The sequence below is a fragment of the Hylobates moloch genome, unplaced genomic scaffold (assembly GCF_009828535.3).
Source record: "Hylobates moloch isolate HMO894 unplaced genomic scaffold, HMol_V3 SCAFFOLD_16, whole genome shotgun sequence".
Classification (NCBI taxonomy): Eukaryota; Metazoa; Chordata; class Mammalia; order Primates; family Hylobatidae; genus Hylobates; species Hylobates moloch.
In genome coordinates, this window is record NW_026652291.1 from 68,911,843 (window position 1) to 69,056,021 (window position 144,179).

Here is a 144,179-nt window from a genome sequence, read left to right on the forward strand (position 1 = left end):
TAAGCGAGACCCTGTCTCTACAAAAAAAAATTTTTTTTTAAATTAGCCAGTTGTGGCAGCACATGCCTGTAGTCCTAGCTAATCAGGAGGCCAAGGTGGGAAGATCACTTGAGCCCAGGAGTTTGAGGCTGCAGTGAGCTATGATCATGCCACTGCACTCCAGCCTGGGCAACAGAGGGAGACCCTGTCTCTAGATAGATAGATAGATAGATAGATAGATAGATAGATAGATAGATAGATAGATAGATACATAGATAGATAAAACTACAATGAGATACCACTTCATATCCACTAGAATGGCTATCATGAAAAAGACAATAACAAGTGTTGGTCATACTATATTATAGATTATAGAGAAACTAGACCCCTTATACATTCTTGGCGGTAATATAAAATGATACAGCCATTTTGAAAGAATGTTTGGTATTTTCTTATAGGGTTAAACATAAATTGACTATAGGATCCATCAATTCTACCTGCAAATATCTACTCAAGAGAAATTAAAACATACGTACACAAATATTTGGTTGCTCAGAGCAACATTATCCATAATTGCCAAAAAGTGGAAACAAGCTAAACATCAGTTAAGTGGTGAATGGATAAACAAATTCTACATATCCATGCAATGGAATACTATTCAGCAATGAAAAGGAAGGAACCACTGAAGCATCCTAAAACATTTATGAACCTCAAACATATTATGCTAAGTAAAATAAGCCAGATTCGTAAGATCACATATTGCATGATTCAGTTTATACAAAATGTCCAGAATAGGCAAATTTCTCGAGACAGAAAGTAGAGCAGTGGTTGCCTGGGGCTAAGGATGAAAATGGGACTAGCTATAAATGTGTTTAAGGGACAGAAGATACGGCCTGAATAGATTACTAAACAGGGTTATATAGGGGGCCCAGGATGGGCTGTTGGATGCTCTGGATTGTACTGCTGGGGTGGGATGAAGGGGCAAAGTGATGAATAAATTTAGAAAATTTAAAGAACCATGAGCTTAGAAAGTACAAGGCAACCTTTTGGCAAGGAGGGTCCAGAATCACTGGCTTTATAACATGAATGGGACAGGTTTGTTGTGGGAAATCCGGAGATCCAAATCGAATGAAATAGACTTTAGGAGTGGGATTTGGATGAATATCAATTTACTTGGTTTCATGCATTTGGTGATAAAAAATTATCTTTGTAGAGGGGGATGGGGTAAGGGCCATAGACAAAACCAAAGACGGAGCAAAAGGTAACAGCTTTGTTCTAGGAGTGGTGGTGGGTATAGGTGGGTGTTAAATTTAGGGTAAACCAGGAAGAAGGGAAGCCTGGTCTTTGGGCAAAATCGCTTCAAACTAAATAATGTTAGAGCAGCAAAGGGACCACTATGTGGATGAGGAAACCAGCTCAGGGAGATTCAGTGACTTCTGAAGATCACACAGTATCTGCATTTGAAGAAAATGCAGAAATGTGAATTGGCAAAACAAGTATTTACCATCTATTGTAGCTTAAAATAATAGGGAAAACAAACAGAAACTTAACTGTGAAGTGACTAGCCACCTAGCCACCACTATCTCAGGTTTCGGAACCTGTGATAAAATTCAGATTTCTTGACTCCCCAGTTCAGTGGGCTTCCCACTACAGACTACTGTGTACATAATAATTCCTTTGCACTGCAGTCAGACAGTTTTACCTTTTCTTTAAGCTGGTAGTTGATTGTGCTCTGCTAAGGAGAATGTAGTAGATAGAGGAGGAGCTCTACTAAAGAAATGCCCCAACTTGGAAAAGCAACCATTAGTTACTGATGTGGTGGAATTCGAAGGTAATTCGTGTCAACAAATCCAGATGGGACACGTTTTATTATAAACCTTGTGGTCCAAAAAGGAAAGACTAAAGCAGGTGGCAAGATCAGCTCAGCTTTATCTGTACTGGAGAAAACTCCCTATTGTCTATATCTGAAAGCTTTTCAACACAGTTACAGTGACACCACCTACAATATAGGCAATGCTACTGATTGGCACATTTACATAATTAAAAATAAAAGGATAATAAAATGTATGTTCTTTGCTTGGTATGTTTGGCTCTAAAAGAACTTTATAAAAGGTCATTAAAGTAAATACAATCCAGTGGCAGCAAGAAGATGTTTGCATAGACCATTTCATTGCAGGCAATATCACAGATTGCCCCAAATGGAACCAGGCAGTACCTAATGTGGCCTGTAAGAGGCCCAAGAGATAATTAAGAGAGAAGGAAAAGAAGACAGAGAATTAAAAAGTAAAAGGAAAGGAAAAAGGAAAAAACACCTAAAGTAAGAGTAGGGGGGGTAAAAAAAGAGAGAAGAAAAGAGAAGATTAAAAGAGAAAATAGAGACATACATGGTAGGCAGCCAGTTGCTTCAAGACAATTTACCTTATCCTGCCTTATACAGTGTCTCTTTGTCTTTCACAATTTTCAACCCCACTATAATTCAAATTTTTATTGTGCAAGAAAATTAGACAACACAGACAGAAAAAAATAAACATTAGCTATAATCTCACCATCTAGTTAAAATCTCTAATAACATGATGATCAATAATACTGTCATCTTATTTTCAGACATTTTCTTTCTATAAGAATCATACAGCTTTTAAGGCCGGGCGTGGTGGCTCACGCCTGTAATCCCAGCACTTTGGGAGGCCAAGGCAGGGGGATCACGAGGCCAGGACATCAAGACCATCCTGGCTAAAACGGTGAAACCCCGTCTCTACTAAAAATACAAAATTTGCCGGGCGTGGTGGCAGGCGCCTGTAGTCCCAGCTACTTGGGAGGCTGAGGCAAGAGAATGGCGTGAACCCGGGAGGCGGAGCTTGCAGTGAGCTGAGATCAAGATTGAGTCACTGCACTCCAGCCTGGGCAACAGAGCGAGACTCCATCTCAAACAACAACAACAACAACAACAACATACAGCTTTTATTGCTTTGTCCCATTTTTTTCCACATAAAGTATTATGACTATTTTCTACCTCAATAAATATATGCCTCTAAAATATCATTTTAAATAATTGCTTACTTTTAAATTTAATTCTATAAGAATTTAATTTATAGGATACATATAGCTCTTTATATGCTTTTGCTACATCACTTTTACGTTATTATGTTTGTAAAATCTCAGAATAACTAATATAAATATTTTGTGGCATAGCATAAAAAACCGTTATTTAATGTCTATTCCTATAAGAATTAGAACCAGAAATAAATGATGTATGTGATACAGGCCTGTCCTGGACTGTGCTGAAGAGGAGTAAGAAGCCTAGTTGGAGAAAGAAGGTGAGTATTCTTATTCCTCACTGTATAACAGATGTATATGAAAGAAGCTATGTGTTCATCAAAAGAATCACATTGTAATTTAAGACATACAGAAGTACAGATGCACCTCAACTTATGATGGGGTTACTTCCCAATAAACACATCATAAATTGTAAATACTGTAAAGTCAAAAATGCATTTAATACACCTAACCTACCAAACATCATAGCTTAGCCTAGCCTAACTTAAACATGCTCAGAACACTTACATTAGCCTATAGTCGGGCAAAATTATCTAACACGAAGCCTATTTTATAATAAAATGTTGAATATTTCATGTAATGTATGGAATACTGTTCTGAAAGTGAAAAAAAAATGGTTGTATGGGTGCTTAAAGTATAGTTTGTACCGAATGCTGTCACTATTGCTTTTGTATCATCATAAAGACAAAAACCCTTAAGTTGGACCATCGTAAGTCAGGGGTCTTCTGTATTTAGAAGTATGTATATATTTGTTGAACTAGAAAAATAGTTCTATTTTTGCCTTTTTGAAGAAAATGCAATGTGCGAATTGGCAAAATAAGTATTTACCATCTATTTTAGTTTAAAATAATAGGGAAAACTGACAGAGACTTAATTGAGAAGTGATTAACCACCTTATTGTTGGTTTCAGAAACTATACTGCACCAGTTCTTTAGAATGTTTCCAGATGTTTCAGACCTATAGTTATTTGTTGTTAGTAACTCACATTTACCTACTAGAGAGATGTTATGTGGAGATATGTCAATTGTACTTGAGGAAGGACATCTAACTCAACTTTCACAGGTGAATTCAGCAATTTCTTTAAATGATTTGTATTTTCCAAAGTGATTATCTCGGCTGGCGCTTCAAAATATAATCTAAAGCCTTCTGTTAGCCACAAATCCACAGAAATCCATAAAACCTAGAGTGTTTCAGGTTATTATTATTATCAAACATTTGTTGAACTTTCTACTAATGATCTTCTAGTTATTATATGGAGCCAAACATTCATTTTGTTATTCCTACGTAGAGAGACTCACAATCTAAATTTGGTCTAGAGAGAGTGGGAAATTCACAAAAATTATGTTCATGAGGTTAAATAGTCAAGCAATACAAGTTCCTGTTTCCCATTGTAATGATTTACAAATGACAGTGGTAACAATCTCAAACAGAGAATTCAAATCGTTCGGTTAGCAACCCTTGCAATTATTTTTTAGCTTTATGGGGTTAACTTTATTGGGGTTGATTAAATTCAAGCTGTGATCTTTCATAAAAACTCAATAGAGAGTCCAGATGGCCCAACAATACCTCCTTTTGTGAGAGGAAATAACTTGAAGATTTTTGTCTAATTAAAGTATTTGTGCTGGTGGGATCTGAATGAATTGTTTTTCCTTTAAAAGGGGTCTGCATTACAAATAATCTTTACAAAATACTAATTATTTAAAAATAGTGTGCTGCTTTCACTATTTCAGTTACGTCCTAGGACTAGAGTTGCATGAGCATGACAGTTTGAAGCTAGACTCTGATACCATCTTTGGGATTTCAGTCTGAAAATGCAGTTCTGGAATATCAACAGAACAAGGCTCTGTGGAACAAAATGCCAAGAAGGTCAATGCACTACTTTCCTCCTGTTCCAGTCCCATGCTCACAATTACCTTAACTCTTGTCAAAATATTTTCTACAGTAACAGCCAAGACATAATTAGCACCTTTTCTTCATGTTGAAAATATCATTGGTACCCATAAAACAAATTTGAGGAAAGCCCTCAAGCACCTTAATGCAGCAAATGGCTACTGTGGATTGATACACCATTATTTGCCTAGCTGAAGAATTAACATCCCATCTTATCCTGCCTTCTTCCTCCCCTCAAGTAGGCCTAATTGTATGAGATAGAGAGAAAAAGAGAAGTCTAGGCAGGAGATGGGGATAAGGTAAAGAGTGGAAATACAGTTGGAAATTAAGCAAATATCTTACAAGGGTTTTGGCTATTTAGTTATTTACATCATTATTCTCCATCTTCTTTGTGTATTTTGTCTGTAATCAGGTGATATTCTGAGATAGGCTGTTCTCCAAAAGCCTGTGTTGTATTAGACAGGCTAAAGTACTGGTCAATTGTCATGAGCGGTAGGGCCCTTTATTTGGCTTTTCATATGTTCTCGATTGAGACTACAGAAGCCAAAGTTGTTATGATCAAAGATTTCCAGCAGGGGGTGTAGCTGCCTCTATAGGGTAAGTTCTTTTGAAGCCACAACATACGAAACATTTGAATATTGCAGTATTACCACTAATGATAGAAGCTGGAATTATGATAACTTTTTTTATGACTGTCATGTCTTTTGATCTCAAAAAGACCATGCATATTAATGCTTTATTAGAATGTGATGAAGAACTAGAGATTCACGAAGAAAATTTAAATTAAAAAACTAAAATGCCTGACAAATCTTATTCTAATTTTTTCAAAGTAAACGAGGAACAAAGAGTCCAGTTATTTTAATTATCCAGTACAGCAGAAGAGAGGCTTAACTTTTTTATTCTAGATAAGAAGAGTAGTTGATTTGAGAGGGCTTGTTAATATTTATTCCATTTCCATTTCTCTCCCATATTTGTGCGTGCACGTGTGTGTGTGTAAATAAGTTACCTATTTTCTTAAAAATTCTCCTTTTGAGTAGGGAGGGTGGGTGTTTTAAAGCTTTTTCTCTGAAGTCTTGGCTCCTGATCAATTTTTAAAGATGCCATCTTACATATTTTTCCTCCTGCTCTTTAATGCCTCTTATTTATGGATATATAATATTAGCCACAGAATTGTGGCCCCCATTTCAGATTTTTATTGATACAGAAAACTCTATTTTTTGAGAAGAGCAAATTACATACAATAACTTATTTGTACTGGTAAACACTTTTAGACTATCAATATTAATAAGAAACAAGGTCCTAAATTTCCAGGCTCCCTAAATCAAGATAAAGAACTAAAAATAATGTCGACTATGAAAATCATTGTTTGGAAATCGTCTTTTTTTTTTTTTAACGTCTTCTGGTGTCTTCATTATAAGAAAATAAATAAGATTTCAAGTCTTCCCCGCCTCCAGTATCATGTCCTATAACTGAACATTACACCTTTTTAATGTTTTCTTTAGAAGCCCTGATTTGGCTTTGGTTTATGTTGATACATGTCCATGGTTATTAAAATTTCTGATTATTTAGGACATAATTTTTAAGGGATCTTTGGGGTGTACACTCTATAGTACTTAACATCTTACTCAGGTTATAACACTAAAAAGCAACCTTGGCGAACTTCAGTACCTTACGTAACATAAGAAATAAAGAATAACTTGAATTTAAAACACTTTTTATTTGTTTACTTCAGGTATTCTTAAGGGCTTTTAGTACAAAGATAAAAACATGCGTTAGAATGCATTAACATTCCAACTTACATAAGTGGTGTAGATACCTATGGCATTAGTACCACATTTTGATGGTTGGACCACCCACCAAATTCCCTTCTCTCCTTTTTTGCTTCTTTTTATTTCTGTTTACTTTCATTGCAAGTTTCCTTCCGCATCCTTCTTTCCCACCTACAATTTGTAACTGAAAGAAAGAAGTAGCTACAGACCTTACCTAACATACTCTTAACCTACTTGGTAGGTAGGATTCAGATGCAAGGGAGTGGCTCGAATAAAGGATTTTAGTCATGCCTTTTAGAAATTAGGGAGCAAGAGATACATAGAAAAATTAGAAATGTCTCTTCTACCTTTATCTATTAAGTTTACCTTTGAGAAATATGAAGAAGGGCAGGAAGACGGAAAAACGAACAGAACTTCTGCTGGAATATTGTGACAGATTTACTGACAAATATTTTCTAACAGATTTTTACCAACAGGCAGTTTTTGTTTTCTTTACTGACAGACCGTAAATGTACTTCTGGTTGGCAGCAGCTGCATCATTATAACACTAAAAAGCAACCTTGGCTAACTTCAGTACCTTATGTAACATAAAAAATAAAGAATAACTTGAATTTAACATACTTTTTATGTTTACTAACAATAAACTATTTTCAATGCAGGAAATAAATATCTCCCCAAAGAGGAATGCCCCCTCAATTACTTTCTTTTAGACTTAACACACTGGAGTAGATGTGGTTTTGCTCATTCTTTTATCTGCTGGCAACTATTTTAAGTCTCCTGTGTAAGGCAGATTCCGATGACCTCGGGAAAGTCACAGGACCTCAGTTTCTTCAATGGTAAAAGCAAAGGCAGTGGTTTCTACGGTCCTTTCTCACTGCACCATTCACCGTCGGTGCCCTCATGAGAAACACACCCAAAGCCCAGTGTGCTCTACCCCAAAACTTGTGAAATTTCTAGAGTCTCAAAAAAGTGAATATGTTTAAGGCAGTATAATAAAAGCCAGGTGGCCGACAGTTCCTAAAGTTAGGCTGGTAGTGGCGTGAACAGGGGTCTTTTGGGCCACCCTGAGACCCGCCCCATGGGGCTTCTCGTTCCACGTCTTGGCTTCTCGCTCCACTTCCACCGAACGTACTGAATCAGGGGCCTGCATCCCCGTGCCGTGCCGAGCCGACGGAGAAATGGACTCCTCTTCTCGCTCCTGTGGAGTTTCGTCTTCTGGGTGAGTGTGGCACCGGGTCCTGGGCGGGTGATGTATGTAGTTGGCGAGCGATCCTCAGCCAGAAAACTGGCTGCGCACACAGGCGCAGACACGCGAACATGTTCCTGCGAACGAGCTTGGGCGCATGTTTTCCTCCCTTGCTTTCTTTAATGCTGAGAGACCATAAGGGGATTTATCGAGAAGCATTCGGTGCCCATGCCCGGTTTGGAACCGCGAGCACAATATCTGGTTCCTTTGCAGTACGGTGGTTTGCTCTTGAGTTACGACCAGAAACCGGAACAGAAGGAAAGGGAGAAAGCAGGGGAGGTTCGGGGACGACGGCGCTCCGGGCAGCAAGGCAGCAGCTTCCAAAGCGTGGAGGATGGGACTGAGGAGGAGCAGAATACGGAGAAAGAGGGAAGCTGAGGAAAAATACTCACGCCAATGGGTAAAAGGGAAAAGGTGAGAAGGAATGGAGTAGGGGAGGGAACCAATGGTGGGAGAGGCGGAGGAAGAAGGGGGAGGGGTAGAAGCCAATGGGGGAGCGGAGGGGAGGGGGAAGCAGAGGGGAGGAGGGAGCGGGGACGCGAGCGAGGACGCGGCTCCGCGCGCTCGTCCCCCTCCCTCCGACTGGATCGCTCGCGCCTTCCCAGGCTCCCGGGAGACGAGGGCAGGGGCGGGGCCGTGCCGGGCGCGCGGCGCGGGAGGCGTCGCGAGGTGAGGGGGCGGGGGCGGGGGATTGTGGGGAGGGCAGCGCGGGTGCGCGCGCGCGTCCCGTCCAGGCTGCGCCGCCGCTCCGCCCCCGGTCGGGTGTGTGGCTGCGCGCGCCGGGAGAGATGCTGAGGTAAAGTTCGGGAGAGAGGGAGAGAAATCCGTCAGCGCGAGGGAGCCCGAGTGGCCGCCATTACTGAGCCCGGCGCGGCGGCGGGCACTGGGGAAGGGGGGAGGGACGGGCCGCCGCTGGTGGCGGGGAGGGAGGGAGGGTGGGTGAGCTGGCTGCGGGAGCCGTGGGGGCTCAGGGTTTCGGGGCGTGTGTGTCGGGGAGGGCGGGGGGAGGTGGCTGAAGGGACGCGCCGCTCGGTGAGCGCGCCGGGGAAGAGAGGCGAGCAGAGAGTGGAGGAGGAGGCGGCGGCGGCGGGAGCGCTCCCCAGGAATGTCGCTGCCGCCGCCACCGCCGGGGCCGCTGCCGTTGAGGAGGAGACGGAGGAGACCGACGTTGTTAGGTAGGACCTTGCGGCCCCCGCTCCTCCAAGCTTGCCTGCCCCCTCGCGGACGGGGACCCTCCTGAGGCTAGCTGCCCCGCTCGGTCGCCGCTGCCGGTTGTAACCAGTTGAAGGGGCTGGGGCCCCGCGGCCGCCGAGGGGAGCCTGGCGCTGCGCTCGGTTTTCGCAGGCCGGGCGGGCAGGAGCTGCAGCGTTAGGGATACGGTCGGCGTGAAGGGCAGAGAGGCCGGGGGAGGGGGTGCTTTCTCCACAGGTGACGGGGCCAGGGTCAGCGGAGGCCTGGTGCTGGCCGGGGATCGCCGGCCCCGCCAGGCGTTCGCTCTCGCCCGCCGCCTCACTTGCTCGAGTCTCGGGTGGTCCGTCGGGAGGGGAGGTGGCGGTGTCCGTTGGCCGGGTTGCTGCTGTTAACGAGTTTCACCTGGAAGGGGTACACGGGGCGGGTGCAGATTCGCGGAAACAGTCTCGGTTGCAAACTTAAACGCCTTGTAGGGGGATCGGCCCTTTCACTTTCCCTCATCTCCCCGACTCCTCCCTGGGTTCTCTTCACCAATTTTCCATCTGCTTTGAAGCTTGGAGTAAGATATGAGAAGTTGCACTGCGCAACCAGAGCCCAGAGTGCTATGGGCTGACTGCGACTGGGTTGAGGCTTTGATACTGAGTTTTCGCTAGAATAACCTCCAGATTCTTCCTCTCTTTCCACTAAAGAAAAGTATCGGGGTGGGGGTGGGGAGCCGCGCGGGAGCGCGCGCGCACTTATCCACACAGAAATACTCACTCCCTCTCACCCTCCCTCTACAGCGTTATTAGAAATGCAAGAGAGCTGGAGGCTCGGGGTGTAGCTGAGGTTGAAAGGTGCATGGAAATAAGGGCAAACTGTTATTAGGACGTTTAGTAAAATCCCGAAAAAGTTGTAGGGGAGACGCTTATGCTTCTACCATGTGATAGAAATTCGGATTTGGCCATCGCTTAATAAATGGGAATTCAAATATTTTGAGACAGAGCAAATCTGGCGTATAGATGGGTTTGTGCTCACGTTTTAAGTTTAAAATTCTCATCGATCATTTACTTTTTCCTTTGTGATAGGAAGCTGAATATTTTTTTTTTAAATGTTCAGGTGTAAAACAGCAAAATGCTTCGCTGTATTTACTAGTACTTGCTTATGTTGCCTTCTACAGGTGGAGGCGAGGGGCGAGTTTGTCAATTCCACTTAAATCCAGAACCAGTATTCAGTTAGAATGTTAGGTGGTGTTTATCCGCATGAAGGATCTCGTTCACTTCATGGGAGCTTGCTCTACATTCCCATTTAAAATGGTTCTCCTCACAAAAATTTCATCTAGATGCAGCGATTAGACATTTGGAATAATGTTTGGTTTAAAAATACGTTAATGAAACCTTTTGCTGTCAATTCTAGTTTATTTGTACTGTAATGTGATAACACGATATTCTTATTCAGTGTTTGTAGGTAAGTATACTAACCGTCTAGGTAACCTACTAGATAGTTTCTTGAGTAAGATTTTGCTTTCATTTTAAATTCCTTTCTCATTTTTTGCTTTCAACTATCCTTTGTATACTAATTGACTTCCATTACCTTTATCTATAGTACAAAGAGCGGTAAGTATGTGTCACCAAAAACTTGAAAAGACACTGGAGCGATTTATGACTAAACGCACTGGAGTGAAAGGCTGCGCATACCTATGCTTGTAACTTTCAAGAAATAGCACTATTGATCTAATTGACTTAAAACAGAATCAGACGGTACAGATGATTAAATAACGATTTGGTTGTCTTGTGTAGGCTATGTTTTTAAACCCAGATCAACAGGTCTTATTTTGCCATTCTTTATACATTAATTATTAAGAGTACTGGGGAGTGAGGTGGGTTACACTTTGATGTAAGAATTGCGGCAGAATTCTGTTATCTTTATGAGTTTTGTAGTGTCCCTCCCCATTTAAACGACCTTAGCAGTTTTTAAAATGTGTTGCAAAATTATTACCTTAATTCTGTCACAAGATACTTACCTTAAATGTTTTGAAAATCGTCTCCCCTTCTTATTTGTGTTTGAAAAGCATATTAGCACAGTCATTTTTTTGGAGAGTTATTTTGACCTTGAAAGTTAAGATTATTTAAGGAATGAATATTGTATTTGCATTCCTTTTTTGAATTTGAAGTAGCGATAATAAGTTTTCTAACTCACTTTTTTTAATTGAAGAAAAAGTTAGGTCTCATAAAGACTTTGCTAAACTTTTCCAACATTGGCAGGATGTAAGATGAGTGTTGGCCTTTAGTGGTCACTTCTTAAATATGAAATGGCATAATAGAGATTTTCTTGGTAGCTGCAGAATAAGTTTTGTCACAACTGTAGTTTCCATAGATACTATTTTAAGAACTATTTATTTGGGTTGTATGGTCCACAGTTTTTTCTTTGCGTACCAAGAAGGTGTGCAGTAGTATAATTGGCTGAAGAAGCATTGTACAGTGTTCTGTTTTAGTGATGTCTATGTTCCTAAAAGATACTTGTATTATATATTTAAAGTACACCAAGGGAATTTAATTTCTAAAAGAACTGTGAAGAAACATCAATAGATTCATCATTCAGTAATTTGAGTAATCAGGCTCTTGTTTAAGTGCAGGCTTTTGTCGATCATTTTATTGAAGTAGGAAAAACCGTATTAGAAATTAAGAAAAATGCTTCAATGCTAAGAATTTTAAGTATGAACTTTAATTGGTTTTCAAACTCTGTCCCTTGGATTCCTGTGGGTTTTTTTCCTAGATGCCTTGAGACTTCCTATGACAACCCACCCTCCCAAACCAGGACAGCTTCTATTTTTATGTATTAAATGTATTGTATTTAAATATAAGAATATTTAACTTAATTAAATGGAAGAAAAATATTTATTATTCAAATATAAGAAAAATAACTAATGGGTACTAGGCTTAATACCTGGGTAACAACAAACCCCCTTGACATGAGTTTACCTTTAAAACAAACCTGCACATGTACCCCTGAACTTAAAAGTTAAAAAAAGAATTCCCCTTAAAAAAAGGTCATCTGCATTAATTTTTTTTAAGTCTCTGATTTGTTATTCATTAGTTCACATTACTTTTATTTAGCACTTACTATGTGCCTAGCCCTGGAAATACCAAGATAAATTAGATATAGGTATAATAGCTTAAGCTGTATAAAGGAGTAAATAGTTAAAAGTATTAAGAGGTGCAGAAAAGAGAATGCCTGTTTTCCTCAGGACCTCTGGGAATCCTTCATAGAAGAATAAAACATTTTGAGTTTTAATTGCAAGTAGGAGTTTAGATGTAAGAGAGACCAAAAAGAATAATCTTTTTTTTTTTTTTCCACTGTGTTTTGGAAGCTGTCTACAATACTTTAGATTTGCAGGGAAATGAAACAGATTGTTGATGTTTGGTCATATCTGTATGTTTTACTTCATAGAATTATTACTTGGGAAAAAGAGCATAACCTTGTAATTTCCTGGTTAAAATATGACTAGTATGTCACTTGCTTAGAGTCTCAAGCTTTTCATCATGAAGAGTTAATGGTAAAAATGGATATTCATTTTTCTAGTGTTAGATTAGATTTAGCCTATTTTATTATCCCTGACCAATATTTTATTGAGCAGCTAGGCACTGAGTGATACAAAAAGTATAAAATATTGCTCCCTTAAAAGATCTTTTAACTTTTGTGGAGAGACAGCAAGCATGACACTTTAAGAATTTGAGGTATATTTAGGGAAGTACATGCTGATTTAAAAGTTAGTAGAAAGGAATGTAGCTAAAGGAAGTGTTACTTGGATTACATACTAATTTAAAAGTTAGTAGAAAGTTATTTAGCTAAAGGAAGTATTACTTGGAAGTAGCATACAATTGGGTTAATGAAGGGGGAAAAAGACATTTAGGTAAGTTAATGACAGTGTGGACTGAAAGCACAGGTAAGTAGAGGACAGATTAGCAGATATTATTTATATTTATATTTCTTCCCAGAAAATATAAAAATGTGTAGTCCCAGCTTACGGGTGGCTGAGGCAGGAGAATGGCGTGAACCTAGGAGGCGGAGCTTGCAGTGAGCCGAGATCGCGCCACTGCACTCCAGCCTGGGCGACAGAGCGAGACTCCTCAAAAAAAAAAAAAAAAAAAAAGATAAAAACGTAAGAGCGTCAGTTTTGTACCTTATGAGCCAGAGTGAAAGATTTGGAGAAGGTATTAATGCAAGAGTGATAGAAGGGATGATGTAGAAATAAGTAATGTTGGCATAACTATTTGTCTAGTTACTTATTTGGCTTATCAAACAGCCTTGGAAAAACTCTTTACCTTGGCTTCTGATATGGCATAATTTGTTCATTTTCTTTCTGTTGATCATGTTCTTTTACTGATCCAAAATTGTTTCTTTTTATACTTTTCAGAGCCAAAGTAATACCTCTTTTAGAGAACTAGTAAAAAATTAACATTCCTATAATCTAGAGCAACGATCCTCTTTGGTACCAGGGACTGGTTTTGTGGAAGACGGTTTTTTCACGGAATTGGGGGCATGGTTTTGGGATGAAACTGTTCCACCTCAGATCATCAGGCATTAATTAGTTAGATTCACAAAGGGAGCAAGCAACCTACAGTTCTTGCTCCTCTGAGAATCTATTGCTGCTGTGGAGGCGGAGCTCAGGTGGTAATGCCTGCTTTCCGGGCCACCCCTCACCTCCTGCTGTGCAGCCCAGTTCCTAATAAGCCGGAGATGGTTACCAGTCCGGGGTTGGAGACCTCTGATCTAGAAAATTTAAGATCTAGATTTCTACTCTTCTGTATTAACCAAATATCTAATTCTTCATATGTTTTCTTTAGAAAATAAGAGTGTTACACCAAATGGTCTCTTAGGTAATTTTCTGAAGTTTATGATGCTGAAATTTATGTTAATAATCCTGAACTTGCCTTGTTTCATTACCAAAGTTTCATTTGTCTTTGGAAATAACACCTGAAGGTCAAATGAACCACCATCTTTGCTGAAACTGATTAGTTTTTCATTAAGAAACACTGGCTTAATGTGTTGTCTTGTATTTCTTATGTCTAGTAGCCAGTTACCAAGCTCTCTTTGTCTTGCATTGCTCTTTTATTGATTAATTAATTAATTAATTTTTTTGAGATGGGGTCTTGCTCTGTCACCCAGGCTGGAGTGCAGTGGCGCTCAGCTCACTGTAACCTCCGCCTCCTGGATTCAAGCTATTCTCCTGCCTCATCCTCCTGAGTAGCTGGGATTACAGGCACACGCCATCACGCCTGGCTAATTTTTGTATTTTTAGTAGAGATGGGGTTTCACCATTCTGGCAGGGCTGGTCTCGACCTCCTGACCTCAAGTGATCTGCTGGCCTCAGCCTCCTGAAGTGTTGAGATTACAGGCATGAGCCACCATGCCCGGCTAGATTGCTCTTTTAAATTCTGTGATAGTTCAGGTGTATTTAGCCTGTAGTATTTGTCTATCTCTTGGGCTTTGTGCCCAATCTTGTATTCGTCTTCTAGACTAATCTGTAGTGGCTTCTCTATTGCTTATGACAAAGTCTAACTCTTGTTTTCCCTTGAGACCTAGGGTCATAACTTACATGTTCAAAACAGTATTTCTTTCCAACATGGGTACTATGCTCAGCCATTCTACCCTAATTGTACACCTGGACAGATGACTTTACAATCCAAATCTCGTCTATATTTTAAGGTTCACTCAAATCCTTCCTCTTCATTGAAACCATTCATCTGTTTCAGGGGTCTGCAAACTATGGCCTCTGGGCCAAATCTTGCCTACTCTCTATTTCTGTAAAATGGCTTTCTACATTTTGAAATGGTTGGGGGGCAAATTAAAAGAATATTTTGTGATATGTGAAAATTATATGAAATTCAAATTTTCCTAAGTAAAGTTTACTGTAACATAACCATGATCATTCATTTAAGTACAGTCTCTGACTGCTTTTGCAGTATGACAGCAGAGTTGAGTAGTGTGACAGACACTGTGCAGCATGCAAAGCCTAAAATATTTACTGCCTGGCCCTTTACAGAAAAAGTTTTCCAAACCCTGAGTTATTTCAACTTGCACTTTCATTTCTTTGAATTCCTGTTGCATTTATTAGTACCATGGTGTAGCACATTGCCTTTATCTCCTCAGCTATGGTGCTGTTTATTATTATGCTTTTTAATATAGTGTGGAAAGTGCTTTTCAGTCTTTTTTTTTTCCTTAATCCGTACTTCCTTTAAAGCTTACACCTCTTGTTGATATTCTTATTCAATCAGGTGCTTTCATTTTAAACATTGTTAAGCCTTACCTAAAGTTGTTTGTAGGATGAAAATGATGGTTCCTCTACTATATGGCATTGTAGTATTGCATATCAAATTATGCCCTTCTCCCCACTTCTTGGTTCTCCAAGGTAGAGAGAAAAGGACTCAGACACTGGAAGGGAGGTGAACTACCAAGCCATAGTTACTGGCTTGATAGACTTTCCTATATGTACCTTTATACATTCAAAATCTCTGACAAAGTTAAACTGATAGTAGCTAAGCACAGTAAATAAATACTTACAGTTGTTTACCTAGGTTGATGAACATGGGATGACCTTTGGTCCTTCTGTTTCCCATACAGAAATGAAAGAATTTAGAATGACTTGCACACCAAGGCCTCAGGGAAATAATATGTTATCAGAGTAGGGTGTAGATTAAATAATAGGGTGGAAGTTAATGTGTTTGGGAATAGTTTTGGTCATTGGTTTTTCACATATTTTCAGCAGTGAAGTTTTTTTCAAACAAATTGAAATATCAGAAGATAAAAATGGTTAAAAGCAGAATTACCTTTCCTGTGTGGGTTTGCGGAGCTCCCAGAGTACTGCCTACTTGGACCCTCCTTGAAGTACTACAAACCTTTAGACTTACTGTTTATATACCCATAAGGTGTGTTAATGATCACATTATGGTCCTGGGGAAAAAAACTGGACTTTTTATGTTAGTATATTTTGCTGTACTAGATGTAATATTTTGCTGTACTAGATGTAATGGGCCAAAAGCAGTATGTAATTTTTGTTAATTGTGTTTACAAGTGTGACTTCAGGATTAGCCAGTGGTTTGGAAGCTGAGTATTCGTAGTCTGGAGATTGAGTCATTTATTCATCAAATATTTACTGAGCCCTCACTGTGTATCAGGCACTGTTGCTGGAGATATAATTCCAAAACAAAATCCCAATGCTTCTAGGTTATTTAGTCACCGCATAAATTGTTGAAATTTTTAATAGGTTGGTTCTCTCTTCATTTGCTGATTATATTCTTGTTTCAAGACTAATTCATGGGAATAATGACTTTTTAGGGCTCATTTCAGCATACAAATTGTGTGCTTTGTGGTATAAACTGTGGTTCAAAGATGAAGTATTATTTCGAGTCCAGGACTTTGAGACCACAACATAGTGAGACTCTCTACAAAAAAATTTAAAAATTACCTGTGTGTGGTGGTGCACATCTGTAGTCGCAGCTGCTTAGAAGGCTGAGGAAGGAGGATCATTTGAGCCCAGGCGTTTGAGGCTGCAGTAAGCTATGATCCTGCCACTGTACTCCAGACTGGGCGACAGTGAGACCCTATTTAAAAAAAAAAAAAAAAAAGAGAGAGATTATGGGATATGAGTTACTCTCCTACAGGTATTACATTGTTGAATTACTTAGCTATTTTATGTGTGTTAGAATGACTTTTTGATTTCTTCTCACTTTTCACAGCATTGATAAATTTACCAGAAATAGCAACGTTAAGAAAAGGCAGGCTGGGAGGTGGCTGACGTCTGTAATCCCCATACCTTGGGAGACTGATGGAAGAGGATTGCTTGAGCCCAGGAGTTTGAGACCAGCCTGGGGAACATAAGGAGAACCCCTCTCTACAAAAATAATTTTTAAATATTAGCTGGGTGTGGTGGTGCATGCCCAGAGTCCCAACTAGACAGGAGGCTGAGATGAGAGGATCACCTGAGTGCAGGAGTTCAAGGCTGCAGTGAGCTATGATCATGCCACTGCATTCCAGCCTAGGTGACAGATTAAGAGACCTATCTCAAAAACAAACAAAAAACAGAAAAGTAATGCATCAGTACTACACTCTTCATCTTTTTGTTGTTGTTTTCTATTGCTGCTGAACAAATTATTCATCTTTTAGTGTGCAGTTGTTTTTTTGTTCTTCAGCTGCTTCCAAAAAGTTTGCCTAAGATTGTAGAATATATGATAATCTTTGGGCTTTGTTCTTGTTTCTTTTGAATACTTGTTTACATAAGGAATCGTTACTTGATTTTAAAAAGATAGAGCATGTAATTACAAAGTTCATTCTGTGTAATTAGGTCTTCGAAATGTAATTTATCATAAATTTTGTGATTTTACAAAAGTCTTTAAACAGCCAAAAATTTTGAATTAACTATATTTTGGGTTGTACTCAACTTCACTTTTGGAAAAAAAAGTTTTTTAAGATGTCATAAATTAAAATTAGATTGTTATGCTGGCTAAGTACATTATTATAGATTATAGTTAGCTTTCATTCTCATGGTTTCATTTTTGACTAAATATTTAAGTTTAAATTAGGATTTATGCATTTAGTTAGTAGCTGTTATGTGGGAGGCACTGTTGTAGGCTTTTGATATACTGGTGAAATAAAGATTTGTGCCTTGTGACTCTTTTATTAAGAGTGGGATGCGGAGAGGGATAGAGTTAATGACATAAATAAGATGTATAGTAAGTTAGGAAGGTAAAGAGTTAGCACTGGGGATCTTTGGGGATATTGTGAAAAGTTAAGTGCAAAGAACATGCCTTAGCATGTTGTCTTCCTCCAGTGTGGTTGAAGCAGAATGAGAAGGGTAGAATAGTATTAGGGGAGGCTAGAGAGGTGAGAGAGGGTTGGAGAAGATCTTGTAGTAAGCCATTGAGAGGACTTGCTTTTTATTTTTAGCAGTACTCGAGAGTTTTAAACAAAAGAATGGGAAGCTCTGATTTATGTTTTAAAAGGAGCACTCTGGCTGCTCTGATATGAATAGACTGGGAAAAGGGAGCAGGAGTGAAGCAGAGGAGTTAGTTTAGAAGACTTTGGAGTAATCTTGGGCCAGAGATATTGATGGGTGAGAGCAGTAGAAGTAGAAAAAAACTGAAAAGTTAAGGATATATTTTAAAGATAGGACCATTAGGAATTTCCTGAGATGGTATAATAATTTAAAAGCATAAAATATTTTTAAATATATACCTTTTATTAATGAATGCATCTGTTTTGTGAAAAGGTACATGTTTTAGTTTGTTCTGATTTATTGAGTTTTTTTTTAGATTTCTTGTAGAACTTTTTTTTTCTTGATTTGCAAAGGAGGATGCAGTGTTTGGATGGTCTAGTAAAATATCTTAGAAAACTTGTGAAGATAGTTTCATTTTGACACAATTTTAATTTCTATAAGGATATAGATAATTTCTATAAGATTATCCTAAAGATAATCTTAAAGGCAGAATGATGAGAGACTGCATTGCAAGCTATTAAAAGCAGCACTATTGCTTAAAAAAGTAAAAGATTGGGAATGAAGAGATTTTCCTTCTAACCTTATAATTTCTAGTAGATTATTGCTACTTTTGTCTTGGTTTCTTCGTCAGTAAAAATAAACATGATGCTAGATATCATAAGAAGTTGCATGAAAGTAAGCCTACGTCAGAAATAGATGTGCATGATTGACATAGATATTAAGACTGAAAGGAATTTTTAAATTAACTCAAACAGCCTTCATATCATTGAAGACACTGGGCATTAGTTTGTTAGTGGGAGCATGAAAAAAAACAATAAAATTTTTTTTTGTCCTTAGCACTGAAAAAAAAATTGCTTGGCTAATACAGGACAGTTTTGATGTGGTTGTAAGGGGCCAATGGATAATTTGTATATATATATGAACTATCAGTGTTTGAAAAGCGCCTCTGCCCGGCTGCCCATGGTCTGGGAAGTGAGAAATTTGTGTAATACCCAAAGGCAGATTCTATGTACAGTAAGTCCTATTTTCAGAGCAAAAGCTGAGTGTATGAGGAAATACAACTATATTGTATGGGGGTATATTTTGCTTCAGGAAGAAAGAATACATATTATTCTGCATTCAATATTAGAGCAGAACAGTGGGGTCTTTTCGATTCTTTTGGCTTATACTCTGATTCAGGGGGCACATGGCAGAGGTAAACAGACTGAAATGGCACCACGGATATCTGTGAGCTGTGCTGGGAAGGTTCACAGTGATTCCGTAATAAATCTCAGGTCTTTAGTCTATAATGAAAAATTACTCATTTGCATCATAAAGGTACAGCAGAGTATGTACAAGTAGAGTATGGAATAACTTTGTCGCTTGTGATGAACCTACTTGGTCCGATATTTTAATAACTTCTCCCATGTCTCTGTACTCAGGTTTGATTTCTGGAGTGGATCATCGTTAGAATGAATAAAATCAGGAATACTGTAAAGCAAAAAAAAAAAAAAAGAAATTCCCTTAAAACCTGTTACAGCCAACTTCATGAAATCTTTTGTCCGTTGAGGTGGTAATACCGTACTCATCCAAACAAACAGCCAAACCCTTTTGAGGGCAAGGTGACAACAATTTTTTTTTTCTATTTTGGGGTTTCTCAAAATATTCCCCCGCCCCCCCCCCCGCCTTTTTTTCCAAACCAAAGCCTCTTGAATTAAGTAAACCTATAAATCAGATAAGGAAGGCACTCCTCTAGTGAGAGTTGGAAGGGATTCTTCCAACACCCTTCCCACATCTAGGTGGAAGAATTTTTCTGTCACAGTTTGAAAATCACTATATGGTGACTCATGACATAAGCTCTGGAGTTGATTTCAAAATACCAGCAGGTGGTCTGCCTAACAGCCTTGTTAGAAGGATAAGGATGTTCCTCCCTGGTTTAATGGGCATTTTACTGTGAATTGTTGTGGAAACCATAGAAGTCATGTGAAATTACCTTATTTTTAATTTAAACTTGAACATTTAAGATTCATATTGCCACTGTCAAATTAATTAGGATGTGTTGAAGCCTTAGTATTAAATTTTAACCTCATTATAGTTTTATTTCTGTCAAATAAAAAGCTTTCCAGTTTTCAGTGACCAATGAAAGGGTCATGACTTAATGCCTCCACTCTTCATTTAAGACCCTTTTGTTTCTGAAACTTTAAAAATACATTTTATGATAGAGTTTTCATTTCTACTTTACCTTTCTATCTTAACATAGAGTATATCTCAGTATTTTGGGGTTTATGCTATTGGAGAGCAGAAGTGAGTCTTAATGAGTAATAGTATTCAGAATTATATTATTTGGGTAAGCATATATGACTGGAAGACAAGGGACGGTTTTACTTTTGTACGTCTTTGAATTACTCTTGGTTTTCAGAATAGATGTTTGTTTAATAAAGAGTTATATTTCATTATGTAACTGTAGTGTTTTTACTGTACTGTAAAAATTCCCCAAAGTAATCACCAGAGAAGTCTTCTTTTGATGTACATTTTAAAGTATATCATCTGCAGGTTTTGCTTTTCTAATAAGAATAGATCTTGTATTCTCTTGTGATTTCAATATTTTCCTTAATTGTTAGATATGGAATCATTGTGCTGTTTTCCATACTAAGTTCCATTTCTATCACTGTATATATAACTTTGTTGTCCAGAATATACTATGTTTTCTTCTCTGTAAATATCCATAAATAAAGTGTTCACTTGTTCTTTTACACAGTTCAGGTAAAGAATGTTAAAGCTGATGCTAGGTACAAATTTTCAATTTGGCCAGATTAAGATTTGTAAACATTTTACTTAATAAAAAAAGTTAATAGGTTTGGATGGGACTGCCCTAGTTTCCTTTATTACATGTATACACTGCTGCCACATAAATATTTGTAAGTCACAAGTCTCATCACATTATTTTTCATAAACCTTAAGCAGCTTCCCATGGTTCCAAGAATCAAATAAAGAACTGGAACTAATATTAAACCTCTTCGCTAGGCACTTCACATTTTAAAAAATGATTTTTAGATACAGCCCTGTTTTATAGATGAAGGAACTATGTCTTAAGAGGTGTAGGGCTTTACTGTTGTCAACAACTAGTAAATGATAGGAGTCGGATTTTGAAATTGGTTGTATTTACACGTGGTTTCTACTTCCTTGTATTGCTGCTTCAATATAGTAATATTTATTACAAAAGTGAACCTAATATATATTTGGTTTGACTGTCAGATGGCTGACTATTAAAGTTAATATTTAGTTGAGGTTGATGGAATAAACTTCTAAAATATGAGAATAAATCTGAAATTTTATTTTTTAAAATTATAATTTTATCAGAAATATTAGTCAAGATCTTAAATTATGAGCACAGTTTATCTTCACCATTAGTTAGTGTAACATATGTTTGGTGTAATTGAAATAGATGTTTACTTGCAACACAGGTCAGTGGACAAGCAGGTATTTGTGGGAGGGGGGAGGAAGTGGTCTTTTCTTACTTTTGTTAGATTTTTTTTGTTCTTTATTTTGTCTGGATTGGGGATGCTTTTCATATGTGCTGATGTACATTGCTAGTGATTTTTTCCTATCTTATGAAATTTGGAGGTGGTGGAAATGATGTAGTTCTTTTAATTTGGCCTCAAAAGAATGTGAAAAATCTCTAAAAACTTTTTTTAAAGACCAATTTATTACCTACATAAAAATAAGTAATCAAAATTAAATTTTATGCAATTCTTAAAAGTTATCTTGTGTTGCTAGTATATCAAATAATTCTAAAAGATTGTCTCAGATATATCATTTTAAAATTATTTAGCTTGGTGCTACTCAAAATGTGGTCTTTGTGCCCTTTGTAACTATTATGAGAGGAAATATATCCAGAAATTAAGAGCATTTAGGAACAGTTTGACAGTTTTAAGTTCCTTGAATCTAATAAAAAATCAAGGCTTCGATGTAAAAATAAATTTGGTTGTATTTTGCAGTTGGTCTTACAGGAGTAAGTCACCCCAGTGACTTAAAATTTGGTCCTTAGTTGAAGAAGCAGTGATCTACGTAAATGCTATCATTATTTGTGTTAAGTGTTCACTTATTTCTGTTTTTTCTGTTTAGGTATTTAAATTCTTAATTTTGGGGGGGCATAACATTTGGTAGATTTTTTGAAAAAGACTTGAAATTTATTGAAAAAAATTTTTATATTCTAAAATCTTATCAAATTCTTATGAAATTCTGTTTTAAGGAATAAGTTTTGAGGAACCCTATAATGTAAAAAGCAGGTTGTTTTGTATTTTTAAGTTGTGAGGGAGTTGCAAGGCAACTAGTACATTTTAGTTATCACCAGCATCGCCTCCAGTGACAGAAGGCAGGAAAATTAAGGGAGTGGAAAGGACTAGCTGTTTCTTCAAACTCATAGGAAGGGGCAATTAGAGGCAAAATGCACATTTGGTTTAATAGAGGTTTATTTTAAAGTTTGTGAGACATTACATTAGATTTTGCATTTTGTTAGGTTTACCTTAATTTTGAGGTCATCTTGTATTTATAACAGTAAATCATAAACTGTTTATGTAGTTACCTCTTAAAATACATGTATCATTATTATTAACTTGTATGGTGCTTTGTTGTAAACATCTTTATTATTTGTAATTCATTGTATGCAACTTGTGATTAAGATTTGTTCTTTTTCTCCCCTCTTTATAGGAAGATGATCCCTATGATCTTGAAGATGTTTCTGCACAGAAATGAGGGAAATACAAAGAACCAAATACAGTTCTGAAATTTGGGATCTGTATTTTGAGATGATTTTATTTTCAGAATGAGAAGCATATCTGGTTACCTTTATGAATGTAGAGACATGAGAAGAGAGTTATGATGGCAAAAAACAAAGAGCCTCGTCCCCCATCCTATACCATCAGTGTAGTTGGACTCTCTGGGACCGAAAAAGACAAAGGTAACTGTGGAGTTGGAAAGTCTTGTTTGTGCAATAGATTTGTACGCTCAAAAGCAGATGAATATTATCCAGAGCATACTTCTGTGCTTAGCACCATTGACTTTGGAGGACGAGTAGTAAACAATGATCACTTTTTGTACTGGGGTGACATAATACAAAATGGTGAAGATGGAGTAGAATGCAAAATTCATGTCATTGAACAAACAGAGTTCATTGATGACCAGACTTTCTTGCCTCATCGGAGTACGAATTTGCAACCATATATAAAACGTGCAGCTGCATCTAAATTGCAGTCAGCAGAAAAACTAATGTACATTTGCACTGATCAGCTAGGCTTAGAACAAGACTTTGAACAGAAGCAAATGCCTGAAGGGAAGCTCAACGTAGATGGATTTTTATTATGCATTGATGTAAGTCAGGGATGCAACAGGAAGTTTGATGATCAACTTAAATTTGTGAATAACCTTTTTGTCCAGTTATCAAAATCAAAAAAACCTGTAATAATAGCAGCAACTAAATGTGATGAATGCGTGGATCATTATCTTAGAGAAGTTCAGGCATTTGCTTCAAACAAAAAGAACCTTCTTGTAGTGGAAACATCAGCACGATTTAATGTCAACATTGAAACATGTTTCACTGCACTGGTACAAATGTTGGATAAAACTCGTAGCAAGCCTAAAATTATTCCCTATTTGGATGCTTATAAAACACAGAGACAACTTGTCGTCACAGCAACAGATAAGTTTGAAAAACTTGTGCAGACTGTGAGAGATTATCATGCAACTTGGAAAACCGTTAGTAATAAATTAAAAAATCATCCTGATTATGAAGAATACATCAACTTAGAGGGAACAAGAAAGGCCAGAAATACATTCTCAAAACATATAGAACAACTTAAACAGGAACATATAAGAAAAAGGAGAGAAGAGTATATAAATACTTTACCAAGAGCTTTTAACACTCTTTTGCCAAATCTAGAAGAGATTGAACATTTGAATTGGTCAGAAGCTTTGAAGTTAATGGAAAAGAGAGCAGATTTCCAGTTATGTTTTGTGGTGCTAGAAAAAACTCCTTGGGATGAAACTGACCATATAGACAAAATTAATGATAGGCGGATTCCATTTGACCTCCTGAGCACTTTAGAAGCTGAAAAAGTCTATCAGAACCATGTACAGCATCTAATATCCGAGAAGAGGAGGGTAGAAATGAAGGAAAAATTCAAAAAGACTTTGGAAAAAATTCAATTCATTTCACCAGGGCAGCCGTGGGAGGAAGTTATGTGCTTTGTTATGGAGGATGAAGCCTTCAAATATATCACTGAGGCTGATAGCAAAGAGGTATATGGTAGGCATCAGCGAGAAATAGTTGAAAAAGCCAAAGAAGAGTTTCAAGAAATGCTTTTTGAGCATTCTGAACTTTTTTATGATTTAGATCTTAATGCAACACCTAGTTCAGATAAAATGAGTGAAATTCATACAGTTCTGAGTGAAGAACCTAGATATAAAGCTTTACAGAAACTTGCACCTGATAGGGAATCTCTTCTACTTAAGCATATAGGATTTGTTTATCATCCCACTAAAGAAACATGTCTTAGTGGCCAAAATTGTACAGACATTAAAGTGGAGCAGTTACTTGCTAGTAGTCTTTTACAGTTGGATCATGGCCGCTTAAGATTATATCACGATAGTACCAATATAGATAAAGTTAACCTTTTTATTTTAGGGAAGGATGGCCTTGCCCAAGAACTAGCAAATGAAATAAGGACACAATCCACTGATGATGAGTATGCCTTAGATGGAAAAATTTATGAACTTGATCTTCGGCCGGTTGATGCCAAATCGCCTTACTTTTTGAGTCAGTTATGGACTGCCGCCTTTAAACCACATGGGTGCTTCTGTGTATTTAATTCCATTGAGTCATTGAGTTTTATTGGGGAATTTATTGGGAAAATAAGAACTGAAGCTTCTCAGATCAGAAAAGATAAATACATGGCTAATCTTCCATTTACATTAATTCTGGCTAATCAGAGAGATTCCATTAGTAAGAATCTACCAATTCTCAGGCACCAAGGGCAGCAGTTGGCAAACAAGTTACAATGTCCTTTTGTAGATGTACCTGCTGGTACATATCCTCGTAAATTTAATGAAACCCAAATAAAGCAAGCTCTCAGAGGAGTATTGGAATCAGTTAAACACAATTTAGATGTGGTGAGCCCAGTTCCTGCCAATAAGGACATATCAGAAGCTGACTTGAGAATTGTCATGTGCGCCATGTGTGGAGATCCATTTAGTGTGGATCTTATTCTTTCACCCTTCCTTGATTCTCATTCTTGCAGTGCTGCTCAAGCTGGACAGAATAATTCCCTAATGCTTGATAAAATCATTGGTGAAAAAAGGAGGCGAATACAGATCACAATATTATCATACCACTCTTCAATTGGAGTAAGAAAAGATGAACTAGTTCATGGGTATATATTAGTTTACTCTGCAAAACGGAAAGCATCAATGGGAATGCTTCGAGCATTTCTATCAGAAGTTCAAGACACCATTCCTGTACAGCTGGTGGCAGTTACTGACAGCCAAGCAGATTTTTTTGAAAATGAGGCTATCAAAGAGTTAATGACTGAAGGAGAACACATTGCAACTGAGATCACTGCTAAATTTACAGCATTGTATTCTTTTTCTCAGTATCATCGGCAAACTGAGGTGTTCACTCTGTTTTTTAGTGATGTTCTAGAGAAAAAAAATATGATAGAAAATTCTTATTTGTCTGATAATACAAGGGAATCAACCCATCAAAGTGAAGATGTTTTTCTACCATCTCCCAGAGACTGTTTTCCCTATAATAACTACCCTGATTCAGATGATGACACAGAAGCACCACCTCCTTACAGTCCAATTGGGGATGATGTACAGTTGCTTCCAACACCTAGTGACCGTTCCAGATATAGATTAGATTTGGAAGGAAATGAATATCCTATTCATAGTACCCCAAACTGTCATGACCATGAACGCAACCATAAAGTGCCTCCACCTATTAAACCTAAACCAGTTGTACCTAAGACAAATGTGAAAAAACTGGATCCAAACCTTTTAAAAACAATTGAAGCTGGTATTGGTAAAAATCCAAGAAAGCAGACTTCCCGGGTGCCTTTGGCACATCCTGAAGATATGGATCCTTCAGATAGCTATGCAGAACCCACTGATACAATTTTCAAACAGAAGGGCTATTCTGATGAGATTTATGTTGTCCCAGATGATAGTCAAAATCGCATTAAAATTCGAAACTCATTTGTAAATAATACCCAAGGAGATGAAGAAAATGGATTTTCTGATAGAACCTCAAAAAGTCATGGGGAACGGAGGCCTTCAAAATACAAATATAAATCTAAAACCTTGTTTAGTAAAGCCAAGTCATACTATAGAAGAACACATTCAGATGCCAGTGATGATGAGGCTTTCACCACTTCTAAAACAAAAAGAAAAGGAAGACATCGTGGAAGTGAAGAAGATCCACTTCTTTCTCCTGTTGAAACTTGGAAAGGTGGTATTGATAATCCTGCAATCACTTCTGACCAGGAGTTAGATGATAAGAAGATGAAGAAGAAAACCCACAAAGTGAAAGAAGATAAAAAGGTAAGGTTAACTTAAGGTCAGTGATGTTTATAAAAATGCTTGTTGCTTTTTTAAAATACTGACATCAGTGTTAGAATTTAGTCTCATTCATTCCATACATATAATTAGTAGCCCTTTTTAATTTTCTTTTTTTTTTTTTTTTTTGAGACGGAGTCTCGCTCTGTCGCCCAGGCTGGAGTGCAGTGGCGCAATCTCGGCTCACTGCAAGCTCCGCCTCCCGGGTTCACGCCATTCTCCTGCCTCAGCCTCTCCGAGTAGCTGGGACTACAGGCGCCCGCCACCACGCCCGGCTAATTTTTTTGTATTTTTAGTAGAGACGGGGTTCACCGTGGTCTTGATCTCCTGACCTCGTGATCCGCCCGCCTCGGCCTCCCAAAGTGCTGGGATTACAAGCGTGAGCCACTGCGCCCGGCCGGCCCTTTTTAGTTTTCTGAGTATTTTGTGGGGATAAGTGATTTTTTGTTATTTTTGTGCTTTATTGGGGTAGAGTTTGATTTCATATTCTTCAGCATAAAAATTCTGGGTGAATGTGTTTTTTCTTTTTACAGAAACCCAGATATGAAGTGATTTTGTTCTTAATTTTTCCATTTGTAATCATCCTATTTTTCTGTTTTTCCCTTCTGCCCTATCAGTTTTGCAGTATTTATTTGACATACCTGTCTCACTCAAGGATATTAATAATACAATAAAATTGTAACAGTTTATAGTCTTGGATATTTATTAACTTTTCCAGGAAGCTTCTTTGCAGATGGTGGTATACTACCTGAAGGTATACAGAAAGGTTTGTGAAATTTGAATTGCAGAATTCTAAACAAATAGCAAGCATTCTTTCATCTTTTACATTTTCAGTAGGTATTAATCCATCTAATGGTATTAGGCATTTGAAACCTAAATATGAATGCTGTTAAAGTTGTATTTAATAATTTTGACTTCTATTAGATATTTTTCACGGTAGTATTTTAGCAACTTCACTTCTAATACTGTTTGACACTTAATTGCACACCAACTTTTATTTAAGGATTTTATGGTGTTAAGATAGCATTCAGTAGGCTTTTATGCTAATGTATTGGTAATTTCTTCATAGGTTAAGTCCATAATCTTGTGAATTATCAATACTTATTTTCTACAGCTGACTGCTGTTTATCAGACCCAATTAAAGATATCGGTATTTTGAGTAAGCTTATTCTAGGTAATTTTCCTAAATATAGTAACTGCCCATTGTAGTTGAATAGACTCTGCTTTATTTTCTAAGTTTAAGTATTACCTTTTTTTGTCATTGGCACATTTTCTGGAGAAGGCATGTAAACTTTGTTTTTGTTTTTGTTTTTTTTTTTGAGATGGAGTTTTGCTCGTTTCCCAGGCTGGAGCGCAGTGGCGCAATCTTGGCTCACCGCGGCCTTCGCCTCCCGGGTTCAAGCGATTCTCCTGCCTCAGCCTTCCTGAGTAGCTGGGATTACAAGCATGTGCCACCACGCCTGGCTAATTTTGTATTTTTAGTAGAGACGGGGTTTCTCCATGTTGGTCAGACTGGTCTTGAACTCCTGACCTCAGATGATCCGAGGCCCGCCTTGGCCTCACAAAGTGCTGGGATTACAGGCGTGAGCCACCGCGCCCAGCTGTAAACTTTTAAAATAATACTGATCTAGACTTACAGCACATACTCAACTCATAACATGCTACTCTCTGGCATCTCTTCACACTTAACCTATTATCACTAGTACCATTTTATCACTGACAAAAACTTTAATATTTTTCTCTTTATTGGTTTATATTACTAAAACTACTTAATGTTTATTAACAAAAATAAAACACAGCCTTTCCATTTTTAAATTGCTTTTATTTTTGTATTTTTTTTCCATTTTTGTTCACAAGACTAATTGCTCTGGTAACCTTTTATTTTGATGTAATTTCAATGAAAGTTGGAGGAATAGTAAAAGGGAAATCCATATATCCTTTACTCATATTTGCCAGCTATCTACATTTTGCCCCACTTGATGGAGCTGTGTGTGTGCACGCGCACGTGTGTGTGTGTGTTTTTGTGTCTATTGGTTTGTTTTATTTTTTTAAGCCCTTTGAGATTAAGTTGGAGATAGTGGACTCTTTTTGCTATTAAATATTTCATTGTGTATTTCCTAAGAACAGAAACATTCTCTCTAATAGCAGTAGTACAGTCATATTTTTTCATACTGCTGCATAGTCTTTCTAATTACAGTATTAGTATAATTTTGTATACTTTTAGTCAGGAGGCAGATGTAGGCATTCAGTTGTAAAGTGGTAGAGTTACAGAGACCATATGAAAAATAAAGGCTAAAAGCTGAGTATTTGAAAAGACTAAAAAATAGAATAGACAAACCTCTGGTAATAGTGATGTGCGAAAAAAGGAGAAGGCATAAATAAGCACTGAATAAAAAGGGGAACATAATTACAGATAGATCAGATTAAAAGATAATAGAGAATACTATCAACAATTCCGTGCCACAAGTTTGAAAGTTTAAACAAAGTGAACAAAGTTCTGGAAAAAAGTAATTTACCTAAACAAAAATGCTTCAAATAATCCTGTAAGTATTAAATAAATTGTGAAGTAGTAGTTAAATTTCCTACCGCGGAAATACTAGTCCCAGACAATTTTGCAGATTTTTCAAAAACAGATCATTCCAATGTTACATAAATTGTTTCAGAGAATAGAAGACAAGCGAATACATTCTTAGGTTTATTCTCTAAGTCATCTATCTTTAATTCTAAAACCAGACAAGAATGGCTTAAAAAAGGAAAATTATAGTTTCATTTTACTTATGAGTATACGTGCCAAAGGCTTAAATACAGGTCTACAGACCCTTAACCTCAATTTTGAAATCGACTAACCTCTGAAAACCAAAGATTTCAGAACTTGGCAGCACAATCTGATTTGGCCTGTTCTCATTGATGGCAAAACCTGACTTGAATGGATGTAAGTTTGCTTACAATCATTGTTTAGAGTGAGTATCTGTACAGTTCACTGTGAAAACATGAATGTGTTTGAATACTGGATACTGACACTCAGTTTGCTAAGGTTGTTAAAAAATACACAGTTTTTGCACCATGCATTATTACTAGTGACTAGAAATGTTTGGTTTCTGAAACATAGCTTATTCCAAGGGTTTTAAATAAGGGATTTTGGGGGATTTAATAGCAGAAAAACCCTGAACAGTATGTAAAAGGAAAATCATATCCATGTTAGATTTATATCACATGTGCAAAGGGTGGCTTTTAATAGAAAAATCTGTACATGTAGTTTACCTCATCAGCAAACTAAATGAGAAAAAATACTGTAATGACAATAGATGCAGAAGAAGCACTTGATAAAATTTAACAATTCTTGGGAAAACTGCTAAATTAGGAACAGGTAAGAACTTTCTTGAAAACATGTACACAGACAAGCAAAATTTATAATAAACATCATCTGTCATCCTAAATGGGGAAATACATTCCCTTTTTAATCAAAAAGAAGAAAAATAAAACATCACCACTTCTATTCAGTGTTATATGGAGATCCTACTCAGAGCAAAAGATAAGAAAAAGAAAAGCATGAGTGTTGGAAAGGAAGAAACAAAATTGTCATTATTAGCTCATAATAATGATTATCAGTGTAAAAGCCAAAAAGGATTAGTATTACTAAAGTAGTATTTATCTACTGATAAATTATTAGAGTTAACAAAATAGCTTGATATAAGATCAGTAATCAAAAATAGGTTGCATTTCTATACATTACCAACAGAAAACTAGAGAAGGTAATTACAGAAGACACCATTTATAAAAACATGGCAGATTATCAAGTCCCCAGGAATAATTAATGTACCTCTGCGTTGGAAAAGTACAAAATGTTATTCAGAGACATTAAAAAGACCTAAATAAATGACAGAGCTATTGCCTTCCTGTCCATGAATATGGCATATCATAGAGAAGTCACTGTTCTTCAGACTGAGCTCTAGATTCAGTGTTGTTTCATTGGAAGTTTCAAAAATTTTTAAGAAATTTCACATGCTGATTTGATAAATGGAAGAGTAAAGGGCTTATTAATAGAATAGCATGGACACTTCTGAAGAAGAAAGGCAGGGTGGAATGGTGGTAATGTGTATGCTCATTCTGTCATATAATATAAAACTTCAAGACAGTGTGTTACTGGCACAGAGATAGGCATATCAACCAATATAATAGAGTCTGGAAACAAACAGACCTCTGGTTTACTGCTGTCTTTCAAACATGTTAGCCACATGGGGCTATAGGACACTTGAAATGTGGCTAGTTTGAATTAGGATGTGCTAATCTAAATGGTGAGGAAAGGCCTTCTTGAGAAGTCATTTTTAGTCAGATCTGATAGCTAAATTGTTAACTGGGGGTTGGTGACATAGAATGGAGAGTATTTAATGCTGAATACATAGGATGTACATGTGGTGGGAGAGGAACATAGTATGTTCTTAAAGGAGGTCAGTGTGTTTAGTCATTGATCTAGGGCAGACACTGATAAACTTTCTGTAAAGGGCCTGATAGTAAATGTTTTAGGCTTTGAGGGTCATATAGTCTGTTGTACCTGGTCATACCTGTTATATTTTGAAAGCAGCCATAGACCATATGTAAACCGATGAACATAGCCATGTTCTAATAAACCATTTTCAAAAAAGGCGGCAGGCTGGTTTTGGCCCCCAGGCCGTGTAATTTGCTGACTCTCTAGGGGAGAGAGTAGTATAAGGAGAGACGAGAATGCAGACCAGACTCTGAGACTTGTTACCGATGTTAGAGATTTTTGTTATTTAGCCTAAGAGTAATTTGAACATAGAGAGTGAGTAGATTTGTTTCTTGTGTTCATTCGGTTACAGTATGAAGAATGGGTTGAGTGAGGGCTAGAGAGGCTGTGGAAGACTGTTTAGTATATTACAGTAATCTAAGCGAACCATGATGAAAACTTGGAGCAGTTGGAGTTGGGAGGGAGAGTGTTGGCGATGGAGAATGGAATGGATATGAGAGATATCTAAAATGCATAGGATGTATTGCATATGGGGAGGTGAGGATAATGAATGAGATGGGAAAAATATCTCCTAGGTTTCTAGCTTGGTCAGCTTCATCAGTAATGATGCTGTTCATGAGACAGAACATCAGAAATTTGCCAAGTTTGGAGTTGAGGAGTGGAAATTATAACAATTATAACTTTGGTGTTATAGTTCAAGTGGAGATGTCAATCAGGTAGGAAGTTATGGGTCTTCAGCAGAAGTCTGAATTGTAGATACATAGGAGACAGTGAACTAGAAAAGGTAATAGATGAAATCTCCTAGGGAGTGAATACAGACAGTTGCTTAACACAGACCTTTGAGGATCTGTCAATGTGGAACAGCCAAATATCAGAGATGGTCCTTAAGAACAGTAGACAGAAAGAATAAACCACTTACCCTTTCTTAGCTGGTTCCCTCCCCTATAAATTAGGAATTATAATACTTCCCCTGGAGTTGTGGTAGAAATTAGAAATGTGTTTCAAGTGTCTGACAGAGCAGTGCTCAATAAATAGTATTATAACGTGCATCAGGCCTGAAATATCTCAATATACTCAGTCTGTATCTCGGAACAGTCCTTTGCCCTGTTTGCTGGATTTGTTTTCTTGACTCATTTTTAAGTTAAATACTCCTATAATTTTTTATTTTAAGTTTATGTGCTTTGCTTGAGCCATAGTTTAGGAATGTTTTCTCAGATTCCTTGATACCTGGAAAACCATAGCTTTTGGGCATTAATGGCATCTAAGGAAGATTCAGATACGTTTGTCTTAAACTGAGCTTCGTTGTCATTCTTACCAATCAGAAGCCTTTGGTTTCGTTATCTTTTGTTTTATACCCAAATGAAGTTAGTGTTAGTTATGGTAACAAAACCTCTAAGATGTTTTTGATTGTAACTGGCAATGAGAATTATTTTTTAAAATCATGACCCATTATATAGACAAATATTTCTACATAATTGAAATGCAATTTCACAAAACAATACTTAACTTTATTGTACATTGTGCCCTCTGTATCCATGAGTTTCACATCCACAGATTCCACAAACTGCAGATTGAAAATATTCAGGAAAAAAACTACCAAAAATAACAATACAATAACAAAAATGGATATTTATTTATGAGATGTAATCTTGCTCTATTGCCCAGGCTGAAGTGCAGTGGTACCATCAGAGCTCACTGCAGTCTCAGACCCCTGGGCTCAAGTGATCTTCCTGCCTCAGCCTCCTGAGTAGCCAGGACTACAGGTATTAGCCACCATGCCTAGCTAATTTTTTGTTGTCATAGAGATGGGGGGGTCTCACTGTGTTGCCCAGGCTGATCTCAAACTCCTGGCCTCAAGCCATCCTCTACCTTGGCCTCCTAAAATACTAGGACTATGTGTGTGTGCCACCATGCCTGGCTTGATAATACATATTTAAAAAACAGTGTAGCAACTGTTTACACAGCATTTACACTGTTTTAGGTTACTGTAAGTAATGTGGAGATGATTTAGGTATATGGAAGGATATGCATAGATTATATGCAAATACTGTATACCATTTTATATAAGGGACTTAAGTGTCCTCGGATTTTAGTGTCCACAGAGGTCTTGAAAGCAATCCCCTTCAGATGCTGTGGGACAACTGTATATGTTATTTTGATTTTCTAGTCTATTACAGTGAAAAAAGTACATTTTTACTTCTTAAAATCTGAATTAATTTAGTAACCTACTAGTGTTTGAAAAGGAGCCCTTTAAGAGACTGCTTGAAATTTCCTGAGAAAATTTGAGTTGTACTATTATTAATAAAATTGCCAGTTTTGAACACATTCAAGGAATGTGTTAAACACCTGTGTTTAAGTTGGTTTGATTTTTCTTCTGTATCTATTTTGTCTATTTTATTTTTAGCTTGATTCAGGTAAATAGTAAAATACTTGGTGAATTTTATGGTGTATTAGTATAAGCTGGTATTCAGATGATTTTTTATTTTTAACTTCTTTTTAAATTGTTTTCCTGTCTTATTCCAGGACCTGAATATTTTCTTCTCTTTATATTAGCAATTACCAATATGTATTCCTTCTAGTCAGTGTTGTTTCTTTGTATTTTAGTGCTCCCTTATCTAAATCCACCATCAATTAGTGTCTTAAAAGATTTTGCTGCTTTAGCCACTGTAATGGGGTTTGGAGACTGGCAGAAGAATAAAACCAAAATAAGTATGTTTTAGATAAATGTTAATATGTATATATTGAGTGACAAGGTATTAATCTGATATTAGCAAATCATGACTTCCTACCATGCCATTATATTAATATAGTAAATCTTGGGTTTAGCATTGATTTCTAATTTCTAGAACCTCACTCTATCTGTAAATTGTTCATTCCAGATATAAAAGTAATGAAGTATATGAAAATGTTTCTGTTGTTATTTGTCTATATCAGAATGCGTAAGTTATGAGAAAAGCATGCTTTTTGTTTTTTAGTGGGTATCATTTAACCTCTTGACAGTCATTAGGTTAATAGTTAGTGTTCACATCTGAGAGAACCTGATTTAGGTTCTTGAAAGAATTTCGTGAAGGCCAAAAAAAAAAAAAAAAACTGGATGTAAAAAGCTTACTATATAGAAAGAGCAGGCAGGGTGCAGTGGCTCACACCTGTAATCCCAGCACTTTGGGAGGGCAAGGCAGGTGGATCACTTGAGGTCAGGAGTTCAAGACCAGCCTGGCCAACATGGTGAAAACCTGTCTCTACTGAAAATATAAAAATTAGCCAGGCGTGGTGGTGTGTACCTGTAATCCCAGCTACTTGGGAGGCTGAGGCAGAATCGCCTGAGCCCAGAAGATGGAGGTTGCAGTGAGCCAAGATCGTGCCACTGCACTGCAGCCTGGGCGACAGAGCGAGACTCCAAAAAAAAAAAAAAAAACTTACTATAGGAAGGCAATACTTACAGATATGATGGGATAGGCTTACACTTTGTTGAGTGAGCAAAGATTCTTTATTCAACAGTCTTGAAGTGCTTGAAAGTTTCAAATTTTCTTTTTTGTACCTATTTTCTGTACCTTGCTTAATTTCTTCAGAGTTGATATGGAATATTCATGATATCCATTGTTACCTTGAAAACATCCCCTTAGGGGAGAAAGTGAGAGTCACCTTTGTACAGGAAGTGTGTTTAAAAGAATGAAAAAGGTTCTTTTCTAGACCCTTCAACCAGCATCTTTTCTAGTCTGCCTTGAGTTAGGTCCTGCATCTGTTCCTAACCAATACAGTCTGTCCAGGGGAGTAGAATTATCCAGCTGAATTTAGGTCTGACCAGCCTGGGCAACATAGTGAGACACCATCCCTACAAAAATGTAAAAACTCAGCTGGGCATAGTGATGAGCCCCGAAGGATCACTTGAACCCAAGAGTTTGAGATTGCAGTGAACTGTGACTGCACCACTGCATTCCAGCCTGTGCAACAGAGCGAGACCCTGTCTCGAAAAAAAAGAAAAATGAGTTTAGGTTTTAGTCTTTATCCTGAGAGCTCTGAGTGAAATTGGCTTTCTGTGAAATTAAGGTAATTTCTAAGATAGGAAAACCACAGTGTCTACTGCAGGCAAGATTTGTATCTTGTTTATAGTTGATCTCCATGGCCTAGCACAGTACTCTGTGTCGTAGTGTGATCAGTTGAAGTCAGCATAAATGTGTGGTCTTTGTTTTTGTAAAAGAACTGTTCATGTGTTTAATTACAATTTATTTTGAGACAGGAAAACTCATTTTATTCAACAAGCATTTTGGTAAATGCCTACTGTGCCTGAACACTGTTAGAAACTAATATGGGAATGACTTGGTCATTCATTGGGTCTGCTTTCAAGAAATTCAGTCTAATAAAATCGATTTTGCTGAAAATTAAATATGTTTTATATTTTCAACAAGTTTAGCCAGACTTCTGGTTCTTTCTCATATTTCATCTCATCTGGAAAAAATTTACTTAGGCTTTCTTCAGTACCATTTCTATTGCTTTCTTCCTGGGTAACTGGCTAAATTGGTCTACCTGATTAACTAGATCTATGGTGTTTCTATAATTTCTCATAAAGTTAAATTTGTTTCTTCAGCATTTTTGGTGCTGGCTACACCAATTTATGATAACCTAAGTGTGGATATATAGTGCAAGTATTTCTGGCAGTATTTTACTATTTGCCGTTTCTTTGAATTCCGTGTTGTCCATTTGACCATGATTTATTGCTTTTCAAATTCAGATTGAAATGTAATTAGATGGTTAATTTTTAAAGTATATTTCTAATTTATATATTTTGTTGAGACTTAATTTGAAAGATTATGTCAGTGGCATACATTTTCGCTAATTTAAATTTGGCTTTCTATACAAACTTTTTCTTAGTGTTTATAGCAGCATATACTGAATATTTAGTAAAAGCATAGTACAGATTATTGAAGTTACTCATTTCTGCGGCAGATTAATAGTAAATGTTAAGTATGTGTCGAGGAGGCATTTCTATAACATAGATAATTGTGTTCTTATGTTAATGGACAGTTGTTACTATTGCAAGACTATAGGTAAATTTATAGGTTTGCCAATTTATGTACACCAAAATTTTGTATACTACAAATTGTGTCAATCCTAGGAGAGGTTCTTTACAGTAGATGCAGTGTTATGATTTCTTGCTCTGTAATGTTTTCCTGTCATCTCAGCTAACGTGTGGATGGAGTACTCAAGTAAATAGGGCTTAATCTGTGACTTTTAAAGAAGAGAAACCCCAGAGCATAGGAGGGTTTACTACTACAAAAATAGTAGTAATTTTTGATGTTTAGAATCCTTACAACAAAATATAAGGATATGACAAAACAGATCTTATGATTGTATCTTAGTCAAAGTAAAGGGTACAACTTGCATACATTGTATCACATAATTGTTTTGAACTTTTTGGAAATTGTTCTTAGCCTTTGAAAATCTGAGTAAAGATTTGGGTATTTTCCCTAGAAAAATGCACATGCACAAAGTTTACTGGAGTTTTAATGGTTTCAAATACTTTCTAAAGGCCTGTGGATCCCAGTTTAAGAAACTCCTTTTATAAGATGAGAGGGAGGAGGAAGACACTGAAATTTGGGGAAGCTGGGTAGAAATCCACCCATTCACTTGAATAGTTAGTTGCTTTGCTAGAATTTTCTCCAAGTGACTCCAGGTTTATTTTTTGTTAAGTTGTTAATGGCATTAATAAAATATCTGCCACGTATATATGTTGAAATGCTTTTTAGGAAGATGTTGTCTTAGAGAATAAAGGTTCCTGAGTCAAGGTTAAAATTAGTTTGCCTGGTAAGTATGTACAAAAACCTAGACCACGGCCGGGCGCGGTGGCTCACGCTTGTAATCCCAGCACTTTGGGAGGCCGAGGCGGGCGGATCACGAGGTCAGGAGATCGAGACCACGGTGAAACCCCGTCTCTACTAAAAATACAAAAAATTAGCCGGGCGTGGTGGCGGGCACCTGTAGTCCCAGCTACTCGGAGAGGCTGAGGCAGGAGAATGGCTTGAACCCGGGAGGCAGAGATTGCAGTGAGCCGAGATTGCACCACTGCACTCCAGCCTGGGCGACAGAGCCAGACTCCATCTCAAAAAAAAAAAAAAAAAAAAAAAAAAAAACCTAGACCACATTTATTTACTCCCTGTTGTTTTTTATTTCCTCTTTTCACCTAGTGTTAGCATAAAGGGTGTGAGAGAGTCTTCACGATGTAAGTTTTCTGAAGTGTATTTGGACTTTTGGCCAGCACTTACAGCTTTTATAGGCTTAAAAAGGGGATTAAATAAACCTTTAGAGTGCTGGGTCCCCTGAAGGCTTCTTTCTTACACCAGTGTGTTAAACTATAATGTAATGCTGCTTCTCACTGCCTGATCACTTTATATTGTAGTTTAATTTTGTTTTTCTATGTTATAACCTTTCTGAGGGCAGTTATAGTTATCATTCAACTTTGTATAACCTGCAGTATTGTTTCTCAGTCTTGAGTCACGTGTGGACCTTTTTTAAAGTTAAAATTCTCAGGCTTTTCAGAAATATATCTGTAGCTGTTTCCCAAACTTGAGTTATTGGTCTTTCTTTTTACTAGTCTAGCACAGTGGCTATCAACCAGGGTCAGTTTGGCCCTCCAGGAAGCATATGGCAACGTCTAGAGACATTTTTGGGTGTCACAACTGGAAGTAGGAGGTTGCTACTGGCATCTAGTGGGTAGAAGCCAGGGTTACTGCTAAACATTGCAGAATTCACAGGCCATCTTCCACAACAAAGAATTATACAGCCCAAAGTGCCAATAATCTTGAAGTTGAGAAACCCTGGTGTAGGAGACTATGTCTTGAAGAAAATGTCTATGAAGTTCTAGAAGTCAGTCATACAAGGCATGTTTGTATCTGTTCAGTAAGAAAGGTAGGGTTTTCCATATAGGTCATAGCGTTTTCTTCCCCAGCCTCACCATGATTGGGTAAGAATATATTTTCAGGATTATGTTAACTGTGGGCCAGAGCTACATGCTATTGTCATTTGTCATACTCGACTGTTTATCATTCATTATTCTGCCATAAAATGTGTTGCTTCCGTTCCATTTTCATACTAGTTGAGGTTGTCATTATTTCTTACCTGCATTATCACAAAGACCTTTTTTAAAGAAATAAAGATTTTATTTTGAGCTAATTGTTGATTCACATGCTATTGTTTAAAAAAAAAAAAAAAAAAAGACAGACCCCATGTGCTCTTTGCCCATTTTCCCACAATGGTAATATCCTGCAAAACTGTAGTACAATATCACAGCTAGGGTGTGGACATTAATATGATCTACAGATCTTATTCAGATTTCCCCAGTTTTACTTGTACTAATTTGTACATGTGTATATTTTGTTCTTTGCAATTTTTCATGTGTATAGGTTTGTGTGTCCCTCCCATAGTCAAGATATAAAACAGTTCCATCACTAGCAAATTACTTGTTTTGTCTTTTTATAACTACGTGCTTTTCCTTCTCCTCACCCATCCCTAACCACTGACAGTCACTACTCTGTTTTTCATTTCTGTAATTTTGTCATTTCAAGAATGTTATATAAATGGAATCACAAAGCATATAACTTTCTGGGATTGACTTTCATTTAGCATAATGCCCTTGAGATTCAGCCAAGTTGTTGCATGCATCAACAGTTTGTTCTTTTTATTGCTGAATAATATTCCATAATATGGATATATCAGTGTTTTAACCTGTTGAAGGACATCAGGTCATTCCAGTTTTTGTCCATCTTGAATAAAGTTGTCATGAACATTTGAATACAGGATAAGAAACTGCCAAACTGTTTTCCAGAGTGGGTATACTATTTTGTTTATTTATTTATTGAGATAGAGTCTCACTCTGTTGCCCAGGCTATAGTGCAGTGGCGTGATCTCAGCTCACTGCAACCTCTGCCTCCCAGGTTCAAGTAATTCTCTGCCTCAGCCTCCTGAGTATTTGGGATTACAGGTGCCCACCACCACACCCGGCTAATTTTTGTATTTTTAGTAGAGACAGGGTTTCACCATCTTGGCCAGGCAGGTCTTGAACTCCTGACCTCGTGATCCACCCACCTCAGCCTCCCAAAGTGCTGGGATTACAGGCATGAGCCGCTGCACCCGACCTGGGTATACTATTTTAAATCCCTACTAGCAGTGTATGATGGATCCAGTTTCTCCACATCCTCACCAATATTTGTGGTGCAGCAACTTTTTAAATTAAGTTTCCATGTTCCATTCACCATTTTTTTCAAACTGTTATTTATGTTGTTTTCTGGGGGGCAGTGCTAAAATAGAAGTGCCTGATCCCTCTCCATACAAAGTATATTTGTAACCTCTGTATAAAGTTCCAAATACCTGAGTTAGGCATCTAAAGCCATTTGCAGTATGGCCCTTGCTGACCTTTTAACCTTATTCATTCCCACACATACTCTTAAGAGCTCCAGGTACGTCAGAATAGATGGAAAATAGTAGCTGGCTCAGAGCTGTTGTGAAGATTAAGATTATGCACATAGTATTAACAAGTGCCTAATAGATAGTAAGCAGTAAATAAATGGCAGTTTCTGGTGATTTCATAGTCTTCATCTCGACATATAGTAGGCACCCAAATGTTTAGATGAGTAGATGACTTACGCACTAGATCCTGTCTAACTTCTGAAAATGTCCCTGACCTCATCCATTCCTATATAAGTTCTACCCTTCGAATCCAGATTTAAGTCTTACATTTAGTTATTTTGACATTTAATCACATATTATTTTGTATGTGCTATTAATGACTGGTAGCGAGGTGTTTTTTCGTTGTAACAGATTATATGTTTCTCAAGGGCATTGAATTCCACTGATTTTTAATATCCTTTACAGCAAACTAACATGCTATGCATATAGTATAGTAATTTCTTCAGTTCTTACAGACTGTTGAAAGTACACCACCTTTTTTCCAAGTGAATTCACATACAGTTGGCTATTCTTCCTGTAACTTGATGATGTGAGTAATCATTATTTCATATGAATCCTGATTAGGTTAGGATGCTTAAACTTAGACATACCTGTCTAGTAACTCCTATAGGAATGAAGAATTAGGTAAATGAAACTGTTACCGTAAATGGTATATAAACCAATAGTACTTTGTATATTAACAGAAATCTTACATGGTGAAGGCTTTTCTCTGGTGCCTGTTTTTAGTTGTTTGCTTCTGTCAATGTTTACTGAGTATCTACCATGTGCTATATATATTGTGCCAGTTACACGAACCAAAAGGAAATGTGACCAGATTTTAAATAGTATTTTGGAAGTTGTACCAATAGGGCTTGTGATATGTTTGCTGTGGAGAGTAAAGGAAAAGAGAAAAGCAAGGTTGACTCCTAGGTTTATGGTTTGAGCAGTTGGGTTGATATTACTAAGATAACAAAGACTAAGGGTGAAAGGGTTCAGACTAGAAAGAATAAAGACAACTGTGCTTTTTATGTTTAAAATACCTGTGTTGACAAATGAGTAGAAGTGTCAAAGTCTAAAAATTAGATATATGAGTCTGGTACTCAGAGCAAGAGTTATCAGGATGTATAAAGGATATTTAAAGTTTTGGGATTAGATAAATTCACATAAGGGCAGAGTACAGCTAGAGAAGAAGGGAGAACTTAGAACTGAGTTTGGGTAGAAGAGTTGTTGGTAGATGAAACTGAAAGGAAATCCTCAGTGGGAAAAGAGAAAAGCTAATGAAGAGTATGATATGGGAGCCAACAGAGCAAGTGTTTAAGGAGGAAGTTCAGGAAAGAATGTTGCTGAGAGATCAAGGATGAAGAAAAAAGTTTCTTATTCATTTGATAGTGTCTTGACAAGTGGTTTAAGGGAATGGTAGGGAAAGCCAGATGGAAGTGGGTTGAAGAGTTACTGGAATGGGAAAAGTAGAGACAATGGATGTAGATGACATATTCAAGAAGTTTCACTGTGAAAGGGAGCAAGAATTGGGGCAGTAACTAGAAGGCAATGTGGGATCAAAGGAGGGTTTTTGTGTTTGTTTTTAAAGATGAGAGAGATTGGAGAGTATTTATATGTTCATAAGAATGACCCAGGAGAGGGACAAATTGATGCTATAGGAGAAAAGTGATGGGGAATAGGAGTGATTCTGAAGGAGAAGAAAGAGAGGAAGGAGAATCAGGATTTAGGTGATGTGTAATCCTGTGATCAGGATTTAGGTACTGCAGTTATTATAGAGGGAAAAGATGAAATAGAGTAGGGTTATAGTTAGATTGGTCCTGGCAATAATATGAGGGAGTTCCTATTTTTTCTGCTTCTCAATTAAATGTGATTTCAGGCCATTAGGAAGGGAGAGGAAGGTAGGTAGTGCCTGTATTACTTGGGTTTTTTAAGTTTCAGAATATGCTGGGATATGTGGAGAGTCTCAAGTATGAGACAGTATATAGGGATCAGAGGAAACGCAAATTGAAAGTCATTGGAGTAAAATATGATTTCAGATCTTTTTCCTTTTTGAAAGAGAAGGATTAAAATTTATATAATTTTTGCTATACTTACATGAATATAAATGATGTTATAGAAATGGGATTACACTGTTTATAAGACTTAAAATTTATGTAGTATATGTGTGAATCTATTAAAATCAACACTCAGTGCTTATTCTTAATTTGGGCATACTTGACCTGACAAAGTAAAGGAGATCCTTTAAAATTTGACTCTTTGTTTCCATAGACGTTTACTTATTTCTGCTATAATTTGTTGCTGCTTGATAGATTGAATTCTAGATCATTGTCAAGTGAGTCTGTTTGTATGGTTAAAGGCTTTTTGCCTTAACAACTCCAATGTTAATACTGCTCTTTTAAAATATACGTATATATTACTTAACTCTTTGGAGTCCTTTGTTTAAATGGCATGTGGTTGGTTGGGTTTACTTTTACACTAAGCCCGAGGATCTTTTTGTTATAGTTGATCCTGTTACATTTATATTTATTTTATAAGTTTTGGCTTCCTTTTTTCTTGTTTTCTAGTTTTTATTCTTCATTAGCAAAGAAAAAAAAAGGAAAAGGAAGGAGCTATTAATTTATGTACTTCATATTTTTATCTTTAGATACATTGAACTCCTATTTCAGTTTACCATCTTTATTCCATCTCCCAAATAGTATATTATTGTACCTGTTGTGCACTAGTGTAATTATATTATCTCTCATATCTCATCCCTCCTCTCCCTTTATATAGGGTAGGTTGAGGCTTTTAATTCTGGCCTGTTACCAAATTATTTTTACATTGTATAGCTTTACCTACAAAATTATAAATTATATTAATAGCCATACCACTGTTAATTAGAATTAGTTTTACAATATTCAGTGTTCACTCTTACATTTTTCATATCATAAATTCTCCAGTGTAAGATTTTTTTAATTGATTTTGTATCATGTGGTTAAGATTTTTCAGGAGTTTGAGGCTATTATAATTGAAATATAATTATTACGTATTTGCAAACTTTTTAAGAAAATGTATAAGTTGCAAGTTGTACATGCCTAAATGACATATTGGCTAAGAATTCTTGACACATGTTTCCCATGAACATTCCTGTAGATGAGTCGTCTGGCTTACAGTTTTCCGGAGAACTCTGAGGCTGTCCTGCTTTTTTTTCCCCCACTGTTGGTCATTTGTTTCTTCTGCCTGGATGCTTTTAAGATTCTTTGTAGCTTACCAAGTTCAGCATGATATGCCCCTAACTTGTTGATTCACTCTTATTTGTTGTTTATTTTTCCTAGTACATAGTAAGGTCATTTAATCTACAAATTAAGCTCATTATTTTAGAAGAGACCTCAAGTATCACTTTCCGGACCATTTGTACTAATTTATTTCATAGTGTTCCGGATGTTTGAGGTATGTTTATGAACAAAGCAGATAAAAATTCCTGCCCTTGTGTAGAGCTTAAATTGTAGTAGAGGGAGGCCAAAAAAAAAAAAAAAAACGATGATACATGAGTAGTTACATAGTGTTGTGGAGAGAAAAGGCAGGGTAAGAGGAACAGAGTACTGGGGAGGGGCTGGGAAAGACAGCAGTAGGATTGCGTTTGCTTTTTGTTTGTTTGTTTGTTTTTTAAGAGATGGGATCTTGCTGTGTTGCCCAGGCTGGAATTTAAACTCCTAAGCTCAAGCTGTCCTTCCATCTCAGCCTCCCAAGTAGCTGGGATTGGATTACAATTTTTAATAGGGTGGTCAGTGTAGGCCTCATTGAGAAGGTAAAGGGAATGGCCACTACAAAAGTGCTAAGGCAGGAGCATTCCTGGCATATTAAAATAGCAAGGAAACCATGTGACTTGAGGAAGGCATAAATGATGAGGGAAATTAGGTCAAAATGTAAAGGAGCAAGTCCAAGGCATGCAGATTATATATGTCTATTCAAGGAGCCAACATTCTAGCTGTCTGTAGAGAATGGCCTGTAGGGAATGATGGTAGAAGCAGGGGATATTAAGCAGGTGATGCAGTAATCCATATATGTGAAATGATGATAGCTTTATGGGCCAGGGAGTTAACAATGAAGATGGTAAAAACTAAGTAGATTCTGTATCTATCCATTTGCTTAACAGTTGGAAGTAGGGTATGAGAGAAAAAGGAGATCGAGGATGACTCCAAGATTTGTATTCCAAGCAACTGAAAGGATAGAATTCCCAATAACTGAGATGGAGAAGGCTGCAGATAGATTACATTTTAAGGAAAGCATGAGAGGTTTTTCTTAGACTTTAAACTGATGTTGTTAGGGTGTTTTACATTAGTTTAGGCTTCAGGAGAAAGAGCTATGCTGAAAGTAATAATTTAGCTTATCAGCATATAGATGATGTTACCAAGAGGGTGAGTATAGATGGAGAAAAGAAGACAATCAGAGCCTGGGGCTGTGGCTCAACCTGTAATTCCAGCACTTTGGGGTCCAAGGCAGGAGAATTACTTAAGGCCAAGGTGTTCGAGGCTACAGTGAGCTATAATCGTGCCACTGCAGTACAGCCTGAGTACAGAGCAAGATGCTGTGTCAAATAACAGCAGCAAAAGACAGAGACTGATTAGGATATTCACAGCATTACAGTGTTGATGAGGAGGGACCAGAAAAGGAGACTAAAAAGGGGAGAGCGAGTAAGATAACAGGGGTGGTCTCTTTAGAAGTCCGGTGAAGAGACTGACTGCTGAAAAGTCAAGATGAGAACTGAGAACTAATTATAGAAAACAGTCTTTGGTGACCTTAATAAGAGCAGATTGATTTAGTGGAGTTTTGAGGGTGATAACTAATTTGAGTGCATTTAGGAATGAATGGAAGGAGAAGAATTGGCGACATCTTGTATAGATTACTTGTATATAGTTTGTCTGCAAAAGGGAGTAGAAGATTGAGACTTCTTTTTTAAATGAGAGCAAAACCCAGTGTTTTGTGATGTGTATAATAAGAATGATATAGCAGGAAAAGGAACTCTCTGATGGTCTTTTCCATTTTATTTTCATCTTTTCAATTATATTGAATCTTTTATTTGCTACTTCTAAGCAGGTTTTTGTTTCTGTGATGTTTTTTCTTTCAGTTTCTTTACATTTCATCTCCTGTTGTCACGCTTCTTCTTTGATTTTTTTTTTTTTTTTTTGACCGAGTCTCACTCTATCACTTGGCTGGAGTGCAGTGGCGCGATCTCAGCTCACTGTAACCTCCGCCTCCCGGGTTCAAGCGATTCTTCTGCCTCCGCCTCCTGAGTAGCTGGGACTACAGGCTCACGCCACCACACCCAGCTGATTTTTGTATTTTTAGTAGAGATGGGGTTTCACCATGTTGGCCAGGATGGTCTCAATCTCCTGACCTTGTGATCCACCCATTTCGGCCTCCCAAAGTTCTGGGATTACAGGCGTGAGCCACCGTGCCTGGCCTCTTTGATTTTTTTTAATTTCAAGAATCACATGTAAGAAAATAGAGATCCAGTTTTCTTGTTTCCAGAACTGGTTCTTTGAGAGCCTAGTCAACTGCATTTCGCTGCTCAAGTTTTGCTCAATTTTTGGTTACTGGTGAAGCATTTGAGATGTTTGGTTTTTTAAAAATGTTACTGTAGTATTTATTTGAAGATGTTGCTTAGGTGACCCTTTGTGTTGCTGATATTACTAAAGTAGAAAGAGCAGTTTCTGGAAAGGGCTGTTTTCTTCTTCCTAGTCATGTTTAGGTATACAAATTAGAGTTTTAAATATGTTGAACACTTAAAGAGATGTAATTGCTGAATGGAATGTTTGTTTTACTGTGATGTGCTTTTGCAGATAAGAAATTTGCTTAAGTGACTAGAAAAAAGACTGGGCATTTGCATTTAAATAGAAGTTCAGATATGAATGAATGTAGTAATGAATCAAAATTTGGATTTTCGGTCGGGCGCGGTGGCTCACGCCTATAATCCCAGCACTTTGGGAGGCTGAGGTGGGCAGATTACGAGGTCAGGAGATAGAGACCATCCTGGCTAACATGATGAAACCCTGTCTCTACTAAAAATACAAAAAATTAGCAGGGCATGGTGGTGGGCGCTTGTAGTCCCAGCTACTCAGGAGGCTGAGACAGGAGAATGGTGTGAACCCGGAAGGCGGAGCTTGCAGTGAGCCGAGATGGCGCCACTGCACTCCCGCCTGGGCAATAGATCAAGACTCCGCCTCAAAAAAAAAAATTGGATTTTCGTATGTCAGAATTTGTTTTCCACTGGCCCAATTATTTTATTGGAGGTACCATTTCTAACTAAAGGTTTATCAAAAACCAGATATAAACAATAAAATACCATGCTGCTAATTTTTCTCTTACATTTCAGAACTTTGATGTCATTTTATAGCAATTGTAATCATCTAGTCTTAGTTTATGAAATAGATTTCTAGTTATATAAATCATTTTGAGTTGTTACAAGTTTATAGCTACAGATGAGGAACTCTTAACCAAAGGGTGCTTATCAGAATTTTGTGGAGAGTTTTTCAAAAGTCACATGTTTTAAAAGAGCACCTTGAAGTGTTAATGATTAAGAACTATCACTTACAGGAAAAAGGAATCGTATACATTTTTGTTCATCACAGAAGCTAGTATAGAAGTGTCTAATCCAAAACTTTATTTTTCTGCATTGAATTTTCCTTTGTAACAGTGTCATTAATTAGTGGAAAAAGTAGAAGTCACATAGGGTCCCCTCCTCTTGTTATATGTATGGTTTATAATTTGACTGTCAGAGCAGTTCTTTATTTCTAAAGTATTCCTTTTGAGTTGGCCAGAAATTCCTTACTATAAGCTGCTTAGCCTTTCATTACATTAGATTGCTAGCTCTGAATCTTGGTGTAACTGCAGACTTAAATAATTTGCCTTTATAACTTTATGGACCTTGGGACATATTTACTGGCATAAGCCAGAGAATCTACAATTTTGTTTTCCTGTCACAACCCCCGAATTTTAATTAAGTATTCAGGGCTGTCTGGATAAGGTTGAGACTTCACTTTTTCCTCTTTCCTGTGACCCCATAGATAGGGATAGAATTATTTCAGAATCATCGGAAAGTTTAAATTGACTCCTAAATGCTAGTACTAAGAAAAGGAGTTAAGAGGTGATTGGAACATTTAGAGTTGGCTAGCTAGTTTGTTTTTCTTAAAACTTCATATTCCTCAGATGATATTACAGACTGTTAAGATCCCTTCCTTCCTGTTGTTCCCACCATAGTCTAGGCATTGCCATTTTCATTAATCCACCTAAGTGTAGGCCAGGCGCGGTGGCTCACGCCTGTAATCCTAGCACTTTGGGAGGCCGAGGCGGGCAGATCACGAGGTCAGGATATCGAGACCATCCTGGCTAACACGGTGAAATCCCATCTCTACTAAAAATACAAAAAATTAGCCAGGCATGGTGGCACACGCCTGTAGTCCCAGCTACTCGGGAGGCTGAGGCAGGAGAATGGCGTGAACCCAGGAGGCAGAGCTTGCAGTGAGCTGAGATCACGCCACTGCACTCCAGCCTGGGCAACAGAGCAAGACTCCTTCTCAAAAAGAAAAAAAAAAACCTACCTAAGTGTAATCTCTTTCACCACTGCATTTATCTCCAAACAGAAAACATCTGCTTCAGTTTTCATTTTTCTAATCAAATGATAATATAGCTAATAGTTGGTAGGCTGCAAAGCACCTTTGTGTTCCTGAGAAAGAACAGAACTCAACCACCTGCCTCAACTTTGAGGTTATAGTCTCTTCATTTCCACTTCCTTGCACATTGTTCTGTTTTGGTGGTGGTCGAAGTGGAGCGATCATTTAAGGAGTAAGGATCCACACCACTTACTTGACTTGCACTTGGCTTGCTGAGTTAGGTCTTGAGCCAGAAACAAACACTCCAGTGCCCCCTTGATAACATTCCGGACACCTAGTTGTGTTTGGTTTAATCGGCACTTAACAGAGTTGCATATAATCTGCATCACCAGAGAATGATGGTGTAAGAGGATTTAGAAGTTAGATTTCATGAGCTTTGAGAGTTTGCTGGATGGAGAGACCTGAAATTGAAAGGATTTAATTAAGTGTTTAAGATATTTAAGATATTCAGAGACTCAGAAGAATACGTTGAAGTATGCATTCAAAAGACAGACTTCCAGAAACAATGAGAAACTAAGATGAAGACCATTGTTTTCAGGCATTGAAAGCCCTGCCTGTGCTCCTTCCCCTGCCCACACATATACATTTTTCTGATTAAAAATTATACATTTTTGTCCAATTTGAAAACCAGTATGACAAATATTAATAGATTTGTGATTTATGCCAGAGAAAATAAAAATTTGTAGATTAAACTGAAAAACAAGGGCCATCAATAAAAGTGGCCTAATACCCTCTGAATTTCTGAAAACTTGCCCATCTTTTTATACTTCAGAAACTCTCAATGGGATGTGCACAGTAGAGTTATCTGTAGGAATCCTTGCTATACCCTACTCTAGAGAGTGAATCAGAATCTCCTCAGTAGTTTGATTCCCAAAAATACTTCCTTAAGTTTTTGAGATGTTCATTCTTTGGTTAAGAATCATTTTCCCTCTAATACTACATTGAAGTTAAACTGTGAAAATTCATATTTAATTTTTTTTTTTTTACTATTGTGAAAATGTTTTGTACATTACTTATGAATGTTATCCTAGCATTTAAGAAAGCATCAGGCCGGGAGCGGTGGCTCAGCCTGTAATACGAGCACTTTGGGAGCCCAAGGCGGGCGGATCACGAGGTCAGGAGATCGAGACTATCCTGGCTAACATGATGAAACTATGTCTCTACTAAAAAAATACAAAAAAATTAGCCGGGTGTGGTGGCGGGCACCTGTAGTCCCAGCTACTCAGGAGGCTGAGGCAGGAGAATGGTGTGAATCTGGGAGGCAGAGCTTGCAGCGAGCCAAGATCGCGCTGCTGCACTCCAGCCTGGGTAGCAGCCAGACTCCGTCTCAAAAAAAAAAAAGCATCGGCTGGGTGCTGTGGCTCATGCATGTAGTCCCAGCACTTGGGGAGGCTGAGGCAGGCGAATCATGAGGTCAGGAGTTCGAGACCAGCCTGGCCAACATGGTGAAACCCCATCTCTACTAAAAAAAAAAACAAAAAAAAATTAGCTGGGCTTGGTGGTGCATGACTGTAATCCCAGCTACTTGGAAGGCTGAGGCAGGAGACTTGCTTGAACCCGGTAGGCAAGGTTGCAGTGAGCTGAGATTGCGCCACTGCTCTCCAAGCTGGGTGATAGAGCGAGATTCCATCTAAAAAAAAATAAAAAGCTACTGAGCGCAGTAGCTCACGCCTGTAATCCCAGCACTTTGGGAGGCCGAGGTGGGTGGATCACGAGGTCAGGAGATTGAGACCATCCTGGCTGATACGGTGAAAACCCCGTCTAAAAAAAAAAAAAAAAATAAGGCTGGGCACGGTGGCTCACACCTGTAATCCCAGCACTTTTGGAGGCTGACGCGGGCAGATCACGAGGTCAGGAGATTGAGATCATCCTGGTTAACACGGTGAAACCCGTCTCTACTAAAAATACAAAAAGAAATTAGCCGGGTGTGGTGGTGGGCGCCTGTAGTCCCAGCTACTCGTGAGGCTGAGGCAGGAGAATGGCGTGAACCCAGCAGGTGGAGCTTGCAGTGAGCCGAGATCGCGTCACTGCACTCCAGTCTGGGTGACAGAGACTCCATCTCAAAAAATAAATAAATAAAATAAAAATAAAAAGCATCAGTAGGTAGGAAGAAAATGGAAAAGTAAGGGACAAATGATGGAACTAATGGTTCATGGAGTTATACAGCATCATTATACAATCAATAATTAGAGCTCTTACGTTATTACAAATATAGATAGACACAGAAAACTCACTCGGACCTGCCTCAAGAGACCAAATGAAATTAATATATCACACCTAAACTGAATCGGGTATTGCTTGCCCCTAGTTTGTCCCTTGTGTTGGCATTGAAAAGTGATATCTTCTATTCTCTCCTGACCTATCAAGTCTTCTGTTATTTTCCAAAGAGAACATTTTCTTCCAATAAGCCATTTTTTTCTGTTCACTTATGTCTCCAATCAAGTTGCTACTTCTGGCAAAATGTATTTAGCGAGTCATATTGGTGGACATTTAGGTTGGATGTGGCTATAAAATTTTTCTTTTGATCCGAACTGTGTATTTACATTGCTTATTACTATTATTCTGAAATTAATTTTAATAGTGTTAAATATGTTTTCTTATAGCAGAAAAAGAAAACTAAGAACTTCAATCCACCAACACGTAGAAATTGGGAAAGTAATTACTTTGGGATGCCCCTCCAGGATCTGGTTACAGCTGAGAAGCCCATACCACTATTTGTTGAGAAATGTGTGGAATTTATTGAAGATACAGGTAGGATAGAAGAATCATTGCAAGACATTTGATTTTAAATTTCACTTTTGATACACCAACAATTTGTCAAATGTTTGATTTGTTAATATAGTTCTCATTATTAGGATTGTCTTGTATTAACTCCATCTGATCAGGTAACCATCTGATATTTGAAAGAAGTTTTTGTTGACCAGTAATGCTGTTATTGGACTTCTCTTGAAGTAATAAATGGCTAAGTTGAATACTAAAATGTTAAACTTACCTTATTCTGGAATTTAGAATAACTTTATTAAGTTACGCTATTTAAGAGATATAGTTATGGTTTGAATAGTGTGGAAGTTTTCCATATTTTTAAGTCCAATACTGTTTACTTGCATTACCCATTTTACACATGGGTTTTTTCTTTTAAAACTTACAACAGTAGTTGTAAATGCGTAAAAGGCAGCTTGTTCTATTTGTGATGTTACTATTTATTCAGTTCTAGCTTGACATGATTTATATGATTTGAGCTATATTTTTAAAGAATGCATAGATATCCTCATTATTTTAAAAACAAGCCTGCTCTTATGTTTACTTTGCCTAATGTAATCTCAAAACTAAAAAAAATAGGCAAGTTAAAGGTGGAAAATAGGGATGGAAGATTGTTGTTTTTGAGTGCATTTAAAATGAACACGAGTTAACCATGAAACCTTAGTGACTGAATGTACTACACATTTTAATGGCTTGAAAACATGAGCTAAGTCAGTTTTGGCTTTATTTGTTACTAATGAACCGTTGATAGATAAGCATTGTTTAAAAAACAAAGTAGGATACTCTTGTTCTCACTAAAAAATCATGCTCATTTTTACTCACATGTACACCTTGCCCTTTGGTTTATCAGCTAAGTTGTATATATATATTGAGTTGTCTATTTGGTAAGGAATGTTGACACTTTCAGTTTTAATGAGAAGGTAGAATGTGCAGTGGCTCATGCCTGTAATCCCAGCACTTTGGGAGGCCGAGGCGGGCAGATCACAAGGTCAGGAGATCGAGACCATCCTGGCCAACATGGTGAAACCCTCTCTCTACTAAAAATACAAAAATTATCTGGGCATTGTGGTTTGTGCCTGTAGTCCCAGCTGCTTGGGAGGCTGAGGCAAAAGAATTGCTCGAACCCAGGAGATGAAGGTGGCAGTGAGCCGAGATCACGCCACTGCACTCCAGCTTGTGACAGAGTGAGACTCCATCTCAAAAAAAAAAAAAAAAGGAAGAAATTCCATTATCCACTAGTTTTGTAGTTGAAATGGCATGTGTCTTCTGCCTTCAGTTAATAAGTGTTAATTTACAGAGGCTACATTTGAATATCCCCTTTATCATTTATTTTTCCCTTCAGCAAATACTTGAGAAGTGTTATTAAATTTCTTGACTATATTTCTGTCTACCTTTAATGTAGCAGAAATGCAAAGGTTCTTAAAATATTAGCTTCCTGTTTTGGATTTAAAGAATTCTCATTTTCTCTAGTGTTATAATTAAGCCTATAGATACAACTGAACAATTAGAAAATACTTTCCTTTAGTGATTGAAAAGCAATAATAAAATTATAGATTAGCGTTTTGTACATTTACTATTTAAAATTTCTAATTCTTGAATATTTCATAGTAGTTGAGTGATTCGGTTTGAGGAAAATAAATGAATTCCAAATATAGGATAAAATGCAGGTCTAGTCCAATTATTAAAACAACTTGAATTAGTTTAGGTCAACTCTCAGGTAATTTATATATTTAAGTGCTTTGGTAGGAAGATAACATAGACCATAGAATAGAGTAAAAGATTAAACTAGTTGTTTTGTTGTCATTGTAGTATATTGCTTGATTTTATTACTGATTTTAAAACTACTAAGTGGTTTTAGCAGAAATTCCTAATTGCCTACAAGGTTGTCTGTGTCTTTTGAGAAATTCGTTCATTTCATCTAAATTTCATCAATTTACAGCTCTCAAAATGGACTGTAGCATAACCTTCTTATATTTAAGGTTCAACTTGTAAATATATTACAGATACCCATTACTTAAAAATTGTGATATTTTGCTGTTTATAGAACCTTAGATGTAGTGATATAAATGATCAGTAATTGTGTTGTTATAATCAGTCCTCTTATTTAAAAGACTAACCTTTCTTGAACAACCTAGAAGAAAATATTGACAGTTTTAAGAATCAGCTTTATTGATATAATTTACATACAATAAAATTCACTAATTTGAATCGTACAGTATGAATTTTTATAATCTATAGTCATATAACTGCCGTCACAATCAAGATTTAAGTTATTTTCATCACCCCCAAAAGCATCTGGTCTTTTATTATTTTATTAAGTATAATGTTAGCTGTTGGATTTTTGTAGATGAACTTTATCTGGTTGAGAAAGTACTCTAACATTCCTAGTTTGCTGAGTTTTTATACAAAATAGGTGTTGATTTTGTCACGTGGTTTTCTGCATCTGTCGAGGTTATCTTATGATAGTTTTTTTGCTGTGGATGGTGAATTACATTGATTTTTCACATGTTAAACTAACCTTACATCCCTGGGATAAATACCACTTAGTGTCATGTTTTATCCTTTTTATGTATTGCTGGATTCATTTTCTAAAATGTTAAGGATTTTTGCATCCTGAAGGATTTTAGTCTGTAGTTTTCTTTTCTTGCAATGTCTTTGTCTGGTTGGTATCAGAGTGAAAAGCTGGCATCATAGATTGTTTATTTTCTGGAAGAGTTTATGTAGAATTGGTAATATTTCTTTCTTTAATTTTAGTAGAATTCATCAGTGAAATGATTTTGACCTGGAATTTGTTTGTGAGGAGGTTTTTAATTTAAGTTTCTTTAGTAGATATAGGGCTATTCAGATTTTTTATTTCTTCTGGAGTAAGCATTTGTTGTTTGTGTGTTTTGAGGAATTCATTCATTTCATCTAAATTGACAAGGTTTTTAATAAAATTCCTTATTATCCTTTTAGTGCCTTGTAGCATCTGTAGTGACGTCTTTCTTCCCTGATATTACTAAATTGTGTCTTTTTTATTGTGGTTGAGGTTTATCAATTTTATTGATCACTTCAAAGGACCAGCTTTTGCTTTTATTGATTTTCCTTTTTTTTTCCATTTTTTAATTTATTGAATTCTACTTGTTTCTTTCTTCTTTGGTTTATCTGAAGTTTCTTAAAATAGAAATCTAGATTACTGTGTTAGACCAGTTTTCTTTTCTACTGTAAATATTTAATGGTCCAAATTTTCCTTTAAGCATTGTTTTAGCTGTATTCCATATAGATATGTTGTGTTCCATTTTTGTGTAATTCAAAATACTTTGTAATTTCCATTTTTTTTTAAATTAACTCATCGGTTATTAGATTTCTAAATATCTGGTGGTTTTCCACATCTTTTTTGTTCATTTCTAGTTTAATTATTTTGCATTTAAAAAACAAGGAGCTTGATTCCAGATTAAGTTTATTGAGACTTGTTTTATAGCCCAGAATATGGTCTCTTTTGAAGAATTTAATGAGACCTTGAACTGAATGTTTATTATAGTGTGAAGGGTTCTATAAATGTCAGATCAAATTCTTTGAGCGTGTTGGTCAAGTCTTGTATATCCTATTTTATATCCTATTTTTCTTGTTTACTTTTGTAAAATTAAAGAATACTGTTGAAATCTGCAATCATGATTGTAGATTGTGTGTTTCTCCTTTCAGTTGTATTAGATTTTACATCATGTATTTTGAAGATCTTTTAATTTCATACACATTTAGGATTATGTCCTTTTTTTTTTTTTTTTTGAGACAGGGTTCTCTAATACCCAGGCTGAAGTGCAGAGGTGTAACCTCAGCTAGTTGCAACCTCCACCTCCCCAGCTCAGGCAATCCTCCCACCTCAGCCTCCCAGATAGCTGGGACTGCCACCACACCCAGTCACCTTTTTGATTTTAGTAGAGACAGGGTTTTGCCATTTTCCCCAGCCTGGTCTCAAACTCCTGAGCTCAAGCAATCTTCCCACTTAAGTCCCCCAGAGTGCTGGGATTATAGGTGTGAGCCACCGTGCTTGGCCAGGATTGTCTTACGAACTGACGTACTATCATTATAAGGCATTTCTTTTTATGCTTTGTCGTATTCTTTATTCTGAAGTCTACTTTGCCTAGTATTAATATAGCCAATGTTTTTTCCTTTGTGTAGTGTTTGTGATACATCTTTTTCTTTACTTACGCTTTTATGTATCTTCATTTCTAATGTGGTATACATCTTTATAGTTTACCTTCAAGTGATATACCACTTTAATGTGTTTTATAAGAACCTTAGAACAGTATACTTCCCTCATACCTTGTTCTATTGTTATATATTTTAAATCTGTAATGTTTTAAAATCACAATACATGTTTATAATTTTTGCTTTAAACAGATTGTTGTCCTTGTTTTTGAAAGATACTTTCTTAGATTAGAATTCTCTTTTGTGTAATAGCTTTATTGAAATATAATTCACTTTATACAATACACTCATTTAAAGTGTACAGTTTATTCACAGAGTTGTACCAGCATCAGCACAATCAATTTTAGAACATTTTCATCATCCCAAGAAGAAATACTATACTGATTAAGCAATCACTTTCTATTCCCCACTCTCACCCCCCATCAACTTTCTGCCTTTACAGGCTTGCCTATTCCTTGATATTTCATATAAATTGAATAATATATCATGTGGTCTTTTGTGATTGGCTTCTTTCATTTAACATAGTTTTCGAGTTATTCATGTTGTATCATCTATCAGTACTTAATTTCTTTTTGTTGCTGAATAGTTTTACATTGATGGACACTTGGTTTGTTTCTACTTTTTAACTCTTGTGAAGAGTGCTGCTGTGAACATTACTGTCAGAGTTTGTGTGTAGACATGTGTTTTCACCTCTTGGGTATATACTTAGAGTGGAATTGTTGGATCTGTGTTTAGCCTTTTAAGGAACTACCAGACTCTTTCAAAGAGGTGGCACCACTTGACATTCCCATCAGCAATGTGAGTTCCAATTTCTCCACATTTTGCCAATGTTTATTTTTCTTTTTGATTATAGTCATATAAGTGGTAATGTGAAATGTATCTCATATGATTTTGATTTGTATTTCCCTGATGACTAATGATGCAGAACATCTTTTTAAGTGCTTTATTGGCTTTTTGTACACATCTTTGAAGAAATATCTGTTCAGATCCTTTGCCCACTTTTTAGTTGGATTGTTTGTCTTACTGTTGAGTTTAAGGGCTCTTTGTATATTTTGGATACAAATTGTTTTCAAATATGATTTGCTAAATATTCCCCATTCTGTGGGTAGTTTTTTTACAACTTCTTGATGATATGCTTTGAAGCATAAAGTTTTCAATTTTGATGAAGTACATTTTGTCTGTTTCTAAAATTTTGTCAGTGTGTGTGTGGTGTCGTGTCTTAAGAAGGTTTTTGCCTAATCCAAGGTCACAAAGATTTATTCTATTTATCTTCCAAGAGTTTTACGGTTTTAGCACACACATTTAGGTCTGTGATCCATTTTGACTTAATTTTTGTGTGTGGTTTAAGGAAAGGTTCCAGCTTGATTCTTTTGCATGTGGATATCCATTATATAAGCACTATTTATTAAAAAGACTATTCTACTGAATTGCCTTGGCACAGTTGTTCAAAATCAGTTGACCATAAATGTGAAGGTTTGTTTCTGGACTCACTTATATTCTATTGATCTATATGTCTGTCCATACATGCTATTATCTGTCTGTTTTCATTATTGTTTTGTAGTAAGTTTTGAAATCAAGAAGTGTGACTGTTTCAGCTTTGTTCTTCTGGGTATGGAGTTTTAGGCTGATGTTTTTTTTCCTTTTCATTCATCTCTTTAAAGACTGCTTGTTATGATATCTTACACCTAATGAGATTTCTGCTGTCATTCTTATCTGTGTTCTTCTGAATGGGATGTATTCTCTTTTCTCCCTCAACCCCCAACTACTTCAAGATTATTCTCTCTAGTTTTCAGCAATTTTATTAAAAATAAAATTATCACATAATTTTAGTAATCTTAGTATGTGTGTTTTAAAAACTACATCTGCTTGAGGTTTCTGGAGCGTCTAAGCTCTCTTAGTTTATAATTTTCGAATTTGGAAAATTTGGGGCCATTATTTCTTGAAGCATTTTTTTCTCTTCTTCCATTTCCCACTCCTTATTCGTGTGTTAGACCTCTAGGAATTGTTTAAAACTTTTTTTTTCTGTATGGCCAAATGTAGAAATGCCATTTAAGTCTTCTTTTTATGTGTTCATTTCTATACCCATTATATTGATGTTTTCCTGTGCATATATGTCTTTGGGCATATAAAATTTATAATAGCCATTTTAAGATTTTTGGTTTACTAATTCTGTTCTATATCATTTCTGGGCCTCTTTCTGTTGTTTTTGTTGTTTTGTAGGTTATATTTTTCGGCTTCTTTTGATAGTTTTGATGTCAGAATTCTGAATTCTACATTATTTAGTCTTCTGAATTTTATTGGGTGATGTTATTAGTGTTTCTTTAAAGAATGTTAGATTTGCATTTAAAGTTAATATTGTTATGTGTGAATTTGATCCTGTCATTATGGTGTTAGTTGGTTATCTTGCTCATTAGTTGATGCAGTTTCTTCCTAGCCTCGATGGTCTTTACAATTTGGCCTGTTGTAAATGGGCTAAATGCTCCAATTAAAAGACACAGACTGGCAAATTGAATAAGGAGTCAAGACCCATCAGTGTGCTGTATTCAGGAAACCCATCTCAAGTGCAGAGACACACATAGACTCAAAATAAAGGGATGGAGGAAGATCTACCAAGCAAATGGAAAACAAAAAAAGGCAGGGGTTGCAATCCTAGTCTCTGATAAAATAGACTTTAAACCAACAAAGATGAAAAGAGACAAAGGCGGCCATTACATAATGGTAAAGGGATCAATTCAACAAGAAGAACTAACTATCCTAAATATATATGCACCCAATAAAGGAGCACCCAGATTCATAAAGCAAGTCCTGAGTGACCTACAAAGAGACTTAAACTCCCACACAATAATAATGGGAGATTTTAACACCCCACTGTCAACATTAGACAGATCAACGAGACAGAAAGTTAACAAGGATACCCAGGAATTGAACTCAGCTCTGCACCAAGCGGACCGAATAGACATCTACAGAACTCTCCACCCCAGATCAACAGAATAGACATTTTTTTCAGCACCACACCACACCTATTCCAAAATTGACCACATCGTTGGAAGTAAAGCTCTCCTCAGCAAATGTAAAAGAGCAGAAATTATAACAAACTGTCTGTCAGACCACAGTGCAATCAAACTAGAACTCAGGATTAAGAAACTCACTCAAAACCACTCAACTACATGGAAACTCAACAACCTGCTCCTGAACGACTACTGGGTACATAACGAAATGAAGGCAGAAATAAAGATGTTCTTTGAAACCAACGAGAACAAAGACACAGCATACCAGAGTCTCTGGGACACATTCAAAGCAGTGTGTAGAGGGAAATTTATAGCACTAAATGCCCACAAGAGAAAGCAGGAAAGATCCAAAATTGACACCCTAACATCACAATCAAAAGAACTAGAAAAGCAAGAGCAAACACATTCAAAAGCTAGCAGAAGGCAAGAAATAACTAAAATCAGAGCAGAACTGAAGGAAATAGAGACACAAAAAACCCTTCAAAAAATTAATGAATCCAGGAGCTGGTTTTTTGAAAAGATCAACAAAATTGATAGACCGCTAGCAAGACTAATGAAGAAAAGAGAGAAGAATCAAGTAGACGCAATAAACAATGATAAAGGGAATATCACCACCGATCCCACAGAAATACAAACTACCATCAGAGAATACTACAAACACCTCTACGCAAATAAACTAGAAAATCTAGAAGAAATGGATAAATTCCTCAACAAATACACCCTCCCAAGACTAAACCAGGAAGAAGTTGAATCTCTGAATAGACCAATAACAGGCTCTGAAATTGTGGCAATAATCAATAGCTTACCAACCAAAAAGAGTCCAGGACCTGATGGATTCACAGCCGAATTCTACTAGAGGTACAATGAGGAACTGGTACCATTCCTTCTGAAACTATTCCAATCGACAGAAAAAGAGGGAATCCTCCCTAACACATTTTATGAGGCCAGCATCATCCTGATACCAAAGCCTGGCAGAGGCATAACCAAAAAAGAGAATTTCAGACCAAAAATTTCATTGCAAAAATCCTCAATGAAATACTGACAAACCGAATCCAGCAGCACATCAAAAAGCTTATCCACCATGATCAAGTGGGCTTCATCCCTGGGATGCAAGGCTGGTTCAACATATGCAAATCAATAAATGTAATCCAGCATATAAACAGAACCAAAGACAAAAACCACATGATTATCTCAATAGATGCAGAAAAGGCCTTTGACAAAATTCAACAACCCTTCATGCTAAAAACTCTCAATAAACTAGGTATTGATGGGACGTATCTCAAAATAATAAGAGCTATCTATGACAAACCCACAGCCAATATCATACTGAATGGGCAAAAACTGGAAGCATTCCCTTTGAAAACTGGCACAAGACAGGGATGCCCTCTCTCACCACTCCTATTCAGCATAGTGCTGGAAGTTCTGGCCAGGGCAGTCAGGCAGGAGAAGGAAATAAAGGGTATTCAATTAGGAAAAGAGGAAGTCAAATTGTCCCTGTTTGCAGATGATATGATTGTATATCTAGAAAACCCCATTGTCTAAGCCCAAAATCTCCTTAAGCTGATAAGCAACTTCAGCAAAGTCTCAGGATACAAAATCAATGTACAAAAATCACAAGCGTTATTGTACACCAATCACAGACAAACAGAGAGCCAAATCATGAGTGAACTCCCATTCACAATTGCTTCAAAGAGAATAAAATACCTAGGAATCCAACTTACAAGGGACATGAAGGACCTCTTCAAGGAGAACTACAAACCACTGCTCAATGAAATCAAAGAGGATACAAACAAATGGAAGAACATTCCATGCTCATGGGTTGGAAGAATCAATATCGTGAAAATGGCCATACCGCCCAAGGTAATTTATAGATTCAATGCCATCCCCACCAAGCTACCAATGACTTTCTTCACAGAATTGGAAAAAACTACTTTAAAGTTCATATGGAACCAAAAAAGAGCCCGCATCGCCAAGTCAATCCTAAGCCAAAAGAACAAAGCTGCAGCTATCACGCTACCTGACTTCAAACTATACTACAAGGCTACAGTAACCAAAACAGCATGGTACTGGTACCACAACAGAGACGTAGATCAATGGATCAGAACAGAGCCCTCAGAAATAATGCCGCATATGTGCAACTATGTGATCTTTGACAAACCTGACAAAAACAAGCAATGGGAAAAGGATTCCCTATTTAATAAATGGTGCTGGGAAAACTGGCTAGCCATATGTAGAAAGCTGAAACTGGATCCCTTCCTTACACCTTATACAAAAATTAATTCAAGATGGATTAAAGACTTACATGTTAGACCTAAAACCATAAAAACCCTAGAAGAAAACCTAGGCAATACCATTCAGGACATAGGCATGGGCAAGGACTTCATGTCTAAAACACCAAAAGCAATGGCAACAAAAGCCAAAATTGACGAATGGGATCTAATTAAACTAAAGAGCTTCTGCACAGCAAAAGAAACTACCATCAGAGTGAACAGGCAACCTACAAAATGGGAGAAAATTTTCGCAACCTACTCATCTGACAAAGGGCTAATATCCAGAATCTACAATGAACTCAAACAAATTTACAAGAAAAAAACAACCCCATCAAAAAGTGGGCAAAGGACATGAACAAATGCTTCTCAAAAGAAGACATTTATGCAGCCAAAAAACACATACAAAAATGCTCATCATCACTGGCCATCAGAGAAATGCAAATCAAAACCACAATGAGATACCATCTCACACCAGTTAGAATGGCCATCATTAAAAAGTCAGGAAACAACAGGTGCTAGAGAGGATGTGGAGAAATAGGAACTTTTACACTGTTGGTGGGACTGTAAACTAGTTCAACCATTGTGGAAGTCAGTGTGGCGATTCCTCAGGGATCTAGAACTAGAAATACCATTTGACCCAGCCATCCCATTACTGGGTATATACCCAAAGCATTATAAATCATGCTGCTATAAAGACACATGCACACGTATGTTTATTGCGGCACTATTCACAATAGCAAAGACTTGGAACCAACCCAGATGTCCAACAACAATAGACTGGATTAAGAAAATGTGGCACATATACACCATGGAATACTCTGCAGCCATAAAAAATGATGAGTTCATGTCCTTTGTAGGGACATGGATGAAACTGGAAACCATCATTCTCAGTAAACTATCGCAAGGACAAAAACTGAACACCGCATGTTCTCACTCATAGGTGGGAATTGAACAATGAGAACACATGGACACAGGAAGGGGAACATCACACTCCGGGGACTGTTGTGGGGTGGGGGTAGGGGGGAGGGACAGCATTAGGAGATATACCTAATGCTAAATGACCAGTTAATGGGTGCAGCACACCAACATGGCACATGGATACATATGTAACAAACCTGCACATTGTGCACATGTACCCTAAAACTTAAAGTATAATAATAATAATAATAATAAAGAAAAAAAGAGATGAAGGAAAAAAAAGAATGTTAGATTTGCTCGGTGCTTCTGCTTGGCTGGTGGAGAAAAAGAAAAAAAAAGTTAAGAGTGTTTGATTTGTTTTTTCATGTGTTAAGTACCTTGTGAATCAGTTTGGTCCTTTCTAAGATGGATTGTAAGTTTGTATGGCAGATCTAGAGCAGCCTTTATTCTCATACTTGTTTATACCTACAATAAAATGAGATTTGACCCTATGCCCCATTTATTAAAAGGTCTTCTGAGAATAAAACTTCAACTATTCTCAGCTCTTGGCCTCAAGAAGTTTTCTCTCATATATGTGCAGTATTCAGCCAAAGAACCCAGAGACTCTTCTGCATATCCGATACTCTCTTTCTCTGTGTATTTCTTTATCTTTTTGGTATTCTACCCCACAAATTCTAGCCTTCTCAGTCTTTCTGAACTCTCATCTCTCTTCAGCTCTCGTAGACCATTGTAATTCCACCTCCCATCACTAACTACCACCTAAAAACTCTCCAGACACTACGTTGGGCATTCAGACAGCTTGCCTCATTTGCTGCTTTTTCCCTCATGGATCATGGTTTTGAACTGTGATTAATGTGCATGTTCAGTGATCAGTGTTCAGTGTCTGAAAACTGTGTTTCATATAATTTTTCAAGTCTTTAGTTTTTTTACCGTGGGAGGGCAATTTCCATAGCAGTTAATCAGAGCATCATGGTGGAAGCAGATGTCCCTATTTTTATAATAGTACTATCTTAATAAGTTGTGCTAGGTTCCAGTTAGGAAATGACCCTTGAAATATTAATAAAGTTTACAGTACACAAAAAGGGATAGTGCAGAAGAGAGCAACTGATGAGAAAGGGAATAATAGGTGTTTTTGAGGAGTTAATAAGGATGATAAACCTGATAGATATTCGGTTGAAAGAGGGCTCAGAAGTGCCTCTCAGATTGCTCTGTTAGAGTGACTGTAGATGGCATTCCATTAATGAAAATAGAAGTTATAATAAGAAATGGCAGTTTCATAGTACATTCATGTTTGGACATGTTAAATCTTCTGAGGTGCCTGTGGGACATATAAAAGCCTGAGACACAGTTGTATATATGGCTATGGATCTCTGGAAAGTGGTTTGGTCTTTAGATATGATTTTGGTAATTGTCAGTGTCTAGATATTAATGTAAACTATATGTTGATATAATTCAGGGTAGACATCTAGGGTGGGAAGAAAAGTTCACAGAGCAAACAGGCTATACAAGAGTGGAGCCCTAAAATACTAGGGAGAAGAAAAATTTTAGTAAGAGAGAAGCATGATTATCAACATTTGAATGAGAATGATTTTTTTACATTGCTTTTTCTGAGGTGCAATTCATAAATAACATAAAAGTAACCATTTTGAAATGTACAATTCAGTGGCAGGTAGTATATTCACAGTGTTGGATAACCACCACCTCATCTAGTTCCAGAACATTTCTATTTAACCCGAAGAAAACCGTGTACACATTAAGCAGTTACTTCTTGTTTCCCCCCTACTCCAGTCCCTGGCAGTAACCAATCTGCTTTATGTCTCTCTGAATTTACTAATTCTGGATATTTCCTATCAGTAGAATCACACAATGTATGACCTTTTCTTCTGCTTCTTAGCATTATTGTTTGAGGTTCATCTGTGTTGTAACATGTATCATTATGTATATATACATACGTACATGCACACACATTTTGCTTATTCAATCATTGTTTGGTGGACATTTGGGTTATTTCCACCTTTTGGCTATTGTGAACAGTCTGCTGTGAACATTCATGTGTACAACTATTCGTTCAAGTACCTGTTTTCAATTATTTTGGGTACCTAGGAGTAGAATACTGGATCATATGGTAATTCTGTGTTTAACTTTTTGAGTAACTGTCAAATTGTTTCCACAGTGGATGCACCATTTTACTTCCCACCAGCAATGTGTAAGAGTTCAAATTTCTCCACGTTGTTGCCAACACTTGTATGTGTTCTGTATGTGTATTAATTCTAGCTGTCTTATCCCTTTTGATAAGGATTCCATTTAATCACTAAGTAGTTACTTTGTCAGTATTGTGATTTTACCAATATTAAGTCTTCGAATCCATAAATGTTTGATGTCTTTTTTATTTGTCTTTAATTTCTTTAAGTACTGATTTGTAGTTTTCGGTGTTCAAGTCTTGCCTTGGTTAAACTTATTCCTAGGTATTTCATTGGAATGTTATTGTAAATGGAATTTAATTTAATTTTCATGTTTATGGATGTTTATGGTGGTGTGTAGAACTGATTTTTGTGTGTTGATCTTGTATCCTGAAATTTTGCCGAATTATTAGCTCTATTTTTTGTGTGTATTTGGGGTTTTTTTAATGTATGTTTGTCTTCTGCAAATAGGGATACCTTTACTTTCAAATCTGAATGCTTACTATTTCTTTGTCTTGCCTAATTGCTGTGGCTTGAACTTCCAGTGCAATGTTGAATAGCAGTTGTGAAAGGAGCACACCCTCGTCTTGTTCCTTATCTCAGGGGAAGCTTTTATTCTTTCATCATGGAGTATGATATCAGCCGTGGGTTTTTCTTTTTTTTTTTGAGGCAGAGTCTTGCTCTGTTGCCCAGGCTGGAGCGCAGTGGCGCGATCTCGGCTCACTGCAAGCTCCGCCTACTGGGTTCACACCATTCTCCTGCCTCAGCCTCCCAAGTAGCTGGGACTGCAGGTGCCCGCCACCACACCCGGCTAATTTTTTGTATTTTTAGTAGAGACGGGGTTTCACTGTGTTAGCCAGGATGATCTCGATCTCCTGACTTCATGATCCGCCTGCTTCAGCCTCCCAAAGTGCTGGGATTACAGGCATGAGCCACTGCGCCCGGCCAGCTGTGGGTTTTAATGTTCTTTGTCATGTTGAGGAAGTTCCTTTCTGTCTTATTTTCTTGTGGCTGCCATAATGAAGTCCTACAAGGTGGATAGCTTTAAAGAACAGATATTTATTGTCTCACATTTATGAAAGCTAGAAGTCTGAAAGCAAGGTGTCAGCAGGGCCATGTTCCCTCTGAGACTCTAGGTAAACCTTCCTTGCCTCTTTCTTGCTTCTGGTGGTGGCTGTCAATCCCTGGTGTTCCATGGTTAGCAGCTGTATTACTACAATCTCTGCCTTTGGCATTCTCCATGTGCGCGTGCGGGTGTGTTTTCTCTTCTTTTCATAAGGACATCAGTCTTACTGGGTTAAGGACCTCACCCTACTCCAATAATGACCACATCTTACCTTAACTAACTGCATCTGCAATGATCCTATTCCAAATAAGGTCACCTTCTAAGGTATTGGGGGTTAAGACTTCAACATACCTTTTTAGGATACAAAATTCAACTCATAATACCTTTCATTCCTAGTTTGTTGATGACAATTATTATTATTATGGAAGGGCGTTGGATTTCATTGGATTATTTTTCTGTGTCAGTTGAGATAATCGTTATTTTTCTTTTCTTTCATTTATTGATGTATTACATGGATTGATTTTTCTTACATTAAACCCCCTTGCATTCCTGGAATAAATGCTTTTGGGATTATGTTATATAATCTCTTTAATATGCTGTTAGATTCTATTTGCTAGTATTTTGTTGAAGACTTTTTGCATCTATATTCATAAAAGATACTGGTCTATTTTGTTTTCTTGTGGTATTTTTGTCTGGCTTTAATGTCAGGATGCTACTGACCTCATAGGAGTTAGGAAGTGTTTCTACGTTCAGAATGGTATATTTAATAACTGTGTTCCCTGGTTCTAAAAGTGCACTGTCTTCAGAATCTATTGAGGCATTCCTGTGTTAGAGACTTACGCTTTCTAAATTTTTTTCTGCATTTTTAGTTTTTCAGCCTCCTGCTTTATTGTCAGTATACCTCCTGCTGCTGTGTATCTCATTTTTGCTTTTCCAGTTTGCAACTTCTAATCTGCTGTGAGTGAGAAAAACATATGGCAGAGTTAAATTGTGCTTTTGGTTAGGTTAAATAGAATCTGTGGAAAAACCCAAGGTGTTTCTCTTATAAGTGAAATAATATGTTTTAGTGGAAAGGCTTTGTGACATCTTATTGGCTATTCGTAGTCCTTTCTGTTCTCATATTTTTTTCAGTTACGATAGAGTAGGTGATCAGGTGACCAAATTCCAGATAGGTGAAGTATTACTCTATTTGCCAGAATTTTTATTTGCATGTGGTTGCAGTTAATCTGGAATGCCCCACTATGACAAATGAATTATAAAGAAATAGAGACTATCTTTAGAGCATAGCAGTTATATTTTTGTTAAAAGTGGATTAGAAGGATAAACATTAATAGCATTCTCTGTATATTGGTCTAAAACTTGTGTGTTGTTTCACCACCCCAATATGGGATGAAATGGATGAATGAATCTTTGTGTTATTGCTAAAGTAAGTACAACTTCCTTAAGTAAAACCTTTTTGTTTAAACTTCAGCTTTCCCACTTGATGCTTTCAAGAACTCCCACTTTTTTTTTTTTTAATCACTACAGCACTTTTTCACTAAGTATCAATCCCTTGTTTCTCCTGCCCTACCTTGTCTGGATATTTCTCAATCCATTTTTATGTTCACTCCCTTGCATACTTCCTCAAAACTTCGAACATTTTATTCACTTGGCAAAACCTCAACTTTGGTTAAACCCTCTGGTTACTCTGTGTTTGAACCAGAACAGAGGATCATGGCTATAGAAAAACAAACCATGCCGTTCACTTTGTATGACCACACTACACTTCCAGGCATAGTGGCTCACACTTGTAATACCAGTGCTTTTGGGAAGCCAAGGAAGGATTGCCTGATCCCAGGAATTCGAGGTTGCAGTAAGCCATGATCACAGTACTGCATTCCAGCCTGGGTAACAGGGTGAGACTGTGCCTCTGAAGTAAATACATACATATATATGTAATAAAATATATATGTAATAAAAAATATATATATATATGACCACATATCTTAAGCAGCTTCAGTGATCATCTTATATCTCCAATTTACCTAGTAAATTTGTTTCTTGAATCCCTTGCATTCATAAGGGTGTTTTTTTTTTTTTTTTTTTTTGAGACGGAGTCTCACTGTGTCCCCCAGGGTGGAGTGTAGTGGCATGATCTCGGCTCAATGCAACCTCTACCTCCCAGGTTCAAGTGATTCTCGTGCTGCAACCTCCTGAGTAGCTGGGATTACAGGTGCCTGCTATCACACCAGGCTAATTTTTGGGTTTTATTTTTTTTTAGTAGAGAAGGGATTTCATCATGTTGCCAGGCTGGTCTCAAACTCCTGACCTCAAGTCATCCTTCCGCCTCGGCCTCCCAAGGTGCTGGGATTACAGGTGTGAGCCACCACGCCCAGCCTGGGATTTATTTATTTATTTATTCTGAGATGGAGTCTTGCTCTGTCGCCCAGTCTGGAGTGCAGTGGCACGATCTCAGTTCACTGCAACCTCCGCCTCCTGGATTCAAACAATTCTCCTGCCTCAGCCTCCCGAGTAGCTGAGACTACAGGCATGTGCCACCACACCCCGCTAATTTTTGTATTTTTAGTAGAGATGGGATTTCACCATATTGGCCAGGCTGGTCTCAAATTCCTGGCCTTGTGATCCACCTGCCTCGCCCTCCCAGAGTGCTGGGATTACAGGCATGAGCCACCGCACCCAGGCTGTTTTTATTTTCTCACATTTTTCAAAATTTTGGGACCTTTAGAAATGTTACAAGAATAGTATTATTGAGCATTTGTTTACCCTTATCTAGATTCACCAAGTAAACTTTTTACCACAGTTTTCCAGCTTTTTGGGAGGCTGGTGGGAGGTGCCAAACAATGTGAAATTCAGTTAAAAATGGCATGACACTTCACCTCTAAGTCATTTAGCATAGATTTCCCCACTAACAAGGACATTCTCTTCACATAACTGCAAAATAAATACCATGTTTAGGAAATTTAATATTGATACAATTCTGTTGTCTAATATAATGTCTGTATTCAGATTCTCCCAATTGTCTCAACAGTGTCCTCTTAGAGCTTTTTTGTTGTATCAATCCAAGGTCCAAGCAAGGATCATGTATTACTTTTCTTGTCATACTTCTTTAGTCTTCTTTAATCTAGAATAGTTTTCTAATCTTGTTTGTATGTTTTCATGTCATGAATTTTTTCATGAAAAAATTCAAAGCCTTTTTTTGCAGAATATTCCTAAATTTTATTTGGCTAGAAAGTAGTGACACATTTTAGTTCAATAAACTGAACTTATAATAACATATATATATCCCCCTCCCCACATGGAATTTTAAGAAACTCGTTTTTGATAAATTGAGAAAAGAAAATACTGCCTTTTGTCTTATTCCTGTAATGGCATTGTGCCTGAAAATGTCAGGTATCACCGCAAAAAACTCTTGCTCTATTGACGTTACTTCATCCCTATCAGCTTTTTAGCATGTGAAAAATCTCACTTCACTTAGCTTAAGTGAAGCCCCATTAGTAATGCATCATTAAAAACAGCGTGAACACATTTACTTCAGCTGTTGTTTTAAAACTCAAAATAGCCGGCCTATTGAACTATACAATATCAGGGACAATATATTTTATGTCTTGTATCACACATATGTACTCTAAACACAGCACATAGTGGGCATTTAAGGAACATTAAATCTTGTTTGAAATCAAAATATCGTCACAATGTCTCATCATAGTATGTCTTCATGTGTTTATCTTTTGCTTCTCCTAAGTGTGTCTTTAAGTAGTTTGAGTAATTTATAGCCATTCCATTTACTGTTGATGTCATTTATGCATATCTGATTTACATTTGCTATTGGGCCTGAGCCATCATATTTACAAGAATGACTCCCAGATCTTTATCTCTCACATTCCAGAGTGTTCTTATATTTCATTCTTATATTTAATTCTCCCAGTTGTCCAGGCCTCAGGTATCTCATTAATCTGTCTTTTTCACCCGTTGTGCCCACATACCATTAATTGCCCATCGTTGTCCATTCCCAGCAATATTTGTCTTAACATCTGTTTTACAGGGAAGACTCAGTATATAGCATTTATTTTGTTCCTTCTAATCCAGTTGTCTTATCACTCCCAAATATTTTTCCTACTAAAAAGTATTGAGTGCCTAGAAAGAAAAAAGACCAAACTTTCATTGCCCAGGAATTGAGGCTTTTTTAGTTTAAATTATTTTATTTGCTAGTCAGCAAACACTAATGCAAAAAATACATTTAACTGAAATGAAGGTATCTTAGAGAAGCTGAAAGCAACTCATGTATTGGTGCAGAACCAGGCAGTGTTCTCTTTTCAGTTCCCTTCTTCTTTCTGTCTAGACTCACCTGGTCTGTTCACAGATCCTAGAATTTTAGGTCTAAGTTGTTTTTTTGTTTGTTTGTTTGTTTGAGGCGGAGTCTCACTCTGTTGCCCAGTCTGGAGCACAGTGGTGTGATCTAGTCTCACTGCAACCTCTGCCTCCCAGGTTCAAGCTGTTCTCCTGCCTCAGCCTCCCGAGCAGCTGGGATTACAGGCACATGCCACTACACCCAGCTAATTTTTGTATTTTTAGTAGAGACAGGATTTCACCATGTTGGCCAGGCTGGTCTCAAACTCCTGGTCTCAGATGTTCCACCCACCTTGGCCTCTCAAAGTGCTGGGATTACAGGTGCAAGCCACCACTCCTGGCCGATTTTTAGGTCTAAGTTTTAACCACGTGCTAAGCCTAACCACATATCTTTGAATTCTAGTTCCAAATTTCCAGAAGAGATAATCTGATGAGTACAGTATAGTGAGCTTAGTGCCTAGTTAGTTTTTAATTTTACATTACCAAATAATCAAATAATTATTTAATTTTTTGATAACTGATGAATGTAGGATATGTTTTACTGTGTTAAAATGCATATTGCATTGTGCAGTTTTCTTGAAATATGATTTTTACCATTTACTCATGGACCTCCTTCTATAGTTTTTATACTTATATCAAACGTAAGAATGTACTTTTAATTCAGTGGGAGCTAGGTTCAATAAGTTTGTATACTACTAGTTCTTGTTTTGTTTTTTTCTTCCCAGCATGGGCTTTTAGAATTTTTTTGAGGTAAAATTTATATGACATAAGGTTAACCATTTTAAAGTATATAATTCAGAGGCATTTAGTATATTCACAATGTTGTGCAACCATCACCTCTGGTTGCAAAATATTTTAATTGCTCCAAAAGGAGATCCTGTACCCATTAAACAGTCATTCCTCAATTCACTCCTCTCACAGCCCTTGCAACCAATCTGCCTTCTCTATAAGATGACCATTCTGGGAATTTCATGTTCTGAAATCACAAAATGTGACCTTTTGTGTATGGCTCTTTCATTTAGCATATTATTTAGACTTATCCTCATTATAGCATGTATCAGTACATTATTTTTATGATTTATAAATTCCATTATATAGCTATACCACATTTATCCATTTATTCATTGACAAGTATTTGGATTGTTTTCATTCTTTCGGCTATTGTGGATAGTGCTGCTGTGAACGTTTGTGTATAAGTATTTGTTTTAGTACCTGTTTGGAGTTCTTGAGGATATATGCCTAGGAGTGGAATTGCTGGATCATACGGTAATTCTATGTTTAACTTAGTAGAGAAGCACCGCATTATTTTCTACAGCAGCTACACTATTTTACATTCTCATCAGCAGTGTACAGGTGTTTCAGTTTCTCCACATCCTCACCAATACTTGCTGTTTTCCATTTTTAAATTACGGCCGTCCTTAATAAATATGAAGTAATACCTCATTGTGATTTTGATTTCCATTTCGTGTTGACTAATGATGTTGAGCATATTTTCATGTGCTTCTTGGCCATTTGTATACCTTCTTTGGAGAAATTTTTTTTTTAAGTCTTTTGCCATTTTTAAATTGGGTTATCTTTTGTTAAGTTGTTGATTCCTAGTACTGGACTTTTATCTGGTAAATGATTTGCAAGTATTTTCTCCCATTCTGTAGGTTGTCTTTCTTGATAATGTCTTTTAATGTATAAAAGTTTTAAATGTTAATGAAATCCAATTTATTTTTAAATAAATTGGATGTATATTGTTGCTCATGCTGTTGGTAACATAAATAAGAATTTATTGGCAAAATCAAGGTCATGAAGATTTATCACTTTTTCCTTTATCCCTAGGTTTTATAGGGTTTGCTCTTACATTTAGGTCTTTAATATATTTTTGTATATAGTATGAGGTAAAGATCTAAATTCATTCTTAAGCATGTGGATATTCGCTTGTCTCTGCACTGTTTATTGCAAAGAGTATCCTTTTCTCATTAAATGGTCTTGACACCCTTGTTGAAAATCAGTTGGCCATAGATATATGGGTTTATTTCTGGACTCTCAGTTCTATTCCATTGATCTGTATATTATACTTTTGCTAGTACCACACTGTTTTGGTTACTGTAATTTTGTAGTAAGTTTTGAAATCAGAAAGCATAGAGTTCTTCGGTTTTTTTCCCCTTTTTCAAGATTCCTTTAGCTACAGAGTTTCCTGCAATTGAATGTGAATTTGAGGATGTTCCTTTCCATTTCTGCAAAAACAGCCAATTGGATTTTGATAAAAATTACATTGAATCTGTAGATCAATTTGGGTAGAAGTTGTCATTTTAAAAATATTTAGCCTTCTGGGCCAGGCGGGGTGGCTCACACCTGTAATCCCAGCACTTTGGGAGGCCGAGGTGGGCAGATCACCTGAGGTCAGGAGTTCGAGACCAGCATGGCCAACGTGGTGAAACCCCGTCTCTACTAAAAATACAAAAATTAGCCAGACATGGTGGCAGGCGCCTGTAATCCCAGCTACTCAGGAGGCTGAGGCAGGAGAGTCCCTTGAACCCAGGAGGGGGAGGTTGCAATGAGCCAAGATCATGCCATTGCACTCCAGCCTGGGGACAAGAGTGAGGCTTCATCTCAAAAAAAAAAATTTCACCTTCCAGTCCACAAACACAGGATATCTTTTATTTAGAGCTTGATCTTTAGTTTCTGTCAACACTATTTTGTCATTTTCATTGTACAAGTGTTGTACCTTCTTGGTCAAATTTATTCCTAGGTATTTTATTTTTTAGGATGCTGTTGTAAATAGAATTGTTTTCTTGATTTTATCTTCAGATTGCTCATTGCTAGAGTATAAAAATACAACTAACTTTTATGTGTTGATCTTGTAACCTGCAACTTTGCTGAATTTTGTATTAACTTCTACTAGTTTTTATTTGTTTGTGGTTTGTTTTGTTTTTGAGGCAGAGTCTCACTCTGTTGCCCAGGCTGGAGTGCAGCAGTGCGGTCTCTGCTCACTGCAACCTCCACTCCTGGGTTCAAGCGATTCTCCTGCCTCAGCTTCCCAAGTAGCTGAGATTACAGGTGGATGCCACTGCACCTGGCTAGTTTTTATATTTTTAGTAGCGATGGGGTTTCACCATGTTGGCCATACTGGTCTCGGACTCCTGAGCTCAAGTGATCTGCCCGCCTCAGCCTCCCAAAGTGCTGGGATTACAGGCGTGAGCCACTGCACCTGGCCAACTCTACTAGTATTTTTTGCGGATTCTTTAGGATTTTCTGCATTTAAGTCATGTCTTCTGTAAATAGGGATAATTTTACTTCATTTTTTTCCAACTTGGATATTATTTATTTATTTTTCCTTGCCTAAAACTCCAGTGTAATGTTAAGCAGAAGTGGCAAAAACAGACATACTCGTTTTGTTCCTGATCTTGGGGGAAAACTGATTCTTTCACCATATTTCATCACAGCTAATAAGTATATTAGCTGTGGATTTTTCATAAATGTCCTTGATAATGTTGAAGAAGATACCTTCTATTCCTAGTTTAAGTGACTTTATCATGAAAGGGCGATGAATTTTGTCAAATGCTTTTTCTACATCAATTGAGATGATCGTATGGTTCCCCCCACCCCCTGCTGATTTATTCTATTAATGTGGCCCATCAGACTAATTGTTTTCCATATTTCATACTACCCTTGCTTTCTTTGGATAAATCCTACTTGGTCATGATATATAATCTTCTTAATATTCTATTCTTAATATTCAATTAATATTGATTTGGTTTGGTAGTATTTTGTTGAAGATTTTAAAAATCTATATATGTAGGGGATATTGGCCTATAGTTTTCACTTTGTATTTTTAATCTGGCTGTGGGGCATTAGGGTAATCACATCTTCATAGAAAGTGTTTCTCTTGTTTTTAAGAAGAGTTTGAGGTCAGTTATTGTTAATACTTTTTTAAGGGTTTGGCATAATTCCTCAGTGAAAACATCTTGTATTGGGCTTTTTTGTTTTTGTGATTTTGATTACTAGATCAGTCTCATTATTTGTTTATAGAGCTGTTGAGATTTTCTGTTTCTTCTTTAATCAGTTTTGGTAGTTGGTGTATTTCTAAAAAAGTTTATTTCATTTAACTTACCTAATTTGATGGCATACAGTTGTTCATAGTATTCTCTTGTAACTCATTTTATCTGTTATATTTCAGTAGTAATGTGTCTACTTTCATTTCTGATTTTAGTAATTGAGTCTTCTCTTTTTTTTCCTTGGTAAATCTAGCTAAAGGTTTGTCAATTTAATCAGTCTTTTCAGAGAACCAACTTTTGGTTTTGTTTGATTCTCCCTATTGTTTTTCTACTTTCTATTTTATCTCTATATTAATTTTTATTATTTCTTTCATTCTGCTAGCCTTAGGTTTAGCTTTGTCTTCTTTTTCTAGTTCCTTAAAGTTGGAATCTTTTTAAATCAAGGTTTTTACAGATGCAGGTTTCCCTCTGAAAATCTTTTGGCTGCATCCCATAGGTTTTGGTATATTGTTCTTTTTGTTCATGTCAAAGTATTTTCTAATTTTATTTGTAATTTCTTTGTTCTGTTGGCTGTTAAAGAATGTGGTGTTTGGCCGAGTGTGGTGGCCCACGCCTGTAATCCCGGCACTTTGGGAGGCGGAGGCGAGCGGATCACAAGGCCAGGAGATCGAGACCATCCTGGTTAAGACGGTGAAACTCCGTCTCTACTAAAAATACAAAATAAAAAAAATTAGCCGGGTGTGTTGGCGGGCGCCTGTAGTCCTAGCTACTTGGGAGGCTGAGGCAGGAGAATGGCGTGAACCCAGGAGGCAGAGCTTGCAGTGAGCCGAGATTGCACCACCGCACTCCAGCCTGGGTGACAGAGCGAGATTCCGTCTCAAAAAAAAGAAAAAACGAATATTGTTTAATTTTCACATATTTATTAATTTTTTTGTTAGTTATTTCTGTTTTCATTCCCTTGTGATCAGAGAACATATTCTCTATTATTTCAGGCCTTTAAAATTTATTTAAACTTGTTTTGTGGCCTAACATACGGTGTTTCCTTCAGAATGTTACATGTGCATTTTTTTTTTTTTTTTTTTTTTTTTTGAGACAGAGTCTGGCTCTGTCCCTAGGCTGGAGTGCAGTGGCACCATCTTGGCTCACTGCAAGCTCCGCCTGCCGGGTTCATGCCATTCTCCTGCCTCAGCCTCCCAAGTAGCTGGGACTACAGGCGCCCACCACCACGCCCTGCTAATTTTTTTGTATTTTTAGTAGAGACAGGGTTTCTCTATGTTGGCCAGGATGGTCTCGAACTCCTGACTTCGTGATCCGCCCACCTCGGCCTCCCAAAGTGCTAGGATTACAGGCTTGAGCCACCGTGCCCGGCCTACATGTGCATTTAAAGAGAATGTATATTGTGCATTATTAGATGGAGTGTTCTGTATGTCTGTTTGGTCTAGTCAGTTTATAGTGTTCAAAGTCTCTGTTTTCCTTGGTGATCTGTCTAGTTCTGTTCATTATTACCGAAGTGGACTATTATCGTCTCCAACTTTTATAGTTGAAATGTTTATTTCTCTCTTCAATTCTGTCAGTTTTTGCCTCATATATTTTGGACTCTTGTTAGGTGCATTTATGTTTATAATTATATCTTACTGATGGAGTCTCCCTGTTATTGATGGATAATGTCCCTCTATGCTCTTGTAACAGTTTTTGTCTTAAAGTCTATTTTTTCTGATACTAGGATAGCTACTCCCACTGTCTTATTAATTACTATTTATATGGAATGTACTTTTCTATCCTTTTACGTTCAACATATTGTGTCTTTGGTACTGTAGTGATTGTCTTATAGACTGTGTATAGTTGGATGCTGTTTTTCTCTTTTATCCATTCAACCAATCTCTGTCTTAATAGGAGATTTCAAATTATTTTCTTAGTCATTACCCTGCAGATTACAATTAACTATTTATAATAATTATGTTTTAATTGAAAGCACCTTAGTTTCAAAAGTGTACAAAAACCGCTCCTTTACAGCTTCATTTCCCATCCTTGTTATTGTCAGAAATTACATCTTTATAGATTTTATGCCCATTAACATAGATTTGTAATTATTGTTTTATGTACTTTTAAAATCATACCAGGACAAAAAAGAGTTATAAATAAAAAATGAAATACTGCTGGCTTATGTGCTTGCCTATCTAGCTGCCATAACCTTTGTTATTTATTTTTTTGTATGGCTTCAAGTTACTGTCTAGTGCCCTTTCATTTCAGCTTAGAGAACTTTCTTAACTCTTTACCATATCTTGTAGGACATGTATTCTAGTGATAAACTCTCTCAACTTCCATTTTTCTAAGAGTATCTTAGTTTCTCCTTCATTTTGGAAACAGTTTTACCAGACACAGAATTTTTGGTTTGCAGGGTTTTTTTTTTCTTTAAGCACTTTAAATGTATCATTCTACTGTCTTCCAACCTCCATGGTTTCTGAAGATCAAATAGGCTGTTAATGTTATTGAATATACCTTATATGTGACAGTTGCTTCTTTCTTGTTTTTTTATTCATTCCTCTTTTCTCCTCAGACTGGATAATCTCAACCAGTCTTTAAAAATTCACTGATTGGCCGGGCGCGGTGGCTCACGCTTGTAATCCCAGCACTTTGGGAGGCCGAGGCGGGCGGATCACGAGGTCAGGAGATCAAGACCACGGTGAAACCCCGTCTCTACTAAAAATACAAAAAAAAAATTAGCCGGGCGTGGTGGCGGGTGCCTGTAGTCCCAGCTACTCAGAGAGGCTGAGGCAGGAGAATGGCGTGAACCCGGGAGGTGGAGCTTGCAGTGAGCCGAGATTGCGCCACTGCACTCCAGCCTGGGCGACAGAGCGAGACTCCGTCTCAAAAAAAAAAAAAAAAAAATTCACTGATTACTCCTTCTGACTACTCATGTCTGCTGTCAACCTCTCTGGTGAAGTTTTCTTTTCATTTAATGTACTTTTCAATTGCAGAATTTCTTTTTAGGGTCTTTTTATAATTTCTGTGTATGTATTGATATTCAGTTGAGTCATCATTCTCCTGGTTTCCTTTAGTTCTTTGTTCATGGTTTCCTTTAGATCTTTGTGATTTTTTAAAAAAACTTTTGATTTAAAGTCTTTGTCTAGTAAATGCAATGACTGGGCTTCATTGTGGACAGTTTCTCTAAATTTCTTTTTTTCCTGTAATAAACTCTACTTTCTTTATATGCCTTTTTTATTGAAAATAACGACATTTAAAAGATTATAATATGGCAACCCTGGAAATGAAATTCTTTCCCCTCACCAGGGTTTGCTTTTGCTGTGTGTTGGCTATGTTGTTTGCTTGTTTAGAGACTTCTGTAAACTATTTTTGTGAAGTCTGTATTCTTTGCCATTTGCTGCCACTGAAGTCTGTTCTATTCACTTTGCGGTGATTTGTTAGTTTCTTTAAATATCTGGAGCCAAAGGAAAAACAACACTTTCCAAGTCTTGTGGGTGAAACAAAGGCAAGTCCTTGTACTTTTCCTTCAGAGAGCCAACGACAGGTTGAAATCCATGACCACAGTTCTTTCAGAATAAGGTTGGTATTGCTCTCTGGCACTTGTGTAACCTACACCCACAGTGCAGGCTACTGTCCTCATGATTCTCACTAATCTGGGGTATAACGGATGGTAGGTAATTTAAAGCTTTCTTCACCAAGAAAACTACTGGTTGTTGTAATTTTTAATAGATTACAGAGTTCTGCAAACATTGATTCCAACCCTTTTGGCAGCTCATTAGTCTACTTTTGTTGGGAAACTGAGCCCTGGAATTCTCTTCTCCACCACTTTTGGTGACATCACTCCCCATGGACATATTAATCAAATTTATGGATTATTTATACACCTTGCATCTCTGTTACCCTTTGTAATCTATTTTATGACTTAAATAATTATGTCACCCTGAAGGTGTAGGGGAACAGGCAGTGAAACCATAGTTTTGTATCTGTTAGCAACTCAAATAAAACTTAGGCCATTCTGAAACTTCAGATATCAGTAATACTCTGGGTTACTTAAGGGATAGTGACCTTTTCTAATGAAAGAGAAAAAAGGTACTCAATTAAAAGGCAACATTATTTTATTTTTTTATTTATTATTTTTATTATTATTATTTGAGACAGAGACTTGCTCTTTCGCCCAGGCTGGAGTGCAGTGGCATGATCTCGGCTCACTGCAACCTCCGCCTCCCGGGTTCAAGCAATTCGCCTGCCTCAGCTTCCCAAGTAGCTGGGACTACAGGCGCCCACTACCACGCCCGGCTAATTTTTTTTGTATTTTTAGTAGAGACAGGGTTTCACTGTGTTAGCCAGGATGGTCTCAATCTCCTGACCTCGTGATCCGCTCGCCTCAGCCTCCCAAAGTGCTGAGATTACAGGCATGAGCCACCATGCCCGGCCAAAAGGCAACATTATTTTAAATTACTAAAATTTTATATTTAGTTTGGGAATGTTGGGTTAGGTTTCTAATCCCTTTATTGCTTGGAGGTCCAGGATGGATACTTTGGGTGATTTAAGGCCACATAAAACTTGGATAATTCACAGCTGGATAATTTAGTTTATGTTTTTGTTTTTTGAAATCACTGTTAATAGTGAGTAAAGGGCAAGATTTTAGTGTGGATAGTTAAGGGCCTATAATCTCCATTTAACAAATAATAATAAATGTTTATCACTGTGGAAGGGGTTTCCCAACCTCAGCATTATGGACATTTGAGGCTATTTAATTCTTTGTTGTTAGAGGCTGTCCTGTGCATTCTAGGATGTTTAACAGCATTCCTGGCCTCTGCCTGTTAGAAAGCCTTCCTCCAATTTTGACAACCAAAAATATCTCTAGGCATTACCAAGTGTTCCTTGAGGTGCATTATTCCCCCTGCTGAGAACCACTGCACTGTGTGAAGAACCCTGGGGATGGAAAGGTACTGCTATGACTTTTACTGAGTAGTAATAGAGCTATAGATAAAGTACTACAGGAGTTCAAAGGAAGAAAAAATTGCGTCTAATTGGAGATAGCAGGGAACGTGTCAATGAGGAAGAAATGTTTCAACTGGGATATATAGATATACATGAAGTAATAAGAATTCTGTAAAAGGATACATGCACAAAGTCAGGATAAATGTTATCTAGAGAACTATGAAGTATAGTTATTTTGAGGTAAGATTACAGGTGTGAGCTACCATGCCTGGCTTCAAATTGGGTAATTTTTATTGACTTATCTTCAAGTTCAATTATTATTATTATTTTGGTCATCTTTATATTGCTATTGAGCCCACTTGGTGAGTTGTTTCTGTCACTGTATTTCTTCGTTATAAAATTTCTATTCATTTATTTATATTTATATTTATTTATTTATTTTTGAGAAGGAGTCTCGCTCTGTCGCCTAGGCTGGAGTGCAATGGTGTGGTCTTGGCTCACTGCAACCTCTGCCTCCCGGGTTCAAGTGATTCTCCTGCCTTAGCCTCCCAAGTAACTGAGATTACAAGTGCCCACCACCACGCCTAGCTAATTTTTGTATTTTTAGTAGAGGTGGGTTTTCAACATGTTGGCCAGGCTTGTCTCAAACTCCTGACCTCAAGTGATCCACCCACCTCAGCTTCCCAAAGTGCTGGGATTACGGGCGGGAGCCACCACTCCTGGCCTAAAATTTCCATTTAGTTATTCCTTATATATTGTTTCTTTGCTGAAACTTCCTGTTTTTTCATGTTTCAAGTGTGTTTGTAATTGCACATTGAAGTATTTTATAATAACTGCTTTAAGGTCCTGTTCAAAAATTCCATAACTGCCACCATTGTGTTGGTGTCTGTTAAATGTCATTTATCATTCAAGTTGACATTTTTCTTGGTTTTTGATAGGAGGGACTTTTGTTTTATTATTGTATCATAGACACTTTGGATATTGTGTTCAGAGACTTTGGAATATTACTCAAATCTGTTTTAGCAGGCCGCCTCTGACGTCGCACCAGCAGGGGAGGAGGGCTCCAAGGTGGGAGTGGAAGTTCAGACTCCCTGTTGGCTTCCATTGGCTTTCACTGATAATAGCATGGTGGGGTAGGTAGGGCATCTCTTACCTAGGATTGGTGGTGGAAGTTTAGGCTCTCGACTCAGCCTCTGCTGACACTCCAGAAAGGGTAAAGAACTCCTTGTTACTGATTGGCAGTGGTAGAAGTCTAGGGTTCCAAGTTGGCCTCCACTGATAAGAGTGAGGAGGGATTCCATGCTCTGTGGCTTGAGTAGGGCAATTATAGTCAAAAAGGTTTTGTTTTGCTAGGCTGTACCTCTTCTAATCCTTTCACTAGGGAAAGCAGACTTCTTGTTGCTGTTGTTGTTGGGTTTTATCTTTCTGTTTTTGTTAGTTTTGGGTGTGGTGGTGATGGTGGTGGTGGTGGTGGTGTTTTTGCCTTTGCTCATTAGTATTTCTGGGTTGCAGGCCTCTCCAATGCCCAGTCACGATATGAGCCTCTCCCTGCCCCCTCAAAAATCAGGGAACTTACTGTCATGTCGTTCTTCAAGTTTCTAAGTCATTAGCCAATTTGCCTTCTTCTCTCCACCATTCACAGACTACTTATGTTTGGTTTTTTTACATGTTAGGTTCAGGGTTTTTAGCTGTATTTAGTGGAATAGTAGGGAGAAATAAGTCTATTCATTTTGTCAGGAGCTGAATGTCCTAAATGGTTTAAAATAGAAAATAGTCCACTAGGAACTTACTTTTTTAAAATGCTCAAAAAATATTTTATTCTTACAAATATTTTACCACTATAAATTTGTAACTAAATTGTACATAAGATTAAGTACATTTATTGTTATAGATATATATTGGTTTTTTGTTTGGTTGGTTGGTTGGTTGGTTTTTTTTGGGAGACAGGGTCTTGCTCTGTTGCCTTGACCTCCCAGGCTCAGGTGGGGAGCCTGAGCCTCAGCCTCCTGAGTAGCTGAGGCTACAGGTGCATGCCACCATGCCCAGCTAAGTTTTTCTTTATTATTTGTAGAGACAGACTCTCCCTGCGTTGCCCAGGCTGGGCTCACTGGGCCAAGCAGTTCTCCCACCTTGGCCTCCCAAAGCGCTGGGATTACAAACATGAGCCACTGTGCCCAGCCGTGTGGATATATATGTGTTTATTAAAGTATGTATATTTCTTTATTCTCTTAGGTTTATGTACCGAAGGACTCTACCGTGTCAGCGGGAACAAAACTGACCAAGACAATATTCAAAAGCAGTTTGATCAAGGTAAGAAGATAATTATGTGAAATAAAAATTGTTGTTTTATGTTTTCCTTGTTAGAATTCATGGTGAGAGGATTGATTTTCATTTGAAAACTTCCTAAGGATATGGATGTTGAGGAGAGAGGGTTTCAAAGTGGGATTAGAAGCACTAAGTAGAATAGATACCACAGTAAAGGTACAAAACAGCTAGGGAAAGTCTATTTTCTTTACATTAGCAAGGAAGTCACTGATTACTTTTAGAGCCTTTGAATTAAGGGGCCTCGGTACTAGAGATTTATAAGAGGAAATAGATGATAAGAAACTTTTAAAATACAATTGCAATAGAAGAAAAGATTGAAAACGCAGTTGAGTCAAGAAAATACAATATTGTGTATATTTTTAATGTAAGTATGAAGACAGAAGAGGATTTAGCAAATAAGAAAGGAGGTACTAGAAAAGCAGGCATTCAGTATTGAAGCAAAGTCCATCAGGCCTGGAAGGAATGGAATGCAGTACAATAAATTTTGTTTTTGAAATAACAAGAAACTGTCTCTTACCCTAAGACTGAAGGGAATACTATACAATATTTTGATGTCAGATTAGATATTTTATGGCGCATATACTCTGAGTTTCTTCCCAAATTTCATATTCCTAATACATTAAACTGTCTCACAAATAAAAGACTGTGACTGAACCTATATAAATCCATCACCAGATTTAGAAAAGCAGTAATTTGACTTACGATTGATCGACAGCCATTAGGAGTAAAAAAAGCTGAATTTTCTACTCATATTCAGTAAATTCTATATGCGATTAAAGATTTAAATGTAAAAAATGAAAACCATAAGTACTAGGGAGAAAAATGAGTGAATATTTTTATAGTCTTAGAGTAAAGAAAAGCCTAAACTTGATATGAAATCTAGAAAGCATGAACACAAGTTGATAGACTGGACTATGTACATGCTAAAATTTTACAAAAATGTAAAAATTCTGTATGACATATGGCTAAAACAGGGTGTGACATACCTAGCTTAAGTAATTCGCATCAGAAGAGAGCAACCAATAAATACATGAAAATATGCTTAGCCTATATTAATGATAACAAAGGATTATATTTATTTGTTTTATTTGAATGAAAAGAATTGTTAGTAGAGAGTAAGTAAACATGTATCTTGTACACTGTTGGTTGTAGATGCCTTTTGAGAGGCAGTTTGTGAATATCAGGATTCAGATAGCTTTGCTAGAGAAATTCCACTTCTAGGAATTTGTTACAGAAGTCTTTGCATAAGCATGCCAAGATATACTTACAAGGCTCTTCCTTGCAGTATTGTAAGTTTTTTTTAAAAAGGGTATTGGGGGGATACCACTCAGGTCTAATAAGTAGAATGAATACTAATACTAAGAAGCCATGTAAAATAAAGATTTTATGCCTGTTGAAATGGCAAAACATCAGTTGTTGAGTGGTGTGTGTGTGTGTGACTGTGTGTATACAAAAACACACCTTGTTGGCCAAAGAGTATCGTATAGTCTAGTATCCCATTTTTAAAAAATATTGGCCAATCACAGTGGCTCATGCCTGTAATCCTAGCACTTTGGGAGGCCAAGGTGGACGAATTGCCTGAGCTCAGGAGTTCGAGACCAGCCTGGGCAACACAGTGAAACCCCATCTGTACTAAAAGGCAAAAAATTAGCCGGACATGGTGGTGCATGCCTGTAATCCCAGCTACTTGGGAGGCTGAGGCAGGAGCATCACTTGAACCCAGGAGGGGGAGGTTGCAGTGAGCTGAGATCGTACCACTGCACTCCAGCCTGGGTGACAGAGCGAGACTGCATCTCACAAAAAAGAAAGAAATATATAGTGTTTAAAAAACTGTTTAGGCAATGGTATTAAATTGGTAGAATTTCACTTCCGGTAATAAATGCATGGTTATAGTTAATACCAAGGCTCTTGAGTTTGAGTTTCTTGTTTTGTTTTCTGGTCCTGCCACCACTGCCACTATTTTTGTGCCTCTGGCAAGTTAATCTTTCTAAATCTCAATTTCTTCATGTCTAGTATGGGAGTGATGAGAGTAACTATAAGGATAATGGGATAATGCATATGAAGAGTTTTCTGTCTGAGCACCATATTAAATGTTCATTGGGTAGCTATTATTACAAAGAATGTAGCCTAAGGAAATAAGTTTGTATGTATTAAAGCATAGTGTCATATCATTTTCATATTATTGTAATATATTTAAATGAAATCTAAATGTTCAGTAATAGAATATTATGTAAATTGTGTAATCTAAGGAAATATTTCACAGCCGTTAACATTGTTTATGTAGGGCAAAATGTTAACAATTGATTTGGCAATTTTTTTAATGAGCAGAGAAAGGCCGAAAGGAAACATGCTAAACTGTAAACAATGCTTCTCTCTAGGTGATGGGGAAATTTTTTTTCTTTTTGCTGGCCTATTTTTTATATTAAAGTGATTTACTGATAGCAAATTAACCTTATGATACACCTTTAGTATGTTCCATTCTTGATTTTTTTAGTCGGAACTTCACCAACTACTTAAATTTAAACCGTTTTACATACAATTTTGAACTGTAAGCTTAAAAGGTCCAAATTAGAATTTATACAAATTGAGTATCCCTTATTCAAAATTCTTGGGGCCCAAAAGTATTTTGGATTTCAGATTTTTTTCAAATTTTGGAGTATGTGGATTTTACTTAGCAGTTATCCCAGATACGAAATGTTCCAGTGAACAAGTTTCAGATCAACCTGTATGCATATTTCTTTTTTCTTTCTAGTTATTTATGGCCTCTTTTTTTTTTTTTTCCTCCTCCAAAGAAACAGGGTCTCACTATGTTGCCCAGGCTGGACTTAAACTCCTGGGCTCTCACCTTAGTTTCCTGAGTAGCTGGGACTACAAGTACGCACCACCTCACCTGCCTCTCGTGGCCTCTTTTAAATAGCTGTATAAACAACAACAACAAAAAGATAGGTATTAGTAAAGTTCCTCAATATACTAATAAGCCTAACAGCATTTTTTTATTATAACAGAAAAGGCTTATTGCTTGATTGTCTTTTCCCTGATCTATGTAGTTTGTCAGCCTAAAAAGAAAAGTGGGGCCGGGCACCATGGCTCACGTCTGTAATTTCAGCACTTTGGGAGGCTGAGGCAGGTGGATCACCTGAGGTCAGGAGTTCGAGACCAGCCTGGCCAACATGGTGAAACCCCGTGTCTACTAAAAATATAAAAAATTAGCCGGGCGTGGTGACGGTCGCCTGTAATCCCAGCTACTCGGGAGGCTGAGGCAAGAAAATGGCTTGAACCCGGGAGGTGGAGGTTGCAATGAGGTGAGATTGCGCCACTGTACTGCAACCGGGGCAACAAAACTGAAACTCAGTCTCAAAAAAAAAAAAGAAAAAGAAAAGTGGCCCAAGACTTAAAGTTATCTTTTGATCTAAAAGTAACCATTTAGCTTACTTCTATAATAAAGTTTTATTATATAATTAAAAATGTTAATTTTTGTCTTGTAGATCATAATATCAATCTAGTGTCAATGGAAGTAACAGTAAATGCTGTAGCTGGAGCCCTTAAAGCTTTCTTTGCAGATCTGCCAGATCCTTTAATTCCATATTCTCTTCATCCGGAACTATTGGAAGCAGCAAGTAAGTATAAACTTCCTTTTTATGAGAGGGATGATAATGGCTGTTTTTGGATATCGATTGCTAAGTGTTAAAATCATCATGTACTAGAATATGTAGCTAATAAAAATTAACTATACCTCTATTTCTTAAAGGTATTTTCCTCTAAATTAAAATCAGAATCCCTGGAGATGGCCTCCAGGAATATTCTGTTCTAGCTAGACCCCTAGGTGACTTAAATGCTCCTAGAAATTAGAAGATCTTTGTACTAGAAGTTTGAGGTTTGTGTTTTTAATTCAAACTTAAGGGCATTGTAAGAAAATTAAATAAATTCTTCAAATTGTAAGTCAAAGAAATTTACTTTGGCCTTGTCTTACCTGTTTTATGTTGCTATAACAGAATACCACAGACTGCATAATTTATAAAGTAATTTATTTCTTACAGTTCTAGAGGCTGGTAAGTTCAGGGTCAAGGAGGCCTCATCAGGTGAGGGCCTTTTTGCAAAGTCATTCCATGCCCGAAGGTGGAAGGGCAAGAGAGCACACTCAGAGAGTAAGAGACAGGAAGGGGGCTGAACTTACTCTTTTATCAGGAACTCATTCCCAAAGTAGCTAACTCACTTCAGAGATAACAGCGTTAATCTGTTCATGAGGACAAAACCCTCATGATATAGTCACCTCTTAAAGATCCCACTTCTCAACACTGTTGCCTTGGGGATTAAGTTTCCCACACAGGAACTTTGGGGGAAACATTCAAACCATAGCAGACCATGTGTTGTAAGTCATTTTGGGAAAGAACATGATATTTATTTAGTATTTATTCCTACTTTGGCATCTTTCATTCAGATGTTTCCACTAAACAGATATTCGTTTATCTGGAAAATGAGAACTAAAGTCTGTTTGGGCATCAGTTTCATCCACATGATTTCTCAGTGACAAAAAATTAACATAGTTGCTAAATACTTCTCTCTACTATTTCCTTTTGGTTGCAAGTCTTCAGGTTATTTTAGGTGAGACTACTTCGTATTGTTCTAAGTTCTCAGTGATTTTTTTAATTCAGTATATTGTCACAAGGTATAGTTGCCTTATACATACTCTCAGGTAAAGTGAGAAAATGGTTTAATTGATAGCTTAGATGTTCTTATCTATTGACCATTAATATGAACCTCAGAACTTTCCTACTTAGGAAATTTTTGAGGACTGATTTAGAAGTAATGTGTAACAAATGAAATTTTGTTAGTAATTGGTTATGCTACCATAATGATGTGGTGTGCACACTGGTCTCCAAAATAAGGAAGAGGTGGAAAGCACCCTCTATCTCATTTATTCCAGGGCCACATTTTAGTTACTCTGTTTCATAATTGCATAGATTTGAAGAGTAAATTAATACTTAAACTGCCTGTAAAGGAAAATCTTTGATAAGCAAAATGGATTACAAGTAATTGTAGTATAGGCAAATCTATAGCCCGAGGGCCATAGTTAGGCTATTGCCAGTTTTTGGCAGACTTTTAAGCTGAGAGTCGTTTTTACACCAAGAGAAAAGAGAATTTCATGACACATTAAAATTACATGAAATTCAGATTTCAGAAGTTTTATTGGAGTATAGCCACTCCTGTTTGTTACATGTTGTCTGTTACTGCTTTTGTGCTACAATACAGGGTTGAGTAAGTATGCCCACAAAGCCTAAGATAGTTACTCTGTAGCATAAATGTTAAGAGCCTAACAGATTTATAAGTAATTAGTTAATTACAAATCAGTATCTTGTTACATAAATTGCTAATGTACCATTTCCCATTTTGTCAATGCTGAGTCACTTTGGTCTTCAGTGATTAGCTTTCCTTATAAAAAGGCTACAGTAATAAATGATAACATTAATAGAAATAGATAATGTTAGTTGAAGTGATTTCTTAATTTACATAATTTAGCAGGTTCTTTTGAACAGGGCTTTCCAACCCCTAGGCCACACAGCCTGGCTTGTTAGGAACCAGGCCGCACAGCAGAAGGTGAGCAGTTGGATAAGGGAAGCTGGGCTCTGGCTTCTGTCAGATCAGGTGCGGCATTAGATTCTCCTAGGAGTGGGAACCCTATTGTGAACTGTGCATGCTGGGGATCTAGGTTGTGCACGTCTTACGAGAATCTAATGATAAATGTAATGCACTTGAATCATCCTGAAACCATCCCCCAACCTGTCCGTGGAAAAACTGTCTTCCACAAAACTGGTCCCTGGTGCCAAAAAGGCTGGGGACTGCTGCTTTAGAACATTTTCTTTGATTTTGTTTACCTATCCTAATATGCTTTAAACACATTCTTGATTGTTATAGTAAATATAGCAGGAAGCTTTATCAAATATTTTTAAATGTGTAAGTTTTACACAAATTCTTCACTGTTTTAATTTTACAGAAATCTCGGATAAAACAGAACGTCTTCATGCCTTGAAAGAAATTGTTAAGAAATTTCATCCTGTAAACTATGATGTGTTCAGATACGTGATAACACATCTAAACAGGTATTTTTATTTTTTTAGGGTTTTTTGGCAAATAAAATGCACTACACATTTCAAACATGTAAATTTTATAAATTGGATAATTATCAGATAGACTAAACATACAGTTGAATTTTGGTTTTCTAATTTATATCTAAAAAGATACGTGATTAGTTTTGTAATGTAATTATTACATAAATAGTGTGGTAAGTATAATTTCTTTTTTACCACATTCTCTGTAAAATCTTAGAATTTTAGATATGAAATGACACTTAGATAATTAACCAGATTGACCTATTTGGAGTTGGAACAGCGTTTGGTTTGAAAAATTACTAGTTCTGTGACCTTGGGTAAATGACTTATTCTTGCTAAGTCTTGATTGTCTCAACTATAAACATGAAAATAACAACACTTCACAAAGTTGTTCTGAGGACTGAATGGAACTATTAGTATGTGTACTAATTTTTTCAAAAGTCTCCTTATAATATTTTCTACTGGCATTTTAATGAACTGTATGTTGTTTTTGTTTTATTTTTAACTAATAGTATCAACACCCAAACCAAGTACATTTCAGTTGGTACCTCCTAAAAGAGGATTGACCGACGTTTAAAGTTTACTTTTTACTAGCAATGTGGTATAAAATTGTATTAACATTTCTTATAACCTTTCCATGAGAAAATACCAGGGAAACATGGTGAAACCCCATCTCCACTAAAAATACAAAAATTAGCTGGGCGTGGTGTGAGCATCTGTAATCCTAGCTACTCAGGAGGCTTGGGGCGGGAGAATTGCTTGAGCCCGGGAGGTGGAGGTTGCAATGAGCCGAGATCATGCCATTGCACTCCAGCCTGGCCAACAGAGCAAGACTTTGTCTCAAAAAAAAAAAAGATTATTTTGTTTTATGGAATGCTAGCAACCAGGTTTTTTTTTTATCTTTGGTTTTTTATCTCTGGTTTATCTTTTCGTCCCTCACAGTAGTCAAAGAAGTTACATATACAATTAGAATTTGTTGTTTCTGTTGCCAGAAACTCAATACAATTTGTCACATCAGGAAAGGTTTTTTGTTGTTGTTGTTGCTGTTTTTGAGACGGAGTTTCACTTCACTCTTGTCGCCCAGGCTGGAGTGCAATGGCGCGATCTCGGCTCACCACAAAACCCCGCCTCCCAGGTTCAAGTGATTCTCCTGCCTCAGCCTCCCAAGTAGCTGGAATTACAGGCTTTGTCACTACACCTGGCTGATCTTGTATTTTTAGTAGAGATGGGGTTTCTGCATGTTGGTCCTGCTGGTCTCGAACTCCCGACCTCAGGTGATCCGCCTGCCTCAGCCTCCCAAAGTGCTGGGATTACAGGCGTGAGCCACTGCACCTGGCCCAGGAAAACTTTTTTACATACGAATTAAAGATGGTTCTTTATGCAAATTTTTAAACCCCAGGTTTGAAGTAGGATAAAAGGTAACATTAAATCTGAGATCATTTCTAGCTCTGGAATTCTGTGATTGTAACGAGTTTTAATTTCTAAATTTTTTTCCTTTCATAATTTCAGGGTTAGTCAGCAAAATAAAATCAACCTAATGACAGCAGACAACTTATCCATCTGTTTTTGGCCAACCTTGATGAGACCTGATTTTGAAAATCGAGAGTTTCTGTCTACTACTAAGATTCATCAATCTGTTGTTGAAACATTCATTCAGCAGTGTCAGTTTTTCTTTTACAATGGAGAAATTGTAGAAACGACAAACATTGTGGCTCCTCCACCACCTTCAAACCCAGGACAGTTGGTGGAACCAATGGTACCACTTCAGTTGCCGCCACCATTGCAACCTCAGCTGATACAACCACAATTACAAACGGATCCTCTTGGTATTATATGAGTAGGAAGTGATTGCCAACAGGCTGGATTTGGACAAAAAGCAAATCTAGACATGCATGTTTCAGGGTTCAGTAGTATACTTCATGTTTCATACAGATAATTCACATTCAAAATTACATTTTCTCTTTGAACTAGATGGTATTCCTTATTCACTTACATTACAAATCTAAGACCATGTGATAAGCATGACTGGAGAGGTTTAATTTTTATAAACAAAAATAGCTATAAAGTACAAAGCTGCTGCTGCATGCAACCTTATTGCAATCAGTATATCATTCCTGTGGCAATTTCTGTCACATTATATTGTGAATAAAATTTTTCTATAGAAATTAAATGATTTAAAAACTCACCTATATGAAACATTTAATGCTTTTCAGCCTGCTTTCTGGCTGATTTTGTTATTTGATGTGCTAATTTGGGCAACTTAATTTACATTCTGGCAGTCAGTGTAGATAACTAAAAGCCCAGTTAAGTATTTTATAATTTCAGGCTACTGAGGCCATGCTTGGGATGTTGTTTGAAAGAAAGAAAAAATACACTTGACATATTTCACATTTCTGTACCTTCATCTTTACTTCCAAGTAAACCTGTGGATGATTTGATGAGGGATAAATGAACCTATTTCTTTTACACACATACCAAGGACATGCTTGTGGCTAAAGTGAGTTGATAATGTTGTGCAAAGGATAGTTGTCACCAACTCATTTCTTTATGGTCCATAATGAAATAAAAATTTTGTATACTGTTAATTCTGTAAACAGATGCATGTTCAAAAGATCTATGATGGTCTTGTAATCTTAATCTAATATATTTTAGATATTTTAATTTTTTCCCTCTTGGGGAACACATTTAGTATAGTGTAGAGAATACTTCATGACATTTTCATATAAGGTTATATAACTTTTCATACATAAACATGAAATTTGTTGTAGAAAATTCTTTAAACCAAACATTTAATTCTAGGACTTCAATTTAATTTGTTCCTTGAATCTATTTTTATGTGGCCCTTAAAAAATATCCAAAAAACCCATTGCTAATATAGCAATAAAAATACTTTGGGTACTGACAGACTCTGGAGTGTTTATATTACAAATTTGTATTCATGTTCTTTTCTGTGATGTGTTGTACTAAAATCCAAAATGGCTTTCGCACCATTTTTAAGCCAATTTTTTCCTTTGATGTTGGTACCAGAATTACTATAAATGACTGCTGCTTTTGGGGGTAAACATTTTGTTAGTGAAGATAAAACCAGAACACTAAATTATGGATAAAATTTTCAGAATAGATGGCACAGATAAATTTCACTAGGTTATATTTTGTGTAGTAAAAAAAAAAAAAATTCTTTGGTCAATGTTATCTTAATTCATACTACAATTTTAAGATTATCTTATATGTATTATAGTAAATAGATGATTTTCAGATTCAAGGCTCCTAAGAGTTTGATTTGCTCCGTTTTTTCCTAAAATAAATATTGTCTGTCCCAGCTGTTAAGTTCTAGGTATTGTACTTCCAATTTTAACTTCAGAACCAAGATGTTGGCATGAACCAGGCTGCTGTTGAAGTACATGTACATTATAAATTATCTTATTTGTGTTATATTCTTACATGTTATCTTTTCTAAGAAAACAAAGTCCCTATTATTCCTATTGCAAAGCACACAGGAATTAAGAAAGTACAGTAATTTTTAAAAAAAAAAAAAATCCGGTAAATGTAGTATTCTTAACCTGTTCTATATTACTTATACCTATTGTCTATATAGCTTTAATTTATAGTTGTCAGTTTAACTATTGGCATGTCTGGCAAAGAAAAATTAAACTTTAAGAGTTTTATAAACTGTTTCTAGGTTGCTAAAGAATTTATTTTTCTACTATATATGGTATAGACAAAGCATCAAGCTATGTACAGGAAAAAAGCCTGACTATTTCTATTGGAAGTAGGCTGAAAAGAGAATTTTCAAAACTGTTCGTGTCTTCAGTTCATTCTGTCATAACTTTGCTATTGTAATATGTGAATACCAGTTTATTTAAGCTATTCTCTTTTATACTGTATTAATTTAATGTTCATCTGCATTTAGTACCATTTTTGTTATTAAAACTGGCATTTACCATTTTTCACATTAACCCACCTTGCACCTTCCCCTAAACTTATCTCCACTTTTCTATGCATTCTATCATTGATTTGACACACTTCGTAGTGAGTCATTTAAATACTCTACATTTGGTTCAATTAACCAGTAGGTTACAGTTACTGAAAATTAAAGTACAGTTTAAAGCTCAGTCTGTTACACTGAATTGATTGTGTTTGTTTTTGCCAAGGGTTTAGATATGTTTTTACATATTAGAAACATCTAAGAACAGAATAACATAATTAAACTTTTTTCTGGTGAGTTACTGGAAGGTTTCACTGTTTAGGGACCTATCATATGAGACTTCTTAAAGGATTAAAAGAATAGGAGGATAGTCTCATAATTGTGAGTAAACATCAAGGCATTATATTTTACAATACTAAATAAAATTTCATCTACACACATGTTGCCATTGTTTCATTTAAGGTTCAGTGCTTATAGTTAACTACAATATTGGACCTAACAGGATCTAGATTAGGAATATGAAGAAGCATAGTGGTACTCTGTTTCACACTTTCAGTAGATTTATTAGAAGTCAAATTCTATTCAACAGACACTTATTAGGATATACAACTAATTTAAGAATAAAATTCCAGGCACAATATATTTTTTTAAATGGTATTTGTTAGTAGTGCTTCTTCCCTTTAACATTTACAGTGTAAATACTGCAGGTAACCGCAATCTAAGTTAGCCAAAAAGCAGCTTTTTTTCCCATACTGTATGTAAATAATGTAGACCTGGGTTTTTTTGTTTGTTTGGGTTTTTTTTTTTTTTTTTTTTTTGAGGTACTGGAATCTAATTAATATCTCTTAGGTATAAAAAGGGAACAATTGGAATGAGAATTTAGGCCTTAGCTTCCATGGTGATTTTTAGTTTTTTATACAATAATAATTGTGATGCTATTTGTCAACTGGATATAAATATATATATAATTTTAAAAAGTCAAAAGTGCTTTTGTTTCTTTGTTTAATGTAATTTTTGTGCTTCACCCACAGGATGCTGCAGTAAATTAAATATCAGTGAAGCTTCCGATGTATAAAGAATGCTATGAATAAAACATTAAGAAGCTGTGTAATTTTAAGTTACAGTTGCCTCTATTTTTACCACTTCATTGGTAAAAATTAGCTAATTTTTTTCAAGTGAAATATGAAAAATAAAAATATAAATTTATCAATATGGTGGAAATTTTATTAAGGAGATGTATTATTGAGTTTTCACTGTACCTGGAAGGGAGATTCAAAATTTTTGGGGGGGATGTATATAGGTGAAAATTTGATTTTTTAAATTATCAGGAAAACAAGATAATGCACGGATTTCTAAGACTAAGATCTTACCTGGATGTGATTTTTGAGCTGTGGCTAGACATTCTTTAGAGCCACTGGAAATATTTTGAAAACTATTCTAGTTATAGCGAGCTGCTAATATTAACGAATATATTTACGTCTTCATGGTTTGTGACTATTAGGCCAAATTTTGTGGTATATGTTTTCAGTCTGGATCTGGTGAGGTCTGTTCGACATGAATCTGTGTTATCTTGAATTTAGTAGTTTCAAGGTACTTAAATTCTTGGACTTAACAGTTTCTAATTTGTTTCAATACATATGGGACATGATTTTTTTTACTGTATTAGAACTCTTGGAAGTTCTTTGCCTTTTCAGTTTATCAAATACCTGAAAGTAAAATTTTCTAAGATTTAATAAGGGAAGATACTATTCAAATCATTTTCTTAGGATAGCATCTTTACATATGAGGATTGTACAAGCATTAATCTCATATTCCAACATCCAGTTACTTGATGTGATTCAAGTACCCTGATCTTTTTAAAGCAGTTAAAATCTAATAAGTTAAATTTGGGAGTCTTCACTATTCAATTGATCCTCATCATTGTCCTATTTGCATGACTCCATTTTTTCCTCCACTATAGAGTTTTCTTTCTCAGGGGCAGAGGAGTGGGGAGAGTCACAGAATCTCATATTCACATCTTAATTAAATTGTGTGAAATTAGTCTTTTGTGAAAATTCTGTGGGCAGAATGATTTTAAAAAGCTAACCAATGATAATTAGCATTTTAGTTAATACTAAATGCATAAAATTATAACCCTTGAAATTAATTTGGTGCTGGCAGTTCTGGTTTAGTCATTTTTACCAGTAGTTAGTAGTATTAAGACCTGCAGTATATGCACTTTTTGAGTAGCTGTCAAAGAATTCTATTTGAGAAACAGCTTGTTTATTCTCACAATTCAGATTTTCTATTCAGTTTTGTCTCGAATAGTAAAAGTTATTGTGAACAATTTAATAATGGCCCCCCGTTCTAGTTTGCCTAATATTTTAGTTAAGATTTAGTGTTTTAACCTATTTTTTTCAAGTTTATTTTTTGTATTAGATTTTATTTGAATAAGTTATGTGGGTTTAGTAATTGACTTATTTATTCATTGCTTCACCAATTCATCCAGATTAGTTTAAGTGTGTATATGTATTTGCTCACCAGATCATTTTCTTGGGACCTTGAACTGTGAATGTTTTGTCCTAACCATTTAATACTTTCTAGGTACTTGCTGCAAGTTCTTGAACTATTTTACCAGCTTTAACTTTGGGGCTCTTAGTTTCTTTTCTCCAGATTCTTGTTATTTTATTTTATCCAAATAAATATTTAGGTGTTCTAAGAAGTAGACTTCTGTTTAATTCCCTAAAATAAGTAAAATCAGAAGCTGTACACACTATCATACTGTTATTATCTGTGTAGGACTTGGATTATTTATAAATGTAGGTGAAAGGATAAATACCTATCTGAGAGAATATAGTCTTTAGATATCCTTCTTGGAAATTTGACTTCGAGATTTTTCATTTTTTGGCAGTCACAGGCATAGCTGTTGAATGTCTTTTGGTCTGTAATATTTGAAGTGAGAGAAACATGACCAGCAATGTACTTTTAAAATACAAACTAAAGCCAGGCATGGTGGCTCATGCCTGTAATCCCAGCACTTTGGGAGGCTGAGGCAGGCACATTGCTTGAGGTCAGGAGTTCGAGACCATTCTGCCAATATGGCAAAACCATGTCTACTAAAAGTACAAAATTTAGCCGGGCATGGTGGTAGGCGCCTGTAGCTCCAGCTACTCAGGAGGCTGAGGCATGAGAATTGCTTGAACCTCGGGGGGGCGGAGGTTGCAGTGAACCACAATCAAGCCACTGCATTCCAGCCTGGGAGACAAAGGGAGACCCTGCTCTAAAAAAATACAAACTAAAATGTTATATCTAGTACTTTAATTACGAAATGACTGTTGTGTATCTTAGAATCCATTTAGATTATTTTTATGGAGTTAGCAAACTTTTTGGGGAAAGGACAGATAGTGTCTTGGGTTTTGCAGGCCATATGATTTCTGTGGCACTTCTCTGCTATAGTGCACAAATAGCCATAATGCAGAAATGAAAGGAATATAACTGTGTTCCAATAAAATTGTGTCTGTAAAAAACTAGCAGCAGACCAGATTTGGCCCACAGATATTACTGGCTGGTCCCTGGCATAGATTGTTAATAAAATTAGCTCCTCCAACTTTATGTGGAATATTTTATGACAGATAATTCAAAATAATATCAGTTGGAGTAAAATTTTACACAGGATAATTCCCCTCTGTTCCTGTTGCCATTGTTTCCAAAGGAAATTCTCTTTTCATTTACTTAGTAATAAGTAAATGAGGAGAGCTATGTGAAACGGTTATTTTAAAAGCTCTTAGTAACATTAAAAACCATCTGGAAGGTAGGACTGGTGATACAGGTGTACACATCAGAACTGATTTGTTTTCAACAGCCTTATTAAGGATAACAAAGATTTTTCAGGGCAGTAATTACATCTCCACATTCTGTACATTAATCATGACCACATAATATTTCAATAAATTGTGGCATAGATTAATGAAGTTATTAACACTTAAAATCATGTCCATAATCGATCTAAAAGTATGCGATTATTATTTAATTGGTGGTCTCTCCAAGGTGTAGGCATCACTAACCAGTCTACTTAGGTGCCTTTGGAGAATGCATATAGAAGGGAAACTATATGTGTACCGATTGTTGGCAGGCCTTTATTCAGAGGATAAATTTGAAGGTCAGAGAATTCATAATGTAGAGAAACATAAATGTAGTAATTGTGGGAAGTTCTTCCAAGTAACACCTCAATCAATGTCGGCAGACATCCCGGAGAGAAATTTTATAATGGTCCCGACTTCAACAGGTTTGACTCAAGATTTTTCAAATTTACAGTGGTGCGAAAACGATACACATTCAGCGCACTCCTTGACTTACAATTGGTTTATCAGAACTTGGTCCCATTGTAAAGCAAGGAATATATATGTGTTAAATATTGTGGGGGAAAAGGTCAACAGAAGATTACATATCTCTATGCCATAATGCTCAGGCTGGCTGGAAAGACTTATGAATGTATTGAAAGGGCCTTCGCCTATAAATTGGTCTGACTGCATATCAGAGTATTCACTCTGGCCAGAAGTCACAACTCAGTGTACACCATAATGTCATACTGAAGGAAGACTTAACACATACTGAGTGTGGAAAAGCTGTCAACCACAAACTAAACTTGCTTATTGAATGGTAGCCAGCCTCCATGATGGCCCCCAATGATCCTAGCTCCTGGTTAACTTCTTGCATAGTCCCCTAACTTGAGTGTATCAAAATTGGTCTGTGTGACCTCAAGCATTTTTTGTGAATACTCAAATGGAATTTAAAAGAAGCCAAATTTGTTTATACATTTTTTTAACCACAGCTTCCAGATATTTACAGCTGTCTCATACCACCTTTACTTGGAGAAAGCCAAATTCCCATATAGTTGGAATATAAGTGACTTACAGCAAAAAGAAGGAATTTCCACTTACAGTAATGTAAGATGATTTGGACCAACCCTCCAACTGAGGGCATCTAGACAAAATGGAGAAAATTGTTTTTTAAAAAAAATCAATTTGAAGGCCATTAGAAAGCCAGTAAGCACAAAATTAGAACCAGAAGTTGGGAGAAAAAATAACACCCAAGTAGGTGAGCCTGTTTTGGGGGCCACTTTCTCCTTGAGTTTTTTGGTGAATTCTGGAGGAAGTATCCAAGAGGATGACAATGTATCTGATGGTGTCCTACAGGCATAGGTGAACAGGAATTGGAATTAAAGACCTTTTAAAGCTTTAAAGTATTTCTATAGTTTTGCAAACTTGATGTTTACCACAAAATAACAGGGCATGTGTGGAGACAAGACAACATGAATCAAAGACAACACAGATTTTAAAATATGCTTACTCAGTCCAAGGAGATAAAAGTCAAGATGAAGAATTTAGCAGATATCTGGAAAATTACAGAAAAACGTCCAATGTTATAGAGCCAAGCATAGTATTAGCTGAGTTCAAGAACTCAATGTTCTTGTAGCAGGTTACTCACAGCTGAAGATAGAATTCGTGAACTGAAAGACTGGCGAGAAGAAAATATAGAAGATAAGAAATGTTTATCAAATTTAACACCCCAGGAAAATAGCAGAGAGATGCAAAAGCAATATATTAATAGATAATTACTGAGATCTTTCCATAGCTGTCAAGATAAGCAACTGATTTGGGGAGGCTTCTGTATCAATCTCAAGCAAGAAAGAAAAATTCATACCTAAGCATATTATAATAAAACTGAAAACCAGAGAGAAAAAATCTTAAAAGCAACCAGAGAGAAAAAAAAACCTTCAAAATTGTACCACTTCACTAAAAGCTACTTAATCAAAACAGAAACCAAAATATAGTGAAGTGGTATCTTTACCTAGAATTTAATGTCTAACAAAAATAACCTTTAAAAATGTAAAAGTTGTTTTCAATAAAAGTAGAAAATTCTCCTACAATGAAATACTGAATTATGCTTTTACAAATCCGAGGGTTTATTAGGAATAATACTGAAAAGAGATTTTCAGGCAAGAGAACTATCCCCAGGTGGAATGTTGATATGTAAGAATGAATAAAAAGCAACAGAAATGGCAAATATGTGGTTAAATGTAAGTGTTAATATGAAAACAAAACAAAAATGTATTATGGATTTAAATACATAATGAACTAAAATAAGGCATCTAAACTGGAAGAGATGTAACTAGAGTTCATGCTGGAAATTCCTTGCTTCTCCCAGAGGAGGGTAATAACAATTAATGTTAGATTTTGTTATGTCAAGGATGCATGTAATTTCTATTGTAACCACTAAAATAACAGTAAAAAGAATGTAACATTCAAACCAGTAAGAATGAAAAAATGGAATAACAAAATGTTTAAAGGGGAGAAAATAAAAGGAAACAGAACAGACAAATAGAACAAAAATATAATATTGTACATTTAAACCCAAACATTGCATCAAATTAAAAAATAAATGTTTGAATGGGACATCAGATGAGTCAAAAAAAAAAAAAAAAACACAACAAAATTACAGGCTATTCACAAGGGCCATACCAAAATTATAAGGATACAGAGAGGTTAAGAGGAAAAAGATGGTATTATAAACAATGCTAATATATTTGAATTGTTACTACCCTCTTGGACAAGCAAGAACTTTCCAACATGAACTCTGAGGGAAATAGGAAAATTCCCCCAAAAGCACAACCTATCAAAACTTACATAAAAAGAGTAGAATACACATAGTCTGAAACCTATTAAACTGAATTTGTAATTTCATAGTTCGCTCACACAGGCCCACATGACTTTTCAAGTGGATTTTACTAATTAAGGAATAACACAAATCCTTTATAAAGGTTTCAGTAGAACAACAATAAAAAAAGAAAAAACACTTTAATTCATTTTACGAGGCCAACACAATCTTGATAATCAAATTTCTTTCCTAATTGAAATGTATTCTCTTACTTGAAAAACAGCTCCTGGTATGTTCTTGGACCCTAGTGGAGAAATGAACATTGGCCATGTGTCTGGAGTGGCCCATAATGAGTGGGTTTTGTTAGACCTATCAATTCATAAAGATAGGCAGGCCCAGCAGCAATCCACTGTAAGACGGAAATCATACATCTGGGATTGCACCTAGGCAGGACTACCCAGTACGAGTAAGCTATTTAGGTTGGTGCAAAAGTAATTGCAGTTTTCGCCATTTTTTTTTTTTTTTTTTTTTTTTTTTTTTTTTTTTTTTTTTTTTTTGAGACAGTCTTGCTCTGTTGCCCAGGCTGGACGGCAGTGGCATGATCTTGGCTCATTGCAACCTCTGCCTCCCTAATTTAAGCAATTCTCCTGCCTCAGCCTCTGGAGTAACTGGGATTACAGGCGCACACCACCACGCCCGGCTAATTTATTTTTGTATTTTTAGTAGAGACAGGGTTTCACCATGTTGGCCAGGCTGGTCTTGAACTCCTGACCTCGTGATCCACCTGCCTTGGCCTCCCAAAGTGCTGGGATTACAGGTGTGAGCCACCGCGCCTGGCCTTCGCCATTACTTTTAATGGTGAAAACCGCAATTACTTTTTGCCTCAACCTAATACATAAGCAGGCAGATCACCCACCGCCACTACTCATGTTTGCCTTCCTCAGTTCACCCCTATGGTTGTATGAGGGGCCTCCTATGATGAGATAAAGGAGGAGAAAAAAGCCAAGCTTGATTTACAAGATGGGAACATATCTTTGGCACACTAACCAATCCAGAGCCATACCTCCTCTATCCTGCCCATACTCCCCAGGAAACAATATTCCCCTGCCTTAATCATTCAAGGGCCAGGTACCAGACACCTAGGGACAACTCCAGTGGCTTAGAGCCCACCCAAATTATTGAAACTAGCCAGTGCTCAACTGTACACCCTGCCCTGCCTTGCCATTCATGCAGAAACCCCAATAAAGGTTCTGACCTAATGCTTTCTTTCCCCTTGCGTCTGTTTTTTGCCTTCTAGCTATACTGGCATCTTTCCCATGTGGCCCTGCATAGCATGCCATGCCTCCTGTCTCTAGGACCTGTGAGTATAATGAACTTTGTTTTCCTGAGCCTCTCCTGTGTCTCCTCTTGCAGCCACACCTGACTGACCATTACATAAAAGAAGAGGAAATAGACACTGTCAGGAGTGACTTTGAAAGACGGTGGTGAAGGAAAATGTTCTCAATGGGCAGAGCTATAAGTGGTACTCCTGGCCATCCATCTTGTGTAGAGGAGAAGTAGCCTGAGGTGAGAACATCTATGGATTTATAGGCAGTAGCAAATAGCCTAACTGACTGATCAGGGTCTGGAAGAGAAAGGGCTTGAAAATCCATGACGGAGAGGTCTGGGGTATAGGAATATAGATGGCCATATGGGAATGAGCATGAAGTATAAATTTTGGAGGGTATATTACATAGTAATGCTCACCAGAAAGCATAAACTATGGTCAAGGCACTGACTAACCAAATAGACAATGTGACTCAGCCAGTTGACATTAGCCAGCTTTAGTCATTAGTCACCCCTGTGGCACAATGTGCTCATGAGCAGAGTGGCCACTGAGGCAGTGGCGGAGGCTATATACGGGCCTAATAGCATAATTTTGACTGAACAAGCCTGATCTAGTTACTGAATCAGGCTGCTTCAGCTCTTCTGGATATCCAGTCTACCAGCAAGAGAGACCAAAGGTGAGTCTCCAATATGGAACTGTTCTTGAGGAGACCAACCAGCTACTTACTGACATTTTGATTACATTTGGCCTCTTCTGTCCTGGAAGGGTCAGGATTCATTTGCCCAAGAATAAACACTAATTCCCGATATAAATTTGTCTTTTCATATCCCCCAAACCTCAGCAGTGCCACTGTCTGAGGACTTAATGGAATGCTAGGTCAATAAACATGAAATCCTACATAACATAGCATCCAGTGAAAGAAGCGCAGGAATGCACCCATGACCATGGGACCCTCTGGTTGTATCAGTTATCACATCATCCAGAAGCTACTGGCCTAACAGACTTTCCCTGCCTACCCTTGCCCCCACTTCTCTTTATCTTCCACGGGAGTTGCCCTCAATAAATACCTTGCATTTCCAACTCTGTCTTGGTGTCCACTTCCCAGAGACCTCACACTAACATAGGCTGCTTAGGGAGGACCCACATAACCAGATGATGGAAGAGGTAAAAAAAAACCTAGACTCATTTCATAAGTGGGTTGTCTTTCTACATAGGTACAAACCAAAAGTGAACTGAAACTTCCTTTCAGCTTCACTAAGGAATGGTATTAATAGGTAGCAGTGAGAGCAAATCCTCTTGGTGGACAGAGGTTCAGGTGGTTTACCTGGTTATCTATTTTCATAAAAAAAGAAGTGGCTCAAGTTCAGCATATATACAGACTCATGGGCAATGACAAATGACCAAGGATTAAAATATTAGGAACACAGATGCCTGGGGCAGAGACATGTGGATGGACTTATTGAAGTGGATACAAAATGTGAAGATCTTTGGATCGGGTGTTGATGTCCATCAGAGTGCATATGCCATGGAAGAGTCACTAAACAACCAATTAGACAGAATGACTTGACTGGTTGACATCAGCCAGGCTCTGACATTGGCCACTCCAGTGCTGGCACAATGGATACACAAACAGAATTGCCATGATGGCAGGGCTGGAGGCTATTCATGGGCCTAACCACACACGATCCCAATTACCAAGTTTGATCTAACTACCGCTGCTTCCAAATCTCCAACCTGTCCAGTCTTCTAGCAACAGAGTCCACATTCCCATTTTCAAGGAGATAATCTTTCAAAAAGACCAATCAACTACTTGGTAGCATATTGATTATTTTGTACCACTCTGAAAGGGGTAGTGACTCATTTTGATTGGAAAAGACACATTTTCTCAGTATGGATTCACTGAGCGATACAGTGTTTGATCCACCCATAATAGGTAGAATGCATGAATTCAGAAACTTCGGGGTTGCTCCTAGTGATCATCTTGGGGAGTTTGTGCTTCCTGTTCCTATAACTCTGGGCTCTGTGAATTTAGAGGTTGTGTTTCCCAAAGGGGGAATGCTTACACTGTTGAAATGTAAGCTACAGCTACCGCCAGTGACTTAAGGCTTCAATGCCAACTGATCCAGCAGACAAGAATAATAATCACCATTCTGACAGGGGTAATTAATCTTAATCATCAGGGGGAAGGAGAACTGCTGTTATACAGTGGGGCCAGGAAGGAGTATGTTTGGCACTCAGGTGATCTACCTGAGTGTCTCTTGGTACTCCTTTTTTAGTACCACCTGAATACTAGTACAACATGAGGTGCTAGCTCAGGGTGAGGGCAATCTGCAATGGAATGTAGAGGAGAAAGACTATGATGATCATTTGTGGCTTCAAGAATGGCTATAGTTTCTACAGACACTAGAGTCCCACTGCTAATCTTCTTATAAGTTTTCCCCCAGAAAAAGAAGCCCACTACAAAGGAAGAATAGATGCTCCTAGAACTTACAAGGAAATATGATCTGAGCTATGAAAGGGTGGGCTGTGGAGGATGCCATGCAACACTGCCCACATCCCCACTGTAGCAATGAAAAAACTCAGTTCTCTAACCTCTGAGAGTGATGCCTAGTAACAAGACTTCACCTTCACCCCAACTTGGGATAATACTGAAGGGCCATATTGATTTCAGACCTCCTGGTGCAGTTGGCTGAGGCCTGTGTTGTGATTGCCTCATAGCCCACCTCCTGCCTCTGTTCAATCCTGCTTTCTTCTTTTTCATCACTGGCAAGGGTATCCTGGAGCTGGTTTGTACTGCATTATGGGAGCCAATTGTTAAATTCGCAGGGATTTTGCAAGCTGATTGATGTCAAGTTGGCAGCTTAAAATCAGTCATGGTATTTATACCATAGACATCAGCAAACCCCGCAAATCAGCAAAACCAATGTGCCACTGCCCACAGGTGTTGATCACAAGCGCACTCCATAATAAAACTCCTTATGCTAATCTGTGTCTGAGTCAGCTTCCCAGGGAACCTGATTTCTGACACACATATTCAGGCAGTAATAGATTTTTGTATCAACAACCTCCTACATAGCAATGAGGCACAAGAAGAGGTCCTTGAATGAAGGCACAAATTCAAATCAGAACTGAGTAAGAAGACAAACTGGCTTGCTGAATCAGCATGACAAACTCATTCTGGTTTGCTCAAGACTTTCTTGGATTTAGCATGGAAAGTCCCACATTCCTGGAAAGTCCTACATCCTTGCAGTCCCAGGTAAACCGGGACTGTTGGTCACCCTAGTATGCAAGTAGGAACCTAGAGCAAGGAAAGCAAAGCCTCAGGTGTGGGACTGCCTGCTGATTAGGGCAGGTGTTTTGAGGTGGCAGTGGAAAGATGCATTTGGAGAGACTAGGGATGGCTGTAAGTAGTAGTCTGATCAAGCTGGCCTAGACCTCTAAGAAGAATGCATGCTGCCATGGGGCTGGGTTCAAGGTCAGGGCTCTAGTACCCCAGAGTATTAGCAAGGGTAAGATGAGGGCCAAGTGATGGAATAGTAGAGCAGGAAATGAAAAAAAATGACAAAAGGCAGTCTTTTAGATACTGGAACTAGAATTCAGGCAATGGCTTAATCACAAGGAACTATGTGTGAGCCTAATGTCTAGAAGCTATGGATAGTTTGAGGTAGGACAATTTCCTAGACTGGGTCGATTCAGAGCTACTATATGTTAGTTCAGGGATTCCTAAATTAATTCACCCATGCTCGAATGTGAGGCAAAGCTGAGCCTGTAGGAGAAAGCTAAATAACCCTGGCTTTAGATTTTAGATAGCTTCGGTGACTGCAAATAATGAGTATTAAAGTTCTTTTCTTTTCTTTTCTTTTTGAGATGGAGTTTTGCTCTTGTCGCCCAGGCTGGAGTGTAGTGGCACGATCTCGGCTTACTGCAACCTCCACCTCCCGGGTTCAAGCGAGTCTCCTGCCTCAGCCTCCTGAGTAGCTGAGATTACAGGTGCCCACCACCATGCCCAGCTACATTTTTTTTTGTATTTTTAGTAGAGACAGGGTTTCACCATGTCGCCCAGGCTGGTCTCAAACTTCTGACCTCAGATGATCCACCCACCTCGGCCTCCCAAAGTGCTGGGATTACAGGCGTGAGCCACTGCACTTGGCCTTGTAGTTCTTTTTCACAATGTCCAGAGATCTAAGTGTACCTATTCTATGAGAGTGGAAACTGAGACCCTGTCTTAGGTAATAAATTCCAGAGTCTGGGACTCAAGTTTGTACAGAGCACAATTCATGTCAAAAATCCAAATGCATCATCTATCGCAGTGAGGCCATGGCCAAATCAGAATGAATTCTCAATCTTGTAATCAACCACAAGTAGTACTATCTCTTTACGACCATCTGCTCTCCAACAGGAAATACCAGGCAGGCTGGAGGGTTGGCAGACATTTCCTTCATCTTCTTTGTTCTTATTCTCCCTTTTTAAGCTTTCTCAACTCCTTGCTAACAGAACATTTCAAATTTTGATACCTGGCATTTTAATTTTCATTTTCCCAGTCTAGAATGTTAACGCTAGTCAAATGAAAGTAACATTTAAAAGTATCAATATTCAAAATCATTTTATAATATTATGGCTGAATTGATGATTCTCTATATTGGACAATAGTCTCTTGAGTCAGAAATGTATTTTATTTTTGTAGTAAGAAAACTCAGGATTGTTCTGGGATAGCAAAGAGTGAAGAGAACCAACCAATGAGAGTAGATGTAGAAAGTGGCTCATAAGTAATGCATTAAGTTTGTGTTCTTCCCTCCACCCACACACCCGACTCCATTGTGGAGAGGAAGGCTGCACAGTAAGATGTTGGACTGTCATATTATACAGAAAGAAGAAACACTAAAAATCTCCAACATTTCACCCCAAGACAGCTCAGTCCAGAGACATAACTGCTTTAAGCAGTTATCAACAGCTTAGTGAGTCTCTCACTTCCTAAATTGAAAATGATTGCATCGTCCCTATGGAACATTGTCGCACACAGTTCTTGGGGTGTTTAGTACTATTGTGGCAGCACATTTTAATTTAAAGAGGCTTTTGTGGGCTGGTTCGATAAGACTTTCTCTTTCATAATGTATTATGAGCACCCCCAAACTCCCCTACAAACCAGTTTGAACACTGGGAACTGCCTACTGTATGTGTGGGTATGTGTGTGAGGTATGTGTTGCGGGCTCTCAGCCGCAGGAGCAAATCTTACCCCCTGGCCCACATACTGGGCAAGAAATCCAAATCTTTCTATCAGTTCACATGAAGCTGCAGCTTTCATTTCAAATGATCAAGATCCAAAAGTTCCAAAAGTAATACCTTTGACATTATGACCCAGTATGCATATGTGCACACACACCTATGCACTCACACATATAACACAGATATGAAAGTTTCCCAAACAACACCTTCCCTTACTATATATTTTGCTCTCTAATATTTTTTCTGTATGTTTTTAGTATTGATATAATGAACTAATTGTCGTTGTAATCCTCTTCAGCAGGTTGTCACTTCACAACCCAGTAACAGGTTAGGTTCCACAGTTTAAAAAAACACCAATGTTGAGAGTTACAGGCCTAGAAATTCTAGACTCTAAATATAACTTGATGTCAATATGTACTCAAAGATTAACTTGTCAGATATGAACTATTTCTTGAAAGTCAGTTGTTTGGGAATACATTTCCCATAAGGGGGGAATATATTTTTAAAGATATAAAGCAGACCAGTCCCACAAAAGTGTCTTTCCATGTATTTATTGACATAGAAAGAATACCACAGGGGCAGCTTTGGCCGGGCGTGGTGGCTCACGCCTGTAATCCCAGCACTTTGGGAGGCCGAGGTGGATGGATCATCTGAGGTCAGGAGTTCAAGACCAGCCTGGCCGATACGGTGAAACCCTGTCTCTACTAAAAATACAAAAAAATTAGCTGGGCGTGGTGGTGGGCACCTGTAATCCCAGCTACTCGGGAGGCTGAGGCAGGAGAGTCACTTGAACCCAGGAGGCAGAGGTTGCAGTGAGTCGAGATTGTGCCATTGCACTCCAGCCTGGGCGACGAGCAAAACTCTGTCTCAAAACAAACAAACAAACACACACATGCACACACACACACACACACAAAACCATAGGGGCAGTCTCTTGGTCGTGAGCAGTCAGCCACTTCACTGATGCTCCTGTGTGTTCTTCCACAGCCACTTAGAAAGCAGGATATTCTGTTTTATGCTAACCAGACTAAAATGTTAACCAGCCTCCTGGGAAGCGTGATAAACTAAAAATGCAAAATTTCTGGAAACTGAACCTTTTGTCCAAACAATAGGATTACTAAATATGTCATGTATAGAATTTCCTAGGCAAGATCCTATGGGAAGCATCCATTTGGAAACATGTTCATCTCCACCAACACTGAGAAGGGGCAGGGACAAGAACTTATCACAGAGCGTCTACAGGCTAAACAGTTTCTGTACTGGGTCTAGTAATCCTATTAACAATGCTAAATTCATACAACCATGCAAAATATATGGTGGATTTGAACCGTGGTTCTTCTGACTTCAAAACCCATGTTTTGCACAGCCTCATCCACTTCTCCAATCATTTGATTTGTTAATTGGGTAGAGCTGTTTCTCCCGAAACAGTCATGTGATAACGTCCACAATGCTACGAATTCTGACTGCATCAGGAAGTGACAGGTAAGACTGCCAAGCTGATATTGCTTCAGTTTTGATGAAATTGGAAAAAATCCAACTCTAAAATTAAGGCTGAAAGTTTTGAATTTCTGAGGTTGCACAAAATAATGAAAAGAAGGTGAGCAGTGGGGTATTCTTTCACTAAGAACACTAATAGAATTCCTGTGTTGCTTTTCATGGTTGACGGAGTGGGTGCTGATGTTTAGTCCTTTCCCATCTCACTCCTATGCTCAGATAATATTTGCCTTTCCACACACTAAGAGAGGCTTAGCATGAAACCTGAGAATTCTGTCAATCCTTTTTCTGGTCAGGAAGTATTCAAACAATCTTGGAGGATCATCTAAATGATAACTGAAGGAGATCCCTTCTTTGGTGTGAGCCTGAATATTCTTAGTGAATTTCCAATTTACACCATTCTGTAATCATATCAATCTGATAGGATTAAGAATTTTTTTTCCCGAATTTATGTCCTTCATCTAAGTTTACAAATTTATTGGCACAAAGTTTTTCATAATTTGTATTATTGCTAAATCTATAATGTCCCCCCTTATATTCTGAACATAATTATTTGTGGCCGGGCACAGTGGCTCACGCCTGTAATCCCAGCACTTTGGGAGGCAATGAGGGTGGATCACCTGAGGTCAGGAGTTCGAGACCAGCTTTGCCAACATGGTGAAACTCCATCTCTACTAAATATACAAAAATTAGCTGGGCATGGTGGTGGGCGCCTGTAATCCCGACTACTTGGGAAAAAAAAATTATTTGTACCTATTCTCTTTTTGTCTCACCAAAAGTGTGCTGACGTTATTAATGTTTCTGTTTATTCATTTTTAGAGATGGGGTCTTTTTCTGACGCTCAGGCTGGAGTACAGGGACTCAAACTCCTGACTTCAAGCGATACTCCCACCTAGGTCTCCCAAAGTGCTTGGATTATAGGTATGAGCAACCTCACCCAGCCTATTGGTGTTTTTAAAAACTTAACCCTTCACTTTATTGGTTCTTACTACTGTGTCTTTGTTTTCATTTAATTATTTTCTGCTTTTATCTTTATCATTTCCCTCCTACTTGCTTTGGGGTTGTCATGTTATTTTTCTAATTCCTCAAGTTGTTTGCTGAGACAATTTTTAGTTCTTCTAATCTGTTTAATATGCACTTACAGTAAGTTTTCCTGTGGGTAGCACATTAGCTGTATCTCATAAATGTTGATCTGTTTTTAATCATTGTTTATTTTGAAATATTTTCTAATTTTTTATGTTTGTTGGAAGCATTTTAATATTTTATGAACAGAAGATTTGTAGTTACATTTTTTATGGTTTCTAGTTTAATTTTTTAGAGACCATAGTCTTTCTAATATCAGTTCTTTGAAATTAGTTGAGATACATTTTACATATGTGGTCACTTTTCTTTCCACAGGCACTTGGAAAGATGTGAGGTGTCTAATTCTTGGATGCAGTGGCCTATACATGTTCATTGTACTAAGTTCATTCAATTGTGGTGTCCTTCAACCTTTGATACCTTTACAGAATTTTTTTGTCTGTTGTTATCAATTACTAAGATAAGTCTGCTAAATTTTTCCATGTGATTACAGAACTGGAGTTTGCCAGTTGCTCCTTAAGTTTTGTCGTTCTTTACTTTACATAATTTGACATCCTTTTATTAGGTACATAAAAACTCATAATTGTTAAAACTTCCTGGTAGGTAATATTATTATCCTATAATACCTCTCCATAGCCCTGTTTCTCCCTTTTGACATGAAATCTGTTTTGTTCATTATTAAGTTCTGCTGCTTTCTTTTGGTTAACATTTTCTGGGTATGTCTTTTTTTACCCTTCACTTTCAACCATAGTGTGTCCTCAAATTTTAGACGCTGCTTGTGTAAATGGCATAGAGATGAAGTTTCGTTTAACCCAGGGTGACAGTTTCTTTGTATTTGGATTAAAGAGTCCTGTTTATATGTCTTGTAATAATTTATGTGCTTGAATTCATATTTACCATTTCATTTTGTGCTTTCCACTTGTTCCATGTTCTCTCCCTCCCTCTTTGTCTTTCTTCTTTTCTTGCCTTCTTTTGGCTTTGACTGAATTTTTTTTCTCCTCTACTAATTGTAAATTTGTACGCTCTATGTCTATTTTTTTGAGTTGTTCTTGAAATTTTAACATTTTCTTAACAAATTCCAAAGTTAGTCAATACATGTATCCTTTTCTTGATCATTATAAGAGCTTAAAATAATCTATAACTCTGATCACCCCCATCCCCACATATATGTTATTGTTTTCCAGTATTTTAGCTTTAAGTTATAATCTTATAAGGTAATCAATATTATTATTATAACATTTGTTTTTTTTTACTCACATATTTATCTTCTTGGCTCACCGTTGTTTTTTTCATCTCAGAACTTCCTTCTGGATTCATTTTTATTCTTCCTGGAATATATTCTTTTGAATTTCTCTTAGAAATAATTTTTAAGTTTTAGTTTGTCAGAAAATAGATATTGCACTTGTTGTAAAAATAGTTTCACTAGGTATTCATGTCTAGGTTCACAGTTGATTTCTAAAATTTTAAATAAATTCAGGGAATAAAAGTGAAGTTTTGTAGCATGACTACATTGTAGTGGTGAATTCTGGTATTTCATTGTAATTATCACCCAAATAGTGTACATTGTATCCATCAAGTAATTTTTCATCCTCCACTCCCCTCCAGCCACTTACAGTTCTGGGTCCTCAGTGTGTCTGTCTACACCCTATGTCTATGTGTACACGTTATTTAGCTCCCACTTATAAAGTAGAATATGCAGTATTTGACTTTGTTTCTGAGTTATTTCACTTAAGATAATAGCCTCCAATTCCATCCACATGCTGCAAAAGACATGATTTCATTATTTTTGATGGCTGAGTAGTATTCCATGGGGTGTGTGTGTGTGTGTGTGTGTGTGTGTGTGTGTGTATGTGTATCACATTTTCTTCATCCAGTGTTGTTGATGGACACGTGGGTTGATTCCATATCTTTGCTATTGTGAATAGCACTGCTATAAACATAAGAGTGCCAGTATCTTCCTGATGTAATGATTTATTTTCCTGTGAGTATATACCCAGTAGTAGGATTGCTAGATCAAATGGTAGTTCTATTTTTTAATTCGCTGAGAAATCTCCATACTGTTTTCCATAGAGATTGTACTAATTTACATTCCCAACAACAGTGTATAAGCATTTCCTTTTCTCCACATCCTCACCAATATCTATTGTTTTCACTTTTTAATCATAGCCATTCTGACGGACATAAGATCATATCTCATTTTGATCTTAATTTGCATTTCTCTGATGATTAGTGGTGTTGAACATTTTTTCATAAGTTTGTTGGCAATTTGTATGTCTTCTTTTGAAAAATGTCTGTTCCTGTCCTTTGCCCACTTTTTAATGGGGTTATTTTGTTGTTGGGCTGCTTGAATTCCTTGTGGATTCTGGATATCAGTCCTTTGTTTGATGCATAGTTTGCAAATATTTGCTACCATTCTTAAGATTTTCTGTTCACTTCATTGATTATTTCTTTTTCTGCGCAGAAGCTTTTTAATTTAATTAAGTCTCATTCATCTACTTTTGTTTTTGTTGCATTTACCTTTGAGGTCTCACTCGTGAATTCTTTGCCTACGCCAGTGTCCAGAAGAGTTTTTCCTAGGTTTTCTTCAAATATTTTTGTAGTTTCAGGTCTTAAGTTAATTTTTGTATAAGGTGAGAGATAGGGGTCCAGTTTCATTCTTCTATGTATGGCAGTTCACTTTTCCTGGCACCATTTATTGAATAGGGTGTCCTTTTCCCAGTGCGTGTTTTTGTCTACTTTGTCAAAGACCAGTTGGCTGTAGGCATGTGGCTTTATTTCTGGGTTCTCTATTCTGTTCTGTTAATCTATATGTCTATTTTTATATCAGCACCATGCTGTTTTGGTTACTATGGCCCTGTAGTATAATTTGAAGTCAGGTAATGTGAGGCCTCCGGCTTTGTTCTTTTTGCTTAGGATTGTTTTGGGTATTTGGGCTCTTTTTTGGTTCTATATGAATTGTAGGATTGTTTTTCTAATTCTGTGAAAAATGATATTGGTATTTTGATAGGAATTGCATTGAATTTGTAGATTGCTTTGGGCAGTATGGTCATTTTAACAACCTTGACTCTTGTGATCCATAAGCATAAAATGTTTTTCCATTTGTTTGTGTCTCTTTCTTTAGTGTTTTGTAATTTTCCTTGTAGAGATCGTTCACCTCCTTGGTTAAATATATTCCTGGGTGGAATTTTAATTTTTTTGGTAGCTATTATAAATGGGATTGACCTCTTGATTTGGTTCTCAGCTTGATTGTTATTGGTGTATAGACATGCTACTGATTTTTGTACCTTGACTATGTATCCTGAAACTGTACTGAATTCATTTATCAAATCTAGGAGTCTTTTGGAGGACTCTTTAGGGGTTTCTAGGTATAAGATTATATAATGAGCAAACAGATAATTTGATTTCCTCTTTTCCAATTTGCATGCCTTTTATTTCTTTATCTTGCCTGATTGCTCTGGCTAAAACTTCCAATACTATATTGAATAGGAGTAGTGAAAGTGGGCATTCTTATCTTGTTTTGGCTCTTAGGGGGAATGCTTCCAAGTTGTGCCCGTTCCATATGATGCTGGCTGTGAGTTTGTCATAGATGGCTTTTATTATTTTTGAGGTATGTTCCTTCTATACCTTATTTGTTGGGGGCTTTTTATTATGAAGAGATACTGAACTTTTTCTGATGCTTTTTTATGCATCAATTGGGATAGTTTTTGTTCTTAATTATGTTTATGTCCTGAATCACATTTATTGATTTGCAAATGTTGAACCATCCTTGCATCCCTAGAATAAGACCCACTTGATTGTGGTGGATTATCTTTTTGATGTGCTGTTGGATTCAGTTTGCTAGTATTTTGTTCAGGACTTTTGCATTTTTGTTCATCAGGGATATTAATCTCTAGTTTTCTTTTTTTGTTGTGTCCTTGTCTGGCTTTGGCATCGGGGTGATGCTGGCTTTGTAGAATTAGTTAGGGAGAATTTCTTCCTCCTCAAGTTTTTGGAAGAGTTTCAGGAGGACTGGTATTGGGACTTTTTTTATTGGATAGAATTCAGCTGTGAGTCCACTTCATCCTGGGATTTTTGTTGTTGTTGGGAGATTTCTTATTGCTGATTCAGTCTCACTACTCATTATTAGTCTGTTCAGGATTTCTATTTGTTCATGGTTCAATCTTGGGAGGTTGTATGTTTGCAAGAATTTATCAGTTTCCCCTATGTTTTCTAGTTTGTTGGTGTATAGTTGTTCTTAGTAGTCTGAGGCTCTTTTGTATTTCTGTGGTATCAATTGTAATGTCTCCTTTTTCACTGCTGATTATGTTTATTTAGATCTTCTCTCTTCTTGGTTAGTTTAGCTAGCTTATCAATTCTATCACTTCAAAGAACCAACTTTTTGTTTCATTGATCTTTTGTATTCTTTTGTTCTCAATTTCATTTAGTTCTGCTCTGATCTTTGTTAGTTCTTGTCTTCTGCTAGCTTTGGGTTTGGTTTGTTCTTGTTTTTCTAGCTCCTTGAGGTGAGATGTTAGGTTGTTAATCTGTGAACTTTCTATTCTTTTAGTTTAGGCATTTAACACTGTAAACTTCCCTCTTAGCACTGCTTTTGCTGTATCCCAGAGGTTTTGGTATGTTGTGTCTCTGTTTTCACTTGTTTCAAGAAAAATATTTAAATTTTCATCTTAATTTTGTCATTTGTCCAAAAGTCATTCAGGAATAGTTTGCTTAATTTCCACATATTTATATAATTTTGATTTTGAGAGCTCCTCTTGGAACTGACTTCTAGTTTTATTCCACTGTGGTCTCAGAAAATATTCGGTAAGATTTTGATTTTTTGAAAATTTACTGAGACTTGTTTTTTGACCTAATATACAGTCTATCTTGGAGACTGTTCCATGTGCTGATGAGAAGTATGTGTATTCTGCTGTTGTTGGATAGAATGTTTTGTAAATGTCTGTTAGGTCCTATAGGTGTAAAATTTAGGCCTGGTGTTTCTTTGTTGATTTTCTGGCTCAGTGATCTGTCTAGTGCTGTCAGTGGAATGTTGAGGCTCTCCCACCACCGTGATTGTATTGCTGTCTATGTCTTTATTTAGGTCAGGTAATGTTTGTTTTGTGAATCTGGGTGTGCCAGTGAGTGGTGGGGTACATACTTGCTTAGAATTGATATATCTTCTTGTTGAATTGATCCCTTTCTCATTATATAATGACTTTACCTGTTTTTTTTTTTTTTTACTGCTATTGGTTTAAAGTATGTTTTATCTGATATAACTACTCCTGCTCAATTTTGCTTTCTGTTTGTGTGCAGTATCTTTTTCCACCCCTTTACCTTCAGTCTGTGTCTTCACCAATAAGGTGAGTTCTTGTAAGCAGCATATAGTTGATTCATTTTTTAAAAAGGTTTTTGTGGGCACATAGTAAGGTATACATATTTATGGGTTCATGAGATGTTTTGATACAGGCATGCAATGTGTAACAATCACATCAGAGTAAATGGAGTATCAATCACCTCAAGCATTTATCCTTTGCGTTACAAATAATCCAATTATACTCTTTATTTTTAAACATAAAATAAAATTATTTTTGTCTATAGTCAGTCACCCTGTTGTGCTAGCAAATACTAGGTCTTATTCATTATTTCCAATTATTTTTTGTACCCATTAACCCCACTTCTTATTCACTCTTTCCACCATTACCCTTCTCAGCCTTTGGTAACCATCCTTCTATTCTCTATCTCCATGAGTTCAATTGTTTTGAATGTTAGCTCCCCCAAAGAGTGAAAACATGTAGTTTGTCTTTCTGTGCAAGTATTATTTCACTTAACATAATGACCTCTGGTTTCATCCATGTTGTTGCAAATGACAAGATCTCATTTTTTTTATGGCTGAATAGTACTCCATTGTGTATATGTACCATATTTTGTTTATCTATTCATCTGTTGATGGACACTTAGCCTACTGAATAGTACTCCATTGTGTATGTGTACCATATTTTGTTTATCCATTCATCTGTTGATGGACACTTAGCCTATTTCCAAATCTTGGCTATAATGAAGTGCTGCAATAAACATGGGAGTGCAGATATCTCTTTGATATACTGATTTCCTTTCTTTTGGGTATGTATCCAGGAGTGGGATTGCTGGGTTTTATGGTAGCTCTATTTTTAGTTTTTTTGGGAAGCTTCAAACTGTTCTCCATAGTGGCTGCGTGAATTTACATTCCCACCAACAGGGTACAAGAGTTCCCTTTTCTCCATATCCTCACCAGCATGTATTATTGCCTGTCTTTTGGATATAAGCCATTTTAACTGGGGTAAAATGATATCTCATTGTAGTTTTCATTTGCATTTCCCTGATGATCAATGATGTTGAGCACTTTTTTATATATCTGTTTGCCATTTGTATATCTTCTTTTGAGAAATGTCTATTCAGGTCTTTTCCTCATTTTTAGTTGGATTATTAGATTTTTTTTTCCTGTAAAGTTCTTTGAGCTCCGTATATATTCTGGTTATTAATTCCTTGTCACATGGATAGTTTGCAAATATCTTTTCCCATTCTGCGGATCGTCTCTTCACATTGTTGATTGCTTCCTTTGCTGTGAAGAAGCTTTTTAACTTGATGTGATCCCATTTGTTAATTTTTTCTTTAGCTGCCTGTGCTTGTGGGCACAAGCCCCATTCAAGAAACCTTTGCCCAGTTCAATGTCCTGGGGAGTGTCCCCAATGTTTTCTTGTAGTCGTTTCATAGTTTGAGGTCTTAGATTTAAGCCTTCAATCCATTTGGGTGTGGTTTTTGTATACGGTGAGAAACAGGGATAAGTTTCATTCATTTACATGTGGATATCCAGTTTTCCCAGCACCATTTATTGAACAGACTATCCTTTCCCCAATGTATGTTTTTGGCACCTTTGTCAAAAATGAGTTCACTGTAGATGTATGAATTTCTCTCTGGTTCTCTATTCTCTTCCACTGATCTGTCTGTTTTTATGCCAGTTCCATGCTGTTTTGGTGATGATAGCTCTATAGCATAATTTAAAGTCAGGTAATATGAATTCTCCAGGTTTATTGTTTTTGCCTAGAATAGCTTTAGCTATTCTGAGTTTTTTTTTTTTTTTTTTGAGTGGTTTCATATACATTTTAGGATTTTTTTCTATTTCTGCAAAGAATGTCATTGGCATTTTGATATGGATTGCATTAGATCTGTAGTTTGGGTAGTGTGACCATTTTAACAATATTGATTTTTTTCAATTCATGAACATGGAATATCTTTCCAATTTTGTGTTTCCTTGTTCAATTTCTTGCATCTGTGTTTTATAGTTTTCATTGTAGAGCTCTTTCACTTTTTTTGGTTAATTCTTAGCTCTTCTATTTTATTTATAGCTATTGTAAATGAGATTACTTTCTTATTTCTTTTTCAGATTATTTGCTATCGGCATATAGAAATGCTACTGATTTTGCATGTTGATTTTGTGTCCTGCAACTTTACTGAATTTATTCATCAGTTCCAGTAGTTTTTTTGGTGGAGTCTTTAGGTTTTTCCAAAGATAAGATCATCTCATCCACAAACAAGAATAATTTGACTTCTTCCTTCCCAATTTTGATGCCCTTTATTTCTTTCTCTCATCTGATTACTCTAGCTAGGACTTTCAGTATTACGTTAAATAATAGTGGTGAAAATGGGCATATTTTTCAGTTCTAGATCTTGAGGAAACGATTTCAGTTTCTCCCCATTCAGTATGATACTAATTGTGGGTCTGTCATATATGGCTTTTTTTGCTGGGGTATATTCCTTCTATATCCAGGGGTTTTTTAGGGTTTTCACCATAAAGCGATGTTGAATTTTATCAAATGCTTTTGCAGTATCAATTGAAATGATCACATGGTTTTTGTCCTTCATTCTGTTGTTATGAAGTGTCACATTAATTGATTTGCATATGTTGAAGCATCCTTGCATCACGGGGATAAATCCCACTTGGTCATGATGAACGATCTTTGTAATGTGTTGTTGAATTCAGTTTGCTAGTGTTTTGTTGAGAATTTTTGCATCAATATTTGTCATTGATATTGGCTACAGTTTTCTTTTTTTGATGTGTCTTTGTCTGGTTTTGGTATCAGTGTAATACCGGCTTTGGAGATTCAAATTTTGAAGTTCTTTTAGTCCATTCTGCCAATCTATATCTTTGAAGTGGAGCATTTAATCAACTTATGTTCAAGGTTAATATTTATATGTAAACTTTTGTTCGTGTCATAATGTTATTATCTAGTTGCTTCCAAGAATCTTTGTTTCTCCCTCTTTTTTTTTTTCTGTTTGTCTTTGTGGTTTGATGGAGTCCTCTTGTGTTGGCATATGATTTGTTTCTCATCCTCCTTTGCGAAATTGTTTTATAAGACCTGTGAGTTTTATACTTTAATGTTTTTTTTTTTTTTTTTTTTTTTTAATTAGAGTCAAGAGTTTAACTCTGTCACCCAGGCTGGAGTGTGATTGGGAGATCCTAATTCACTGCAGCCTTGAAATCCTGGGCTTAAGGGATCCTCCTACTTTAGCCTCAGGACTAACTAAGACCATAGGCACAAACTATCATGCTCAGCTAAATTTTTTCTTTTTTCTTTCTTTTTTTTTTTTTTTTATAGTAGAGATGGAGTCTCACTGTGTTTCCCAGGCTGGTCTTGAACTCCTGGGTTTAAGCAGTCCTTCCACCTCAGACTCCCAAAGTGTTGGTATTTCAGGCATGAGCCACCGCAACCAAGATTCACTTTCTTTTTTTAAGAGAATTTTTTCTTTTTTTTTTAATTATTATTATACTTTAGGTTTTAGGGTACATGTGCACAATGTGCAGGTTTCTTACATATGTATCCATGTGCCATGTTGTTTTGCTGCACCCATTAAGTCGTCATTTGGCATTAGGTATATCTCCTAATGCTGTCCCTCCCCCCTCCCCCAACCCCACAACAGTCCCCGGAGTGTGATGTTCCCCTTCCTGTGTCCATGTGTTCTCATTGTTCAATTCCCACCTACGAGTGAGAACATGCAGTGTTTGGATTTTTGTCCTTGCGATAGTTTACTGAGAATGATGTTTTCCAGTTTCATCCATGTCGCTACAAAGGACATGAACTCATCATTTTTATGGCTGCATAGTATTCCATAGTGTATATGTGCCACATTTTCTTAATCCAGTCTATCATTGTTGGACATTTGGGTTGGTTCCAACTCTTTGCTATTGTGAATAGTGCCGCAGTAAACATACGTGTGCATGTGTCTTTATAGCAGCATGATTTATAGTCCTTTGGGTATATACCCAGTAATGGGATGGCTGGGTCAAATGGTATTTCTAGTTCTAGATCCCTGAGGAATTACCACACTGACTTCCACAATGGTTGAACTAGTTTACAGCCCCACCAACAGTGTAAAAGTGTTCCTATTTCTCCACATCCTCTCCAGCACCTGTTGTTTCCTGACTTTTTAATGATGGCCATTCTAACTGGTGTGAGATGGTATCTCATTGTGGTTTTGCTTTGCATTTCTCTGATGGCCAGTGATGATGAGCATTTTTTCATGTGTTTTCTGGCTGCATAAATGTCTTCTTTTGAGAAGTGTCTGTTCATGTCCTTTGCCCACTTTTTGATGGGGTTGTTTGTTTTTTTCTTGTAAATTTGTTTGAGTTCATTGTAGATTCTGGATATTAGCCCTTTGTCAGATGAGTAGGTTGCAAAAATTTTCTCCCATTCTGTAGGTTGCCTGCTCACTCTGATGGTAGTTTCTTTTGCTATGCAGAAGCTCTCTAGTTTAATTAGATCCCATTTGTCAATTTTGGCTTTTGTTGCCATTGCTTTTGGTGTTTTAGACATGAAGTCCTTGCCCATGCCTATGTTCTGAATGGTATTGCCTAGGTTTTCTTCTTGGGTTTTTATGGTTTTTGGTCTAACATGTAAGTCTTTAATCCATCTTGAATTAATTTTTGTATAAGGTGTAAGGAAGGGATCCAGTTTCAGCTTTCTACATATGGCTAGCCAGTTTTCCCAGCACCATTTATTAAATAGGGAATCCTTTCTCCATTGCTTGTTTTTGTCAGGTTTCTTTTTTTTAATGGCAGTGAATTTTGAAGATACTATCCCATTATCTTTTACTTCCATTGAAACTGATGAGAAATTGGCTGTCCTAATAATGCTTCCTTTGTAGATAATCTCTCTTCGTTATTTGTCCTTAATCTTATTTTTGTCTTTGGTATTCTATTGTTTCAGTATAATGTGTCAAAGCAAGTATTTCTTTTCATTTATACTGCTTTAGGTTTTTTAAGTTTGTTGAACATCAGTTTTAAAAGTTTTCAATTATGTCTTTAAATATGGTCTTTTTTCCTATTCTATCTAGTTTTGCCTATTGTTATGGACTGAATTTCATCCCATCGAAATTCATATGTTAAAGTCCTAACCCCTGGTGTGACTGTATTTGGTAACAGGGCTTTTAGGGAGGTATAATAACTAAGGTTAAATGAAGTCGTAAGAGTGGGACCTCATCCAATAGCGCAGGTGTCCTTATAAGACGAGGAAGAGAGACCAAAGTATGCTTGTGTTCACTCTCCCCCCAGTCCCTCCACATGAACAGAGGAGAGGCCATGTGAGGGCACAATGAAAAGGCAGCTGTCTACACTCTAGAGAGGCCTCACCAGAAACCAACCTCCTTGACAGCACCTTGATCTTGGACTTTTAGCCTCTGGAACTGTGAGAACATTTCTGTTGTTTAAGTCACCCAGTCTGTGGTATTTTGTTATGGCAGTCCTAGCAAACTAATATACCTATATTCTAAAAATGTATTTTGAACTTCTCACTTTATTCTCCAGGTTGTGTAACCTCTCCTTTACATAAGTTTTAATATCTTTGTGCTACATTCTGTATACTTTTTTCATTCTAATTTCTATTTTAGTAACTCTTTTTAATTATGGACAATTTGATATTTTAATCTAGTCATTGAGTTTCTGATCTTAGTTTCACATCTCATTTCTAGATGTTGTCTTTAATTTTTTTTACTAGATCTATCTACTTGATAATTTTTTATTGTCTGTTGTTCCTTGGGTATACCCTCGATACCCTCTTATTTTTTTAAACACAGTCACTGTCAACCTGGCAGCACTTTAAACTAAAATTTCAGTTTATCTAATATGAATTCAGTCCTGGAACCCAAACTCAAGGGAACATTTTTTCCCATTCTATTTATAAAAAAGGCTGAGATTGACATGTTTCCTAATTATCATCTTCTATGTGGTGAGAGTTTCCCCCAAGTTCATCCTTCCACTAAAATGATGCCTTTCAGAGTCTCGGCTTATGTTGAGGTCTTATTTTGACTTCCTACATTCTACAAACCTTCAGTTTTGTCTCCTGACTCTTGCATGCAGTTAGTTAAAACCAAAATCTTCATGCCACCAGAGACTGTCAGATGCTTCAGGCATATATCATCTCCAATGTTCGTTATTTATCTGGGGGTAGCTTTCTTGCCAGATCAGCTCTGCATTCATAGACATTTTAAAATAATACTTCTGTATCTTTTCCCCCTTGTGTTCTGTTCCAAGAGAATTCCTCAGGGTATCTGGTTCTCATATGCCAGAAACAGAAGTCTAATTTTATATGATTAGCAGTCAATACCCTTTCATGTTCTGCTTCCAAGATGTTCAGTTTAATTCTACTATTAAACACCTCACTACAAATTCAGATTTGTGAGTTAATAGTTAGTCTCCAGGCATGGCTAAATATTAACAATGGAGCCTTGTTTAAGTTAGGAATGTGACAGATCAAGTCTGCAGTTAATACTTTCATTCAAATATGTAATTCTAGTAAATGCCAACTTTGTTCCAAATATGATGCTAGAAATTGGAGATATATTTTTTTAAAAGACGTGATCTCCAAGGTCCTCATAATTTAGAAGGGGAGATGGACCAATAAAGAGAAAATTACAGTTCAGTGTTATTGCCCGGGGAGGGGGAGGTGAGAGCTCAGAAAAGATCACCTAATCCAGACTCCAGCAAAAGTGGGAGGACTCTCTTAGAAGGCAAGATTGCACAAAAACATTGCTGTCAGCAATATAGTTAACAAAAACTGGTCAATTGATTAGGATATGTTGTATTTGAGGCCAACTTCATATATTCCTTTCTACAGAAGCTTCTTATTTTACTTTTTTTTTGGTTTTGTTTTGTGTATCCCTAAGCAACATGTTACAGAAGCTTCTTATCTTAGCCATGGTCTGTGGTCACAAATGGTACACTTAACTTACATCAGACTTCCTGCAAACACATGCAACATATGATAACCATGGGCCTTGGAAAGAGAGAGATGGATGGATCCATCACATTTTCACTCTTACTAGAAGAAATAGCTTAGAGCAGATGGCCTCGTGGTGCAGTGTGGATAGGAGCATCTTTTTAAATGAAGAATAAAAGATATTTATTCTAGTGAACAGACAGCTTGGCTTCTCAGTAGAGCATTTAGATACATATTTAATATTCTGACAATTAAAAATTATTTTGCTGCTGTCCTTGACTTCTGTATATGGACAAATTATACCCATAGATCATATACCCACCAGTCCAGGGCCCAGAAAAAAATTTGCGACACTTAGAGAAACTTCTTCAAAATAGTTACGTTCCAAAGCAACAGTAATAGATTGTTTAGTGTTTGTGGATGTTCATCTCATGTTAGGACATTATAAAGGAGAGGATCAGTTGGTGAAGAAGGATGAATCAGTAGTAATTGTTTGATGACATGTTGGCCGAAAACTTCCCAGAGAGAGTTCTAATATATTGTTTAAAGTTTCAATTCAGTAAACATTTCTTAAACACCTACTGTGTGCAAAGACCCTCAGAAAACCAAAAGACAAGTAGCACTCAGCCTCTAATCTCATACTTCCAATTAGAAGAACAAGATTAATAGAGAAATTACTAGATATGTACGTAAGGTAAGTAGAAAAGTACAAAATGTTTATGTGGATGACACTGTTTATGACAGAATAACAGCTTTAATTTTTCACAGTGAACATTTTAATCAAAGTTTAACACATATATAGAAAAGTGCACAAATTAGAAGTATATAGCTTGATGAATTATTGAAGAATAAACACACCAGTATAACTACCACACAGTTAAATAGATTGAATATCACAATTCCAGAAGCCCAACATGTGCCTAGTCATTTTCTACACTCCTTATTAAAAGATAATGGCTATTGTGATTTCCAACACAGTAGACTAGTTTTGCCTAGTTTTGCATGGTAGACTAGTTTTGGAACTTCATAAAAATGAGGCAGAGTAGATTCTTTTGTGTTTGGCTTCTTTTACTCAACGTTATATTTGTGTGATTCATCTGTGTTGTTGTGGCATTGAATACATTTTTCTTAATTAATTTATTCTCTTGTTGAAGACAAGATATTTGGGTTTTTAGGAACAATGCTTCTATGAGTAATCATGTATAGATACACATGTGGGTTGCTGGATCACAGAGTATGTGTACGTTCAGATTTAACAGGTACTGACAAATAGTTTTCAAAGTGGTTGCATCAATTTTTATTCTCACTGGAATTGCATGGAAATTAGAATACTCCACATCTCTGCCAATCCTGGGTGCCAGTCTTTTAAGATAGTTTTAATATGCATTTTACTGATGACCAATAACAATGAGACTTTTTCATATGTGTATTGGCCATTTGGATATCTTCTTCTGTAAAGTGCCTGTTTAGGTGTTTTGCCCATTTTTCAGTTGTCTTTTTCTTATTGATTTGCTGGAATTCTTTATATATGAGCCCTTTGTTGGTTATATGTATTGAAAATATCTTCTGCTCATGAACTTACCTTTTCATTTTCTTAATGGTGATTTTTTTGGAATGAACATAAATTCCCAATTTTAACGTAGCTAATCTTTTCCTTATGAATAGTTAATACTTTTTGCTTCCAGTCTAAGAAAACCTTCTCTAGTTCAAAGTCACTAAGATACTTTCTTATGTTATTATTCTCTAGAAGCTTTATTATCTTACCTTTTATATTTAGATACACATTCTATCTGGAAATAATTTTCAAGTATGGCATGAGGTAGAAATCAAGATTTCTGCAAACAGATACAGTTGAGTCAATATTGTTTATTGTTTGTTTGTTTGTTTTGAGATGGAGTCTTGCTCTATCACCCAGGCTGGAGTGCAGTGGCCCAATCTTGGCTCACTGCAACCTCTGCCTCCCGGGTTCAAGTTATTCTCCTGCCTCAGCCTCCCGAGTAGCTAGGATTACAGTGGTTTTTGTATTTTTAGTAGAAACAGGGTTTCACCATGTTGGCCGGGCTGGTCTTGAACTCCTGACCTCAGGCAATCCGACCGCCTTGGCCTCCCTTAGTGCTGGGATTACAGGCGTGAGCCACCAAGTCCGGCCGCCAATGTTGTTTACTGAAGCGATTGCCCTTTCCCCATTGCCCTTCAGTGCTACCTTGTCATAAATCAGGTGCCCTTTTGGTTCTATTAATCTATTTGTCTATCTTTTGTGCCAATACCAGATAGTCTTAATAAATAATGTATAGCTTTTTGACAGGCAAAGGAAAGAGGGAGAGGTAGCCCAGGGAGGTGTAACTACAGCAAGAGAAAGAGTAGATTTCCCCTGCCATCCAATCTCCATCCCACCTCCTTGGCCTCCTCAGGAGCCTGCCTCCATCAATGATCTCCCCTCATCCCTGAATCTTCGCTCTCTGCTCTACTCTTTGCCATCAGCATATAAACATGCTCAAGTTTCTCTAATGAAAAAAAACAAAAAAAGTCTCTTTCATTTTATGTCTACTTCTGCAGCTTTCATTTCCTTTATGGCCAAGCTTATTGAAAGAATGATTTCATTTTCACTTCCTGTCTCCCATTAACTTAACATCTCACCTCTGTGATTTGCACCTGCAGCTTGTACTTCCACCCACTTCCCCAGTCAAGGTCATCAGTATATATATTTTTTAGTTATTATCTTGTTTTCTCTCTCTTGCAATACTGGCTCCTTTGCTGGCTAGCTCTGGCGGCACAGGTAGGAGCTGAAGTTAGTAACTGTCCTCTATTCATCTTGACCTAGGTAGTTAGATAAGTGCTTGTTATCACTTCACAAACGTTTTAGAAGAAAACATAGAGGATTATCTTTATGGCATTCGAATACAACAATACAATTTTTCTTTTAATTTTATAGAGGCGAGGTTTCACCATGTTGGCCAGGCTGGTCTAAAACTCCTGACCTCAGGTGATCCTTCCGCCTCTGCCTCCCAAAGTGCTGGGATTACAGGCATGAATCACCGTGCCCAGCCTTTTTTTTTTTTTTTTGAGAGGGAGTCTCGCTCTGTTGCCCAGGCTGGAGTGCAGCAGCATGATCTCGGTTCACTGCAAGCTCCGCAGCTTCAACCTCCTGAGTAGCTGACTACAGGCATGTGCACCAGGCCTGGCTAATTTTTTATATCATTACTAGAGACAGGGTTTCACCATATTGGCCAGGCTGGTTTCCTGACCTCAAGCAATCCACCTTCCTTGACCTCCTGTAGTGCTGGATTACAGGTGTGAGCCACTGTGCCTGGCCAGGAATAATGTTTAGATAAGAAAAAATATTGGCCGGATGTGGTGGCTCACCCCTGTAATCCCAGCACTTTGGGAGGCCAAGGCGAGTGTATTGCTTGAGCTCAGGAACTCGAGACCAGCCTGGCCTATATGGTGAAACCTCGTCTCTACTAAAAATACAAAAATTGGCTGGGTGTGGTGGAGCATGCCTGTAATCTCAGCCACTTGGGAGGCTTAAGTGGGAGAATCACTTGAACCCAAGAAGTGGAGGTTGCAGTGAGCCGAGATCACGCCACTGCCCTCCAGCCTGGGTGATAGAGTGAGACTCCATCTCAAAAAAGAAAAAGAAAAAAAAAGAAGAAAAGAAAAATTAAAAAATACTATACAATCCATAAAGAAAACTAACAAATGTGACTATATTCAAATATATATTTGTACACAAGATACCACAAACAAGTTTAAAAGATAAGACTCAAAAACATAGGGAGAAGATATTAGTAACCAGCATAACCTAGAAAGAATTAGTCTTATGGAATACATAAATAATTCTTGAAAATCAGTAAGAAAATGATAACCAAACATGAAAATTAGAAAAGGTTATGAAAAGGCAATTGACAGTAAATCTGTGGAAAAAATGGTTGTTCTCCTAAGTAATCATGGAAATGCAAATAAAAATCATAACGTAATACCGTTTCATACCAATCAGACTGGCATAAACTTAAGAATATGATAACATTAAGGATTACCAAGTAAATCAACAGGAATTCTCATATATTGCTTGTGGTCGTGTGAACTGGAATAATTATCTGGAAACCAATTAGACTGCATCAGGTAAGGCTGAAGATTCTAGTACCCGAAGACCCAATAATTCAGCTTCTGGAAATGTATCCTAGAGAAACTCTCACATATATACATTAAGAGACCTCTATAATAGGGGTCAGTAAACTTTTTCTGTAAAGAGCTGGGTGGCAAATATTTTAGGCTTTATGGACTACATGATCTCCAGCACAACTACTCAGCTCTGCTGTGAATGTTTCAGATAATATGTAAATAAATAGGCATTGCTGTGTTCCAATTAAAGTTTATGGACACTGGGATTTGATTTTTGTATAATTTTCATGTGTTACAAAATGTTATGCTTCTTTTGAATTTTTTCAACCTTTTAAAAATGTGAAAACCAGTCAGGTGCAGTGGCTCACAGCTGTAATCCCAGCACATTGGGAGGCCGAGGCAGGTGGATCACTTGACCTCAGGAGTTCAAGAAAAGCCTGGGTAACATGGTGAGACCCCACCTTTACAAAAACACGAAAAATTAGCCAGGCATGGTGGCACAAACCTGTGGTCCCAGCTACTCAGGTGGCTAATGTGGGAGGATGGCTTGAGCCCAGGAGGTCGAGACTGCAGTGAGCCGAGATTTGGCCACTGCACTCCAGCCCGGGTGACAGGGCAATACCGTGTCTCAAAAAAAGTAGAAACCATTCTTAGCTCAGGGACCACAGCACGCAAAAATAGGTGGCAGGCTAGATTTGGTCCATTGGTTGTAATTTGCCAACCCCTCTTCTATAAGAATGTTTTCATCAGTCTTGTTTGGTAGCAAAATAATAGATACGACCTAAGTCTTCTTTCTGTGAGTGAATAATTTTTTTTTTTTTTTTTTTTTTGAGACAGTCTTGCTCTGTTGCCAGGCTAGAGTGCAGTGGCACAATCTCAGCTTACTGCAACCTCTGCCTCCCGTGTTCAAGCGATTCCCCTACCTCGGTATCCCAAATAGCTGGGACTACAGGTGCATGCTACAATGCCTGGCTAATTTTTTGCATTTTAGTACAGATGGGATTTCACCATGTTGGCCAGGCTAGTCTCGAACTCCTGACCTCGTGATCCCCCCACCTCAGCCTCCCAAACTGCTGGGATTACAGGCATGAGTCGCCATGCCTGGCTGAGTGAAAAAATTTTAAAATGATGCTATAGGCCGGGCACGGTGGCTCAGCACTTTGGGAGGCCGAGGCGGGCGGATCACGAGGTCAGGAGATTGAGACCATCCTGGCTAACAAGGTGAAACCCCGTCTCTACTAAAAATACAAAAAATTAGCAGGGCGTGGTGGCGGGCACCTGTAGTCCCAACTACTCGGGAGGCTGAGGCAGGAGAATGACATGAACGTGGAAGGAGGAGCTTGCAGTGAGCAGAGATCGTGTCACTGCACTCTAAATCGGGCGATAGCAAGACTCCATCTCAAAAAAAAAACTGATGCTATATTCAGGCAGGGAACACTATCTAGCAGTTACATGAATTAGCATGGTAAATAGAAAAAATATAATTTTGAGTCAAAACTAACAAAAACCATAAAGTTGCAGGATAATATTATAATTGTAATATGACACAATTTAAATAAAATTGTAAACCCTGGGAAAGAATATTGTGCATTGTTTATGGATATGTATGTATGTGGAAAATTATTTTTTAAACTCACAGACACTGAAATTTGTGGAGAAAGGAAGCCAGGAGAGGTACACAGAGTCTAAGATATATGTACAATGTTATTATTTTTTCAAAGTTTGAGGCAAATTGGGTAAGTAAATAAGATTATGTGGTTTTCCTTATGGTCTCTATGCTTGTATGTTTGAAATATTTCATAATTTTAAAATTATTTAAGATATTAGTTTGCATAATATTAACATGGTACAAAGTGCACATCTTGGTTTGGAAGCAAGTTTGGAGAAGTAAACAGAACTCTAAACTTAGGACATCTTAGCCCTAAACTCCAGGCTCTATCAGGAACTAGCAGAATGTAACCTCAGATACTTCTTTTAGCATCTTCGTATCAAATAGAGGAAGTCCTATTTGATTCACAGTGTATCACCTGTTTGAAAGCCTTCTGAGAAGTATAAAACACTCTAAAAATCCAAGAAGGTGCTTTTTTTTTTTTTGCAAAACACACACACACGCACCCATTTTAAATCTTTTTCATTGTGAAATACGGCCCACATACAGCAAAGTACATAAAACATTGACATTATCATAAAGTGAAACCATGTAGCCACAACCCAAATCTAGAATACTGCCAGCTCCTAGAAATCCCAAGTGCCCCCACCAACCTTGGCAATCACTTCCTTGCTTTTTTCCCCCAAGGTGATATCTTTTTTTTTTTTTTTTTTTGAGACGGAGTCTTGCTCTGTCGCCCAGGCTGGAGTGCAGTGGCGCGATCTCGGCTCACTGCAACCTCCGCCTCCCGGGTTCACGCCAGATACAAACAGGCCCCCCCACCCCCGGCAAATTTTTTGTTTTCAAAACAGGGTTTCACCTGGTCCCACCCACCTCTTAACCTGTCACCCAGGCTGGAGTGCAATGGCGCAATCTCGGCTCATGGCAACCTCCGCCTCCCGGGTTCAAGCGATTCTCCTGCCTCAGCCTCCTGAGTAGCTGGGATTACAGGTGTGCGTCACCACACCTGGCTAATTTTTGTATTTTTAGTAGAGACAGGGTTTCACTATGTTGGTTAGGCTGGCCTCAAACTCCTGACTTCAAGTGATTCGCCCTCCTCGGCCTCCCAAAGTGCTGTGATTACAGGCATGAGCCACCGCGCCCGGCCAAGGTGGTGTTTTTGTTTGTAGCCCTTAGAAATTCCCTGAGTGCCCCCACCAACCTTGGCCATCCTTCTTTGCTCTTCTCCCCTCAAGATGGCATCTTTGTTTGTTTCAAGATAATATTCTTGCTAACTTTTGCTGGGACCAGAATTCTTACACTATGTCAACACAAAGATATTTGGAATGTCTGTGGGCTCAGGGAGAAGGGATTGGGAAGTTCCTGGCTTGATTTTTGCTGAGCACTTCCTTTTTTTTTTTTTTTTTTCGCTAAAAGGAAGTCCCAGGCTTATGGTGTGCCATAAATAGCAGTACAGCCTGCCACACACTTGAGTTTGTAATGTGTAGTAGGCACTGTGTTGGGGATTGTGCAAACTTATCTCATTTAATCCCTAAAACAGCCCTGTGAGATAAGAAAATGGAGGTTTTCTAAGGTCAAAGAGCCAAAGGGAAAGGTAAAGGAAAGTTGTACTTAATTCATAAATATTCAAGTCTAATGTAATTTATTGAAATTTTTTTCAAGGTAAAATGCACAAAGCATAGCTCAATGTGACTGATTTTTTCATTTCATTTTGCCTCTTCCAAATATTTATAGAATTGCCATTTATTTTACCTCCGTAGAACTTAAACATTTTTTTCTTGGATCAAAGAATTTTGGACACATTTAGGTTTCCCTAAAATATATTTTATATATAAAAGACGATACAAACTCTATGTATATGTTTTATTTGCATACATATAGTCATATGTAGAGTCATGTATATAGTCAGCCATGCTAGAAATCTGCCAGTGTAGGTGATGAATGTTCAGTTGACAAAAGGTGGAATAGTTTTGCTGCTTTACTCTTTGGGCTCATCTAAACATGCATGTCACAAACTCAGGATAAAAGCAAAGCCTCATCTGAATTGTGAAAATAGATAGTCCAATCTAACCTGGGAAGATTGCTTGGCAGCAGTAAATGGCCATCAGTCTAAGTGAATGCTCAGAAAGACCCTTCTAAAAATAAAAGCAGCTGACCTAATGGAGAAAAGAGACATCACTGGACATTTTGACTATGGTTTTATTTCACTAAATTGTTGAGTATATGCTGAGTTAGAAAAAATAACATACAATATATAGTTTCGAAGTGCCCGCTCTGTCTAAGGCACTATGAGGGGGAGGTCCAGGGGACACAAAAATGAGTGAGCTGTCATCCCAACCATTAAGGAGGTTATAGTCTAGTGAGGGGTAAAGATAAAACATAACACGGATAACTACTTATATGAGGCAATGTGTGATAAGAATTATGAAAAAGAAGCAGATTGGAAATGAGCCAATAGTTATTTGAGTACTTTTTATGAGCCAGGTATGTTTCAAATGTCATCTTATTTCAATCTTACAATAATGTGAGGGAGTAGGTCTTACGTCCAATTCAAGGAACTGGGGAAGCACAAAGAACTTACCCAGGACCACATTAGTAAATGGCACACTGAGATTCAAATCCAGATATGTCCTGCCCAAAAGCATTGTTTCTAACAACTCCAAAGGTTTAAGGGCCATATGATCTACCAAAAGGGGGGTCCTTTACTGACCATGTATCTCAGAATGATGAGAAAGGACCAAGGAGGATAAAACATTCTGTGATGACTTCAGACATCATCATGTGTGCCATCCAAGGAGGGCGAGCTGGAGTTATTTTCTCAGTCTAGAATATGACACATTTCGGCTGGAAAACATGAAGCAAGATCTGATCAACAGGCGTTTTCCTGCATCTGCCATCAGCTTCAAACTCTGCTTTAAAAAGACACAAGTGATTGTTTCTCATGTGATTACGAACATGCTGGATATGTTTTCATAAAATAGAATGGAAAAACCCAACTCAGCCTTCCTGTATAAATTGTAGGGGTCCATTTTCATTTTCATTCTTATATAAGTGGTCATTTTGATTATTAATTTTCTTTTTGTTCAGGCGATTGTGCGGCCTGAGTGTCCTTCTCTGTTCAATTGCTTGCCTCCACTTGAATAGCTGTTCTATGGTTTCTCAAGAGCTACCAACACTGTCATCATTATTTTGCAAGGCAAATGAACATAAATAGAGATTTTCATCATGTATAGAATCAACTAACAATCAGCAAAAGTTATATGAGTTGTGTGGTATAGAAGGGATGCCAGAAGATTAGCCCAGAAAGGACAACTCAGCACTCTGGTTTAACTTCAGTTCTGCCAGTAAGCCACTAGGCTGACTGTGTTGCCTCCTGGAAGCGTCTCTGTTTCCAAGCAGGCAATGACTATTGACACTTGTCACCTGTTGTCTTCCATGAAGTGCTAATAGAGTTTAATGAAAGATAACACCATTTCTCAAAATGGTATAAACCATAGTAGAAATTAAAATAATAGGAAATAATCTCACTCATGTTTTGCCTTGCACAGATTTACTTGGCTTTGAGAAAACTGGCTTTATGACAAGATTTGAGATTTTAGTCAAGATTACTACAATTTTAGCTTTTCAATGATGTTAAACATAGTTAAAATTCTAATGTCTGGTATCTCTGTTTCTATTTTGATGAGAACCAATATAAACATTAAAAGATCAAAAGCAACAATACTGTTGAGTGGTAACAGATGCATAGGCTGGTGAAATAGTGTGGGACAGCTGTATGTCTCTCAAACAATTGCAATGTACTAGGTGCTAATAAGACTTCTAGAGTCTGAAACATTTACTCTCTATCCTATGCATGATATAATGGATGAGGGGTTGGTATGTAGTCTGATTTTCATGAGTTATCTCAAGCCAGTAGGTTTTAAAAATCTCTAGTCACTTACAAGTATAACTCTCCAAATACTTGAGCCCTGAGGAAAAAGTGAGAGTTCCCAGTGAAACTGAGGGACCATAGTGGATCTTAGCAGTATGGTGTGCTTTGGTTAAACACACAGTCCATATGCTCTTAATTTGTGTGTAATGATCTGGTGAATTGTCAATCTGTCCTTTTTAAAGCAGCATGTAAGAAAATAAGATGTACATAAATGTGCACTGGTAAAATATGGCCTCGTGTTCTCATTTTGAAACTGTTTTCACTGCACAGTGAGAATAAAAGTATGTGAGAGTTGATCTTTGAAGTCAATGGCGCTAAGTATAATATGACAAGCAAATATGTGATTCACACACCCTTCCTTAGAAATGAGTAAAATGTGATCTAATGTTTCATTTTCTAAATATTTCATTTTCTTCAATGTATTTTTCACCATCTGAAATTACCTCATTTATTTATTTGTATCCTTGTTTTTTTTTTTTTTTTTGGAGATGGAGTCTGACTCTACTGCCCAGGCTGGAGTGCAGTGGTGTGATCTTGGCTTGCTGTAGCCTCTGCCTCCCGGGTTCAAGCTATTCTTGTGCCTCAGCCTCCCGAGTAGCTGGGATTACAGGTGCGTGCCACCACACCCACCTAATTTTTGCATTTTTAGTAGAGATGGGGTTTCACCATGTTGGCCAGGCTGGTCTCGAACTCCTGACCTCAGGTGATCCACCCTCCTCGGCCTCCCAAAGTGTTGGGATTATAGGCGTGAGCCACCACACACGGCCTATTTGTATACTTTTAAATTGTCTGTCTCTTCCATAGTCAAATGAAACTCCCATGAGGCAAGGGGTGCAGTGTCATGGTCACTGCTGAACCTCTGGTGCCTAGAACATTGCCTGGCATATAAATAAGGGCTCATTAAATACTTATTGAATAAAGGAATTAATATAAGTTAAAAGTATTCAGTGAACTACTTTAGAAGTATATTTATAAGTTTCTTGACTCAACTTGACTGACACCTCCACAGACACAATGTCTACCATCATTACATGTTTAGTGAAGGGGTACAGGTAGAGTACAAAGTTCCAAAAACCATGGTACACTGGTTAGAAACAGTAAATCCTTTGGCATTAGACTTCAGCAACAGATTTGTTTTTTGTTTTTGATGCTCTCTTCTTTTTATGTAAGCATGCTTTTTTTATTGTGATATAATTCATAATGGGGAGATGCACAGATTGATGTGTTTTGACAAATGAATATACCCAACACCCACATGTAACTTATATGCTGATCAAGATATAGAGCTTTAAATCATTTCAGAAAGTTCCTCTGTACCATTTTCTAGTCAATTCATGTTCCCCCTCCCCTTTAAGCAATTGCTGTTCTGTTTTCCATCACTACTAGAGTAGCTTTGCTCGTTCTTAAACTTTATATTAATAGAAGCACAAAATATATATTCTTTCATTTTTGGCTTCTTTTGTGAAATATGTCTGTGAAATTCATCCATGTGGTGCATACCACTACTGTGTTTCTTCTTATTGCTGAGTAATATTCCCTTCTATCAGTATATCACAATTTATTCATTCTCCTGTTGATGGACGTTTTGATTGTTTCCAGATTGAGACTGTTACAAATAAAGCAATTGTAAATGCTCATATATGAATCTTTGTGGACATATGTCTTAATTTCTCCTGGACAAATATATAGGAGTAGGATTGCTGGGTCACATTGTAAGTAAGTGTATGTTTATCTTTTCTTTTTTTTTTTTTGAGACAGAGTCTCGCTCTGTCGCCCAGGCCGGAGTGCAGTGGTGTGATCTCGGCTCACTGCAAGCTCTGCCTCCTGGGTTCACACCATTCTCCTGCCTCACCTTCCCGAGTAGCTGTGACTACAGGCGCCCGCCACCACACCCGGCTAATTTTTTTGTATTTTTAGTAGAGACAGGGTTTCACCATGTTAGCCAGGATGGTCTCGAGCTCCTGACCCTGTGGTCTGCCCACCTCGTCCTCCCAAAGTTCTGGGATTACAGGCGTGAGCCACCGCACCCAGTTGTGTATGTTTATCTTTATAAAAACGTGCCAAATAGTTCTTCAAAAGAAGTACTATTTTACACTCCAACCAACAATGTATGAGAGTTCTAGTTATTCCATATAATTGCCAATATTTGGTATTATCAGTCTTTTAAATTTTAGCCATTCTAGTAGGTGTTGTATTCATTGCACTAACTAGCAGTTTCCTGATGATTAATGACGTTATCTTTTCATTTTCTTACTAACCATTTGTATATTTTTTGATAAAGTGTCTGTTTAAGACTTTTGCCCATATTTTCTTCGGGTTCTTCTTTTTATTTTTGAGTTATGAGAGTTCCTGATTTATTCTTGATACAGTTCCTTTTTCTGATATTTGGTTATGATTGTTTTCTCCAAGTCTCTGGCTTGCCTTTTTTTTTTTATTTTTTAGTGGTATCTTTTAATGAGCTGAGTTTGAAATTTTGGTGAAGTCTAATTTATTAACTTTTTAATGGTTTCTGCTTCCTGTGTCTTGTCTTAGAAATCTTTGCTAAGCCCAAGGTTGCAAAATTATTTTCCTATGTTTTCTTCTAGAATTTCCATCCCAAATTAATATTTGTGCACTTACAAAAAAGATAACAGTTTTATCTACCTTTGTAGAAGCTCTCAGAAATGCTGGGACTCTATGTAACTCTCCTGGGATCCTGTAATGAAAACTATTTTATTAAAGCAAAAGTTTATTGCCTAAAATAAAGGTGATTTTGATTGATGAAACGTGCATTTAAATAATTATTATTTAGTCACTTTATTCGAAAACTGAACACTAAGACAATTCTGAATCATTTCTATTAATGGAGACTAACGGGCACAGATGATGTGTCTTGGATAATTTCATTATTGTTGTTTACAGTTGCAGGCTTTTTCTTTTGTTTTTATTTCCATGACAATTATATTACCTTTCATTTCATGTGTAAGCATCAGTAGTTTAAAGAAGGTAGCCGGGAAACAGTTTGGAAGGTGGTCTGATATTGAATTATTTTCCTTCATAATCTAGAACACATAGACTTGACTGACGATTTTCCTTTTTATTATGTTCTATGTATTGATTGAATTTCAAATCAGTTCATAAAAATTTTCCTTGTTAAAGCTATACAGTATTTGGTTATCTTTAATGTTAAATTAAATCACAGAATAATAGAAAAAGGTTGAGATTAGGATTCTGAGGATCCTTGGTTTGAATGTTATCTTTCCTCTAACCTGCTTTTATTAACAATATGAATTTAAGCAAGGTACATAATTCTTCTTTTTTTTTTTGACATGGAGTCTCGCTCTGTCGCCCAGGCTTGAGTGCAGTGGCACAATCTTGGCTCACTGCAAGCTCTGCCTCCCGGGTTCTGGCCATTCTCCTGCCTCAGCCTCCCGAGTAGCTGGGACTACAAGTGCCCGCCACCACACCCAGCTAATTTTTTTGTATTTTTAGTAGAGATGGGGTTTCACTGTGTTAGCCAGGATGGTCTCCATCTCCTGACCTCGTGATCTGTCCGCCTCGTCCTCCCAAAGTGCTGGGATTACAGGAATGAGCCACCAGGCCTGGCCACAAGGTACATAATTCTTTTGAGCATCAGTTTCCTCAGCTGTAGAATGGGTAATAGCTATGTCAGAATTATTGCAAATACTAAATGCAATCTTGTATGTAAAATACCTGTCAAGTATTTGTTGATTAATAAATATTACACCCTTCCACCACATTTTCTAACTCTTGAGTTATTACCTCTAGGAAAGGATAAATATAATGATACACAAATTCCAGGAATTGAATTTTTCTGTATCAGCCTATACAGTGTTCCTCAGACTGGGATCTAGAACCTCTTGGAGTCTTCAGACAGATTCTTAAGGGTTAGAGGATTCTCTAGAGGATTTTTAGAAATAAATTGTTTTTTATTGGGATGATCATCTTAAAATATTAAGATAGGCAGGGTCTAAAACATCTGAATATTCACCTTATAACTAAATATTGTCATGAGTTTTCAATATGAATCTTCATTGTTTGCCATGCCATCTTACTTAGCTAATGGATTGTCAGCGTGACAGTGTTTGTAACTGGCTGCTATTAGGCGGGCATGTCCTGCTATCTAAATGACAGCAATGGCTAGTGTCTGCCACCATCTTATGTTGAATTACTTGTTAATAAAGTCAAAATTTCTTTTTCTCAGTGATAATACATACAAGAATAACATTTCCAATTACCAAGACTTTAGTTTCTTATGGTTTTAATAAATCAAAACTTTGATTTCACATAATGAAAACAACACGATTGACTAATGTACTACTTTGTAGGGGCTAATAAGAAATGAACAGGGACAGATTGAATAATGTAAGTGATATATTTGTACCAGGCAAAAGCCAAATGCTTTCAGACACGTTGTACCAATAAAAGTGTAATGGTAACTTAAATATTCTAAAATGAAAACAGGATGGAAAAATAATAAAATTCAACTTATGATTAACTTTGAAATGATGTAAATGAGTGACTTTTGGTATCTACTAATCACTTTGTGAAATTCTGCCCTCTCAAGCCTCATTCATATGGCAGACGTGGTGCCGAGCTTGTTTGAAAAACCACAAGCTGTGTGATGCCTGTGTCAGAATTGTTTCACTAAAGAAACCTGTCTGCCCTGTTTTGAGAGTGAGAGGGAATTTTTGAGGACACAGACTATCTCCATTAATCTTTTTCTCTTTTGCTAAAAATTGTTGCAATATTTGCCAAATAGAGTTCCACACAGATATAAATAAAAACACAGTGAGAAGACTTGTTTCTTCTTTATCTTCAGTGGTCTAACTGCAAATTCAAGACTGAAACTTTAAAAATAGCTTTAAAATAGTCTTAATAATTAAAACTAACTTCAGGTAGTCTTTTCTATTCCAAATTTCAGCAAAATCTGATTGGATATATATTTAGTGGTGATTTAAATTATACTGTTATACTAACTCCATGCTGCATTAAATGATACAGCTTTAGGCTGGGCATGGTGGCTCACACCTGTAATCCCAGCACTTTGGGAAGCCAAGGCAGGTGGATCACTTGAGGCCAGGGGTTTGAGACCAGTGTGGCCAATATGGTGAAACCCCGTCTCTATTAAAAATACAAAAATCAGCTGGGTGTGGAGGTGCATGCCTGTAATCCTGGCTACCCGGGAGGGTGAGGCATGAGAATTGCTGGAGGCTGGGAGGCAGAGGTTGCGGTGAGCCTGGGCGACACAGCAAGACTCTGTCTCAAAAAAAAAAAAAAGATATGGCTAATATGTTGGCAAACTCAAACTGCATTATCTTCTGCAATACATTAATAAATTAATGCTGTTACTTTGAATTTTATTGATTTGTACTTTCATGTCCAATTTCTAAATCTGCTTTTGTTTTACAGCTGTGTAACAGCTATAGGAGAAAGGAGTTTATGCTGTTTTGTGTTTATATTTATTTAAAGAACAACAGAAGGAATTTAAGTAACAATGGAGATCTTGGGAGAATTTTGTGCTTTAAAAGAGGACATACATAAATCACCTGTGAGAAATTCTGTTTTAGCTCTTTTAACATTAAATTGTTCAGTAACGCCATAACTCTAAAATTAAGTTATCTTATTTCTGTACACATCTGAGCATTTAAAACAACTTACTTTATTTTTATTTTTTTTTAAGTGGCAGGGTTCTCACTCTGTCACCCAGGCTGGAGTGTAGCAGTTTGATCATAGTTCACTGCAGCGTTGAATTCCTGGGCTAAAGCTATCCTCAGCCTCACAAATAGCTAGGACTATAGGAGCATGCCACTGGGCCGAGTGTGTGTGTGTGTGTGTGTGTGTCTGTGTGTGTGTGTGTGTGTGTGTATGTATATATATATATATACGTATACGTATATATATATATATATATATACACCCAGTATACAGAGTCCCACACAGATATAAATAAAACACAATGAGAAGCCTTGTTTCTTCTTTATCTCCAATGGTCTAACTATAAATTCAAGACTGAAAGCAGCCTAACTCTGAAGGCGCATGTAGCTTGTAGGGACATCAAGTTCGTGACCCTGTAACTCTGATTGTCCTTCTAACTATAGATTCTTCTAACCATGTATCCTTTAATAAACTGATTAGTTGTAAGGTTTTTAAGAGAGAACATGAAAGAATTTTGATATACTTCTTCAATCATAAAATTGAACATCAATTTACTGCTTTCTAGCTTTGAAGTCACAAAGCAGAAATAGCTTATTGGAAAGACAGGGCGTTAGAAGAAATATATCAAAGCACATTTTATTTGTAATTGGGCAATTTGACTCAACAGGAATGTCGTTTTTGCCTAATTTTTTTGAGGGGGAAAGAACATAGTGTTTCTATTACTTTTCAAAAGCTGTGAAAGAAAATAATTATAACCCCAAACACAGAAAAAGATAGGTTTAGCAATAATTCCTGTGGGCTTAACTTTCCGTTCCTTTTTCTGTTCTTGGCTCAGCAATACCAGAAACTCGTATATGATTTCACACTATTTTCTTTTGGTACATCAGAAAATTGGATATCAATTAAAATTTTTCTCAATTACTGATTTTTAGTAGGTTTTTACTTCAAAATATTGTTACAAGAAGGGGTAAAACGACCACAGGAAGGAGAAAAAGCAAAACTCCAGTTATTGGTAAATGTGCCATATTCCTCATTCAACGTGCCGTTTTAACGCAACACAAGCAAATATTTGCCCTTTACTTACTTCAATAAATTAAATACTGTAACCAAATAAATACCGGAGGCTTTGATCTTTGGCCCTCATCTCACAACGCTCAGGGATATGACTTGAACAGTACGATTTTTGCTGTAGTTAAAAATCAGAATATTTAACACTAACAGTTATTTCTTGCGAGTAGGTCTGTCCTGTACGTTTGTATCCTAACAGGGTTAGGATGAGAGTGCAGGGAGGTCTAAGGACGTACAAGAATGCTTCTCCAGTTCAACTCTAAGTGAACGATGTAATTCCTCAAATCCACCTCTCAGCCTGTTTTTCAGCGTTCCTGTGTTTGGCTGCCAGGTGAAAGTAGCGGTCGAGGGAAGACACCTGTGAAGGGGCGTGGCTACTCGCCCGGGCTCCTCCGTCCCAGACCCCAGAGGCGCCTGCGCAGAACGGACAGAGGAGCTGCTGTATGAGAGGGGTGTGGCCGCCCTGTCCAAGGTCCTCAGCACCCGACCCGACGGGCCCCTATGCACACCGGCCGGAGATAGTCACGCAGATGCCAGTGGAGTCCACGGCAACTTAGAATGTGGTGCCGACCGTTCCAGAACTGAGTGGTCGAATCGCTGCAAGGACTCTCCCGGAGGGTTGAACTCTGGGTTCACTTCAGCAAAGTCTGTCGGCACAAGGCCCAGTGTCACCGGCGAAATATCGGTGAAAACTTCTATGTTTTGGGGAAGACCCCTCCTCGACCTAGTGACCTAGCGGGCCAACCGCTTCCCCAGCTCTCAGAGAGGCTTCGGAGAGACACCAAGCACTCCAGGCCGGCCCTGTCCTCTGCGCTCCGCTGCTGCCGCACGGACTGCCAGACTCCCGGCATGCTCCGCGAGCTGAAGTCCGCGGCACGAGAACTCAAAGACCCGGGGCCTGGGTCCCACAAGGGGCCTCTTACCCAGGGTGCCCCTGGCGCTCATTTGCATGTCCCACCCAACAGGTAAACCTGAAAGGTCGTCGCGGCCAGGTACGGCCTGGCGGTCAGAGCACCAAACGTACGAGCCTTGTGATGAGTTCCGTTGCATGAAATTCTCCTAAAGGCTCCAAGATGGACAGGAAAGCGCGCGGTTCGGTTACCGTAACTATAAGAGGTGAGAAACTCCCGTGCCTTATAAGGCCTGGGGACAGAGTTAGTGGCGTGCTCGCTTCGGCAGCACATATACTAAAATTGGAACGATACAGAGAAGATTAGCATGGCCCCTGCGCAAAGATGACACGCAAATTCGTGAAGCGTTCCATATTTTGCGCGGTTCAACGAAAGTCGTTGGACAAGATACGGTGGTGTTTGTAAAGGTTGCTCAAGATCTTTCTGGGCGTGCATTTTCTTGCCCGCGAACTTGGCCCGGTGGACACCTACAATGCTGTCTGGGCCTCCCACCGGTCCTGTCGCCGAGTGGGCTCACTTCCTCGACAGCCTCCATCTTCAAGGCGCCTGGTCACGTTACTATTAAGTTACCTAGGTGATCCTCGTATCTGCGTCCAAATACTTGTTTTCATTGATTAAAATATGCTTTCAGGCTGGGCAATGAACATTCCTCCTAATCAAATTTCCCATCACAGAATCTGTCCGATTTATGTAAACCGGCCCTTTCTAAGTACTTCTTAGAGGATACATGAAAACAGAAGACTCGTGAAAACAGATCCAGATGGGCTTGCTACTTGTGGCCAGTTTTCAAATGGGTCCTGGAGCTCTTGAATCTATAGGCAAAGATGAACATTGATTTCCAATAATACCAGCCCTTAGTAACATTCCTTTCCTTTGTGCAGCTCGCAGTCTAAGACAAAGAGGGTGTAAGCACTCAGGTCTAAGATGATGGAGAATGGCGCAAAGTAGGCGCAAGAAATGAGCGCTGTTTCCTTCCTTTAGTAGATATTTATTAGTTTAGGAAAGATTTAGTAAGGATTTATTGAACAATTCATATGCCAGTTGGTCTTCTATTGAACAAAAGCCAAACAAGCTGGGGCTCTGAAGTTTGTGTTGTTTGGTGAGACAAGACCGTAAGTCTATTTCAGAATGAAAAGTTAAGTGAAGAAGGCACAAGGTGACCTTTCTCCATTTCCAAAATGCGTATTAACGATCTATTCGCACACAACATTCCACGGGTGACTCTGCTCCGTTCCCACCTCATATATTTCACAGATTTTTTGTAATGAAAACAATTTTGTCATTGGGCGCCACCCGTTTTTGTTTAGATTCACACTGTTTCCTTAATACTAATTAGCAGATACTGAAATGATCTTGACAGACTGCGCAAAGTATGGAACGCTTCACGAACCCGGGCCTCATCCTTGCGCAGGAGCCAAATGGTAAATTTCTCTAATGTGGTTCCAATTTCAGTATATATGTTGCCGAACCAACTTAAGCTCCAGGCCTTATAAGGCATGGGAGTCTTTCACCTGTTACACGTACGGTGATCGAACCTCGCGCTTTCCTGTCCATCTTGGAACCTTTAGGAGAATTTCATGCGACGGAACTCATCACAAGGCTCGTATGTTTGGTGCTCTGACCGCCAGGCCGTACCTGGCCGCGACTGACTTTTCAGGTTTACCTGTTGGGTGGGACATGCAAATGAGAGCCCGGGGCACCTTGGGTAAGGGGCCCCGCGTGGTACCCAGGCCCGGGGCTTTGAGTTCTCGTGCCGCGGAGCTCAGCCCGCGGAGCATGCCGGGAGCTGCCGATGCTGCGGCCGCCTCTGAGCGCGCGGCGGGGTCCGGCGCCCGGGCTAGCTGGAGACACCCTGATAACGAGGCTGCTGCGGCACCGAGAGAGCCGGCCCGGGGTCGGCGCGACACCTTTAGAACAGGTCGTTTCACCATTGACTTCCTCTGATGAGTAATTTTTTTTTTTTAAAGTAATTAACCTACCATTGTCACACCTAGAAAAGTTAATTCCTTCATGGCACCTAATATTCAGTCTACTTTCAAATTTCCTTATTTCAGAAATTCCTTATTACGGTCGAATTGTCGTAGAGATCCAAACAAGTTCCCAAGTTGTATTCGGTTGCTACGACCCTGGGTCTCTATTGTCCTCTAATTGCCCTCGCCTCGTTTTTCTTCATGTCATTCATATACTGAGGGATATTTGCCCTGTGGAATGTCGCAGATCTTGGGATTTGGCCCATTACTTACTGATGGTGTGGTTTAACTTGTTTCTCTAGCCTCCATGTTTCCTGAAAATTTATAGTTAGGGGTAATGGACTTATTAGATTCTGGTTCAGTTGTGTTGTGTTTTGTTTTGAAGCCTGCACGGCGTCAAACACAGTGGTGGGGTGTGTGCTTACTGCACCTCAGCAAGAGTCGTGTATCCGCTGACTGTCCCGGTGTGAATGATGCCTACCCCTGACCTGTGGGTGCAGGTGGGGTCAGCCGTCTGACCCCTCACACTATAAAGTCTCCCAGAAATCTTTCCTTTAATGATTTTAGTATACACCCATGAACAATCCAAGTAGAAGGTCTGGTCTGGTGGTTTGCTTGCTTTTTGTTTTGTTTTGAGGACACGTTGTAATTGTACATATTTATGGGGTGCAATTCGATGTTTCGATACGTATTTATGTTGTATAACGATCCAATCAAGGTAGTGTATCCACCGCCTCATGCATTTATCCTTTCTCTGTGGTGAGAACATTCAGTAGCCTCTCTTCTAGTTATTTTGTGGTGTACAAAATTTTATTGTTAACCATTTTCACCCTACCGTGCAATAGAGCATCAGAATTTTTTCCCTCTTATTTAATTGTGCCTTTGTACCCATTAACCAATGTTTATAAACAAACATTGTGAGTTTGTGAGTTATAAGTTTACTTGTGAGTTACAAGGATGTAACCCCTGGCTTATGGTGGCCAAGTTCTGTATCCCATGGAAGAGAATTGAGAGAATAATAAGATCAGGGAAAGAAATTAAGAAAGAATGTTGATGTCATTTGAGTCTCTGGATCATTTGATCCCATGACCAGGTGCTTTCCATAGTTGTTTGGTTACTTGTTCTAACAAATTACTTTTATTAGGCTAGATTAAAGTTGTTTTTGCCAAATGCAAATATGAGATCTTAAACATTTTTGAGTTTAGCATGTCTTCACACTGCACACTTCCAACATTAAAACATTATTGGCTTCTGCTAAACTCAAAAATAAGATCCGTATTAGCATTTTGAGAAAAACAACTCTAGTGTTAGTACCCGTGGTTAAGCATATGTGAATTTCCAATCACGTTTTTTTTTTTTAGGAGGAAATACTGTTCTTTATCACATCCTTATAGGAAAGTTATGAGGTAGGTGGCTATTTAATTAAATAATATTTTGTATGATTTGACTCATTTGAGAACGATGAGTCTTTTTTTTTTTTTTTTTTTTTTTTTTTTGAGACGGAGTCTCACTCTGGCAACCAGGCTGGAGTGCAGTGGTGCGATCTCGGCTCACTTCAACCTGTGCCTCCCAGGTTCAAGTGATTCTCCTGCCTCAGCTTCCCAAGTAGCTGGGACTACAGGTGTGCTCCACCACGCCCCGGCTATATATTTTTAGTAGAGACGGGGTTTCGCCGTGTTGGCCAGGCTGGTCTCAAACTCCTGATCTCAGGTGATCCACCTGCCTCAGCTTCCCAAAGTGCTGGGATTACAGGCATGAGCCACCACGCTCCCCCCGCCACCCTCACCATGAGTATTACTTAATAGGAATTATTAACAAATTGGCTTTAAGAAATTTATTTAAAGGATTTTTTCAGTGAGACAAATGTTTTATTTTTATATTCTGGAACATTTGAACTCATCAATAAACATAATTTTAACTATTTACATTAACTGAAATAAAACAACTGCCTTTCCTTTGTGACATGTAAAACTATGGTGCATTTCTCAATCAATGATATTTTAGATCCAAAGAGATGTATCTTATTTTTTGGAAGAGGAAACTGAGGCTGATAGAAGTGTAGTGACCTCCCTGGGTAAGATTGGCCACTGGTCCTACCATCTTCTGATGCCGAATTCATTGCTGTTTTCACTGCACCACTTGTAGTATTACTAGGTCATACTATTTGCAGTAAACTACAAAGAAAAAGATAAAGACCTCAAGCTTGCCATTTTACAATTATATATCTGAGTTCTGCTCATTTGACTGCAAAACAAGACTGCACACACTAAGTAGAAAGCTGACCTTGTTCTTTTTCTTTTTACTCACAGAAAGGGTACATTTGGTGATGTGACACAATTGAAAGTCAAAAACCACAGGGCATTTCCTCTTCAGGAATTTTGCTCTAATTAAAAAGAAGAAGAAACTCATCCTAAATCCTCACATCCTCTTTAGCAAGGAACAGATGAGTCATTTAGAACCACAGCGTCAATGACCAGCGTCACCTGGTGTGAAATTGGTGCACTCCAGGTGGGGAACAAAGGTTATCAACCCGCGCTGCAGGTCGCAATCACAAGAGCTTTTAAAAATACGAGTGACTTAGTCCTCCCTTGGAGATTCTGACTTTGTTATTTTTGTTGTTTTTAGACAGGGTCTTCACTATGTTGCTTAGGCTGGTCTGGAACTCCTGGGTTCAAATGATCCTCCTGCCTCAGCCTCTCAAGTAGCTGGGTTTACAGGTGCACACCACTGTGCCTGGAAAGAGATTCTGATTTAATTGTCCTGAGTGCAGCCGGGGTGTCTGTGAGATATCTTTTTGCATTCTCTCTCTGCCTCTGTCTTTCTCTCCACGCCTCCTGTGAGCTCTCAGCCTTTATAAGATCTTCTTTGGGCTTGTCAGCACCCTTCTTTCTTTCCTCTCTTCTCCTTTCTTTTCCATCAGACGCACTACATCAGGTGAAGCTTTTTTCGAGTTCCCCACCAGGCCCCTTTCTTTGCTACTGGCTTCCTTTTATGGCCATACTCCCTTCCCTCATAATGCACCCACTGGCTCCCCAAGACTCCTCCTAAATGTCCCACTTACAATTGCAAGGATATTTAAAGACTCACCAGTCTGGGTTTTATTTCTTCAGGGCTCTGCTAATTAACTCCACAAACTAAAATATACTAGAACAGTATTTCTCAAGCTTTCTTAGTGATAGATTCCCAGACCCAACTTCTTACAGTTTCCAGAGGATTGACTTATGCCAATGTATTCAGAGGATCACTGGCATATCACCCATATGACCTATCTGTGTTTTAATGGCTACTTTTAATGAAATGAGAAAGTCACTCTGGTAAAGCTGATGTGAGATATTTTGGTGCTTGGAGCCCTTTCACGGCAACCAGTTCCCTGATGTGTAGAAGATAGGTTTGTAGGACAAAACCTCATGTTCTGTTTTATGGTAGGGAAAAAACCATGTCAGAGAGGAACTTCTTAATTTCTTGTAATTACTACAAATTTAACTCTATATACACTCATCCACTTTTCTGAAATGTTATTTCAGAAAAATGTTATTTACAAATAGATGTTATTTGTATGGAAAAAACACTTGTGCCCAGGTAGAAAACTGGATTGTCTGGAAAATACAAAATCTGATTCCCATTCTATGGAAGCTATTTTACAACTCTGTAGATTGTAGATAACTGATGGCGGTTAATAATTTCTGTTTATAGCTGTGCAAATTCTCACCTGACTGGAAGTTCAGTTGACTTCTCTTCACCACTGGGAAGAACCCGGTTTTGCTTCCATTTGCACATTCAACTTCCTTTATTCCACATAATTTTTTTATTTCTCTTTTGAACTAGTTGTAACATCTCCTGTGTTTCTGCATTGATTCATGATACACAAAATCTTTAACATGTGTTCATTTTTTATCTGTATGAGAGGCATGATTTTATCCACTTTAAAAAAAAATTGTGTTTTTAAAAGTTTGGAGGTCTTCCAATGAGTTGTCTATTGGATTCATCAAACAAAACCAGATATACGTTTCACCAGACTAGCTTGTGGGCTGCTTAAAGCCCAAACACATTTTTTTCTTGGCTGCCAAGTGACAATGGAACTTTGGTGACTCTGTTTTTCTAATTTTAATATTTTTCTCTATTAAGTTTGTGGTTTGTCTTTGTTTTGCTTCCAGCCAGTGTGTCTGCTGTACTGGGTGGAAACAATGATTGGGAATTTGGTGCCATGGTCTAATCATTTGGTAAGCTCTGTGAATGGATTAATATTTATAGAGATCTAGTCTCTGTTGGGTCAGAGACTATAGAGAAACTAGTTTATTAGTCTTGTTTATACACCTTTTGTCCATTTTGGGCTCAAATCATTTAAGAATATTGTGCCCATCAAGAAGGGGAACAGCCCTTTGATATCTGAATTGGTAATTTTTTTTGTGCTTCTGTGTTTATTCTTGACCCATGAGTGAAATTTTAGAATTAAAGCTATAAACTCTATATCTGCATATTTGTAATTCAGAAAAGTCTTTATCTAATTATATGAATGTGTAATGCTTTCTTAAATCCAGAGGGTGTTAACAACTTAGATTATGAAATCTCCTACATTAAAGGAGTCCGGTTCTGACTGATTTAAGACAAAGGTCCCCAACCCCCAGGCAATGGACTGGTACCCGTATGTGACCTGTTTGGAACCCGGCTGCACAGCAGGAGGTGAGCAGAGGGCATTTGAGCATTGCAACCTGAGCTCTGCCTCCTGGCAGATCAGCAGCAGCATTAGATTCTCATAGGCGTACAAACCCTATTGTGAACTGCACTTGTGAGGGATCTAGGTTGCACCTTCTTTATGGGAATCTAATGCCTGATGATCTGAGGTGTAACAGTTTCATCCCCAAACCATCTACCCCGCCAACCCCAGGGAAAATTTGTCTTCCAGGAAACCAGTCCCTGGTGACAAAAAAGTTGGAGACTGCTGGTTTAAGAGATGAATAAATGCTTACATAAGCATAGTATGCCAATAATTCCCAGAAAATAAATGGAATTTCTAAAAATTTCAATGTGCTAGATTTAAAAAGTATTCCAAAAGCGACCAGCTTAGGAACATTTTAAGAATTCAAATTCACATAATTTAGGCAAATCTTTGGCAAACTAGACTGTTGTATTAATTTGGTTTAGTAAAAACAGCTGTGTCTTCTTTGACTTATCAGTGTTATATATAATACAAGTGTAGATTTTTATTGTGCCTGGGTATGTTTTTCTAAGTGTATGCAGGTTTACTGATCAAATAAGCTTGCATTACTTCTACTTAATGCTTGCTTATGAAAAATGTAAATTTGTGTTTGACCAGGTTGCTACTTGTTTTGGTGAACTTTTCGTTAGTCATAGGTCTGTAGCATGTCAGATTGAAGAGAAGTTTCCGAGATCTAGGTAAATTAAAGTCTTGGATTGGTTTTAAATTGGGCTACTTAATGGAAAAATCAGTGCATATCTAGATACTTTCTAAGTAACAATTAAAATATTAGTTATTAAGCATAATTATAGCCTTACTTCTGCTTTTTATTTTTATATGCTATAGACAGGCTATCTCTTTGGGACATATTAAGGAATGTGTTTATTTTTGCCACTTTGAGAAGTTGTATTAGGGATATTAGCCACTGTAGAAAGTTGTGTTATGCATATTGACCACCTCTGCTAATCTGATAAAATGCTGGGTTGTGACAGTTTACAATTATCCAGTCCCCCACTTTTCTCTGCAAAATAGAAGTTACTTTGGTTAAAAGTGATAGTTACATGGTTGACTACACTTAGAAACAGCTATTTCAAAGAAATATAACTCTGTGTGTGCTTCTGTTTTTTTCAAGGAAAAGAGTAGTTTTGTCCTAAAGTAGCAGCATGAAATTTTTCATATTACCTTATTTTCTTTTAATTTTTGTAGTATTTGCAGTGTGGTCTCTTTCATTGCTGATGTTGGTATTTTGTATTTTCTCTCATATTTTCTTGATCCATCTGGCCAGAAATTTATCAGTTTTATTACATTTTTTGAAAAAACAGTTTTTGGGTTTTTTGGAAACCCAAAATAGAATTGTTCATTTTCTGTTGATTTCTGCTCTTTATTATTTCCTCCCTTTTGTTTACTCTTGGTTTAATTGCCTCTTCTTTCTCTGGTTTCTTATGGTAGAAGTTTAGATTGTTAATTTTAGACCTTTTTTCTTTCCTAATACAAACATTTAAAGCCATACATTTCTTTCTAGGCACTACTTTAGCTGAATCCTACAAATTTTATTGTACTGTGTTTATATTTTTAAATATTTTTCTTTGTCACATGGGTTATTTAGCCAACTTAGTTGATAATGTTCAAATCATGCATATCCTTACTGATTTTCTGTATATCTTTCATCCGTTATTCAGAGAGGACTGTTTAAATTTCCAGCTGTAATTCCAGAGTTCTCAATCTGACCTTTCAGTTCTGACATTTTTTTCTTCATGTATTTTGAAATTCTCCTGTTACATACATATTTAGGATTGCTGTGTCTTCTTGATGAATTGATTCTGTTATCATTATGAAATGATCCTCAACATTCACAACTACTAAGATTATTCAAATGGATTTTCAATGATTTATAAAAAAAGATTTAAAGCAGAAACACAACTTGTATTTTGCCAAGTCACATTCCCTTTATCCTGCTTTACTTTTTTCGTGGCAGCTCTTTCCATCACACACGTATTTATTTCTTTGCTTGCTTTCTGTCTTCCCCAACTAGAATAACATTTCCAAAGAGCAAGACTTCATCTGTTCTATTTATTGCCGTATTCCAACTGTCTACAATGCCTGCCACAAAGTCTGACCTCAATACTTTCCGAATGAATTAATGTATAATAAAGTCGCACAACTGTAACAACATCTTTCCATGACTCTACCTCACTTACTTCATGGTAAGACAGGCTCTGCTCACATGGGGGCGATTTCAGAAATAAGTTCTACACCGTGGTGTCTTCTCATGCTGCTCTTCAGCGCAATCAGTATCACAAAACAATGTTGTCTTGGGTTCTCAGGGTCTTAGAAAGCTATTAATGAGATTATTCTTTGACATTAACTTTTTTTTTTGTTTTTTGACATGGTGTCTTGCTCTGTCACCCAGGCTGGAGTGCAGTGGTGTGATCTCAGCTAACTGCAAGCTCCGCCTCCCAGGTTCACGCCATTCTCCTGCCTCAGCCTCCTGAGTAGCTGGGACTATAGGCGCCCGCCACCACACCCGGCTAATTTTTTTGTATTTTTAGTAGAGACAGGGTTTCACTGTGTTAGCCGGGGTGGTCTTGATCTCCTGACCTCATGATCTGCCCACCTCGGCCTCCCAAAGTGCTGGGATTACAGGCATGAGCCACCACGCCCAGCCTGTAATTAACTTTTTAATCTTAGCCACTTCTACTCTAGTTAGGTTTAACCTGAATCATTCTAGAACAGTGGGTCTGAGTGACAAACACCCCTGGACTCCTATTATGAGCCTCCACTCACTTCTTCCCCTGGAGGCTGTTCAGGCCCTCATACGTGATCGCCTCTATGGGCCAGCCTCACTGCTTCTAGGAATGGCTCTGTATATTCCTGGGTTGTAAAGGTGGGTAGGAGTTAATTTCTCATGCCAGGACCCAAGGTGCATAAAGCCTTTACATTTCACATCTCTTT

General features: G+C 37.5%; 2 protein-coding genes and 2 non-coding genes across 10 annotated transcripts in view; 3 read left to right on the forward strand and 1 right to left on the reverse strand.

The window, feature by feature from the left end:
• Positions 1–8,270: 8,270 nt before the first annotated feature.
• ARHGAP5 (Rho GTPase activating protein 5) lies at positions 8,271–90,504 on the forward strand. 5 transcript variants are annotated; one of them, XM_032135057.2, is made up of 7 exons: positions 8,271–8,352; positions 22,793–26,677; positions 49,873–50,020; positions 79,154–79,231; positions 82,732–82,863; positions 85,239–85,344; positions 86,863–90,504. In XM_032135057.2, exons 2-7 carry the CDS (start codon positions 22,961–22,963, stop codon positions 87,188–87,190), a joined length of 4,509 nt encoding a protein of 1,502 aa, XP_031990948.1. In that variant the 5' UTR covers positions 8,271–8,352; positions 22,793–22,960; the 3' UTR covers positions 87,191–90,504. The 5 variants fall into 5 exon arrangements, with proteins under 5 accessions (XP_031990948.1, XP_031990947.1, XP_031990946.1 ...); XM_032135056.2 differs by lacking the exon at positions 8,271–8,352 and adding an exon at positions 8,655–8,734; XM_032135055.2 differs by lacking the exon at positions 8,271–8,352 and adding an exon at positions 8,957–9,113.
• A 44,309-nt stretch (positions 90,505–134,813) lies between these two features.
• On the forward strand, positions 134,814–134,920 carry LOC116456517 (U6 spliceosomal RNA). Its single transcript, XR_004244728.1, has one exon. It is a non-coding gene; the product is annotated as a U6 spliceosomal RNA (small nuclear RNA).
• A 1,007-nt stretch (positions 134,921–135,927) lies between these two features.
• LOC116456398 (U6 spliceosomal RNA) lies at positions 135,928–136,035 on the reverse strand. Its single transcript, XR_004244632.1, has one exon. It is a non-coding gene; the product is annotated as a U6 spliceosomal RNA (small nuclear RNA).
• A 328-nt stretch (positions 136,036–136,363) lies between these two features.
• AKAP6 (A-kinase anchoring protein 6) overlaps positions 136,364–144,179 on the forward strand; it is a 621,223-nt gene continuing 613,407 nt past the window's right edge. For all 3 annotated transcript variants that reach the window (XM_032179906.2, XM_058429369.1, XM_032179908.2), the window contains exon 1: positions 136,364–136,479. The gene's annotated coding sequence lies outside the window, so the exon portion shown is untranslated. The remainder of the gene's footprint in view (positions 136,480–144,179) is intronic.

Coding starts and splice junctions, on each gene's coding strand:
- ARHGAP5 (XM_032135057.2), top strand. CDS start 22,961: ATGATGGCAAAAAACAAAGAGCCTCGTCCCCCATCCTATACCATCAGT. Junction 26,678..49,872: donor AAGTGAAAGAAGATAAAAAG/GTAAGGTTAACT, acceptor GTTTTCTTATAG/CAGAAAAAGAAAACTAAGAA. Junction 79,232..82,731: donor TCAAAAGCAGTTTGATCAAG/GTAAGAAGATAA, acceptor TTTGTCTTGTAG/ATCATAATATCAATCTAGTG.